At 41.5% G+C, this 142,682-nt stretch overlaps 4 protein-coding genes across 7 annotated transcripts; 3 read left to right on the top strand and 1 right to left on the bottom strand.

Annotated features, from left to right (window-relative positions):
- The first annotated feature begins 29,647 nt into the window (after positions 1–29,647).
- Positions 29,648–66,202, top strand: ctnnbl1 (catenin, beta like 1). The gene is made up of 16 exons (XM_029506679.1): positions 29,648–29,781; positions 30,641–30,880; positions 31,877–31,983; positions 32,313–32,452; positions 32,650–32,747; positions 34,573–34,666; positions 36,641–36,732; positions 38,216–38,288; positions 39,730–39,788; positions 40,255–40,403; positions 41,974–42,155; positions 53,673–53,770; positions 54,970–55,050; positions 62,883–63,020; positions 63,718–63,790; positions 65,999–66,202. The coding sequence occupies exons 1-16, from the start codon at positions 29,752–29,754 to the stop codon at positions 66,085–66,087; spliced, it is 1,743 nt and encodes a 580-aa protein (XP_029362539.1). The 5' UTR covers positions 29,648–29,751; the 3' UTR covers positions 66,088–66,202.
- A 3,739-nt stretch (positions 66,203–69,941) lies between these two features.
- vstm2la (V-set and transmembrane domain containing 2 like a) lies at positions 69,942–114,439 on the top strand. The gene is made up of 4 exons (XM_029505502.1): positions 69,942–70,059; positions 108,018–108,187; positions 108,693–108,737; positions 113,969–114,439. Exons 1-4 carry the CDS (start codon positions 69,942–69,944, stop codon positions 114,437–114,439), a joined length of 804 nt encoding a protein of 267 aa, XP_029361362.1.
- Positions 114,440–116,514: 2,075 nt separating this feature from the next.
- Positions 116,515–135,828, bottom strand: tti1 (TELO2 interacting protein 1). The gene is made up of 14 exons (XM_029507213.1): positions 135,704–135,828; positions 134,275–135,014; positions 133,622–133,959; positions 133,235–133,493; positions 131,984–132,161; positions 131,475–131,767; positions 129,811–130,227; positions 129,030–129,189; positions 128,473–128,637; positions 126,416–126,567; positions 125,957–126,097; positions 124,281–124,485; positions 119,505–119,592; positions 116,515–118,683 (listed from the first exon to the last, which is right to left on the bottom strand). Exons 2-14 carry the CDS (start codon positions 134,998–135,000, stop codon positions 118,482–118,484), a joined length of 3,324 nt encoding a protein of 1,107 aa, XP_029363073.1. The 5' UTR covers positions 135,001–135,014; positions 135,704–135,828; the 3' UTR covers positions 116,515–118,481.
- A 607-nt stretch (positions 135,829–136,435) lies between these two features.
- On the top strand, positions 136,436–141,050 carry zgpat (zinc finger, CCCH-type with G patch domain). Of its 4 annotated transcripts, none has more exons than XM_029506618.1 (7): positions 136,436–136,574; positions 136,975–137,550; positions 137,873–138,006; positions 138,153–138,320; positions 138,517–138,639; positions 138,785–139,196; positions 140,602–141,050. In XM_029506618.1, the coding sequence occupies exons 2-7, from the start codon at positions 136,982–136,984 to the stop codon at positions 140,738–140,740; spliced, it is 1,545 nt and encodes a 514-aa protein (XP_029362478.1). In that variant the 5' UTR covers positions 136,436–136,574; positions 136,975–136,981; the 3' UTR covers positions 140,741–141,050. The 4 variants fall into 4 exon arrangements, with proteins under 4 accessions (XP_029362478.1, XP_029362481.1, XP_029362480.1 ...); XM_029506621.1 differs by having other exon boundaries at positions 138,156–138,320; positions 140,602–140,740; XM_029506620.1 differs by having other exon boundaries at positions 136,447–136,571; positions 136,971–137,550.
- The last annotated feature ends 1,632 nt before the right edge of the window (positions 141,051–142,682 follow it).

Below are 142,682 nucleotides of genomic sequence, written 5' to 3'. Positions count from 1 at the left end.
AGTCAATATCTCCCCTTTCTCCAAAGGTTATAACCGGTTCTGCTCCTCCGCTAATTAAACTACCCGATTAGCAAAGTCCTCTAGCTCTCTGTCTCCACTCTCTGTTCCTCCTTCTCCTCCTCCTTTTATGATAGCACCTCTTGTCATAGATGTAGGATGATGGTAGAAATGGAGGCAAAAATTAATGAGTTCGAATCCCGGCTCCGCACTTTAGCTAGCCCAACCTATGCTAGTGTAGCTAGCCCCCCCGTAGCCGGTGCAGGCCAACCTAGACGAGCTCATACAGCAGCTAAGATAGTTTCCTCCCCCTCAGTGGCTCCCGAGCAGCCGGGATCTAGTCAGGGCGGCTGGGTGACTGTCCGAGACAAGAGGCATAGTCGTAGGCAGCAGCCCCCGGTTCACCACCGACCAGTTCACGTTTCCAACAGGTTCTCCCCTCTCAGCAACACACCCGCTGAAAAGCCGACTCTAGTGATTGGTGATTCTACTCTGTGGAACGTGAAGTTAGCGACACCGGCGGCCATAGTGAAGTGTATCCCGGGGGCCAGAGCAGGCGACATCCAGTCTTATCTGAAACTGCTGGTTAAGGGTAAACGTAAATATGCTAATATTGTTATTCACGTTGGCAGTAACGACACCTGATTTCGCCAGTCGGAAGTCACAAAAATTAATGTGGAATCGGTGTGTACTTTTGCTAAAACGATGTCGGACACTGTAGTTTTCTCCGGCCCCCTCCCCAATCGGACCAGTGGTGACATGTACAGCAGCATGTCGTCATTTAACCGCTGGCTGTCGAGGTGGTGTCCCGAAAGCAACATGGGCTACATAGATAACTGGAAGTCCTTCTGGGGGAGACCTGGTCTAATTAGGAGAGATGGTGTCCATCCCACCGTGGACGGGGCCGCTCTCATTTCTAGGAATATGGCTGATTTTATTAGAAATCTAAAACTCTGACAGTCCCAGGTCGAGACCAGGAGGCAGAGCCGCAGTTTAACACGCTCCTCTGTGCCTCAGTCAGAGCTGTCGCCTGCCGAGAATAGAATAGAGTCTCTGTCTATGTTTAGCTCTATAGAAACTGTGTCTGTCCCCCGACCACCTAAATTTAGAAAAGTTAAACCCAAATTAAACAGAAGAGGAGCTAAAAACTAAAACCTAACTGTAATTAAAACAGCCACAAATTCAGTCTCAAATAACACTGCGATCAATGTGGACTGTTGAACATTTGATCATTATCATCAAAATCTCAACTAGTTAATGATCTCATAGCTGATCACCATATTGATTTACTTTGTATAACTGAAACGTGGCTGCAGCAGGATGAGTATGTTAGCATTAATGCAGCTACACCCCCAACTCATGTTAATTTTCATATCCCTCGTACCACAGGTCGAGGAGGTGGGGTGGCTGCAATATTTCAGTCAAGCCTATTAATCAACCCCAGACCAAAATCTGGCTGCAGGTCTTTTGAAAGCCTCACTCTTAGTCTTTCCCACTCAGACTGGAAAGGGGAAAAACCAGTTCTGTTAGTTACAGTATACCGTCCACCTGGTCCGTACTCAGAATTCCTATCGGAGTTTCCTGAGTTTATGTCAGAGTTAGTACTCAGTACAGATAAAATCATTATTCTGGGAGATTTCAATATACATGTGGATGTAGAAAGCGACAGCCTTAGTTCTGGGTTTCTTTCCCTACTAGACTCAATTGACTTTTCCCAGCATATGAATGAACCTACTCACTTCTACAATCATATCCTTGATCTTGTTCTAACATATGGCATTGAAATTGACAAGCTAACAATTCTTCCCTAAAATTCTCTCCTGTCTGACCATTACCTTATTACATTTGAGTTTACGTTAATGGGCTCCACAGCATTGAGGAATAAATTCAGCTATAGAAGATGTTTATCTGAAGCTGCTGTGGCTAAATTTAAAGAGAACATTTGGTCATCATTCCCAACAATGCCATATCTAAATTCAAATGAGGATCACGGGTAGAAGAGACTTGTCTCCGTTCACAACGACGTGGAATACATGGCCCTGTGTCGTGATGGGAGACAAATTCCAGGCAAAGCTTTTCAACCTCAATTTAACCGAGGTGTGTCCGTCAGAGAGTTTTACAACATGTTTACCGCCACAGGGAGACACTTGAAAGATTTACCTCTAAGCATCAACAGGGTAGAATTTTAGCAGGGCTACTCTCTTTTTGTCTTTAACCTCAACGCCACCGAAGACGCCGATGCCTTATCCCCTGTTTTCAACAGAAACTTAAGGCTGGAAATGAGATTCAGGGTGCCGTTACCTCATACCACCACCCTGATCGTTTACGCTTGCTACGAATCTATTTTGGAAATCAACTCCAAGCGACAAGTGTTGGTGGATTACAACTAAAAGTCAAACCGACGCAAAAAAAAGGATAACCTTCAGCTGAAAAGTCGCATGCATCATTTACTGGGAGATGTTTTCTGCGGGGTTTGGGCCTCGGATCAGTTGCCTTTACTGACATCATCTTTCACACTCCCCGCCTACATGATTGTGAACACACATCCGGGACACAAGCCCGGAGAACACTGGTTGGCCCTCACTCTGGAAGAAGACGGAACGGGGACTTTTTTCGACTCTTTTGGATTCCCTCCTGATTTGAAATACTACCCTAAAGACATTTTAACATTTTTAGAAAAACGGTGCAAAACCGTGTCATATCACGGCAGACAGCTGCAACACACCTTGTCTACAGCCTGCGGCCAGCATTGTGTTTATTATTTATGTCACAGAGACTGCAGTTTAACTTTTGAAAATGTTTTATCTTTGTACGGTGGTGAAGACGAGGCATTAAAAAATTATACGGTGACTCGTTTTGTGAAAAAATATCAAAGCTTTATGAGGAGTTGTAAAGACTGTCACCACACCGTCTGATTGTCACAAGCTGGATAAGAAATAAAAGACAAAAAAGAAAACAGTCTCAAGCGTTTTTTTTTTTTTTTTTTTCAACTATAAACTTTATTAACTTTATCAATCCAAGGAGGTTTCTGCATCTCTTTATATCTTTTCTCCACTGGGGTAGTTTCTTCTTCATCATCATCATCGTGTCTTCTCTCTTTGGGGGGCGTGTTCCATCGTGGGGATAGGATGATTTTCTTCCGAGCGGTTTCAAAACCACCACCGCTCTCTTCCTCTTCCTCCTCTTCCTCACCCCCCGTTCTGAGTCTGCTGTATTGTTTGCGAGCTTGAGGGTTATTCACGGAGGATAGGGGAATGTTGACCTCTGTTAGAGTATTTAAAAAAAACATCCAACCCTTCGGCGCCGGTCTGTGGATTTTTTTATTATAAGATGAGGACAAATGTTAAAACAGGTCCACTATATGAGAACCTCTCATGGTCTTTCCCTTATACACAAATTCACTGTTTGGTGTCCACCCGCCATTGCTCTTGCTTAATTTCTTCATGATATAGGAAGCATTTTTACGATCGCAAGGAGCGAGGTTTTGCAGTACTTCAGAGACCGCGTCGTCCTGTTGTTGTTGTTGTTTTTGTTGCTGTGGCAAAGGTTCTGCCTCTTCTTCTTCTGCAGCGGCATTGGGTGCAGGTTGTCTCTTCACCGCCCCCCCTCTGTCATCTTGTTTGACGAGGGTGAGATATCTTTGCAACAGGGCATTGTATTTTCTCGTAAGGGGTTAGTCCCACCTCGTTTAATACAGCCCTCATTTTTTCATCCAAATCACTTTTGGCCTCACGTCTCATTGTTTGAGCCGGGATTTCTGTACCAGGACAACCGTGGGGCCTGACGTCTGCGTCAGTCGGCTCAGCTGTTGAGGGTTCAGCAGAAACATCTTGTCAGGTTTAAGCCACCTAGAACATTATTAAACACACAGGGAAGAAAGACAAAGGACAACAGCGCTCATTTTACTTGCAACGAGAACAGACAGAGATATGCTCAGTGACACTCTTTACCCGCTCTGGAGTATCTCTCTCCCCCTTTTTATTTCCCTAGGGTGGTCCCTAGTTACAAGACGTTGCAGCTCTAAAGGTGAGAATACACAGCTGCAACGTAGCTTGTTATATGATTTATATTCAAGTTACAAGTCACAAGAAGCACAAACACATTGAGGGGTTAGTTTATAAACGAAGTAATCTCGCTTTGACATCCTCCCTTTCTTCGTAAATCTTCTTCGAAGGTCGTTGCTTCTTCTTCGGAGGTATGACCTCTGCTCCTGCTAGTAAAAACACAGGTTTCTGCATTCTTGCAGGGTTAGTAAAAGTTGAGCAGTACTGTGATAATCACTTTACGTACATTTATTCTAACACATCTTCTTGCTCATTTTCTGGCTCATGATTTAGTTTTTGTGAATCAGACTGCCGAGAAGCTGACCAAACATGGGCACCATGGCAGAGAGCAGAGGCAAAAGAAAACCTCCGGTCTGTTTCATCAAAACCCCTCGTTTTCTCTTCAGAGTAGTTTTTTTGTCTGCCAGCAGCCTGATAATTTTCTTCCGGCTTTTGAGTTTTTTATATTGACAAGCGTTCCACGGCACGTTTCCTTTCAGCACGTTTAAACAGAGCTCGCTGATAGACTGAAGAAAGTCTGTGGAACAGTGCTGGAGAATGTCTTTACATTTCAGCGGCGTGGCTCGACTCAAGGCCCTCAGTAGAGGAGTGTTCCTTTTTATACACGCCGACATACTGTTTTTCCAAATATGTAAATGATTTCACTTTGTTTTAGGCACATAAACCACCGGCCACTGGCGAGGTAGTATTCCCAACCTGAGTCTGAATCTTTCCGGACAGGCGGGTGTGAGGTCCACCAATAAATATCCGAAAGGATCTCGAGTAGCATCTTCAAAACTTTGAATAAAAAAATCTTTTTGACCGGGATATATTTGTTGAGCCAATACGTTGATTTGCAATTTATCCTGTGGGTTTTTAAACAGCACCAGGTAATTACTGTTTAAGCTGATGGTGCGACTGTATTTACCTTTGTAAAATACATTTTGGGTCAGCAGCGTCACGCTCATATTTTTATGGTGTCTGTATTGCGTGAAAATTCTTACCACTTCCGGATGATCCGCCGCTTGTAATAACACGTCGTCTAATATAATGAGATGGTTTTGTTGAGGGGGAAATAATTGAGCGTCTTCAAAAGAATCTGGCAGTTCTTCAACAAATTTAATATTTTTATTTTTCTTCTGCAGTTCTTCGTACATGCTTTGATAAGAAGTATAAATCCATTCAATATTCTCAGGTACACGGTTCATCACATGTTGACAATTTTCCAATACATTTTTTACAAAAAAAGTTTTTCCACAACCGCTGGGTCCCACAATCTGGCATGAAAGGGCAAAGTACGACCGGTAGGCAGCAACCGTCTCTTGCCAAACACAACGCAAAACTTTTTCTGAAATTAAGAATTTTTTAAGAGAAATCCCCTTTTATCCCTTACAATGTTCTGCTGAGGGGTTTGAATGAACCCCTCCCCCTCCTCACTCTCAGCCCGCTGTCTCACATAGCTCTCCACCAGTTGTTTGACGCTGTCAAAGTTGACTCTTTGACAGCTGTCATGCATCTGCGTAATACCTTTGACTTTGAGCACCACTTTTTTCTTGTTCCTAGTTTGATAAGCGTAGCTTTTAGGACCGTCTGCGGCAAATTCTTGTATGCTGTCCCCGTCTAATTCGTCGGTCAATTCTCCCAGGTAGTTGCCCAGAGGCAGTGTGTTTTGGCCCTCTCTAGTGGTGTAAATGAGGCTGTCTGTGTCAAAGAACTCTGTCCTGCATCTGTTCCAAGTAACCATACAATTTTAATCTGCCGTAGGCCGTGGTGAAAGCGGCTACAAACACATTGTCTACCTTGTTGGGAGGGGCTATGTAGCGATCTCCGTGCACCTACTGGATCAGAGCCACTCTGTCGTTGATGAAGTTAAAGTATTTGACTTTGTGCTTTTCTGAAAACATAAAAGAGAAAAACTCTTTGGGTTCTGTGATGAGAGACGTCTGACAGACTCTGAGCAAACTTTCCCCAGAAGCTGTTGAGACACAATTTAGAAATTTGTCTTTTAGCCGGATTTGGTTTAATTTGGGAGGCGTCCAGCAAAATACCCTGATGCGTCTGATAGTCCCTGACGTATCTTTCCCTGCTCTCCTCATCTACGACCTCGGGCGGGTAACCCGAAGCCTCCTGTTTACCTTTCAAAAACGTATGCATGTACTTTAGAAAGACGGTGTCGTCCTTGCGATCGAAATGCCACACTTCTGTGATCTTGGCCAAACGATAGCCCATCTCCAAAGCCTTGTTAAACTCTGGCATGACCCAGACCCCCTTTAAAGCCCTGGCCTCGTCACTGTGAGTGCACGCCCCCTGCTGAAAATTCATCTCTGTGCAGGCGCAGCACAGAGTAAACACCAGTTTACCGGAAAGAGTTCTGTACAGTAGAACGGGGAATAGCAAACCTCTGGGCGAATATACTATGGCTTTGATTAGCCCAAAGTAGCTGCTGGGGTGTTCAAAATCTTTAAGAATTATTTCAGGGTGACCCAGGGGATAAGGGAAACTGCAATTTACATATTGATACAGGGAGGTCACGTCTACGTAACGTACGGTCTCGTCAGGATCTGCCGTGTGTCTCAGCTTCACGGCACATGTCCTGCCTCCGTACAAAGCCTTGCGGGGTGACAGAGGCTGAGGAGTATCGTAACGTCTGAGAAAATCTTTCACCCCCTCGTGTGTTTTTTTCATCTCCGCCCACCTGTACTCCCTCATGACGACCGGCGTGACACCGTGCTCCAAACGCAACCTCTCTAGTCTCCTCACTGTGCTAGAGTGGAGCTCCTGAAATGTGGTCCTTGTGAGAGGAGAGTGTTCTTGAGGTTGAAAGCAAACTGGGCATCCATGGTAAAAGCATCCCAAATATTCCCAGATGTACTTAACGCCTCCTGCTTCTGCATAACCGTCTACAAAGTACTTTCCCAGCTGTTTTTCACCAGCGTTCAGAGCGTGCTGTATAAAGATACCGCGGGTGTTAGAAACCCATTCTAACCACTGTATGCTGTCGTGCGAATAAGATTTAAACTGACGTTTGTAATGATCTGGCGGAGGAATGGCTAAGGTTTTGGGCTTGAGAAAATTTGTGAGAAATACTTTCATGCAGGCCGAGGCTATGGTCGATCTGCTGAAAAGATCCACACCCGTTTCCTGGATGTAACCATTTCTGAAAACGGTACAAGCCTCAGAGAGAATGTCGACGTCGTTTTGACAATAAAACAGCGCTTCTTTTTCAAAGTTAAAGACTCCACCCCCTTTTGTACCACAACTCCCTCTTGCCCGCGGCCGTCATGCGATCTGTGCAGTAATCCTCAGCTCGAGGGTAAGGGCCTTTGTACTTCAAATGCTGCTCAGAGCTAAAACCGTGAGGAAAATAGCCTTTGGTTTTATCAGCAAAACCTAAAGCTTTGGGCATGGCGGAGAGAGGCATGGTCAGAAAACTCAGCAAATCTATGTATTTATGACCGTAATCGCTTTCTGAAAAACAAATCACTTTGCTACCCTGCATGACCAAGGATGGCTTTATGCCCAGCTCTATCATGGCGTTGAGGACCAAGTAGCTGTCAAAACCTTTAGAATTATGTGCTATAAAGACAGCTTTCTGATAAGAGGCTGTTCTGAAATGTCTGACAAACTCTAGAGCACGTCACGCCGTGGGCGTTCCATCTGACGCCGTCTAAGGTTTTTGTGCACACCAGATATGGCACGTGCACGCCCTGGTCGTTCGTGAAGGTTTCAAAATCATAAAAGACTATTTTCTGGTTATGATCCATGTCTGCCTGTAAAGGCTGCATGTAACACAGATGCTTCTTGCTCCCTGACTCCTCGTCCCCGGTGACCTCCCTGCATATGTTGCATTTGAATTTTTGACACACGTGAGGTTTGCTCTTGCCGTTCATAGCGACGTACCACAGTCTGTGACATTTTTCACACTGTTTGTACATCTCACATTGACTGGCGTACGATCCAGACCCTATCCTCTCAACAGACTCCTTGTGTTTACGTAGACAGTAAGCAGACCGACACGTTCTGTTACAATCTACACAAAGGACGGGCTCAAACCTGACTTTACAACACGAGCGTTCCAGACACATGGAGCACCGCCCTGGACAGCGGTGGCTCCAAACACTGTCATACACCGTGTCACTCACACACGTGACGGGCTGCTAGAAAAGATTGTACATTTTTTATGCCGTAAAAGTTATTCTGGTGAAAAAACATAAACACAGTTTTGTCTTTTCTAGGGTTAGGGGTGAGGAATTTGGAGAGGGCTCGTGTGCCTTTGTTTCTATAAAACACTAAAATTTTACAATCCAAGACCCTCTCAAACTTTTAAACATCATCAAACGTCACCTCCGTCTGATCATCAAAACCTACAGCCGTCTGAAACTCTCTGGCCTTTCTCTCAGCCTCTCTATCGCAGAGATGGGGATGCAGCAGGTGTGCCAAATTAATAGCAAAGCACATTTTGTTGTGGAGATTTTCCACCACGTACAAAAATCTTCTCCTCTTTTTCAAAACCTCCTTGTCCAACATTTTATCTACGCTTCTTTTCCCTCTGCTACGAGGGTTGCGAATCAACTGCACCACTAATTCAAGACTGGCGTCCGTCATGACAGACATGTTGGACTGAACCAGTTCGTCCAGGAGATTCTGAAAGGCGGAGAGACCCCCGTCAGCGCTCTCAGCTCTGACTATAGAGGACACGCTCTTACTCAGTCTGTCCCCTCTCAGCTTCATCTGTACAACGTCACGAGGCTGTGCATGCGAGAATGCTCTTTCAAACAAGTCATGAGTGGCTCCCATCACAGAGCCATAAAATTCTCCATAATCTGAGTCGGGAAATTTAAAATTTGCCTAATTTCTATATTATTGAATCTATTTCTAATCACAACCCCCTCTGCCCCTCGGCCCCCCTCCTCCTGCAGCTCTACCCCTCTGTCCCCCTCCCCCTCCCTCTCCCTCTCCTCAGCCCCTGAAACTACACCTGCGTTTCCCCCCTCCTGAATCTCTAACAGGTGTACAGCCCTGTCTATGGCATTCAAACATTCTGTGTCTGAAACAACTGGTGGAGAAGGTGAATCAAGCTGAGAGAAATGAGGAGAGATGGGGGGCTCAGTCGCAGAATCATTTTTTTTAGTTAAATCGTTTATTACAGAACATAGTTCATTTACAGCATTCGTTACAGTTCCAGGATGATTCAACTCATCTATAGCTTGGTTTATCGCCAGAAAAGGGTCGTCTGAAAAACTCCCTCATTCCCTTTTTGCTCCATGTCACATCTTTTTTAACTCAAACCTCATACGCCAGTGCATACAACCTGTCCTGCAGTTTGGTGACCGCGTGTAGGATGGCAAATCTAATTCTTCTTCTGTAGGAAGAGGACCTGCTTCTTTTGTAGGATGAGGACCTTGGTCTCTTGTATGATGGGGACCTGTTTCTTCTGTAGTGCGAATTCCTCCTCTTCTCCTTCCTATAGTCTGAAAACATAAAATAAATACAATTATTTCCCACGGAGCTATACACGGTTGAAGCTCTGTTCATGCAGGTACACAGTTTGAAGTACAGGCTGATGTGAAAAAATAAACTTACAATCTCTTCTGCTAGCGGCAGAGGAAGAAGATGAAGAAGAAGAGCTGCTCGAAGACTCCTTGGATCTTTTCCTAGATTCTCCTCGAGCTTCCTCCCGTCTTGAGACCTCCGGGTCCTGGAATAGCTGTTTATCTCCGTACGGTCGCTGTACTGCTTCACCCAGTGTTTACTGGTGTCTTGGACTGGGATTCACAGCCAGCTAAACTCTTTCTGACATTTCATCCAAGGAACAGGCAGGAGTTGTGACTGGATCATATTTAATGCCAGAAATTGTGAAACTGAAACAAATACAAAAAGGATAAATTACCATAAGGTAAATAATACAAGTTTATGTAGCCTGCTAACAGAGGTAGCGGATCTAACACAGATCTACGGCAGAGTCCGCGATTATATCTCACTCGTTAATTAACAAATTATAAAAACTATAAAATGGTTTACAATGTACTAACGGTAAATAATGTTCACTTACTCATATTGCCACCACAAAGGGACAAAACAACGTGAGGAAGGAGAAATTTCTCCCGCTCCGGAGCAGGTAAAAAAAACATCTGGTGAGCCCACATCACTTCCTGTCAGAAACCATGGACGCAAAAACACATGCCTGAAATTACTGCGCCATCTAGCGGCCAAAAATGCAACTGAATGAATAAAGGTATAACAGTTCCATAACAGTCGCGGCTCTTAAGCCTTGGCTTTCCGGGAGCCTCCGGCCTCTGGAACTGTCTCTGGTACGGGCCCGGTCACGGCTGTAGCAGTTGCTGGTGTGGGAGAACTTTCTCTGAAAACTCTCTCGAAAATAAAAATAATAATATTGTGGCGAGCTCACGTGGAAGAAGATAAACTGAGACTGCGATTTCTTCTTTGAACAATTCCTGTGCCCCTTACACCGCACGACTACAGGAAGTGCTATTTATTAACATCAAAGTCAACAACAACTCTATACATGAATACTGGCCAGAGGTAATTAAACACACCAGGAAACTCAGTCGTGGTGGCTACACTGATAATTAAAGTTAACATTAAACGTAACACTATGCAAAGCCATAGAACCTGGAAACTCACATAACACAATTAAACATTCACACAACATCACTAAAACATGGCTTTCATTACAAACATTAACAGTCCCATGAGCCTTTGCGCTACCCAGCTCAACTGTCCGATCAGAGTGAACACTCCCCCCTCTGATCGCTACATAGCCCCCACCTGAGGGGTCAGCCGTCCTCGGCAACCCCATCACTCAACACAAAGTCTTTCAAATGTCCAGGCTGCCGCCGCTGGCGGGCAGGCCGTTTGGGGCTTGCAGGGGGTGCCACTTGAGGGGAGACACCCTGATCAGCCTGTGGGGGGCTTCCACCGTCCCCCTCTCCAACTGAAGGCGGGGCGAGGGGTTGATAGGGTGAGAGCCTGTCCCGGTGCAGCACCACCTTGCGCCCCTGACCAGGCATGCGCACCCGGTACACCACCTCAGACAATCGATCCAGGACCTCGCCGGGCCCTTGCCAATGGCTGCGGAGCTTGGGGGAAACCCCCTTCTTGCGGACAGGACAATAGATCCATACCTTGTCTCCTGGTATGAAGTCCTGCCCCTGGCATCACGTATCATAAGCCCTCTTCTGCCGTATCCCAGAGTTAGCCTGGGCCTGGCGGGTGTAGTCGTGGACCACCTGGAGACGATCCTTCAGCCTACGAAAATAGTCCATCTCTTTTCCCCCGGCAATCTCGGGTTCAGGCGGAGCGCCAAACACCAAGTCGACTGGCGTCCGGAGCTCCCGCCCGAACATGAGGGCAGCAGGCGTGCACTGGCTAGACTCCTGGACAGCAGTCCGGTAGGACCACAGGACCAAGGGTAGGTGGCGGTCCCAGTCACGCTGGTGTTGGCTGGTGAGGATGGCGAGCTGAGTGGCCAGGGTGCGGTTGAAACGTTCCACTAGCCCATCGCTTTGAGGATGGAGCGGCGTTGTCCTTGTCTTGTTCACCCCCAGCCGTCGACAGACCTCACCAAAGACTTGGGACTCGAAGTTCCGCCCCTGGTCACTGTGGAGCTCGGCAGGGACTCCGAAACGGGCAAACATCTCCTCCACCAACCTCTCTGCTGTTGTGGTGGCGCTCTGATCTGGCACCGCATATGCCTCAGGCCACTTCGTGAAGTAGTCCATGGCCACAAGGACATATCGGTTTCCGGAGTCGGTGACTGGGAAGGGCCCAAGGATGTCCACTCCAACTCGCTCCATTGGGGCCCCTACCAAGTACTGCTGCAGTGGGGCATGGGAGTGACGAGTTGGTCCTTTCTGGGCGGTGCAGGAGTCGCAGCAGTGCACGTGCAGCTCTACATCTCGTCGACAGCCAGGCCAGTAGAACCTCCCCCTGAGACGTTTGAGGGTTTTGGCGTTTCCGTAGTGCCCTGCCCCCACCGAGCCGTGGACGATCTGGAGGAGCTGTGGCCGGAGCCTCCGGGGCACCAATAGCTGTAGGAGGTCGTTTCCCCGTCCAGAGGCGTGCCATCTCCGGTAGACCAACCCATCGTGAAGCTCGAAGTTGCCCCATTGGGAGTAGTAGGCCTTCATTTCAAGCCCTAGTGCTGACACCTCTGTCCATGCAGGGCGCTGCCCCACCTCCAACCAGCCCCGCAGTAGCGCCAGGGTGGTGTCTGCCTCCTGCTGCTGTCTCAGCTGCTGAGTACTCATTGGGGGCCACCCCTCCCCATTGGTGGCTAGGTCAACAGTCGCCACCACTACTGTCGACTGGCCTCGTTCCTCTTGCCGCTGACAGTAACGACACTCCAACGCTGCACAGGGGCGCCTGGAGAGTGCATCGGCGTTGCCATGATGTCGCCCCGCTCGATGCTGGATCTCGAAGTCGTACCCTTGGAGGGCCTCCAACCAGCGGGCCACCTGGCCTTCAGGATGCTTGAAGTTCAGAAGCCAGGTAAGTGAAGCGTGGTCTGTGCGGATGAGGAAGTGACTGCCATGCAGGTACGGGCGGAAGTGCCGCAGCGCCACGACCACCGCCAGCAGCTCACGTCGGGTGACGCAGTAGTTCTTCTCTGCCCGACTCAGGGCACGACTGAAGTAGGCCACTGCACGCTCTCCATCCCCTCCCTTCTGTGAGAGGACAGCCCCGATCCCCACATTGCTGGCATCAGTGTCCACGATGAAGGGCTGTTGGGGGTCAGGGTAGGCCAAGATCGGGGCTTCAGTGAGGGTCTCCTTGAGTCGGGTGAAAGCTGCAGCACAGGCATCGTCCCAGGCGAATGGTCGGCCCTTGTCGGTCAGGCGGTGGAGTGGGCTGGCGATGGTTGCAAAACTTCTGATGAAGCGGCGGTAATATGACGCCAGGCCCAGGAAGCTTCGCAGTTCACTGATGTTAGCTGGGGTTGGCCAGTCTCGGACGGCAGCCACCTTAGCTGGGTTGGTGGCTACACCATGAGCACTAACGATGTGGCCCAGGAACTCTGTCTCCCTTGTCAGCAGACGACACTTTGCCGGGTTCAGCCGCAGCCCTGCCTGTCGGATGGTAGTGAAGACCTCACACAGGTTAGACAAGGCCCTGTCAAAGTCATTGGCGTGTACTAGCAGGTCATCAAGGTACACGACACAGCGACTCCGGGGTACATCTGCCAGCACCCGCTCCATCAGCCGCTCAAAAGTAGCCGGTGCGTTGCAAAGCCCGAAAGGCATGACGCGGAACTGCCATAGCCCCTGTCCAATGGTGAAGGCAGTCTTTGGTCTTGCGTCAGGGGCCAGCTCCACCTGCCAGTAGCCACTGCGCAAGTCAAGTGAGCTGAACCAGCTGGACCCCAAGAGGTAGTCGAACGCATCGTCGATGCGTGGGAGCGGGTAAGAGTCCTTCCTTGTGATGGCATTAAGGAGTCGATAGTCCACACAGAAACGCCAGCTACCATCCTTCTTTCTCACCAAGACAACTGGGGCTGCCCATGGGCTGTCGGAGGGCTCAATTACTCCAGCAGCCAACATTTCACGGATCTTATCCTCTGCTACCTGCCGTTTAGCAAGACTCAACCGATGAGGGCGTAGACGGATGGGCTTGGCGGAGCCGGTGTCGATGGCATGCTGGACCAACCCTGTGTGCTTGCAGTCTTCGTCTCTCGCAGCGAAGATGTCCGTGTATTCCTCGAGGAGTTGTTTCAGCTCTTGGCATTGCTGTGGGTTTAGACCATCTTTGCTGCGTTGCCACAAGTCCTCTATGGCCTCCGTTGTCTCAGTAGAGGGAGGGGCAGCAGGCTCTGGACTAGAGGTTGGGGCAGGCTGTAACTGTGCAGGGACGCTGGTGGGTGTGTTGGCGGATGGTGAAACACCGCGGCTTGGTGTCTGCAGGGCAGCCACTGCTTGGCGACTGGCACGTCGATTACTGGGCTGCCTCTTCTTCCGCCGGCCAGACTGGAGTGTCAAGGTCTCTGTGCCAAGGGTGATGGTTGCCTTCGACACATTGACGAGGGCTTTCCAACGTTTCAACAAGTCCAGTCCAATAATACATGGGTCTTGGATGTTGGCGAGCCAGAACTTGTGCACCAGCACATGGCCCCCCGCCTGGACTGTCAGTCCCTTCTTTCCTCTCATGTCCGCTTTTTCTCCTGTCGCTGTCATCAGTTGGGTACTGGTTGGGGACCATGCCTTTGAAAGTGGACCAATGGTGTTTGGGAGGATGCCAGGTCGCACCAGGGAAATGGTAGACCCTGTGTCTACCAGGGCCCGGCAGGGTTGGCCATCAAGTTGGCAAATCAGGTACAGTCCTCTGGCGTGACCCAAGCAGCCGACCAGTGTATACCGGCCTCGGAGGGGGGTTGGAGACTGGAGTGGTGGCCCCCTCGCTAGACCACTCCGCTGTCGTTTCCCGCAGGTTGGTTGGCTCTGGTCTTTGGTGCTGGGGCTGGGCAGTTTCGAGCAAAATGGCCAGGCTCGTCACATCGGTAACAGCGGTCTTTTTGGCGAGGAGGACGGCGCATGGAGGGTGGAGGCCATCGCTGAGACTGTCGTGGTGAAGGCTGAACTTGGTAGACCTCTTCAGCATCCTCCTCTTCCTCATCGTAGTCGAGCATCCTGATGTGTGGTTGCGGTGTGGAAACCTTCTGCTGAGTAGACCGTGTAGAGAGCACCGCCTCGGCCCGTTCAGCTTCACAGAGAGCCTCACTGAGAACCTGGGGCATGGCAAGGCGGACATGCTGGCGCAACCTCTCTTGTGTGAGCCCCCGCAGGAACGCATGGAGGGCCAGCTCCTCTTGGGCAGCTGCGTGGAACTGTGGATAACCCCGTTGGGCATGCAGTTGCACATCTGCGGCGAAGGTGCCCAGGCTCTCTCCTTCTCGGCGGTGACGGCTGGCTAGTTGTTCCCTACTCTGGTCAGTAAAGAGTCTCTGCCCAAACCGCCTCTGTAGTGCCATGGTCAAGGCTTGAAGGTCTTGTTGCTCTGTTGGGGTGATGTCGAGGAGCACCTGCAGCGCCTTTCCCTCCAATGCCAGGGCCAGGTGGGTGGCAGCTTCTTTTCTGCTCCAGCCGCTGTGCCATGCTGCTAGTTGGACTTGAGAGAGGTATGGCTCCAGTGGTGTCACCCCATTGTACTTGGGAAGCTTGGCTGGTGTCTTAGGCATGGCTGCACGGTGCGACGGCTCGGGTGCGGTTACCAATGGTGGCAACTCATTGGCAGCAGTGGCAGCAGGCTGCAGGAATCCTTCTGCAGTAGCACCCCCAACCTCTACGGGGCGAAGGGGCCGAGGTGCACTGGAACCATCAGGTCGAGCTGGAAATTGTTCATCAGCAGATCTCATCTGTCGTCGTTCCAGGCTTTCCAAAAGCTTCATGTTCTGCTCCATGGCTTGCTCTAATTCTTCAATCTGTCTCTCCATTCTTCTTTTTATCATCCCACTTCTGACACCAATGTGGCGAGCTCACGTGGAAGAAGATAAACTGAGACTGCGATTTCTTCTTTGAACAATTCCTGTGCCCCTTACACCGCACGACTACAGGAAGTGCTATTTATTAACATCAAAGTCAACAACAACTCTATACATGAATACTGGCCAGAGGTAATTAAACACACCAGGAAACTCAGTCGTGGTGGCTACACTGATAATTAAAGTTAACATTAAACGTAACACTATGCAAAGCCATAGAACCTGGAAACTCACATAACACAATTAAACATTCACACAACATCACTAAAACATGGCTTTCATTACAAACATTAACAGTCCCATGAGCCTTTGCGCTACCCAGCTCAACTGTCCGATCAGAGTGAACACTCCCCCCTCTGATCGCTACAATATGAATATAATCTCGATAAAGACGCAACACTTACCATCAGGAAAATCATCAAAAGTCAGACACGCCAACTCACCCTCTAAAAGACCGCCTGTAAAAACAAGTCTTTTAAGAAAATATACACATCACAAAAAAAAACTTTTCAGAAACAATCAATTAACTGCGTTATCTTAAAATGACTTACCGTTGTTCATTTCTTTCTTCCGTCGGTCCGAGTGGTCAACTGATCACAACTTGTCAATCGATCGTTTTTGTCAATACACAGGCTGTGCTCACTGTGGCCCTCTGTGTGCTTCTTGGGTATTTAAACCCCTCCCTGTCACGTCGGTGTAACTCATCTGTGATTGACGGTGAATTGAGTGTTTTTTCCGGTAAACGCAGAGTCCAAGATTTTGTCCCTCCAGACACACCCTGATAGTTTTTTTTTACCCTTCATAGATAAACTAAACTTTTTACCATATGTAATAAACACAGCAGAGTCAGGGTCTTGTCCTTTCTTGGAATGAGAAGATGGACTAGTTCTTTGTAAGGTTTGCATAAAGAGAGAAACATAACCTTCAGATTAGTCTAAAAATGACTCTTATTTAACACACTCTATCTTGTAATGTGAAGACAGATTCATCAGACTTTTCACTCTAACTTTTTTTTGTTTTAGAAAGTTCTGCCTAAAGAGAAACACTAATTTCAGATTATTTAACACACTGTCTATCTTGTAATGTGAGGACGGAGTCCCTTAACCTTTCATTCACACTGTTTTTTACGATATGTAATAAACACGTTAGAGTCCCTCCAGACTCACCCTGATAGTTTTTTAACCCTTCATATATAAACAAAACTTTTCACCGAGTGTAATAAACACATCAGAGTCAGGGTCTTGTCCTTTCTTGGAATGAGAAGATGTGGGTGAAAACCTACCTCCTCTCCAGTCAACCCTGAGTAGAGAGAGAGAAACAAACGAGAAACAAATCGTCCTCTCCTTTCATTACAACAGAGGTTTGAACAACGGACGAAAATTACAAAAGACCCTAGTAAGTAACCCCTTCACAGGGAGAAAACACAACTTTCACATGATTTAAAACAATAATTTAAAACCATTGTTTTGTACTCCCTCTTTGTAGAGAGAGAAACACTCTGTGAATATAATCCTTTTTTTAAATACATACTCAATCTGCTCCTTTCACTCTAGCAAAACACTTCCTCCCTCTTACCCCGTCAACCTGGAAATGAATTTGCCGCCATTATGCTCGTCCCCGCCCTCGAATGATCTGACTGGCTGTGACCTCATCGCCAGGGGCGTGGTAACACCAGGGGAGTGGTTACGAGCAGGAAACGCTCTCATTGGTCGAGAGGGTCAAAAGTTCAACTAAGATCAAAGGACCTGTCAAGTTTGACAAGAAGGTGTACATATTACTCTCTACTGTCCGTTGTAAATTCTATCTCAGCCAAACTATCTTGTAGAAAAATGGTTCGAACAGCTGTGAAGTCCTCTTCTTGTGGGGGAATCAGTTCGGCATGTTTGCAGTCTCTTATATTATCAGAATATCTTATTTCTTATATGAACCTTTATGTCCTTGTGGGTATGGATGCATTCCAGAGCGGCAATTTACGTCCGTTGCCTGATAATGTTATCAGGTCAACCTGAGTGGAAGGTCAGAGAAGGGGTACCTCTCTGCAGGGTTAGGCAGGTTTATGCTGATTTGTGGCACTGACTGCAATCTATTATTTTGAGAAAGCAGGGTCTTTAGATGTCAGGTTCAGATAAGGGTCCAGGATGACACTTAGCAGAGATCTGAGAAATCTCTGTTGGAGGCAATATTCTCTTTGACGTTTGAGGGGTGAGGGGGTATTGGAATATCCACCCCCTCTTTCTTCGGAGCTCACAACACTAGTTAAGAGAAATAGTGACTGCCATTTTCCATGCTTTGCCCAGGAATAAAGAGATGGCCACCCTCCATTTTAGCATTCTATCCCTATCCCTTATTCTATCCCTTATGAGTTGCTTTACTTTGACGTTTGAGGGGTGAGGGGGCTATTGGAATATCCACCCCCTCTTTCTTCGGAGCTCACAACACTAGTTAAGAGAAATAGTGACTGCCATTTTCCATGCTTTGCCCAGGAATAAAGAGATGGCCACCCTCCATTTTAGCATTCTATCCCTTATGAGTTGCTTTACTTGGTTCTACTTAGAGCTGACCTAACCACAATTTCTAGCAACCCACTTAACATCTGACAGCTTCCCTAAATGTGATAAATTACACCGGTGGAGCAGAAATAACACAGGAAACTTTTCTTTTATCAAACGGCTCTCCCCAAAAATGTTTTCCCCAAAAACCTTTAGAGGTAGTAAACAAAATCCATTTGGTCTAGTCCACTGTCACTGGTCTGTCCATCCATCCATCCATCCATCCATTTATAGAGAGATAGATAGATGGGGCATTTATGGGCTGCTCAGAGAAGCAGGACTGGACTCAGAGGGACATTCTGCCATCCAACGTGGTCCAGCTATGATCCGTCAAGGTCAGCTGCCACCCTTCATATTTCTGTAATATTTTGCCCTAAATACAGAAAAAAGTCTTGTCCTCCTGGACTTGGTTTGTTCTGTTATTTACAGCTGTGAGCCACTGACCAATACGTCAGCCACCACCCTGGTATTGGTTGCCAAGTGATAGCCTCATAAAGCGGTGATGGCTGGGGTAATGCTACCTGGCATTCTGTTCAATGATTTAATCGGCTCACCCAGTTCACCATAAATCATCATCAGACCCAGTTAAAGGAGATTCAAGGACAAACAGCAACAGAACTGTTGACTTCTGTCTCCCCCTCTGTATTAAAGCCAGAATGCAGTCCCTGGTATGAAGGTTTTCACTTTGGTGTGGAGACATTTATTTAATATTGCTAAAATGTATCGATGCATTCTTGGGCACCTGATGTTGGTGCAGCACATAAATAGAGTTAGGAGTAGTTACAGCCAGTAGGACATAAACAAAACCAACAGTCTCACTGCTGTTTTTATGTTTCCTCACACAATTTTTTTTAGACGCTTTAAACCACAGCCAAGGCTGTAATTTGTGGCACAACATCCTGCTAACTATTAATGACTTTTCTTACAAAACTTTATCTTGGTTAATGCACTGGAAATCCCTGTCACTCCCTCCAGCAGCCTCCATCTGACTCTAAATAGCTCCTGCACTCAGATATCATATTATTTATGAAACGGGACCATAGGAACAAATGGGACAGGCTGGACTTTAGCTGTGATCTATAATTAAACTCCAGCCAAACACCATTTTGGCTGGTAACTTACTGAGTGGGAGTATATGAAACAGGTGTCTGATTACATTGGTTTTTTAACATCCATCAAATCTCAAGTTAACCAGAGTTACATGTCACAGCAGCTCATTTTAAAAATACTGATTAGAATGAGCCCAGAGGTCAACTGTGACTAATTCATGAATAAAAATTTTATCGTCTTGCAAGAATTTCATCATGTCCAACATTCAGATTTGGTTCTTCTCCTCTTGATGGTGAAAATGCTGATCCACTGTTCAGACACTGTGATATTTTCACTTTTCCACCACTGAAATCTTGTGTCTGTGTGAGTCCAGTCCAGACCAGCAGCTTGTGTGGACTCACTGGATATTAATTGATCTGGCCTTAATCTGTGTATTACTATGCCATCTGTTTTCTGTGCTGTTTGTTAGGGAATATTAGTAAATTTAACTTTGAGAACATAGAAACCTCATGTGTATCTCCAAGACAGAGGCTTCTGTCTCCCCCTTAAGAGCAGGACAGATGGCTACTGTGTCAACTAAGCTGTTTGAGTGTAGGAAGCGACACACACCTACAGGCACATGTGCACAAACCCACTTGCAGTCAGACTTGAACCAGGGGTCTTATCAGGTTGCCCCAGCTGTGTTGCCAGACGTTGGCTTCCAATTTCCATCTGTCTCCAGGACTTAAACTGGAGCCGTTTAAAATTAGATTTAAGATCAATCATTTTCCGGCCTGAATGAGGCCCATTGTCAGAGGCTGGCAGTGGCAATACCACACCCTCCGTCCGTCTGCCTCTCCTCAACACACTATCACGCAGGCTGAAGATGGAGGGATGAATGAGGAAAAGGGAAACAAGGGAAGAAATCAGGTGAATCAGGAAGGGAGAAGGAAGGAAGGATAGATGGGCAAAGAACAATGAGTAAAGCTGGAGGGGAAAAGTCAATAGAAAAAGAAAGTGAAGAAGGAGAAGAGAAGGAAGAGGAGGTGGTGATTAAATAAAGCGATACAGAAGAGTAAGTGAAGGAAGGGGAGAACATATATTTACAAGATGTTGATGCTCAACATGTTAAACTCAACATCAGTGATGAAATGACCAGATCTGTGTTTAGCTCATGTTGAGTGAACGCAGGTTCAGACAGAGTTTAACACAGTTACTGTGAGTTATGATGCAGATGACAGAGATTATTCTGTAGCTTCTTAACACATGTCATTTATATGACTTATTTGCATGGTAATTGTACTTTTATGCTACGTTTCCCTTTATGCAGTGTCTCAGCTGCGCAAAAGCAGCAAAGTGATTTGCATACTAAGAGGTTACATGATGGCTAATGGCAGGAGGAGGAGGGATACGTTAAAGTGGTGAGATAATGTAACCATGAACATTTCAGCTCTTTCAGGTGCTGATATGTCATTTATCTGTCTGACAATAATGTAATATGAGACATAAATTTTTTTTTTTACCTGTTCTATTATGCTGCCGTGTCCCCTCAACCAAAGATAACAAGGCATCCAGATGAAAAGACCACCAGGAGAAAGTAGGTAAAACTGTACAAAACCTAAACAAGAAGGATTTTCTTTCACTGGAGGTTTGGGATGAGGGATCTGATCAACAACATATGGAAAGTTTGTGAGCTGAAACCATCTTGTAGTTGAGGAGGTGTGAGTGTTTTCGTGTCAGTCTGCACTCAAAGAGTAAAGTGTAGCCTAAATAAATCATGTTAGCCCCAGGTCAGGCCATGACTCTCATTAAAATGTGAAGGAGGACAAAAAGATAATTATCTTCCTGTTCAACATGGTTTTAATAACATTCCTGCACCATCATCTGCTTGGACTGTCTGACAGTATTTTCTCCGACTTCACCCATCAGCTTCACTTCCTGCAGCAGCAGCATCTGGTCGACAAACGCACAGCAGCGACTGCTCATCATAAACTATTTATAATAATTTATCATCAGCAGGAATATAGTGAAAGAGAATGAAAGTTTTCATGTTTCTTTACACATTGTTTTGGATGCACATGTATATAAATATAGTGATTATTACTCCAAATTAATCAAAGAGTTTGTGTGGGCCATTTTAGTCACTGATCTGTTGTACGAACCTGCGTGGTCCTGTGCTCATCACGCAGTGCATCTTCATATGGAACACACAATAAAGTCTTTCCAAGCATGATGTTTGTAAAACCATCTATTCACCATATGACAGTAATGGCCTTACAACTTTAAGGTCCACTCATTGGTCTGTTTCTGCCTCCATCAGCATCCTAATTGTGTTTGTGAGGCCTTGCTGAATGCAGGAAACATTGATTTTTACATCCCTGCTCCTGGCAATATTCATAGCGTCATCAGTCTTCACACACACAATATTTCTGAGTGAATACAGTAATTAATAAATTCTTCTTTTTATTGATTTTTAAACATTTGATCAGCATTATGATGAATCATTTCCCCTCCAGGAGTGGATATTCAGTTTTTCTTCAGTTAATCTTTCTTAAGTGATTTCTCCTTGCTGCTCATGTTAGTTCAGTCTCCATCACTTTGAATATTTAGAAAAAACACAAGAAACTTGTGCGACAAAAAAATGGACCAGACTCAGTGATTACCTTCTTAGCAACAAACTTTCGCCTTGCTCTATGTTCCCTACAGATAATATCCAACTAGGTCAGTGAGCAATGATAGCTATCATGTCTTTAGGTTCATCAGGTGGGAACCTCCTTTCACCGGTGTTTCGTCTAGTTAGGCCCACAACACCTCCAGAAGGCTAGACCATGAACACTGGCGTCCCAGAGTCACCCCCTAATGCCAGCCATCACCACTCCTCACACAAAGACATATCTCAAACAGCACGACTGTCAACTACTCTGACTTCTCACCAACTGCACCAGTGAAAGCAGTTGGGGATACAGACCCTGGTTCGAGTAGGGGGGAGAAATAGAAGAGGCGGAGATAAAAGTAGAAATGGGATACAGACCCTGGTTTGGGTAGGGGGCATGAAAGTATAGAGTGTGCAGGAGGTGGAGGCAATACAAGCTACACTAGCGGATTCAGCAACTAAACTCACCTGAAGAATCCTATACTCCAACAAAACCGACACACCAACCCAGGCCAACTCACCTGGACTAACCACATGGTGTCAAAGAGGCTCAAACAGGCCACACCCTCCACTTAAATACACTTCCCCTTCCTGGATTTCTTCGTCTGCTTCTCCCTAGAGTCTGTCTATCTTAAGAGCTCCCCCTGCTGGGCCCCCAGCTACTATTACTTCTTCTAACCCAAATCCACTGACTGGATCTTACTGCCTCATCTGACATTTCCTTCATTATTTTCCTCACCCTCTGTCCCCTTCCTCCTAACTCCTTCAACAAAGCAACAGCAGCTCTTGCTACAAACCCTCTACATCCTACTTCCACTGGACAAATCCTAACCTTCCATCCTCGCTGCTCAGCATCAAATCAAATCAAATCAGATTTATTTGTATAGCGCCAAATCATAACAAAGTTACATCAAGGCACTTTACATATAGAGCAGGTCTAGACCAAACTCTTTATACATTTATTTAAAGAGACCCAACAGATCCCCCGATGAGCAAGCACTTGGCAACAGTGGCAAGGAAAAACTTCCTTTAAGAGGCAGAAACCTCAAGCAGAACCAGGCTCAGGGGGGGCGGCCATCTGCCTCGACCGGTTGGGTTGAGAGTGGGAGAGAGAGAGAGAGAGAGGCATTGGGGGGGGGGGGGGGTGTAGGCAGGAACATGTTGTTGCATGAAGTTCATGGAGTTGAGCTGTAATACAGAATTCATGCTATATGGGACCAGCAGGTGTTGAAGGAACATGGGATGGAGATGAGTCACCACCTGCAGGATGAGGACAGGGAGAGAGAGGAGAGAAACTGGGAGAGACAGAGACTTTGGCAGAACATGGTTAGTAAATGCAGTATAAATGCTTAGAACTGGGTGAAACTGTTTTTTTTTGTTTTTTTTTTTAAGAAGGATGGTTTTTATCAGCGAATGCAAGGAGGGAGTTAGAGAGAAAGAGGGAGAGGGGGAGAGAGGGTGAAAGGGAGAGACAGAGAGAGAGAGAGAGAGAGAGAGAGAGAGAGAGAGAAGCTCAGTCCTTCCCCCAGCAGCCTAGGCCTATAGCAGCATACCTAAAGAGTAGAGGACTTTTTAACTGTACGCTCTGTCATACAGGAAAGTTTTAAGCCTGGTCTTGAAAGTTACTAAAGAGTCCGCCCCCCGGACCGATGCTGGGAGTTGGTTCCATAGAAGAGGAGCCTGATAACTGAACGATCTGCCTCCAGATTTACTCTTGGAGACTCTAGGAACCACAAGTAAACCTCCATCTAGAGAGCGGAGTGGCCTGCTAGGACAGTAAGGAACTATGAGCTCTCTGAGATACGATGGAGCTTGGCCATTAAGAGCTTTATACGTTAGGATAAGGATTTTGAATTCTACTCTATATTTTACTGGCAGCCAATGAAGAGCAGCCAACACGGGAGAGATGTGATCTCTTTTCCTAGTTCCTGTTAATATTCGTGCAGCAGCGTTCTGAATTAACTGAAGGCCTTTTAGAGATTTGTTTGGACATCCAGATAGTAATGAGTTACAGTAGTCCAGCCTAGAAGTTACAAATGCATGGACTAGTTTTTCTGCATCATCCTGAGAAAGGATGTTTCTGATTTTCCTAATTCTCAGGTGGAAGAAAGCTGCCCGACTAACTTGTTTTATGTGAGGGACAAAGGACATGTCCTGGTCAAAAATTACTCCAAGGTTTCTTACAGTGGAGCTGGAGGCCAAAGTAATGCCGTCCAAACTGATGAGATGATTAGATAGTATTTTTCTGAGGTGCTTAGGACCGAGTACAATAACTTCTGTTTTGTCAGAGTTGAGAAGTAAAAAATTTCCAGTCATCCAGACTTTTATGTCTTCAAGACATGCCTGCAGTCTGACTATCTGACTGACTTCATTTGGCTTCATTGATAGGTACAGCTGAGTATCATCTGCGTAGCAGTGGAAATTGATGCTGTGTTTCCTGATAATGTTGCCTAGAGGAAGCAGATAAAGCGTAAAGAGGATTGGTCCAAGTACCGAACCCTGCGGAACTCCATGACTGACTACAGTACATGAGGAGGAGCTGTTGTTTACATGAACAAACTGATGTCTATCTGATGAGTAGGATTTGAACCACTTTAGTGCAGTTCCTTTAATTCCAATTTCATGTTCCAGTCTCTGTAGTAAAATATTATGATCTATGGTGTCGAATGCAGCACTAAGATCTAGAAGGAGAAGTATGGAGGCTGATCCATTGTCTGAGGCCATTAGAATGTCATTGGAGACTTTAACCAGCGCTGTTTCTGTGATATCATGGGCTCTAAATCCTGATTGAAACTGTTCAAACAAACTGTTCCCATCCAGATGGTCGTGTAGTTGTTTTGCTATAGCTTTATCAGTGATTTTAGAAATAAATGGAAGGTTCGATATGGGTCTATAGTTTGCAACAACATCTGGATCAAGATTAGGCTTTTTAAGCTGGGGTTTGATGACTGCGGTCTTAAGTACCTGAGGTACATAAACCAGAAAGAAAGTCAGATTAATCAAATCTAGAATGAACGGCTCAATTAAATAAAAGATCTCTTTAAAGAGGCTAGTTGGTACTGCGTCTAATAGACAGGTTGACGGTCTGGATGATGAAACTATAGAAGCTAGCTCTGAGAGATTCAGAGGTGAGATTGATTCCAGATCTAGATGGAGTTGCTGTATTCAGTAGGAGATTTTTATCTAATGTAGGCAAGAGCTGATAAATTTGTTCTCTGATCGTGAGAATTTTATCTGTAAAAAAGTTAATAAAATCATTACTGCTTAGAGCTAAGGGGATCACTGGTTCAACTGAGCTATGGCTCTCTGTCAGCCTGGCTACAGTGCAGATATGATTGAAGAAGTGAGTGGGTTCATTCACATGCTGGGAAAAGCCAATTGAGTCTAGCAGGGAAGGAAACCCAGAACTAAGGCTGTCGCTTTCTACATCAACACATATATTGAAATATCCCAGTATAATGATTTTATCTGTAATGAGTACTAACTCTGATATAAACTCAGAAAACTCTGATAGGACTTCTGAGTGTGGACCAGGTGGACGGTATACTGTAACTAACAGAACTGGTTTTTCACCTTTTCAGTCTGAGTGGGAAAGACTAAGAGTGACGCTTTCAAAAGACCTGCAGTCAGATTTTGATCTCGGGTTGATTAATAGGCTTGACTGAAATATTGCAGCAACCCCCCTCCTTGACCTGTGGTACGAGGGATATGAACGTTAACATGAGTTGGGGGTGTAGCTTCATTAATGCTAATACAAAATAAATCAATACGATGATCAGCTATGAGATCATTTACTAGTTGTGATTTTGATGATGATGATCGAATGTTCAACAGTCCACATTTGGTCACAGTGTTATTTGAGACTTACTTTGTGGCTGTTTTAATTTCAGTTAGGTTATTGTTTTTAGCTCCTCTTCTGTTTAGTTTGGGTTTATTAAGTTTTCTAAATTTAGGTGGTCGGGGGACAGACACAGTTTCTATAGAGCTAAACATAGACAGAGACTCTATTCTATTCTCGGCAGGTGAACACTCTGACTGAGGCGCAGAGGAGCGTGTTAAACTGCCGCTCTGCCTCCTGGTCTCGACTCAGGATTGTCAGATAAAGCAATTGTATCACATGGTACTTTTTTTTTTTTAACCTCACACTTGAAATCATGGGTTTTGGCATTAAATATTGACAGGAAGGGCTTCATGTTGAGCAGGTGCTGGAGCTCTGGGCAGGTTTTTGCGACTTTTTGGATATAGGGCCAATATTTACAAGTCATACCTATGCAAAAAAATGTGACTTGCCTACTGGCCAGCTTGTCTTGCAGGTACAGGGGATATGCAAATATTTCTCCACTGTACATATTTAAAGCACGGAGAAACACTCCATGCCGACACACCACCAGTTCAAGCCCCTCCTCATCCACCTTGCTGGTGGACCTTTGGGAGGTCTCTCTGGCTGCGGACCTCTCCTCTCCATAAACACCCTGCAGAGACCTACAGTAAAGAGAATGGTTGATGCAAATGGTCCACAGATTCAGCTAAACTAAATCAATAGATGGTTAATCACCTTCAGTCTTACATGTTTCGTTGTTTTGTGAATGTAGTCAACGGAGTTCTTCACATTTCCATCCTTGGAAGATTCAAACATGACCTGTTCCTCAGATCTTAATAGCAAGAGTGCACAGAAGTTTACAATATTTCACAGTTTAAGGTTACTTGGTATATGTGGGACAATTTGGAGTACCTTGCTGTATTTTTGAAACGGTAATGCTTACGGTTTCCATCTACTGATACAGCAAGCATATTAGGGGTGCATGCAGGACAGGTGAAGGGCTCCTCTTTGCAGATGTTGTTCACCTCATATTGGACAACTGTCCATTCAAAAAAACCTTTTTGAAAGCTGTCTGCTGAGACCTTCCCAGCCTATTTTAAAACTGGGAAAATAACTTTTAATAATGTTCAAAACAGTGTTTCTATCCACAATACAAAGAGATGAAGGTGAATTAATGCACAATATAAAGAGATGAACAATGCTGTGGGATAAATACCTTAAATACTCACACGTCCAAATCAGACAGTTCGTCGATCCAGCATTTTTAAAAATGCCTGGCAGCAAAGTCCTGCTGCTGCCATCTTCATTTTTTTCAAATGAATAAAAGATGCCTATTGAATACATTGTGGCAAAGTGAGGGGTGGCAGGCCAGTATTCGTTTCTGATAAGGTTGTCAAGTCCAGCACTCCAAGTAGATTGACACATTTTACAACCCAATTCAGGCATGCTGAGATCATATCGTCCTAGAAAAATTAAAAACACATCCACTGTGATGTAAAAATGAAAAACTTTATAAGGGTTAGGCTTTTTGTACAATGTGGCACACATTACTCAATAGTGCTGTAGATTTCATAATATAAAATAATATTATGTATATGCCTTTCAAGAAGCCCAAGGACACTGGACTGAAACAGATACAAATATATATTTTTAAGCTTCTTTAAAAACAGGACAAAATCGAAGTTCTAATCCTCACCATTCATTGTGTATCAAGCAACAGCCTTTCTTGGTTTGACCGTTAATGACCCTGGTGGACAACCTCATATTTTGACAGGCATCTCGAGAGGAACAAGCTACTCTGAAAAAGTTCATACATATGAAATACTATCATGGGACATTTAACATCGCAATGACACAATTTTTTCTGGTAATTTGTTGGAACCACTTTATGAATCTGAGGCTTTATAAGAAAAAAAATCGAAATAAAAAAAAAAAAAAGACAAAATGGTCAAGTCTATTCATTTGAATGAGAAGATGTTTCCAAACTTTTGGCCTGTTACTGTACATTACTGAAAATGTTGCCAAGGGGTGGCTAGTGGCGTATTGAGTTGAGCAGCCGCCCCCATGTAGAGGCCATGGTCCCCCTGCAAGCGGCCCAAATAGGGGAGCCTTTTCTTGCTTGTCATTCCCCCTCTCTCAGCCTTCCCATTTCCTGTCTCTCTCTACTGTGTTTGCTAGCAAAGGCATAAAAAGCCAAATAAAATATAAACGCCAACTCAGACTGGCATGGAGTATTTACATAAATTCAAGATTAAACAATAGAGATAAGAAGCAATTGCTTAAATAATCAAACTAGTAAACTTAACAACAGAAATACATTATGTGGACTGTAGTTTCTGTATACTCAGAAGTCACAACTTACCACAATGGGAAAAGAGCCTTATCCACAACAACAGTTGTTGGAGGCAATGGCTGAAAGAGTCCAGCTGTAATTGCATCTCTGTTATGGAGGATATGTCTGATGTGCATGTCGACGTCACATTTAGGACAGAAGAAGGGCCGTGGTCAACACTCACGACAATGGACAGCAGCTGGATTGCTCCCACACTGTTGTTGTGCGGCCACATATTCTTGTGAAACAATGGTACTCACAAGACGTGGTCTCTCTGCCCTCCAGCTCTCTGACAAGACACTTTTTCGTGTGCTCCAGTCTTTGGAAGCCTGAAGAGGTGCTCTTGATACTTGATCTTGAGTCTGCATGTGACGGTAAGGGACACTGACTTTTTGTCAGTCTGTTCGTCAGCCTGTTGACGCATTGGGAGTGAGAATGTGTTGGACTAATAAAATCACATTAAAACTCCTACTTTTTGAAGTACAAACAAATATTTTGTGAACTCTTGTGGAGTGGAAACTGAGGTGGTTCCAAATAGCTAGATGTATACATGAATAACAAATTGGCCAGGTCCCTTAACCCAGATGCCCCTTCCTACTACAAGGGGCATAGCTGCCTCTTCTCCTTGAGGAAGATTAAATCTTTAAACTTCTGTAGTAAGTAGTAAATTGCCTCAGTTGTTTTATCAGTCTGTGGCAGCAAGCGTTCTGTTTTATGCTGCAGTCTGCTGGGGAGGAAGTGTTGGAAGAAAGCAGGCAAGGAGGCTGGATAAACTTGTTAAGAAGGATGGCTCTGTGATTGGAGTAATGATGGACTCTCCTTGATAAGTGGTGCAGATAAACACAATGAGGATGGTGGAGGCCATCCTGAAAAACACAGATCACCCACTTTATATCACCCTGATGGACCAAAGAAGCAACAGTGATGGATGGCTCTTCTCTAGTCGTTGCAGGACAAAGAGATATACAAGCCCTTTCTTACCCAAATATTTTTTTATATGATTTTTTTATGTAAATATTAGCATTTTTGCTCAATAGCTTCCAGGTCATGTGATCAATTGACGAAATCAGTGAGGGATGATAGTACTCCACTGGCTGCTTGAGATAAGTCTCCTGGTTTTCCATTTCAGATGTGTAAATGTGTGTATATATATATATATATATATACCTGTGTTGGAAGATATTGATACTTTTTGTCACTGTCTGCTTTTATTGCCTTTAAACACAGTAGTAAATATCCCACTTTTTCATTTTGGAGACAGGAAGTTGGAACACGCTGTAGCAGTCTTCTGTCTCCCTGTGCTTAATGTAAAATCTACAGTACGGGTGCACTTGAAATGTTGGAGTGGCTGGCTCGGACTCGCACTGCGTGGAACACAAGAAGTTTAACTAATTTCACCGCGGTCAAAACCCACACGGTTATTTTGCGTGTGGTATGTAATCTGTTGACGACGCAATAAAACATCCGTCGGTTAAAAATTAATTAATACTCTGAGTAATAATGAAATTTTATAAATTAAATAAAAAGTCATTCTATTAAAAAGTATGATATCGTGAAAATAATCATCATGATATATAATTATAATAAAAAAACCCAATAAGTATATATTAAAGAATCATTAAACATATTTCATACGCTGGTGAAATAAAGCGTTTTAGTGGTAACGTAAATATAGTCGACGGTACATTGCTACGACAAGTATCAGGACCGTTTTACGGCAGGTATGCATTTGTGGTAGGAAGCTCGTCGTTAGCTGCGTGGCTGACTGTTCGCTTGCATTTTGTTCCTCAACTTGAAGGACTGGGCTGCCGGTGGACGCTCGTGACCTGAACATATGGATGTTGGGGAGCTCCTGAATTATCAAGTACGGATCCATGCCTGGATTAGTGGGGATTCCAGTATGACTAACATTAGTTCATCTCAGCTATTGGGTTCATTCCATAGCATTGCTAACAGTCACTTCTTCACGTTAGCGTGCGGATTTAATTTCTTCTCGTCATTTAATTTCTCGATTTCCTGCCAGTGAATAGTGAACTACTTGAACGATTTTAATCAATTTAATTACTTTAAAGAGTGAAGACCTCAGCTCTAGTCCCAGTTTAAAGTGACGTTAGCAATTAGCATGCAAGCTGTACGTAGCTACAGTGAATGGGCATGAATTTACAATTGCTGTAGGTGTTACTTTCTTAACTACTTTTATTTTCAAACGTTGATACAAACACTTGCCTACATTTATAAAATGACTCTGGCTCTTGTTTTTCCAGCCTTCACTAAAGAATCTGATTTATTCACTCCATATGAATACCTGCACCATCTCAAAACGCCAGATTTTAGTAAAATCTTACCCTTTTACGGAGCGTAACAGTCATAAGAGCAGTGGTGCAGCAGTGATATTCTGGATCATAAGTCATATTGTCCAGGCTGAAAAGACATGAGTTCCTGGGACGAGACCCAGCATTTCACTCACTCAATTTTTAACAATCTGTCTTGTTGAAATTGTCACTTATACCACAAAGACAACATCTGACAAAAGTAGATTGCAGTTTGATTTTTCTGCATGTTGAGCAACTCTAATTCTTATATTATTTCCAACTGCTTGGTGCAGTTTGTGTTTCCATGTTAACTCTCTGTGTTTGTGTCTGTCTGTTGGGTTATTGTTGTTATCATTTATCATTATCTCAATGTCCCAATTAAATGGTTTCTGGCAAAATTTCCTCTTGCAGCCTGATAGAGGAGCAAAGCGTCCCAGGCAGGATGAAGGAGGAGCAGCGGGAGGAGAGGAGGAAGCCAGAGGAGGGAAACAGCAGAAGGGCCTGGCAGCCCGGGAGTTGTCTAGATACCGGGAAGTTTCAGGTGTAGTAGGAATCGAAGGAGGAACTGACATGAGTGAGACAGAGGAGTTGACAGGAGACAAAAAGAAGATCCTGGAGAAACTGATGGACCAGGATGAAGATGAACCTGAGGTGGGAAGTAAATGTGTGTGTCTGTGTGTGTGTGGGTGTGTGTGTGTATATATATATATATATATATATATATATATATATATATATATATATATATAAAAGAGAGAAAAAATAGTTATAATATAGATAGAATATAATAATAAAATAAAAAATAAATTACAAGGTAAAAGATAAAGTTGAAGTCAATCAGCCTATGATTAAGTAAGATGATGTGGAAACACATATATATATATATATATATATATATATATATGCTGAAACGCTTGCATCTCATTTAGCTTTGTTGCTAGAAGGCCAGGTGGTATCCTTGATAAGTTGAATGAAAATGGCCATGACAGTACTTATTATTCAGTGTTCACTGTCCATCCCCTTTCATTAGTAACTGTACATTCATCCAGCCAGTCAGAACCCAGTGTTTGTTTATTAGGCTCCAATCTGTGCTTGAGTGATGACACTTGGACATGTTCAGAGAAGCTCACACAGGAAACATCTTCTGCCAAGGCTGAAGCATATCCATGAGCCCTCTAAATATTCCTCCATGTTTATAAAAATATATATATGAGCTCAAATTAGGAGCAAAAAGGTTTCAAGTGACTTTCACAAATGATTGCACAGCTTTAAATTTTCACCATTCTGTCCATTTTTCTATTTATAAAAAAGAAGCTTGGATTGTCAAAGTCCAATTTGATGCAGGCAACATGCACTTGACATCCTGCACAGGATAAGTGCAAATGTTCACAAAGCACTTTTTGTTAGTGTCTTTTATACTTCATCTGTCATCTATTGTTCACACAATTAGATTTATGTGTTTTACAATGACCGGGTTAACAACAACAGGTGCTTGAATTATTTGAGAATATGGTTTAAAAGCTCAAAGTCAAGTTGATGCAAATTTGAACCCAAACCCTGATTATATTCTTTATCTCTGCATCAGTTACCTATTTAAAAAGAACATTTTCTGTCTTCCTTTCTCTCCCTCATTTGCTGATGAAACAGGCAGAACCAGTGGATGAGAGCTCAGTCAAGAAAATGATCCTGACCTTTGAGAAAAGATCATACAAAAATCAGGAATTGAGGATAAAGTTCCCAGACAATCCAGAGAAGTAAGTCAACTGATGACTGTACACATTGCAGCTCTCTGTCACTCATTTGGTTGAATGTTTCAGTAATGAGTGAATAAAATGACGTGTGATACATTTTCCCCATTAGTCTCTTATTTGCTTTAGTGTTTTAGCCTCAATTTCAGTTTGCTTAAACACATTTTTGGTCATATGTTTCTTGCTCTCACTAAAATATTAAATATTTAAAAAAATAATTTTCACTTTTGTAGCTCATGAGTTCTTGACTCTTGGACATTTCTTAAACTAAGATAGCGAATACATACAATGCTAACATGCTAACCAACAATTTCTTGTCTTTTTTTCTAATCCAGATTCATGGAGTCAGAACTGGATCTAAATGACATCATCCAGGAAATGCATGTGATTGCCACGATGCCTGATCTCTATCACCTGCTGGTAGAACTTAATGCTGTCCACTCACTGCTGGGCCTTCTCAGTCATGAAAACACTGATATCCTTTGATCCAGCATGAATTTCCATCAAAATTAACACATGTAATTCAAAGTAAATGGAAACAGTTAAAAATAAAATTGGTTTACAATAAATGAATAAAAAAAGTTTAAAACAGTTAAACAAAGTATGAGCAACAACACTGTGGCTCTGTCAACAACTTGGCAATACAAACTTCTGGTCCTTAGCCCGAAGCAAATGTGGCTATAGCAGTGGTGGACCTGCTGCAGGAGCTGACGGATATCGACACACTCCACGAGAGTGAGGAGGGCGCTGAAGTGCTCATTGACGCTCTCGTAAGTTCAGGATTTTTTGTCAGTCTTTGATGATAATAGTGAAGCAGAATTTTGTGGAGTTAATGCTTTAATGTCTGGGCTTTGGAGAAGATGAGAGGATTGTTTCCGTAGTCACTCTTACCAAATTGAAAGCAGGAATTTGGTCACCTTGCTGACTGAATACATCCAAACATTTTTGGACTATGAAATGTAATGTAATGATTTTGATACCATATCATTAACAGAGGACGTTACTAACAAATAAGAAAATTATTATTATTCATTTTACTGGTGTAACTAAAACTTTGAACTTTGGAAGTTTCCTTCCAAAATTCCAGTTGTCTGCGAACTTTGGGAACATAATGAGGTTGAGATTGGGCCCAAATGGTTACAATTCTTTACAAATTCTGTCTTGGTTTGTCAGTAATTAATTTGTAGTAAGTAAGTTCAATGAAAGTGAGATTTAATTAAAAAAATGTTTGAAGCTTTTAATTTTCACATTGTGTTGGTCTTTATCTCGGCCTGTCTGTGAGGATATTGCTCTGTGACTGAAGTGCTAATATACCTATAGTGGGGGAACAAAGTGTGTGTTACTGTTCCTTCACATTGGCTGTGACGTTTCATCAGTCAGTCTGTTGGCTTCACTTCACTACTTTTTGTGGCAGTGTCAGGAATGTTGGGAGTTTTGTCACTACAGTTGCCCTATCTCATGGGCTGATCAACAGTCACTTTCACTTTTAAATTCAGTACAGATGAGCTGATGTAGAGTGATTAAACATCGCAGGTGTTTAGAAAAGGGAGAAGCCTTCCTGTTGGTTGACTAATATCTGTGAGCTAGAGTTTATTTCATTTTTCTTTGGTTTAAAATAAAAGATGCTCAGTTGATAATGCACATAGATGTGAGAAGTGAGAGAGAAAACAACGACAGCTGCCCCTCCACCTTGAACAAAGGGGGGGTGAAAATAATATTTTGAAGGGGAAATTATAATACATATTTCTCCTTCTCCTCCTCTTTTCACTGAAACCTTTCATCATCACAATTTGTGATTCAAAATGGAGGATTCCAATCTTTCTTCCCTTCCTATGATCAGTAATCGAAAAATGGCAGATGCTGGTTCAGTAATTGGTTAATTACCCCCCCCCAAGAAACGCTTGCATCTCATCTAGCTTTGTTGTGAGAAGGCCAGGTGGTATCCTTGATAAGTTGAATGAAAATGGTCCATGTCAGTACTCATTATTCAGTGTTCACTGTCCATCTCCTTTCATCAGTAATTGTACATTCATCCAGCCAGTCAGCACCCAGTGTTTGTTCATTAGGCTCCAATCTGTGCTTGAGTAATGACACATGTTCAGAGAAGTTCAGACAGGAAACATCTGCTTCTGCAAAGGCTGAAGCATATATATGAGCCCTCTAACTATTCCTCCATGTTATAAAAAATATACGGTTGAGGACTCAGGTAGAAGGGGAAATGTTTTGGGTCGTGCAAGTCAATGTAAACGCTCATCATGAACTCAGAGCTCCTCCAGTGTTTCACAGTTTATTACAGTAAAGACATAATGTCTTTGATCAATGCTGTAGAGCAGAGGTGTCCAAATCCTGCCCTGGAGGGCCACTGTCCTGCATGTTTTAGATGTTTCCTGCTCCAGCACAACTTATTCAAATGAGTGACTCCTGATCAGACTTCAGCAGAGCTTGATGACGAGCTGATAATTTCAATGTGTTGGAGCAGTGTGACATCTAAAACATGCAGGACAGTGGCCCTCCAGTGGCCCTCCAGGACCAGACCTGTAGAGCACTGACAGTCTTGATGTATTAAACAAATGTGTGAACCCTATCTGTCTGTAGTTGGAGGGTCAGGTGGTGGCCTTGCTGGTGCAGAATATGGAGCGTCTGGACGAGCAGGTGAAGGAGGAGGCTGATGGCATCTACAACACCCTGGGTAAGAACACATGCCACCAGCTAGGGTTTAACAATGGCGTTCCAGTAGGTGCATATATAAGTTGTATTTATAAATCATTGTCCCCCCATAAGACCTGGCTACTGTTGGATCTTTGTGCAGCTCCACGTTTCATTCCTGGACTGAAATGCACTAAAGCACTAAAGAACTCCATACAGTTTATCCTCAGCTGTTTGTCTTGAATCAATACACAGGACTATAAATTTAACAGTTTCATTGCTTTTCAAAGTATTTCAGTTTTATATGTACCTAATATATACATAACACTCAGGGCTGAATGTGAATGTAGAGGCTACAGAGGGGTTTTTTTTTTTTTTTTTCATGGAGGCTGTTGGTCATTCCTGTTTCTACAGCTGGCTGTGGTAGATTCAAATCAAATGTCCGAGTCCCAAATTGGTCCACACAGCCTACTATATGCTGCTCTACATCTGAGGGAGGACTGATCCTGTAATTATCGCCATCCTATTGTTATAGCAGTAGATGCTGAACTGCACATTATGAATGTGGTGTAGACAGGAAGTCAATCAGCATTTCACTGAAACATAAAGCTGTGTGGATTTGCACAATAAAACCAAACCTGGACTGGACAGCATTGTCAGTCGCTGTGCAGCTCTGTATTAATTCATACACAAAACAGACAAATTGCAGATACACCTCTGTGGTTCTATACTGAACATGATTAAAAAAATACCAGCCTGAATAAAAATGCCATCTCTGTAAGATTTGAATATTCATAGTCGCCATAACTGTTAAACCTTGTGCTGTTTATTCCTGGAACATAACAGGCATCTCCACAGGGAGGTGTGCCTTTTAAGGTGAAAGGTTTTCAGCAGTGTGGTGACAGGGAGTCCTCGTGGACCCAGATTTGACATTACATAGGGCACTGACAAAATATATTTGTATTTTTTAAGCTTTATCGATGTGTTCCACTGCTGCCAAGTGCCATGATGTTTATCAGTGTGCGCACTGAAGCTTTCAATGTTGCATTTCAATATTTTGTCACTTTAATTTCATGTATTTGGAGGTTTAATGTAATGTAAGGGGTGACGTGAAATGTGCTGTTTATAGGTGTGTCTCTGCTTGAGAAGCAAATTCATAGTTTGGAGGATTTCACTTCACCATGAATGTGGCGTTTCTGCCTCTCAGCTCTTTCTGTGTTCAGTGACCCAACAGAAATGATTCTTCCTGATTGAGGCTGAGTGTCAGGAGAGCTGTTAAGGTGTGTGTATCAGCTTTGTGTGCGAGTGTGGGCTATATCGAGGTATGAGTGCTTATGCTGGGAGGAAGGAGCTTTCTGAGCTTGAATATGCCTTTTGTCTGTGTTGGCTGCTCTCAACTCTGAGCCTGCTGTCTGCTCTGTTTGAATCACTGATAAGTCACATTTCTCTCTCCATCTCTTCCTCTGTTGTTTTTGCTTTAATTTAAGCATCATCAGCAGCCGCTCCATCCATTTGTTTTTTTGATGAGTTTTTTTTTTTTTTTATTTTTTATTCAGTCCCTTGTTTTATGCACTTACATTTCTGAATTCCTTTACTGTCAGGTCTTGCTTTCCTTCTGATTTCAGCTTCCCTCCTGCTCCCACCTTATTCTTTCTCCCGCTAAATTTCCCATTTTTCTCTTCTCTTACCACTACGGCAAAGTCTATCACTTTGTCACCTTCTGCCACAGCCTGTTGTGATAGAGATATCATGTTGCCCAAGCAGCTTTCTAATAATAAATTTAGAAGAAGCTGAGACAAAACACTGACCAGCCCTCTATAGGAAGACGAATGTTGTCGGGTCACTATTCGTTATTTAATATCTGGCACAGTACATACAGTATAAATTCGTAAACTAACTACAACTTAATAACATTAATATCCCACTGATGCCTGATGGTTCAGGGTGGTGGATTAAGTACAGAGATGTTTGTGTTATTGACAGCTGTTAGTCTATTGATATTGTGTGTCCTCCTCAGCCATTATTGAAAATATGGCTGAGTTCAGACCAGTCCTGTGTGCTGAGGCTGCCCAGCAGGGACTCATGCAGTGGCTGCTCAAGAGAATTAAGGTAAGAATGTGGGTTGAAATGTTAGTTCAGAAAAAAAATCAAAATAGGGTTGTTCAAGCTTTAGATGTGAAAAGAAGCTGTTGTATATTTATCTACAAATTGATTATTTTTCTGGATGAAGCTCTTAGTGAAACAAAACAAGACAGTTCACTTGTGACCGTAATTGTTTAACAGCTTTTTCAATGTTGTATAACTGAAATGATTTGTCGGAGAAATACAAGATGTATTGATTAAGAAAATAATAAATTTAGCAGATTTGATTAGATTAATCGATCTAGCACATTTGATTTAGTTTTGATTAGAACTTGAATAATTATTAATTTATTAATATTAATATTAAATTATGGAGTCATAATGTTACTGTGCTACAAATTTTAGTGTGAATGCATTTTGAACTTTTTTGTATATATACACTGATATATATATATATATATATATATATATATATATATATATAGATATATAGATATAGATATATATATATATATATATATATATATAGATATATAGATATATAGATATAGATATATAGATAGAGATATATAGATATAGATAGATAGATATATAGATAGATAGATAGATATATATATATATATATATATATATAGATAGATAGATATATATATATATAGATAGATATATAGATATATATATATATATACTTTTTTTTTTTTTTCCAGATAACCTGGTTATAGTATCAACAGATCTTGGGTAACTTCTCAATACCATTGCCTGTCATGGAAAAACTGTCATATTGTTGATGTCTGAAGAAGTCAGACTGAGTTAAATGTCGTTTTAACAGTATTGGAAAATATTTTTGTGTGTGATAATTTCAGCACTTGAGTCTTTATTTCCACACCCAGAGCCCTCTTGTGCTACTCTGATCAGTAGTGATAAAGATACATAGTACAGACATAATCTGTATTGAATGAGAATGAAGCTAAAATTATCTTTGTGTTTATTTAGAATGATAAACTCTCTTTAGAGACTTGGAGCTGATTCAGAGTTAGTGGACAAAAGGTAAACTCTGTATTTATCACCTGTAAACTGTTATTTTCTTTAGGTTCCAGTAGAAATAATGATTCTACTTTTCCACTTATCTGATGGGTCAGTAGTTAGTCTTAGGCCGTTGGCAGGTTTTGATCTGATCCTCTTAAGTGAACCACCCAACAGATCAGGTGAGTTCAGGTTGAGTTGCCTTTTTAACCACACAACTACTGTAGTAGGACTGAAAACCAGCATTAATCCTGAATTGACCTCGATGAGCAGAAACCTGCTCTGTAGCTCAGGCTTGAAGTCTGTCTGAGGTTAGGGTTATGCGTTGTTATATGCGTTATCACTGCCTATTGTCCTGATATTCGATATGTTTTGTATCACCTCTGTTCACGGATAAAAATAAAGATGTTGTTTAAATTCTCTGGACTCTGGAGTTTCTCCTGAGGAGAGGTAATTGGAGTTTGCTCTTATTTCTTGTCCCTCTCAGGCAAAGCTGCCCTTTGATGCTAACAAGCTGTACTGCAGTGAAATCCTGGCTATCTTGCTGCAAAACAATGACAGTAAGTCTGTCAATAACAGGTTTGTTGGATCCTCCAGCAGAACCCCACTTATTCATTGTGCTTTCTCCTTATCATATTCTTTTTTTTTCTTTTCTTTCTTCATAACTTATTTGCCTGGTTCATATTTATATCCACTAATCTCTCTGGAGTCAATGCCAGCTCACGTTGGGCAATGTGGGCTACACCCTGGACAAGTGGCCAGTCCATCGCAGGGCTAACATACAGAGAAACAAACACAAACAAACACTCACATACATACGGGCAATTTTAGTCACCAATTAACCTAAACACGCATGTCTTTGGACGATAGGAGGAAACTGGAATACCTGCAGGAAACCCTGCAAGTACTAGGAGAACATGCAAACTCTTAACAGGAAAGCCCCAGGCCGGGAACCAAACCGCCAACCTTCTTGTTGTGAGGCTACAGCGCTAACGACTATGCCTCTCTACTCCCTTCTTCCTGTTTTATTTTTTTCTTTAATTTTCCTCGCCACTCTTTGATACCATATTTCCTTGTTTTGTTTCTCCCACTCCTCATATTACTGCTCTTATTCCCCCTTGTCTATTTGCTGTCTTCTCCACCTGTTCCCTGCCTCACTGAACCCCTGTCAAGTCTCAAAATAGCTGCAAGTCTCTCAGGTCCTACCACAGGTTGTCAAACAGAATATTATTCAGTGAGAGTCTTGTCTCATTTTACACTCCTTCTTTTTCCTCAGCAGTTCTGGCTTTACTCATCCTCTCCTTCTTGCTCTTCAAATTCAAAATCAAATCTAATATAAACTTTCTTTGCCCAGATGACATAGTGTGTCACTATAAATAATGTTCCATATAATACTGTTACTGGCAATAAGGCAAGTTACAAGGGTCCTTTTAGGATGATGGATCATTTCTGTAATATTCTGATGTGTTAATTTGAATTTAGGTCTCACATTTTCCTGCCAACGTCTAAGTTTAATTTGAAAAACCACTGAATGGTTTATATATACAATACTTGCAACTGCAAGCAAGAGGAGTCTTATCCCAAGAGATTAAGAGCCTTCACAATCACCATACATACACATTTTTTCTGCTATGAGTCATAAACATACTGAGGTAAACGTGAGTGTGTGTTTGTGTATGCATGAGTGCCTGCATGCATGCTGGTGTATGCTCCTTACATGGATATACAGAAATTTTTGTGTGCCATCATTTTTATTTTTCTATCTCGAAGTTGCTTCAGTGTTTCAGAGTTAATACTCATTTTATGCTTCTACCGCTCTTCAGTGTGTTTTCCTCCCTGTTTTTTTCTGTTCCCTCATCCACCCACTTGAGCAGTGGTCCTGGTCCTTAAATATCTTTTTTTTTTTTATCAGCTCAGTTTCCCCCAGTTGTCTAGTTTTTTTTTTTTTGTTGTTTTTTTTTTCCTTTTTTTTTAATTTTTATGTCTTTGTGTCATCCTCAGATACTAGAGAGCTACTTGGTGAAATGGATGGCATTGACGTGTTACTACAGCAACTATCTGTAAGATTTAGCTTTTACGTCTTGTTTTTAGTTAATTTTATTCCACCACTAATGAACCTGTCGTCCATCTCCAGATACTGGTTTTGAACATAGTAGAATGTGATGGTGCTCCAGCTAGTCTCACAGAACCCTGGATCACCTGTGTTCAATTAAACTATTTTCCCTCTGTAGAGCTGTCTTGTGGACAGCTTTTGGAGAAAATAGGCCATTGAAGTTTTTAACCCTCCAAATAAGCTCCTAACACTTTCTTTGAGTAAACTTGTTCATGATTGCTAGTATTATCCCACCTCTCTTAATTAATGAACAAACCTGTGTCATTTGATCACACCAGGCTCCTTCCTGCTCTTTAATTAAGAGCCTAATTTTCCCACATTCTGCCATTATTCTGAGAAACTATATCAGGAACTGTTGCTGTGTTGGAGAAGGTTTTTCTGTTCTTTCTTTTTCAGTGCTATGTCCATTTCAGGTGTTCAAACGTCATAACCCATCCACAGCCGAGGAGCAAGAAATGATGGAGAACCTCTTTGATGCTCTGTGCTCCTGCCTCATGTTGCCCAGCAATCGAGACCGTTTCCTCAGAGGGGAAGGGCTTCAACTTATGAATCTCATGCTTAGGTGAGGCTGTGCGCTATTATAAGTCACATTCTGTATTATACAATTATTCAGGGTGATCAGAGGATTACACCTCCTGACCTCAGCTGCAGTGGCACCATGAAGATAAACTGTGTAGCATGCTGTCCTGTGTACACGTACAAACTGTGTTTGTATGTGCACAAACACAGTTGTGTTCAACCTCTACCTTCCTTGAGAATTCGGGTTCACTTTTTGCTGCCCAGTTAATGTGTCACTGTTTGCTGGCTAAAAAAAGATTAAAATATGGACTGAAAGGTGCAGAGCAGTTTGTTAATATCTGGAAAGTTATATATGCATTCTTTATATATCTATATATCCAGTCCCTCCGTCTCAGTCCAGCCACAGCCTTTTTCGCCTGTGAAAATTGAGTCAGGGTGTAGCAGCACAAAAATCAGCATGTCCGCCTGCTCTGCTGCCTGGCCAATCAGTTAACAGTTGGTGGGGTGTGACCTTAAAGACTAATAGAAAAACATTTTTGAAACGTCTTCAGCTCCTTGCACCTCAATGTTGATTATCACATCACTGGACATGTAGATTGAATGCTTGGAATATTATTTCATTATTTGGATGCAAAAATCCTTTTATGCAAAATCATCCAGCGGAGAAATTAAGAATAAGTGTCAGGTAATGGAGAGCCACACAGAACCCACAGAACAAATGACCATCACAAAGACTCATTCATCCATCTTCTACCACTTATCCATTTCCGAGTGGCTGCTGGAGCCAATCCCAACTCAGACTGGGCGAGGGCTGGGTACGCCCTCGACAGGTCACCAGTACATCACGTCCACCATACAGAAAGAGACGAACAACCACCTGTTTTTGGACTGAGGGAAGAAGTTGGTGAATGCCTTCAGAGCCTTCTTTCTCTGACCACTGGCCCACTGTGGCACCCAGCCTCAGGTTCAACATGTCTGAATTCAGAAGGAAATAAAGACGAAAGAAGAAACAGCTGTCACCACAAATAAATAGCAGGAAATTCTCAAAAATATAACATCAGCTCCAACATCGGCAAATCTTGTGAATTTCTCAACAGTTTCATTTTGGGGAGAGTTGCTCTTGTTTTCTAAGACACAATGTGTCTGCAAAAGAGGGGTGGTGGGGGGATCATCCTCTTAGTTTGGAACATTTATAGGTTTTCAGGTCTCTGCTGTGTTTCATCTCTGGAATGATTGTTGGGTATTAGACTCGTAGAAGATCATGCACAGACCCAGGCCATAGTGAGTGCAACACAATATCTAATGACTTGTTTAAGGGATCCACAACATTGTTGAATGCACGACTGCATTTATAGATGGGAGTGTTCAGTGTCTGGTATAATATCTGTAAGTGACTCAGCCTCATCTAGACTCTAGGTCTGATCCAAACCCTGCTGCTGAAACTGTACCACCTGTTAACATCAACCAGGCACCATCTCATCCATTTGGATGACAAAACCCATTGTTCACAACACTAGGATCTTGGGTGAAGTTAGCTGTCTCCCGATTTGCCCCTGTTTAATTTCAGCTATCCAGATCCTTGGCTTCAGTGCTGTTTTCTTTCTTGGTTGCAGGGAAAAGAAAATGTCACGAACTAGTGCTCTGAAGGTCCTGGACCATGGGATGATTGGACCAGAGGGAGCTGACAACTGCCATAAATTTGTGGATATCCTGGGTCTGCGAACCATCTTTCCACTTTTTATGAAAACCCCAAAGAAGATGAAGAAAACTAGTCCCTCTGAGAAAGAGCATGAAGGTCAGTTTGCAGATTTCTTCAGATGCTGGTTTGACTTATTAGTAGTGAGAGCTGCGGTGAGATTACAATTGCACTGCTCTTTAATAATGAAATCTAAACTGTGTAAAATCAGCATGAAATACATTAGCAAACACACATCAACAATCCAAACAGCTGAAAGGAAACTATTGATTCATCAGAGATCAGTGAGTTTCAAAGGTATAGTGAATAAATGGTGTAGAAATTTGGCTCATTTCCAGATTGTCCCCCGTTTCCTGGAAAAGCTGGGTTGTGTATTCCACTATCACTGGAGGTGTTCTTTCCATAGGAACCATGAAACCCTGGAACATGGTGTTGATAGGCAGTATGTGATTTTACAGTAAAATGTATAAATGCTCTGGAGTAAAATATGGACAGAGTAAAACACTGGATTGCAGGTATTAAAAGAAAAGAAAAAACAACCCTCAGTTATTATCAGTCTTTCTATTAGCTTATCTTGTGTCTATACATGCCTCAGCAAGGTATTATTTTTTTATTTATTATCCCACACTTTCTTTTGTATTTTCTGATGTTGATCCAAATCACATCCAGCTGCTTCATTCTGGTTTGCATGTTATACTTTGACTTTTTTATCTTGATCTTGATCTTGATCTATCTTTTTTATTTTGATTGTGTCTGTGCTTCAACAATAAGACAAAGTCAAAATTTTATATTTGTTTTTGCTCAAACCTGATGAGCAGAAAATGCTGGCATGTAGAGTGCTTGATAAGAATCAGTGTTGCCAGGTCCCCTTGTTATAAGCAACTTTGGGCTTGTTGTTCTGTAAAGTCACTTGCAAATATCGTCAGTCGCGGGTTGCAGGTTTTTGGGCTTGCATTGCTCCGTGTATGAACCCCTCCTGATTCTCTCCCAGCTCTCCACAACCACAATAAAGCTAAACGCAACAGTTTGTCCTTTTTCCTGAAAGGATCTGTCCACAAAACTTGCGTGTGCTTGCACCAAAAGGCACAAAACAACAACAAAAAACCCAAATCGTCAACAATAACAGCAAAAAAAAAACAAAAAAACAAAACACCTCCACAGTCTTCATCTGTGAGGCTGATAGACATCGGTTTGACTGTCTTAAAACAAAATGAGCAAGGCAAACAAATGAGCAGAAGATAGCCACTTATAGCCTGTCACACATCAGTCAGAGCTGTCGATCATCTCGGTGAACTAACGGGATCTACCTCGACTGATAAAGAAGTCAAAATGCTAAAACCAGTAACCAGAGTAATGGTGCAACTGGCCCGTGTATGTTCAAAGTTATTGCGGGGGTGAGAGATAAAGACATGCATGTGGCCACTGTTGGGTCCAGGGTTATTGTCTAGGTCTTATGTGGCTCTGCTGACTGAGGGACAGTGAGATCTGTCATGGGTTGAACTGTGTGAATCTCTCACTTAGACCACTAATTGAAAATGTAGTGAATGAAGTTGTTCTCCAGAATAACACAATAACATAATAGATTAACTAACTGTTGGCTGCTTCAAACAAAAGTAGGAACCTCTCTGTTGTTTCTCTCTCACAAACATGAATTCTACTGCTCTTTCTATTATAAACCTTCGTGCAAACATCGATCGCTGTAAAATCCTTTCTGTGATTGAAGAAAGGGTTAAGGTTAGGGTCCAAGCAATACATTGCTCTATCATTATCACTGAAATAAGATCATATGATGGAAATTGGTGGCAGTCGGTTGTTATTTTTAGTTGGCTAATGATGCGAATGAGTGTGAGAGGGAACAGAAATAAACAACTAATTTATATGGTGAAATACAATAATCATAACTGGTAAAGCATTTCTTTGTGTTTTTTGTGCACATGGGTGTTTGTTAGGTTGAGAGACTGAGGGAGGGAAGAGATATTGAGTTATATTTGATATATTGTAGGCGTCACACTAACTTTGTCTCTTTGAACTTCAAGTCAGAGATTGTTTGTATTACCCAACAGTGTTGATCAGGACAACATAAAATGCCCAGCGCAGCAGTCTGCAGCCACAGGCCATCCAATCCAGTCCCTTGTTCGTGGAACCTATTTTCAGCAGCATCATGACCCAGAACACTTTGCTTGGCTCCTTTCGGCTCGTTTAAACACAAAGAAGAGACGTGAGAAACAATCAAATGACCTAAACCCAAGGGAATGGTTTGACCACAGAGTAAAAGTCACATGAATACCTCATTGAGCGGGTTCTGATTCCCTTTGGAGTAATTCACAGTTTGATGCCTTCAGTGTCTCACAATGTAGAAAATAATAAGAAGGAAGAAAGAAGAAGAAATGCTAATGTTGAAGGTCTCAGAGGGAGGCAGCCCTGAATGATGCACGAGGACAAGAAAGAAGGAGGTGGAGAAAGAATGGCAGCAGGTTCCTAAACATCTATGGAGGGAGGGGGAGAAGATGGAGATAGGATTATTTTATTAAAACATTCTGGAAAGCGTGGTGCTGCAGCAGAATGTATGACACTTGATAAGTGTCATACATTCTCAATTATCTGGGTTTAATGATAAAACTTTTCAACTAATTTCAGTCAAAAGCACAGGATCAAACGTGCATCTCATTTAATAATTTCTGCCAGCACAGATTGAGATAAGTCATTTTCCATTATACAAGTTTGATTGTAATCACTTTTGCCAGAGTTGTTCTGTATAATCCTATTATTAGCATATTTCTGAGGGATAGATTTGCTTTTGATCCTTATGTAAAGATGCATCTTATGCTCATCTTTTTCATGTTTGGTTTTTCCTTGAATTCATCATATTCAATCTTTTTATAAACTTGTACTTTGTAATTTGCTGTGGGAAATTTAGATATATAGAAACGATTTAAAAACGGTGTTGGGGAAAGAAGTTATCTAGTTCTAGTTTAGATTCTAGACTACATTTTCCTCTGTAGAGCTAATGAAGAGCTGGGCTAATTTTGACAGCTTGTGTTCACAGAATCAACTGATTTGTGAAGATCAGGCGCCTTGAACAGATGAAGTGAAGTGGCATCACTTTAGTTCTCCTGACTCTTGTTGGACATGAAGATTTTAATCCACCCCGAGGAAAAACTTTGATAAGAGAATAAGACTGTTATGACCATGAACCATTATCACTTGAATTTCACATTAAGCTTCATTCCAGTGAGGTTAAAAGATTTTTCACCCAGGAAGAGCTTTCGCATATTGATTGATTGAACTGTGTGTCGTAAGCTTGCTGATTTATGAAGGAATGGACTGAAATATGAGCATCATGCCAGTCAGGTTATAACCATAAGATAAAGTGAACATGTTTTGTTGATTTATTCTTCAAATATTTGAATTACAAGGATGATAATGATGATGGTGGTGGACATTCAGCACAGGCTGTGGGGTTGTTTGGAAGAAAACTTGTACAATTTATATGTTGAGTATTTTTAGCACCTTGGGGAGAGACCATAGTCATTGGTCAGTCATTGTTATTGGTCACGTTTCTTATTCTTATTAGTTCCTCTGAGCCCTGCACACAGTCAGTGGACTTTTTATATCAATAACTTTAAAGTTCAAATGACTCTAAGCAGGGGCCCAGAGTCACTATTGCTCTCCTGCACATTTCTTTTTCTTATTATTACTCTTCCATCAACATTTTAATTTGCCTTTTTTCCCTAGGGTTTTAAGAAAGCCCAGGCCAATTATATATCAAGACATACTACTTCTCTATACTTGCACCTACAGACTCCATTCAAATTTTAAAATGCTAACAAAGATCCTGTCCATCCATCACAGTTTTCATCTACAGTATTTCATATCTTTAATACTTTTTGAGTGCTAACTGCTCAATTTTGACAAATTATAATGGGTCTGATGGCACGGAATGTTAAGAATTAGATTGATGCGTAGTTTGGCTAGAGTGTAGAGCTGATTAGATAATTATCTGAAAAACTTTATAAATCATCCCCACGGGCACATACATACCATCAAATTAGTAAATATTCTTGCCCTGTTTCAGACAATGTGTTTAACATATTGGTGCAATGGATCACGGTTGATCCGTGATCTGTATGAATCAACCCTCATGGTTCAGAACGCATGTATTCTGAGGATGGGCTGCATTTTATTCTGAAACGCGATGATTCAGTAAAAAAAAAAAAGCTGGTTGTATTTTCACGTGAACAGGGCATGTCAACCTTACAAGTGCAGTGTAACAGGATGGCAAGTGGAAGAGCTGGAGAAGTTCCCCCGCGTCATTTTAATCAGTTGTATGGAGCACTTTGGCTTCCCTGTCAATTACAGTGACAATGGAAGAAGGTCAGTGGACAAAGCTGTCCCGGTTTGCCGGCACTGTGGTGTGAGAAAGTCATGTGTGCATGATAATACATCGAGCATGGCCTCCCACGCGAAGCGACAACATCTGAGCTTGTCACTCAGAACCACAAAAAGAAAGGAAACACAGCAACAACTTGTCACCGTTGCATTTCAGTTAGTGTGTTTTCAGCAGTAGGGGATATATTGCCTGCACTCACCAGACTATGCAGAAATCCTCGTCTTTTTGAAAAAAAATTTAAAGTAGTTAAATCAGGTTTTGGATTATCTGTCCATGCTTAACCTATTCTGAAGTAATCTTCAAAATAAAAAAAAATAGAAGCGCGGGGGTAGCGGAAGCAAAATGAGAGAATGAGAGCAGAAGGGGATATTCAAAACAGATCAAAATTAGAGAACAACCTACAATTTCTTAAATTTCAAGGTCACTGATTAGTCCTATATGAAATTATCCAAACAGGATTAAAAGAAGTTTTTAAGCAAGCAGAGTATCAACATTTTTAATGAGGCAAAATCAGAGAACACTTTCAGATACCTCTCAGTTACTGGTGTTAATCTGGCACCTGGTGCTAATTTCCTTAATTATCTGAAAAACCATATTTACTTGGCAGCCTAACTTTCCAGTTTGCACTGGCTTCACAAGATGGTGAGCCATTCCAAAGTGACTGAAACCCTCCGGCAGCAGGTTGTCCAGATGAAGGCCAAACGAATGACCCACTCAGCCATAGCAAGAGAAGTTGGCCATTCCAAATCTGTGATTTCTAGACCATTGCATCTTTACAACAAAACTCATTCAAGTCCCCCAAGAAAGCCTGTCGTCCAACCCTCCAAGGATTCATCCTCCAAGTCCCCAGCCTCTACTTCCCCTATGGAAGGTGTGTCACTGGGATTGAGGAGATCCTTGAAGAATTCCTTCCACCATCTGACAATGTCCCCAGTGGAGGTTAACAAGTCCCTCCTTCCACTGTAATGAGTATTGGCAGGGTGCTGCTTCCCCCTTCTGTTGCACCAAATGGTTTGCAATAACTTCTTCAAGGCTGATCGATGGTCCTCCTCCATGGCCTCCCTGAATTCTCCCAGACACAAGTTTTTGCGTCCACCATTACCTGGGCTGCAGCACACTTGGCCTGTCCATACCCGAAGACTCCTCTGACAGAGGTTTCAGCTCAATATTCCCAAAAGACCCACACAATACCTTTGGGTCTGCCAAGTCTTTCCGGTTTCTTATCCCGTCAGCGGATCCAACCCACTGTCAGGTGATGGATCCGCTGACAACTCAGACCCACACTTTGCCAGAGTGTCCAAGACATACAGCCAGCGGTCAAAGACAACAAAATCTATCAATGACCTCCAACCTTGTTCGTCCCTGTGCCAGGTGTACTGAGGGATACCCTTATGCTCGAACATGGTGTTTTGTTAGGGACAAACAAGGAACAAAGTCCAAAAACAAAACACCAATTAGGGAGGTGGTTCCTCCAAGTCACGCCCCACCAGGTTTCATTGCTTTTGCCTATGTGGGTCTGTAGCACAATGGAATCCCCACTTTCCAGCACCCTTCCCAGTGTCTCCACAAAGGCCAGGAACCTGACGCCCACATCTGTTCTAGGATCATTCGAATGCTCAAACCCCTCCACCATGGTGGCGGTTCAGTGAAGGGTCAATGCATCTTGAGTTTCGAAATTTAAAATGTATTTTAAAGCCACTACACTAACCTGTCAAGGAACTGCGGACTGAATCTGGTCACCAGTGTTCATCAGCGTGCACTGTCCCATCTTTCAAATCAAAATAATTTTTCCCTCTCCTTTCAGCATTTTCCCTATTTTGGGTTGCCACAGCAAGTCAGCTCTATGACTTGCATTGTTGGTTTGGCCAGATGCCCTTCCTGTCTCAACCCTCCCCATTTTTCCAGGCTTAGGACCATTACACGGTCGCTCTCACCTGATATCTCCTCTGCCCCTTTCGTGGCCGACTGCCAACCCAAACTAAGGTTGCATTTATCTGCTCTCCCAGCTGGCTGTTCTTGTGATGCGAGGCATGGCTATTAAACAATGCTGACCCAAATTTTGCCACAAGAAGTCAGTTTTTTGCAACTTGCATGATTGATTTGGCTGCATTTCTGTCAGATGTCCTTACTAACAACCTTGCCATTTTTCCAGGCTTGGGACTGGCACAAGAGCACCATTAGTGTGTACCTTTTGGCTGCTGTCCCTTATTGGGGAACTGAGTCCTGGTCTCCTGCAAAAATGGTTTTAGTCACCAGCACACTAACGAAGCAACACCCCTCAATTAAAATAAACATAGGAATTTCCTTCAACTATCTCTTATTAACAAGAAGAGAGATGGATTGGATGGAGATGGATTCAAGATGGCGGCGCATGTACACGCAGCGGCCTCACGCTCTCCTGACAATGCGTTGTTTTGTACGTCAAACAAGTGTTTGAAAGTTTTTCTCGTCAGTCTACGTCGGAATATCTGTACAGTCGACAGGCTTTCTTACACATTCGAAGAAACAAGATCTGCCGAGTTTTGAACACAGAATTAGTGAACTCGCTAAAGGAACTGGGACTGATACGCTGGCCTGCTAACTCACCGGACTCGCCTGCTACCCCTCCCCCGGAAAGGACGCATCGGAAGCGGTGTGCTAGGACGAGGAAGCGGGGCAAGCGCAGAGGTGTCCGAGCTAGGCTAGAGGCTAAGCCTACTCGCCCAGCCATACCATCTATCCTTCTGGCGAATGTACGATCACTGGACAACAAAATGGATAACATTAGACTTCTGAGATCAGCGAATCGAAAAGTGAGTGACTGTTGTGTGCTAGTTTTCACTGAAACATGACTAAATGACAACATTCCGGACTCACGATACAACTGGAGCAGCTAACATGCTACAGATCCGACAGGGCTCTCGCAGACGGAGGGAAGACACGTGGTGGCGGCGTTTGTGTTTACATCCGCGAAGCGTGGTGTCGAGATGCCACTGTAGTATACAAACACTGCTCACCTCTGGCGGAGTTCATGATCGTGAAGTGTCGTCCTTTTTACCTGCCAAGGGAGATAAGTTTGATCCTGCTGGTTGCTACTTATATTCCCCCAACTAATAACAGCAACAGAAGTGCAGCGCTGAATGAACTGTACCAAGCTATCAGCGAACAACAAACAGACAACCAGATGGTTTCATCATCCTTGCTGGAGATTTCAACCATGCTGATCTCAAAACTGTTCTCCCAGAGTTTTATCAGCATATCCACTTTCCTACAAGAGGAGACTCTTGTAGGAAAGATTCTGGACTTTTTTTACACTCAGCACAAAGGAGCATACAAAGCCACCCCCCTCCCCCACTTCGGCGCCTCTGATCACCTCACCATTATGCTAATGCCTGCATACAGACCGAGAGTGAAAGTCATCAAACCTGTTCGGAAAGAAGTGAGTGTGTGGCCACAGGAGGCGACCTCTGCTCTACAGGACTGTTTTGGGACAACAGACTGGGAAATGTTCAAGGAGGCAGCCACCTACAACAGCATCACAGATGTTGAAGAGTACACAGACACTGTGACCTCCTACATCACCAAGTGCATAGACGACATCCACAGGCTGCTGAAGGCCAGAGACAAGGCCTTCAAAGCTGGGTATGATTCAGCCCTAAGAACAGCGAGAGCCAACCTGTCCTGTGGTATCAGGAAAGCGAAACAAGATTACACAAACAAGATAACCTCCCACTTCAAGGACAGCAAGAATGCACAGAGCCTATGGCAGGGCATTCAGGCCATCACAGATTACAAACCTGCATCACAAAGCTGTGAGAGCGACATCACTCTGCTCAACAACCTGAACAGATTCTTTGCACGCTTTGTGCTAAAGGACTGTGCAGAGGAGCTGAAAGACGTCTTCACAGACATCTTTAACACCTCCCTGAGGCAAGCCATTGTGCCTTCAGGGTTCAAAGCTGCCACCATCATACCTGTGCCAAAGAAATCATCCCCATCCTGCTTCAGTGACTACCGTCCTGTGGCACTGACACCCATGATCATGAAGTGCTTTGAACGACTCGTCTTGTCACACATCAAATCCACCCTGCCCCCCAGCCTGTACCCTTACCAGTTCGCATACAGAGCAAAACGATCCACAGACGATGCAATTTGCTCTGCCCTCCACCCAGCGCTCACCCACCTGGAAAAGAAAGACTCATATGTGAGAATGCTGTTCATAGACTTCAGCTCAGCGTTCAACACCATAATACCACAACAACTCATCTGCAAACTGGACAAACTGGGCCTCAGCACCTCTCTCTGCAACTGGCTGCTGGATTTCCTCAGCCAGAGGCCTCAGGCGGTGCGTGTTGGCAACAACATCTCAAGCAGCATCACCCTGAGCACAGGGGCTCCACAAGGCTGTGTGCTCAGTCCTCTCCTCTTCACCCTGCTGACACACGACTGCACACCAACCCACAGCTCCAACCACCTTGTGAAGTTTGCAGACGACACAACACTGGTGGGCCTCATCACCAACGGCGACGAGACCCACTACAGGAAAGAGGTGGAGCTTCTTACCAACTGGTGCAAAGACAACAACCTCCTGCTAAACGTCAGCAAGACCAAAGAGATTGCTATCAGCTTCCAGAGAGGCCACACCCAACACCCCCCACTGACCATCGATGGTGCTGCAGTGGAGAGGGTGAGCAGCACCAAGTTCCTGGGGGTGATGACCTCTCCTGGACCACTAACACTGCATCACTGGCCAAGAAAGCACAGCAGCGTCTCTACTTCCTGCGCAAACTGAATCGGGCAAGTGCTCCACCACCCATCATGACCACGTTCTACAGAGGAACCATTGAGAGCATCCTTACCAGCTGCATCACTGTGTGAGGCGGGAGCTGCACTGACTACAACAGGAAGGCTCTACAACGCATCGTGAGAACAGCTGAGAGGATAATTGGTGTACCACTCCCCTCCCTGCAAGACCTATACACCACCCGCCTCACCCGCAAAGCCATCACAGTCGTCAATGATGCAAGTCACCCTGCACACAGTCTGTTCAGCCTCCTGCCCTCTAGAAAGAGGTACAGAAGTCTCCGCTCCCGCACCACCAGACTCACTAACAGCTTCATCCACCAGGCCGTGAGGCTGCTGAACTCTCTCCCCTGTCCACTCCCAGCCCCAGCCAGAAACAACACCAGGCTGGCAGGAGGACTCTCACCCCCCCTGCATATGCAATTTGCACACACCTGCTACTAACTGATATTTTTATATTTGCACTACCCATTATTATTATCACTACTACTATCTAAGTACTTGCACTAAAACCCTATTTCTACGAACAACAACTACCTCAGTGCACACAGCAGGAACACTCAGTGTTGTCTTGTCTTGTCATACCCTGCTATGTTAGTAGTGGACTCTGTACTTTATGCCTTGTCCTGTCATACCTGGTTAGATTAGCAGCACTAGGCAAAGTAGCCTTCAGCTACTGCACTTTATTTATTTTAACTTAGTTTAGGATCTGTCTTGTTGTGCATCTGCACTTTACTGTTGCCCATATAAACGCATAGGACAGTGTGAAACGCAATTTCGATTCTTTATGTCAAGTACATGTGAAGAAATTGACAATAAAACTGACTTTGACTTTGACTTTTGACTTTGAAGAACACCTGGAAGATTTTGTCAACTAGAAGCCAGCACTTGCTGACACACTTCCCACTTTTGCAAAGAACCAAAAAGAAGCTTTTGTCCGGGTCACACGGAGTAGCAAGATTGACAGGCCACTCTTTATATTAGTCTTGTATTTCAAAACATTTTCCTGCCTTTTTGGTGGACAAGCATATTCATAGACAGATATCAGTATATAGTAATTAGCATAGTGGCTAATTGGCAATTGGCATCATCAAAACATCATTAAAACTCAACCATAACGTAACAATTATTTATTTTCCATAATAATGACAACATGGCACATTTAACAATAATGCTCGCCTACTAGGTAAACACAATATAACCTGTTGAAATGAGCAGAGGGGGACAAACGCGCGTTGCAGCTTCATCCACGATGCTCTCTAGGGGCACTATCATAAAGCTACTATCATGTCGTAACACTGTCATAACGTGATGCCAATTACCCTTAATGGGCATTACACGCCAATCCTACAGATAATACCGACACAAATAATGCAAATAATATTAATACAATGACAATGTGACAATTAAGCTGAGTTACATTCCCGTTAAAGAACACGAAAGATGCAGATGTTCCCTTTAATGCGGTTTGTTCACTGCGTTCTGTATCACAATACAAAAAACCTATCAGCACAATACCACATGCACGAAATAAATAATAAAAGATAATAAAGGACTGTATCAAGAAGCAACGATATATTAATCTCAAAATAAACAACTCCTCACAGGAAGCTCATGTACAGCAATAGCTTAATACAACAGCATAAACTGGCATCAGTCCATGCTCTGATAAATAATACGAGTTGACGCAATATCAGCATTTAACTATGACACTAAACTCTAATTAAACTCACCTTTTGTCATTTATACACAGAAATAAACCGTAAAAAAACAGGTGAATGGGATGAAAGGCGGAAACTCCACTAGCCTCTGCTGTACCGAGAGGGAGAACAACCTTTATGGCACCATATCTCACACATGTGGTGCGTTCAATAGCGTCAGGAGAACAATGGCGCATTCACTAGTGTAGGACATATGAAAACGTAGTGATAAACACTAACTGAACGGTATTATTGCAGTAAACAAGTCAAATACACAGTATAACCCTGAGAAATGTAATTCATCGACAGCCAAAACCATTACACACGTTCCAGTATGCCCTAAAATGAAAATTGATTTCATAATTTCATGAAACATTTTCTCTGTGCAGTCTGTGTAAAAGTATCTATGCTCAGCTAGCTGCGTGCTATAATTGCAAATTATCAAGTGCTCATTGTTTTGACCTTGAGGTCTTTGGGTGTGAATAAGCTCCTCAGTAATCAGTCTGAGACTGTTTTAACTGAGGAGCATAACAGTAGCCCATGTGTTAGTGAAAGCTGTTAGGCTGCAAAGACCGTTTTAGTGTTAATCATAAAGAGCTCTTTAGTAAAGCAGCATCGTGTGGAAGGCGTACAGGCTGCCTGTATTCACTTCAGCTGTATAATTTATTCTGGTGAGAAATAATGAATTTGGCCTAGATTATGGGAATGATGTTTCATCTTGATGTATTGTTGCTCTGTCCTTAGAACACGTCTGCTCCATCATCGCCTCCATGTTGAGGAATCTGAAGTCCCAGCAGAGAAGCAGACTCCTCAACAAGTTCACAGAAAATGACTGTGAGAAGGTCAGTTTTCTTCATCCTCTTCCCTCCTCCTTCTGCTTCTTTCCTACTCATCGTTTGATTAGTAACTTCTGCTCTTGATTGTGATGGGATTTCTTTATCTTTTCATTAAGCATTTTTACTCTGGTCAGGCCTTTAATCCGATTACATCCATGTATACATAGCTAGTCAGTCAGTCTCCATTAACGCAAAATTTAAGGAAAGTATATTTTCCTGCATGACTACACATTTTTCTTCCACAGTCAGCAGAGTTTAGCTATTTCGTGTAAGACCTGTCCACTGTTTTTTTTAATTAATTTATTTATTTATTTTTTTGGTGGACATTGTAAGTTGCTTTTATACTATTAATTGTAATGGATCAGAATCTAATTCTTACTTTGTCACCTTAATTAAACTGTATTGAGGCTAGTCAGTCAGTCTCCATTAACGCAAAATTTAAGGAAAGTATATTTTCCTGCATGACTACACATTTTTCTTCCACAGTCAGCAGAGTTTAGCTATTTCGTGTAAGACCTGTCCACTGTTTTTTTAATTAATTTATTTATTTATTTTTTTGGTGGACATTGTAAGTTGCTTTTATACTATTAATTGTAATGGATCAGAATCTAATTCTTACTTTGTCACCTTAATTAAACTGTATTGAGGCTAGTCAGTCAGTCTCCATTAACGCAAAATTTAAGGAAAGTATATTTTCCTGCATGACTACACATTTTTCTTCCACAGTCAGCAGAGTTTAGCTATTTCGTGTAAGACCTGTCCACTGTTTTTTTAATTAATTTATTTATTTATTTTTTTGGTGGACATTGTAAGTTGCTTTTATACTATTAATTGTAATGGATCAGAATCTAATTCTTACTTTGTCACCTTAATTAAACTGTATTGATAAAAGAGCTCCCTTTTATTTTGCCACAATTCCCTGTCATATCTTTGTTTTCCCTTTCATCAACCAAGTCTACTCAGTCCACAACAAAGAGTTAAAAAGAATCAATAAATCATTCAGGTCGTATATATGAAGACAGTAGATGTATTTGTAAAGGCAGAAATATTTTTCCTTAGACACAGTGATGTGCAGTGTACATCTTATTAAATGTCCATGTCAGACACTTTCAGCTTTTTTTTTTGCTCCCATCTTTTTCATGTATGTCTCTTGGATGCCCCTTCTCTCACTTTGTCCCCATCTGCCTCCATTGATGTATCTTCAGGTTGATCGACTGATGGAGCTGCATTTTAAATTCCTGGAGGCAGTTCAACAGGCTGACAAGAGAATCGAAGGAGAGAAACATGTAAGAATTCTGTGTTACTTCCATCTTTCTATCCCCTCTATGCACTGACTTCATTTCAGGGAGCTTGATGGATGTATGGATGGATGTCTATAAACATCACATGGATGTGTCCATGTGATGTATACCTTTTTCCTTATGGATGATGAGCTGAAGTTTGTTCTGATCTGATGCTGATCTGACACCAAACTACAAAGATGATGGACAGTATTTGCTAAAAATTGTAGGCCCTGTCATAGCTAAATGTTGATTTTACTGATGATCCACCATGTCACTGCTTTTTTATCAGGTGCACTCAAAGTGAGACAGGAAAACAGAGAAAAACATTAATTTAAAAATTTAAACCCCGTTCACAGTGTGATAGTGTGGGGGGATGTGTTTGGGGGATATAAAAGACATATTGTGGGATTGTCAAGGAGAGGCCAGACAGTTTGATATTTCGTCTGATCAGAAAACTGGTCTTCACATGCCTCCACCTTTGAGGACTCGCATTCTGGAGCTTCTCAAAATAATAACTTTGTTCTCTTGCACCATAGTTTAATTGCATATCAAAAGAAACAAAGTGATGGACAAAGACATCACAGAAATAATCTTCAAGCCAAAGATTATAGTGTATTATATAATTCTGCTGCAGACCACTGGTGACAGGTTGAGTTGATCAGGAAAAGGTCCTGTGCCCTCACCCTCCCCTCCTATCACGTTTCAACCTTCCATCACATTTCAGCATGTATTTAGGGGCCGGTAAGTTAAATGTTTTTCCAGCCAAACATATTACCCCCAGGTTCCTCTGGAGGAAAGTGAATAAAAAGCTGCAGCTGCTCTTTCTCGCTATCTCATGCTCACTCCTTTTATTAAGCGGCTTCTTTTCCCCGCTCCTCGGTATCTCTCTTATCTTTCTGCCCTTATCCTCCTCGAAGCTGCATTTTTCATCAACCTATATTTCTAATTTTTTCTTTCTCTCGTTCTTTTCCTTTCTTTGATTGAATTTCAACTCCTCTTTTGTTACATCTTCCTTATTTGTTCTTTCCCTTCTTCTGTCTCTATACTGCCACACACACCTTTCATCCACCTGACACCACATCCTTCTCATATCCTCATCCCTCTTTTATTTTTATTCTATTTCCTTTGACCTGATGTTCTTTTCTCAACCTTGTTCCTGCTGAAGCTCAAAGATGACTGAGGCTAACTCGAGTCCAGTTAAGTCTCTTTGTTTGTGTTTTCATCTAGCTTATTTACTCATCAACATTTTGATGTGTTGAGTGTTGAAGTTCACATGCACATCTAATTTTTAATGGTTAATGCGTTTCATGACCAAGTAATGCTGTGTTTTAGAGAAGGAAGCAGGAAGAAGTTGTATTGAGTATGATTCAGACAGAGGGATGTTTTTTCATTTTGTTCTTGGACTTTGATTTTTGATAATATTCAGTTTGGTCATTTCCTTGCCATGTCAATATGAACAGAGTCTATGATCAGGATGAAGACACTGCTTGAGATTCAACACAGACTAACAGCTTGAAAAGGTTCTGTTGGGAAAGATTTGGGCTTGGACTGAACGATGGTGAAGAAACCACCTGCATCCTGTTTGTGAACAATTTCTAACTGATATGCATTCCAAGCATGAGGCTGTTCTTACTTTTAGAGATTGTCATGAACTGAAATCTGCAGGTCAGATCTGGTCTGTCTTTCCTGAAAGTTTTCCTCATTACAGACCTCTGTGTCTGTTTTTAACGAGGATATGTAACGTCTCTCTCTCTCTCTCTAAGACTTTGTAACTACACACACAAACACACACACAGGCACAGTGGATTTTGCAAAGTGCTGACAAAGAAATAGCTTTAATTCTGCATCTAAGCATCCCAGCGGAAAAGAGAGCACATGAATAACCACTACATACACACGCTCGCACACACGCTCGCACACACGCTTGCACACACAGAAGAGAAAAACCAGATTCTTAGTGATGGACCATGCACCCAGATTAAAGTTATTGTTCAAAGACACACACTTTTTATACATGTCTCACCTAAATGGTTTCCGCCATAGTTACATTAATCATTCCCATCACATAAACGCTCACATTGAGTGACAGTAGAGTGAAAATCACTGCTTATTACCTTGTGTGTAGTTCAGTCTGGCTCCCCTGGGGTCACAATAATTGACTTGTCCAAAACCTCCTTTAAACATGTTTTTCTTTTTCTGCTTCTTCTTTGCTACACAGAGGATATTCGCTGCAATTTCAAAATGCACAAATGGATAAAACTGCGCTTCTGTAATTAATACTTCCACACAGTGTACATCTGCTCAGGTTTTAAAACCCCTAATGTCCATTTCCACTCTTTGCAATGATTAATATTTAATTAATATCTAATGCACTTAACATTTGCCCTGCTCCTTTTCTCTACTCACATTCAAAGGTCTGCGATGATTTATCACATACGTTGAAGCACATTTTGTCTGTAACCCTTTCAGGGAAGCAGTTGACCTTATTTGAAAATTTTTCCTCCTTTCCAAGACGAAGAGCCTAACAAAAGGAGTTATTGCAGAGTTATTGCAGAGTCCAGTATTGATGCCTGGCATCAATACTGGACTTTCAGTTTATATTGCCATTCTAAGACGTAATTTTGATACTTCATAAGCTCCTATGACATCATGCCTTATCTTCATTACTCCTATCTTCATTAGGAGAGATGGTGTCCATCCCACCGTGGACGGGGCCGCTCTCATTTCTAGAAATATGGCCGATTTTATTAGAAATCCAAAACCCTGACAATCCCGGGTCGAGACAAGGAGGCAGAGCCGCAGTTTAACACGCTCCTCTGCACCTCAGTCAGAGCGGTCATCTGCCGAGAATAGAATAGAGTCTCTGTCTATGTTTAGCTTTATAGAAACTGTGTCTGTCCCCCGACCACCTAAATTTAGAAAAGTTAAAAAACCCAAATTAAACAGAACAGGAGCTAAAAACAAAAACCTAACTGTAATTAAAACAGCCACAAATTCAGTCTCAAATAACACTGCGATCAAATGTGGACTGTTGAACATTCGATCATTGTCATCAAAATCTCTACTAGTTAACGATCTCATAGCTGATCACCATATTGATTTATTTTGTATAACTGAAACGTGGCTGCAGCAGGATGAGTATGTTAGCATTAATAAAGCTACACCCCCAACTCATGTTAACTTTCATATCCCTCGTACCACAGGTCGAGGAGGTGGGGTGGCTGCATTATTTCAGTCAAGCCTATTAATCAACCCTAGACCAAAATCTGGCTGCAGGTCTTTTGAAAGTCTCACTCTTAGTCTTTCCCACTCGGACTGGAAAGGTGAAAAACCAGTTCTGTTAGTCACAGTATACCGTCCACCTGGTCCGTACTCAGAATTCCTATCAGAGTTTTCTGAGTTTATATCAGAGTTAGTACTCAGTACAGATAAAATCATTATCCTGGGAGATTTCAATATACATGTTGTAGAAAGCGACAGCCTTAGTTCTGGGTTTCTTTCCCTACTAGACTCAATTGGCTTTTCCCAGCATGTGAATGAACCCACTCACTTTTACAATCATATCCTTGATCTTGTTCTAACTTATGGCATTGAATTTGACAAGCTAACAATTCTTCCCCAAAATTATCTCCTGTCTGACCATTACCTTATTACATTTGAGTTTACTTTAATGGGCTCCACAGTATTGAGGAATAAATTCAGCTATAGAAGATGTTTATCTGAAGCTGCTGTGGCTAAACACTGCGTTCGAATCTTGATAATGCCGCCCCTCTCAAAAAGAAAGTATTCAATCTGAGGAGGATGGCTCCCTGGTATAGTTACCAAATCCGTGCCTTGAAGCAGACATCAAGGAAATTAGAAAGAAACTGGCATTCCAGTAAGTCAGAAGAGTCTCACAGAGCCTGGAAAGACAGCCTAAAAACGTATAAAAAAAGCTCTCCGCAGTGCTAGAAGTTCATATTACTCAGCGCTAGTAGAAGAAAACAAGAGCAACCCCAGGTTTCTCTTCAGCACTGTAGCCAGGCTGACAGAGAGCCATAGCTCAGTTGAACCAGTGATCCCCTTAGCTCTAAGCAGTAATGATTTTATTAGTTTTTTTTTCAGACAAAATTCTTACGATCAGAGAAAGAATTTATCAGCTCTTGCCTACGTTAGATAAAAATCCCCTTCTGAAGACGGCAACTGCTGAATCAGCTGCGGCGCCTCATTTACATCTGGAATCATTCTCACCTCTAAATCTCTCAGAGCTAGCTTCTATAGTTTCATCATCCAGACCGTCAACCTGTCTATTAGACCCAGTACCAACTAGCCTCTTTAAAGAGATCTTTTATGTAATTGAGCCGTTCATTCTAGATTTGGTTAATCTGACTTTATTTCTGGGTTATGTACCTCAGGCACTTAAGACTGCAGTCATCAAACCCCAGTTTAAAAAGCCTAATCTTGATCCAGATGTTTTGGCAAACTATAGACCCATATCGAACCTTCCATTTATTTCTAAAATCATTGAGAAAGCTGTAGCAAAACAACTACACGAGCATCTGGATGGGAACAGTTTGTTTGAAGAGTTTCAGTCAGGGTTTAGAGCCCATCATAGCACAGAAACAGCGCTGGTTAAAGTCTCCAATGACATTCTAATGGCCTCAGACAATGGATCAGCCTCCATACTTCTCCTTCTAGATCTTAGTGCTGCATTCGACACCATAGATCATAATATTTTACTACACAGAGACTGGAATATGAAATTGGAATTAAAGGAACTGCACTAAAGTGGTTCAAATCCTACTTATCAGATAGACATCAGTTTGTTCATGTAAACAACAGCTCCTCCTCATGTACTGTAGTCAGTCATGGAGTCCCGCAGGGTTCGGTACTTGGACCAATCCTCTTTACGCTTTATCTGCTTCCTCTAGGCAACATTATCAGGAAACACAGCATCAATTTCCACTGCTACGCAGACGATACTCAGCTGTACCTATCAATGAAGCCAAATGAAGTCAGTCAGATAGTCAGACTGCAGGCATGTCTTGAAGACATAAAAGCCTGGATGACTCGAAAATTTTTACTTCTCAACTCTGACAACACAGACGTTATTGTACTCGGCCCTAAGCACCTCAAAAAAATACTGTCTAATCATCTCATCAGTCTGGACGGCATCACTTTGGCTTCCAGCTCCACTGTAAGAAAACTTGGAGTAATTTTTGACCAGGACATGTCCTTTGTCCCTCACATAATACAAGTTAGTCGGGCAGCTTTCTTCCACCTGAGAATTAGGAAAATCAGAAACATCCTTTCTCAGGATGATGCAGAAAAACTAGTCCATGCATTTGTAACTTCTAGGCTGGACTACTGTAACTCATTACTATCTGGATGTCCAAACAAATCTCTAAAAGGCCTTCAGTTAATTCAGAACGCTGCTGCACGAATATTAACAGGAACTAGGAAAAGAGATCACATCTCTCCCGTGTTGGCTGCTCTTCATTGGCTGCCAGTAAAATATAGAGTAGAATTCAAAATCCTTATCCTAACGTATAAAGCACAAGGTTTACTTGTGGTTCCTAGAGTCTCCAAGAGTAAATCTGGAGGCAGATCGTTCAGTTATCAGGCTCCTCTTCTATGGAACCAACTCCCAGCATCGGTCCGGGGGGCGGACTCTTTAGTAACTTTCAAGACCAGGCTTAAAACTTTCCTGTATGACAGAGCGTACAGTTAAAAAGTCCTCTACTCTTTAGGTATGCTGCTATAGGCCTAGGCTGCTGGGGGAAGGACTGAGCTTCTCTCTCTCTCTCTCTCTCTCTGTCTCTCCCTGTCACCCTCTCTCCCCCTCTCCCTCTTTCTCTCTGACTCCCTCCTTGCATGCGCTGATAAAAACCATCCTTCTTTAAAAAAAAAAAAAAAAAAAAAAAAAAAAACAGTTTCACCCAGTTCTAAGCATTTATACTGCATTTACTAACCATGTTTTGCCAAAGTCTCTGTCTCTCCCAGTTCCTCTCCTCTCTCTCCCTGTCCTCATCATGCAGGTGGTGACTCATCTCCATCCCATGTTCCTTCAACACCTGCTGGTCCCATATAGCATGAATTCTGTATTACAGCTCAACTCAACTCCATGAACTTCATGCAACAACATGTTCCTGCCTACGCCCCCCCCCCCCCCCCCCCCCCCCCAAATGCCTATCTCACGCTCTCTCTCTCCCACTCTCAACCCACCCGGTCGAGGCAGATGGCGGCCCCCCCCTGAGCCTGGTTCTGCTCGAGGTTTCTGTCTCTTAAAGGAAGTTTTTCCTTGCCACTGTTGCCAAGTGCTTGCTCATCGGGGGATCTGTTGGGTCTCTTTAAATAAATTTATAAAGAGTTTGGTCTAGACCTGCTCTATATGTAAAGTGCCTTGATGTAACTTTGTTATGATTTGGCGCTATACAAATAAATCTGATTTGATTTGATTTGACTTCATAGTTGTGGGGACATAAAAGAATCAACATCTCAGAGTCATAGGTTATCACAATATGTACCTGTCTGAACGAAAAAACAGCAGGCCCAAAGCATAAGAAATCATAGAAACTATCTGCAGATATATATGTAGAATATTGTATCATTCAGATGAGGCCTGTGTTTCTGTTTTGATTGTTTTTTTTTTTTTCAGTGGTTCTTCCTACCGTACAAAAAAAAAAAATTAAGTTAGTTCCACAAGTTTTCAGGCTTCATGTCTGTTTCTGCAGGAAGACTTTGCTTCCATGTTGTGATCTGAGTTTGTTATTATGCGACCATTCACTCCAACTGGGATGAGGTCAGTCACTGACTGATGAGATGGCCCAGAAGCTGTTTTAAATGTCATCAGGTTTGTTTAATCGCCTTTCAGGGATCACCAAAGTTCGTCTCAAGGGGAACATGAATGTGTAATGACCTGTCCATCATCTAGGTCTTTACAGGTCACTCAAGACCTTAAATGTGTCCCTTGGATTGGATAACAACTCAGGTTATCACTATGTTGTCAAGGTTTTTCCATTGGGGACTCTGGTCGACATATGGACCAAGGTGATGAGGCAGATCACACCAGAGCCACAGAGCAATAAAATGGCTAAAATCTACTAACTAATAAGCTGATGAATGTCCTTGTGTTGAACCCCCCCCCCACTAGCCTTTTTCTGAGGATTAGAGGACTAATGTGTCAGAGCCGCTTACACATTAGCCCCGCCCACTGTCCACTGTCCATACTCCCTGTGTGTGGCTGCTGAGCTAACAGCTACAATTAATTTGCACATGAGGCATTAGTGGAAATTTTAAATCATAGCATTCATCTAAATAGTGAAGTGTCTTGGGCTGATGTTTGAGTGTGCTTATTTCCTGTTGCTGACACACATCAGTCACATTGTGTTGTGACGTAGCTGTAATGGGAACCAGTAGACCTGCAGTAATGTCCCAGGTGGGACCAATGAGACATAATGAGGATGAAAGGAAATGATGAGAGAAAAGCATTAACTCAGCAAACACAGTGTGTGTGTTTTGTACATCTGGGTGCGTGCATGATGTTTTAGTTAGATTTGAGATTTGTCTACCTTTGCCCAAGGCCTGTAAATAATGAGCTGGCTTCTCCTGGAAACTGAAATAATCTTTTCTCCTACAGGAAGTGGCAGAAACAGCTTAATTCAAACTGCTTTGTCTGTGATAAGCTTGGCAATTAAATCAATTAATTTGTGTCTGCTCAAATGACAAAATGGATTTGTGGAAAATGCAGGAAATAGACCACCAGAATAAAACCTAGATGTTGGATCTGAATTTTACAGTGAACAAGTAAATTGTGATTGATTTACCTTGTCATGAATAAATATGTGTGTGTGCAGGACATGGTTCGTCGTGGGGAAATCCTGGATGACAGCATGGAGGATGAGTTCTACCTTCGTCGACTGGATGCTGGACTGTTTGTCCTTCAGTTGATCTGCTATATTATGGTGGAGATCAGCAACTCAGGGATCTCACAAGTATACACACACACACAAACAAATAAACACATACACACACCCTTATTATGAATTACTGACCAGAGGATGCTGTTAGAGCTGACAGGAATCAGTATAAACAGTGTAAACCTGCAGTTCAAGTAGCTTTGCCTCAGAATAACTAATGAACTCAAATCAGATCTATGGCTCCACCAAGCTGGTCATGACAGCATATGAGGCACTGCAGTTATTGTGAGTTATTTCCATTGATAACATATGTTGGACTCTGACTGGCTGTCTGACAGCAGCTGTGGCCCGGAGAGACAGTCAGTTTCCTTGGGAACACATCAGAACCTTTTAGCGTCAACACTAGAACATTTTATTCTTCTTGACTTCTCAACTAGCTGTAATTGTGTTCAGATTTAAAACAGCTGTCCCCATATAACAGTCTCCAGTCAGCAGGATCTGGTATCAAGCAGAAGCTAGTAGCTACGCTAGCAAAATAAAGCTAATCAGCTTGGCTTGCTAATGCTAGTATTACATCTGCCACCATCCGATTTTCCATTGATACCACAGATATTGATTGATACCATTGATATCCATACCACATGCTGAGGTTGTACACTATGAAAGGAAGGAGTTTTAGCTGTCTGGGTGTATCTGAGCTGAATTGGTAATGACTGACAAATGATCGGAGTTTGATGTTGTTCTTGTGTTTGTTGCCTTTGTCTCCCTGTAGCTGCACCAGAGAGTCCATCAGATCCTAAACTTGAGAGGAGGGTCTGTCAAAGTGGTTCGCCACATCATGAGAGGTGAGTTACTATAATCAAACAGCACTCAGCCGCTAACACTGCAGCACAGAACAGTATACAGTAATTTCCAGACTGTAGAGCGCACCTGAATATAAGCCGCACCCGCTAAAATTAAAGAGAAAAACAGTTTTGTACATATATAGGCCGCATTTGTTTATATATCATATATATGTATGTATATGTTGTTATATTTAATGTACAATATGCAGTACAGATGGTTAATACGCATTGGTCAGTGCCTATATAACACAATATGAGACATATAGCGTCGTCATGCTGATACAGAAAGGAGCAGTCTGTTTCTCTCTGTCCCTTTCAGCCTTTTCAGGACTTTCCCCCAAAGATTTGTTTTCTGTTTGCTTTTCAAAGACGTAGCAGGTGTGTTGTTTCTCAGTGGTGTGAAGTCCATCCTCTGTCTCTGTGTCGGAGCAGGAGGACAACACAGCAGTCACATAGCACCGGGCTCAGTGGCATGTAGCACTGGAGATAGTGCCATTGGCCACAGGGCCAGTGCCAGCCAACATGGCAATTCTCCCACCCTCACAGTGTGTCTTTCATTAAATTGTTGTTAAATTGGTTTACTCTTAGGTGCTTCATATTTTTAGATATTAATGTCCATCTCAGAAAAAAAATGGCATGACTACACATTCAGAGGGTTTGTCAAAAGGTTTGCATGTTTTCTTCATTTCTCCTCTGACATGAATTCGTATATTAATATTGATTTTGCCCTTAAATGATCTTCACATGTGTCGTACGCTGTATGTCAGGCATTGTGATGAGTTTATGCCAAAGGCTGTATGTATATGTTTGTGAATGTGTGGTGCTGGTGCATTTCTACGTCTTAGAGAGAGTGTGTGTTTGCACAACCTTCCATTTGAAGACCTTCAGCAGGTTACTGTGGTCATGTCACACGGTCTGTGTTGCGGCTCAGATATCATAACGTCTGCGGGGAGAAGAGCAGTGCCTGCACTCTTGCTAGTGCGGTGCCACATGGACAAAAGTTTAGATCCCGAAATAAGTAATTTTATATTCTGATATAGTATTTTTTCTTAGTTTTATATATATATTTACATACACACACACACGAAATGAATGGCAGTTTCTCTTATCTTTTCTCCTTTTATTTATAAAACTAAAATATCATTCAAAATTAGTGCGTAATCAAATTGCTTGTTAACTTGGTCATAATCTAGTCCAGATGTCATTAAATGACAGCATCCCTTCTTTGACTGACTTATGTGTAATAGCATGTGCTGACGATGAGCTTTCATATGGTAACCCAGGAAATCCTTTACTTAAAAACCTTGAGAATAGATATTTGAAGAAGCAGCTCAGTCAATGTTTGACTAAATCTGGTTGTTGAAATTAGCTGCAGATATTTTGTTAATAATAGAGATGCGTTTTCCACTGGTTTTGTTTCCTTCCCTCCGACTTGCTCTTGCAGTGCAGAAATATGATATAGACAAGGTTTATTGTTTTTGTCTTTTGATGCATTTCCCATCATCTTCCTGTGCAACAGCCACAGACGCGCCTCCTCCTTGTACTCCTGGCAGATCTGTTTCAGTCTCTGGCCTGAGTAATGGCCACACTCACTTCTGTATTGTCCTCTGCCGTGTTGCCGTGGTGACAGGAGGAAGACCAGAATGCTGAATAAAAAGGCTCTGCAGAGAGTTGGAAAGTCACGCAATCTCTGACCTTTCTGTCTGTGGTTGATTGCAGGACCATTTATAGACATGGAAACACAAACACAAAATCAAATAAAATCAGATTTATTTGTATAGCGTCAAATCATAACTCAAATCAAAGTTACATCAAGGCACTTTACATATAGAGCAGGTCTAGACCAAACTCTTTATGAAATGATTTAAAGAGACCAAACAGATCCTCCATGAGCAAGTACTTGGCAACAGTGGCAAGGATAAAACTTCCTCCTGACACATGGAGGCACACACATAGAGACACAAAAGGTCATAAATGGAGATACACAAAGTGGCACAGATGAGGAGATGCAGTCTCCACATTCAGTTTCACAGTTTAAGTCCAGAACCAGTCTTAAAACCCCTGGTCACATATTACACTTAGGACTAGAGTGAGGACAGGAAGACACTCAGCTGTGGAGTCAGGACAGTAGGGCACAAGGACACTCAGGAATAGAGTAGCTATGACTGTCAGGTCCCCTAATCTGCAGATTGCCCTCATCTTTTGCAGAATACGCTGAGAGCATCGGGGATGGGAAGAGTGATGAGTACAAAGAAATGGAGAGGAAGAGAATCATGGATATGGTCGACAACTTCTAATCCACACTTTGTTTTTCTATGTGGGAACAATTATATATAAAAAAAAAAAAACAAAAAAAAACTCACACCATATGATATTTCATTTGGATTTAGTTGTAATGACGCTCGAGACTGTGCAGGTAAACAAGTCTCATTTCCTTTTAGTCTTTCATGAAAAATGTTGTCTGAAAAATACTTTTCAATAAAACATTTGTTTTTAAAATCTTGATTGTGTATTTGTTGTTTGATTAATATAACAGTTTAGTGAGTGAGACTGACAGAGAGGCATAGAGACAGATGGAGAAAAAACAGTGGACAGTGATGTGCACAGTGGACAAACTTTGACCCAATAATGATCAAGCATTAAGATACGTGAGGAAAAGATGTCCGCTGTCTTGTTGACTCACGTGTTTTTCTCAGCCTAGTGAGACTGATATCATTCAAACATGATTCTTAAGAACAAACCTGGTCTGTCGTGCTTTTAGAAATAACAGTTAATTGAGAGTAATTCCAGATTCACAATCTTTAATCTTCCATTTCATCATGACGTGAGGACATGATGGAAATGAAGATGTGATGGACATCTGATTGTTCAATGTGAGTATTTGCAACTTATTTGTGTTTTGTATTTTTTATTTTTTTTTGGTTTTTTTGATGCTTTGATTGTGGCTTAGTCTGAAAACTGTCACTGGTCCTGATCTGTGGACTCGTTTCACTTGAATCGATTTAATTAAGTAGAAAATTATTTGCTGTAGCATTTTCTCTTATAACGTCCAAGCTGTCTCTCTCCCTTTATGATTCAAGTTTCTGTAATTTGTTACTGATTTTTGTCCTTGCTAATAGTCTTGAGAGACTCAAATACATACACTCAGTAACAAGATGGTGAAAGCAGCTGGGTGTATTTGGTGGCCCCATGCATCTCTTATCAATGATTATAAATGTGGCATTTTTAACAGCGGTTGTATTGCAATTTCACAGCCAAGAAGAAGGAGAATAGATGTATTTTCCATATGAATGAGTGCAAACACTGCATCGCTGTGCTTTTGGGCTTTTCTCTCCTAGTTTAAGAAGAAAAGGCATGCTGTTACTGAGTGTGCAAAACTGGGAGCTTTGGCATTCAAGACCATGACTTGGATATCAAGCTCAGCAACAACACTTTTGTTTGGGTTTGTGTACCTGTGGAGATCAGACTAACACATCCTCTGGCTCTATTAATGACATACAGTCAATCGGTCCACCACACTGAGACATTTATGGTTCAAAGAGTATGAATCATCATGACTGGGCATCCCACTTTGTTCTCAATAATTTTTGCTATTTTGAGATAACGTGGAATCACTTTGTATTTTCTTTTCATAAAATGCCACCCAGAAGCTACATTTGGCCAATCCGTAGGTTTCTTTCCACATTGTGAACATGTTTTAGTAATATTTAGCAGCCTCACAGAGATGCTAGCAATGGTTAGCTTTGTTTAAATGGCTGGCTACCAGTAAAATTCAGAATAGAACATCCTTCTAATGTATAAAGCTCTTAATGACCAAACTCCATGATATCTCAGGGAGCTCATAGTTCCTTACTGTCCCAGTAGGCCACTCCGCTCTCTAGATGGAGGTTACTTGTGGTGCTTTTGTGCACTAGAAGGAGTAATGTGGATATTAGGAATTAATATCAATGATAATGAAACTGATTATTGATATCTAAAAATATTTACTATAAGTAGTAAATTTCGGGACACCACTCTGTTGCCAGGGGTCAATGTCCAAATTAGCAAAGTCAATATCAGGTCTCAAAAGGGTTAACAGAAGCACTGGCAGCAACAGCACTGGATGTTATAAATAATATATAATCACATACCAGAGTTTATTCACAGCAATAATTATTCAATCACAATATCACATTAACAGCAGTCGCACCAGCTTCACCACCAAGGTCAGAAAATCCAAAGTGACCAGCGGATGAAGAGAGAGAGGGTGCGGGAGGGGGGCAGGAGCAGATACACATTAACAGCAGTCGCACCAGCTTCACCAGCATCAGTTTGGTCGAGCAGTCCATGTTATCCTCAGATAACGGCGACGTGATGAATCCCTCGGCAGCAGCGGGGAAGATCACGGGAGACAATTGTTCTTTGTGTAACCTTAAAGAGGGGTCAGGAGCACACAGGGGCTTCAATAAAGAGGCCACAACAGTCAGTGTGGATCATACACATGCCATTTATTTATAATTGACTAAAACCTTAAAAATACAGAAAGGAAAGAACAAGAGGACAGACAGTCATGTCATATGCATATGCAATCAAAAGAAATATAAATCCACACACTTAAAGTAAAACACCACACTAATGAAGACGTGCACCCGCAAACCAAACCAAACCACCATCGCAAGTGAACTCCCCGCACCCCAAACACACCGATGAGTGGAGGGCCCCACCAGTCACAGCACTAGAATAAAAGGAGAAAGAGTGTTAAAACTCAAAAACTAAACCCATTCAACCCCTAAAAATAGTGAAAACACTAAACTAAAAAAAATAAATAAATACATAAACAGCAGTCAGTGCTATGCCGAAAAACAAAAAAAAGCTGAATTGTAAGGGACATTGCAATGTCCAAATGTTTTTGTATTTTGCCATTCTTTCTTTTCTCCCTACAACCATGGCAGACCCAATATTAAAATCATAAAAATACAAGTACCACAGGGTGCATGCACCCCTACATTACCCTAACAGAAAATATACTAATAAAACCATGTTAAAAAACCCCACAAAGTCAAGCTGGTCCTCTCAGCACGTGGATTCACTGATTGCGCAGCAGTCCACGGTGAGTTTGAGGAGGAAAAAAAGGAAAAGCAAAAAAAAGAGAAAACAGCAGTCCTGCACTTGTCCTGCGAGTTGAAGACTGACCCAGGATTTTGTGGTAGTAGGATCCAAATATTTGGTGTTGCTCCCTTGGACAGCTCTCTACTACAACTAGAGCCTAGGAAAAAAGCGCAGATTGAGAGCCATGGAGCGTCTTTACCTGTGTGACATCACCAGGGACCCCTGCTGAGGGCACTGGCATCCAGCCAATGCCCTCCTGTTCAAACTCAGAACCACACCCTAGGGGTGGATCCTGGGGTCATGGCACCATTTTCAAACAGGCAGACAACTCTGGCTCAGGCTTCAGGAGGAACATGTACATTACAGGCCAAAAGTTTGGACACACTTTGAATGAGAAGGTGTGTCCAAAGTTTTGGCCTGACCACCCCATGTTCCTGCAATGCCTGCTGCTCCCATATCCCCATGAACTCCATACAGCATCATCTTCATGAGCATCATGTTCCTGCCTGCACTGTTTTGAATATCCCCTCCTCCAGCTCTCATCTCTCCTTCTCTCAACCCAACTGGTTGAGCCTCTTCAAGGAAGTTTTTACTTGCCACTGTCGCCCAGTGCTTGCTCATTTTTTTTTCATTTTGGTCCTTAATTTAACTTAATTACCGAATGTCAGGATTTTGAATATATTATTGGTATTATTATATTATAATTGTTGTTTCATAAATTGAACATTTCAACGTGGTATAGTTTTAGCTGTGTTTTTGATGTCTCTCCGCCAATAATTGTTTTGCTCATTACCAGCCACTGCGCCTCCCGTGTTGGAGCTGTGTCCCTCCGCCGCATGTAGAGCTAAGTGTTGAGCATGAGCTGGCACAGTGTTTTTACGGAGGCAGCTCGATCCCTCGTCTTTGGTTTACGCAGGTTCTTTAGTCTCTTCCTCGACACGAACAGCCACCTGGATTTAAAAGTAAGACACAACAAATTAAAGGTCAGAAAATCCAAAGTGACCAGCGGATGAAGAGAGAGAGGGTGCGGGAGGGGGGCAGGAGCAGATACACCACCGGAGAGATGGGGGCGTTCAGGGCGTTGCTGGGGAGTTTGCATTACCTGGGACTCTACATACAACTTAGTATGTCCACACGGGACACCGGACACAGAGACATCGAGAACCGCATCACCGGGAACGGTAGGTGACGAAGCCGGTAGTGCATCTGCCTCCGGCGTTGGGGCCAGGCTGCGCGTGTTTGTGTGTGTGCGTACGTGCGTTGGGAGACTCAAAGTACTTTCTACTGGCTGGAGTTAAGATGTGTGAAACCTCCAGATTCCTATCTCCCATTCATTGCATTAGTCTAACAGGGTTTGTGTCCATCATATGTGGAGATTCTTCCGCTGCTTTTTCGTCATGACAGTGGAGACGTCCCCTGGTCTTTCCCTGACAGGAGGCTGTTTTCTGTTTCCAGCAGCATAAAGCTTAATTCAGATTCATTGTCTCCCACTCTTCTAAAAAGCACCCAGTATTTATACTTGGTTAAGTTCTTTGGTCCAACACTGTGTCCTCTCTCTCTCTCGCTCTCTGCTTGGTCCTAACTTTGGCTCTATCCTCCAAGTTTCTACAGGTGTTTTGGCAGAGCAGTTTGATGGGCAGCAGGTCTGACTGTGCCCTTAAGGTGAGGACTTCTTACTGTAGGTCTATTACCAGCTTCTCTGATTCAAAATCTGCTCCATCATTGCGCAGTGAATGCCTTAACCCTGAACCTCAAACAACACCCTTGACTCAGGTTTCATCCCACACAGCGAGCTGAACTAAGAAGTCTCCCATTCATATTAAATCTCAAAGATTGGATCCAACACACAAGATTCCCTGTCCCTTTAATTTAGATGCTGATATGTTGACATGTATACATAAAAGATGGAGAGGACAGATCCTGATCTCACATCTGTCTGAAAGTCAGGGAAGCAGTGAGTGTGTTCCTAGATGGAGGAAAAAACCCAATGGTACTGGTTATATTTGACTGTGACTAAAGATCCACTGAAAACCTGCAGTCTGCAGCTCTACAGACAGGAAACACCTTTCCATACCAGGAAATAAACGTTCATACAAGCTGCTCCCAACAGATTTTCATCAGATGGAGGAAGCTCAGGTGCATTCAACTTGAGTTACATGATGACAGGTGGTCATACCTGAGGGGTGAAGCGGGGGTAGTGTTGATTATCATCTGCTCATCTATTTACAGCCCCCTGCCTTCCTGTGGGTGCTGTGACTAGTTTTGTTTTGGTGTTGTGTGTCTCCAGTGTTCATCAGGTCTGCTGGTCAGATGTTTTCATACTCTATCTGAGGGGTTAGGGTGTTTACCTGAGTGTATGTTTTAAGGATGTGTCTGCAGAAACAACGGAGAAAAGTGTTTCAAAGCATGTGTTGATTCCATGTGAGATATATATATATATATATAGAGAGAGTGTAATGCTATGTGTATTTGTACTGAACCGCTTGATAAAGGGCTTTGTGTACTGATACCGAAAATACTTGCTGCCGAGTAGGTTAAGCTACTCAAAACAGCTACTCAAACAAATTAGAGTTAATTAATCTAATTATTTTCTACATTGAAGCAATTAAGCAATTAAGCATGTGAGTAACATTTCAAATTATTTCAACTTATATAGTAAAGCCAAAAAGCTTTTTATTTAACTAGTAGTTTGAATGCTAATTTGAAAATGCTTTTCTTCGAGCTCCACTTACTTATTTTCATTAGACTCAGGAATGGTTTTCTTTAAAAAGAGGAATTGTGCTATGTTTTATGTTTTCGATTTGACAATGAATGAGAAACAAGATCACATTTTTACTTTTTTTTTTTTTTTTTTGCATTTTTCTGTACTGAAAATGTAGTTAACAGTGATTTCAAAACTGAGGTACATACCAAACTGTGACATACCATTACACCCCTAATATTTATTTATTTATTCATTTGTTCATTCACATTCTACCACTTGTATACACACACACACACATCATTAGTTCTTTGTTTCTTTGTCCTGATGCCACATTAAAGAGTGGATTTAAGGTTAAATTAATGATCATTTTGTTGCTATATGGTGCCGAGTGATTAGGCGGTGTGTCATGGCAGGTAACTGTTCCTGTTACATGACTGTGCTCAAATTGAATATGATTGTGGGACAAAATGTCTTCTAACAGACGGTACGTGGGGATTTGTGAAAGACAAGAGAAGGCAAAGGCAAACAGATCCATGTACTGTACTTTTTAAGGAAGTGAAATACCAAGTAGCCCTGAAATGCAATAAGTTGGTTATTTTTCAGATCCTTTATTCACTAGCCCTATTAACAAGACAGATAAGTATTATAGAACCCAGAGGTGTCTCTTATATTCGGATGATGATGTATGTGGACTGCACAGACTACTACTACTACTACTTGTTTACCAGGTTCACCATTCTCCAATCCCAAGGGAACGTGACCCATCCTCCAAGAACATTTCTTAATAATATCTACCCTGAAGACACAACATTGTGTGTATCCTGCTTTCCTTTGGACAACCTTAGCATTTTCACACAAGTACAGACAAGGTTTACAGATGTCTGAACACAGTGTGGTACCTTGTCCTTATTAGGCAAGACTCCCATTGTTTCGTGGAATCTCACTAGACTGTTACCGTCAGTGTGCAGGTCATAGTGGCCTATCAGGTGGCTATAGTGGCCTAATGTCCTCTTGTTATTCAGTTTTTGGATGTTTTAATGTTTCCATATATCCCCCTGAAGTCACTGCTGTAATTTATATGAATATGTGAGATACTGTATATAACATAAAACATATGATTTATAAAGCATATGTGATGGGTAACAAATTGAAACAATAATATGATATGTATGACTGTGGCATAGCTAAACAATATTATACAATGCAATATTCGTGACAATGTGATCAGAATATGTGGGGCAGTTCACAACTTCAGAGATATATAGGTGCAAAAAAACTTTCAGAAGGAAAATTCTCTTATGGCCCTGCTCCCCCAGGTGACCGACTTTCTTTTTACACCTTGAAATATGAACCGTCCACTGAAAATGGTATCATAGTAATTCAAACCCTGACAACATCAATAAGAAAATATAACATGTTAAATGCTGTTACTGTAACAAAATATTTCTCATAACAAAGATAAGTGGAGTATAAAGTTAAATATTAATAGCACTTGATTACTTGGATGATTGTAACATATTGATAACATTATTACATGTTTTGGTCTATTGTGGTGCAATTCAGTCCATTAAAGTCCATGAACAGATATCCAGATCCAAGTCTCCCATGTTGAGCTTTCCATTTCTGTGTTCCCCTTGCATATCTGTGTTTCTTTTTCTCAGCACACATCAGAGCTCATCCTCGTCCAGCTCCAGATTTTTTATCAGGATCATCAGTGTCCTCCAGGTAATCAGGTATTGGAAACAAATGTGGGTCCCCCAGCAATCCTTGGATCACTGGGCGCATATGAGTCATTTGTCCATTTGCCAGTACATTCACCATTTGGGCTCCCTGCAGGCTCATCATCATGTCCATTTGTTTGTCCGTTGCTTGCCGGAAATGTCTCCTCAGGATGGGCACAGTGCAAAATGCCAGAAAGAAAAAGCAGCACTCATGGCTCCTCATCTTCTGAAAATTTGGTCCAGTCAATCCAAAAACAGGCTACCTCCCCCACCATCATTCTCCTGCATCTCTAATTTTAATTTGTTTAATTTCCTCATCCCTCTTGTGAATGTTCCATTGGGAGCCATATTGCTTAGTAATATAATACAATAATGTTTCCCAAGCATCATACATACAACCCCCTGACTGGCTACCATCCGATCTAACACCTGTCTGTTCTGCCAAGCCATTAGAGAAATGGCACGCAGCTGTTCCACCACTGCTCTGAGCACCCCAATTGTGTAATTAGTGAACCTTTACTGGTTATAATAAATGTAATTTCTCCAGGGCACATTTTAGTTGACTTCAGTCCAAGGCATGCTCTCACCTCATGTTGAGTTTTAAATTCACTGGGAATCCATATTGGTAATGCTATTTAATTCATTCGAGTTCCCTCATTAGGAGTGAACTGTTGCTTAGACCAGCGGACCTCAACCCCCAAATAATTAAAAAAGGACGGTTTCTTTGTGAAGGGGAGAAGGCCCAGTGAGGAGACAGAAGAAGAGCCTACGACTTCCATGAAAAAGAAAGCTGCATTTAGGTTCGGGGTTAGGCGGCAGAGAGGATGTTACTATTGTTATGTTGTTGTCGTGATGTTTCGAGGACACTGCTAATACAAGTGCACAGTGGATTCACGTTTAATTAAAAGAATTTTAATTAAAATTCTATTTCACGCTATTTTTCAGAATAACTCCGGTTTTACTGTATTTGACGTTTTTTCAGTGTTGACCAAATTTTCCACCGACTGAGAAAAGAATTACCGCACATTAGCTAAGAATAGCCTATTCCAATCCATGGTCATGACCATTGTGCATAAGTATTAATAGCCTACAGGTTTGCATGGCCCCACAAAGTGCTACAGTTTTCAAGAGGCACTGTGAAGGGAGGGAATCACATGCATTGCATGAAGCATTCAAAACACAACAACATTAAATATCATCATATTTACATAATATACAATAATTTCTATCTCTGATGCAAGATATCCAATAGATGTGTTGGTACAAACTATAATATTCTAATTTGTAGCCTCATCGATCTCCTGGACAGTCTTCCATAGGGTGGAACTAAACTAGTGAAGGAATCAAATGCATGAAGGTTGCAGTGAAAATGTAGAACCTTTTATTTAACACATTTTTCAGACCACTTCAAAACTAGGCTAAGTTTCACAACTTATGTAAACCAGCTACACTCTGTGAATGTTATCAGTTTTTTTAGCCAGGGTGCTTGTCAGTGGTTCTATTGTACTGAGGAGGTCCCAAAAAAATTAATAATAACAATTATAATAATTAGCAACAAATCGGCAACTTCCAGCAATAATAATATTGCTTCAAGCCAAGGTACATTTACCCAGTATTCAAGCATTCACCAAATAAACAAGTGCAAGTTGTAACTAAGCCATCATTAAGTGAAAGTATGTTAATGTGGACCTTACTTTAAACTAGGCTATAAATTAAAAAACAAGACTGCAACTTGCATCAATATTGCCATTACAAAGTACCCAAGTGCATACAGGTAGATCACATTAGTATTGAAAAATAACAAGTGCAACTTGGCTTGCAGTATTACTGGTATAGAAACATATTCACACATGCACTTTATGAACAAGGCATTTAAGTAGGCTAAATCTCAGACATTGCAAATTTTTGGCAAAGAAACCAGACAATCAACAGCATCTAGTTTGAGTGCTGCCCTGTGGCATGCGACAACGTACCTACCAGCACTGAAAGCTCTCTCTGATGGGGAACTGGTAGCCGGGATGCAAAAAAAAAATAATCAATCTAGCTCAGCAACTCAGGTGAAATTTGTAATAGATTTGTTCTTGTCAGGTCTCTTATTGTTAGGCATAAAAATGTCACTTACACTTTGATCATCAGAAGTAGAAACATTACTGAGATTTTGATCTTCAGGAGTATGGATGTGACTAACTATTTGATCATCTAATGTTATTTATGCTCTGGTTAGTTGGATAATTTCCCTATGTCTCATTTTCACCTTCGACTGACTGCGGATTAACACCTGGTTAATCAGTTATTGTGATTGTGATTTTCCCTTCCTCCTCCCCTAGCCATGGTAATTAATTCTGATGCCTATTCTATATTGGGGTGATAGATTTGAGCATGAAGTTCAACAGCCCCTCCTTCTTTGTTGGCCCCAACTTTGATATCACAATTTCGTGAATCCCATGTTTCTTCCATCACTTCTACACTACTTGACCACCTTGGTTATCACGTGCATATCTCACCTGTACACATTACTCATTATGTTTTGTGGAAGAATTGGAAGTCTGACATGGTCTACTATGGGTGGGATAAATGGGATCTCTAGATCCGGTCTTTCCCTCCTCACAAGTGCTAGCCATGTTGCTGTGTGCTATGTTGAACTATTTACCTTGACATATGCTCCATAGCCAAAACTTGGATCCATGCCTTTATTTAAGGTCATCTCTATTCTGCCTGGGTTCCCTGATACTACTCAGATTTTAACCTCAATGAGCATGTGTTGTTTAGCTTGTATTTTATCATCTTGTCGAAGCATTGGAAATGATAAATTATATGCTTGATGTGGAAATACTGGTGTGGACCCCACCACTGTCTGGATAGTTGTATGTCTTTTTGCATCATCTGCATCATCTACTCATCAGAGTTATTGGGAGTGGCTCCTTTTGTGGTCCTTTTCTCTTTTTATGGTGTTCTGTCAGTTTGATACTGTCCTTGACTTTGTCTTGAACTTTGATGCAATGATTCAGGTGATACCAAGTCGGAAGACTTTCACATACATCTGATCTCCTAGCACCACTGGTCGGACCAGATCTTGACCTCTCGACTCTTCTCCTGTAAAAATATAGATCTATGGATGGTTGGGCAACACGGTGGCATAGTGGTTAGCACTGTCACCTCACAATAAGTAGGCCTAGGTGCTTTCTGTGCAGAGTTTGCATGTTCTCCTTGTGCCTGTGTGGGTTTCCTCCGGGTACTCCGGTTTCCTCCCACCGTTCAAAGACATATGCATGCCTAGGCTAACTGGTGACTCTAAATTGTCTGTAGGTGTGAGTGATTGGTGAGTGGTTGTTTGTCTCTGTGTGTCTTTGCGTGATGGCCCTGTGATGGACTGGCAACCTGTCCAGGGTGTACCCCGCCCTTCACTCAGAACGCTGGCTGGGACTGGCTCCAGCACCCCGTGACCCGGAAACAAAAAAGTCGATAGAAGATGGATGGATGGATAGATGGCAATTAATAGTTTCAAATATGCTTTTAACTCATCTTGCAACTGCTCAAGCGGCGTTCCTTTATAGGGACCTCTTAGATGTAGCACAGGCATGGGTTGACCTATAAGCATTTCATGTGCCACCAAATGTGCACTTCTGTGTGTCTGCATCCAATAGCTTATTAATGCTAATGGAAAAGCATCAACCCCATGTAGTTTAGTAGGAGCACATCTCTTATTCAACTTTGCCTTCAGGATCCCATTGATTGTTTTCAACCATTCTTTGACTTTGATCTCTGCTGATCCTCGATTCTTGCTCTTGGAATACCAAACTGGGGGATGACCGCAGTCTGTGTTCTGTGATGTAGTTTCTGTTGTGATTCAGTTTTGATGCTGTCCATTTCTTCCTGTTTTATTTTGAAGTCCTTGCCTCTTCCCTTGTCCTGTCAAGTTCCCTCCTGCTGATTGCCTTCCCTCCCCTAATGTGTTTCACCTATGCTTTGTTGTCTCGTTTAGTTCAGTGTGTATTTAAGTCCTGGTTTCTGTCTAGTCCTTGTCAGGTCCTTTTTCTTTCGTCTCTATTTCCAGTCCTGAGTCACCTCTTTTTCTTTGATTTCGCTACAGTATAGTCTTCCTTGTTTTGTATATAGTATGTGAGTTTGTTTCTTTCTGTTCCTAGCTGTTTTTGGGTTTCTTTATTAAAATATATTTTGCCTGCAACCTTCTTTCAGCTTGTTCCTGCACTTAGGTCCTCGGTTCATGAAGATATGGGAGCAACAGGCGTTGCAGGAACATGAGGTCACAATTATTCATCACCTGCAGGATGAGGACAGAAAGAGAGAGAGGAGAGGAACTGGGAGAGACAGAGACTTTGGGAAACATGATTATTGATATGTCAGCACTTCCAAGGGGGGGAGAAAGAGAGAGAGATGCTCAGTCCTTCCCCCAGCAGGCCTATAGCAGCATACCTAAAGAGTAAATGAACTTTAACTTTAACTATAAGCTCTGTCATACAGAGTCCATCCCACGGACTGATACTGGAAGTTGGTTCCATAGAAGAGGAGCCTGATAGCTGAAGGATCTGCTTGTCGGTACAATACTCATTTTATAATGAATTTATTTGTTTTTAATATATTGCACTGTATATCAGAATTTTCCTCACTTGCTTGATGTAAAAAAAAAAAGAAAAAAAAGGGCAAGATCAGTTTCTCTGTCAAGCCAATGTCAAGACGGACACTGAGATGCAGGTGTCAAATAGGGAGACTCCTTTATTGACAGCAGCTGATGCACTCAGAGTAATCTCAAAGTGTTACAGAACCCAGAGGTGTGTTTTGTACATGGATGATGGTGTATGCGTGTATGTGTGGGTTGCTCATAGATGTGGCCTTTTTAGGTGAGACTCCCGATATTTCCTGGAAATTCACTAGACTGTTAACATCAGTGTCCAGGTCATAGTGACCTATCAAACTAATATCTGACTAATGTCCTCCTGTTATTCCGTATTTTGATATTTTCTTTCTTCCAAAAGGTTTTTAAGCCCCCATACTCAATTTGAGATTTGTAGAGGAACTTTTAGGCTGTCCATGGGTGTGACTCGTGTAGCTCACAGCATGAGCTACAAGAGTCACATCAAATAATTGGACTAAGGACGGGGGTCATCTCAGAAACCAGACAAACTTCTCTGAGAAACCTGACGTGGTATATATGCGGTGCCTGACCTCAGGATTCATAATCCATCCTCCTTTTGCTTCACTGACAGTAAAAGCTAAGAGATTAATTTTTCTCTGTGCTGTGTTTGTCCAGACACTGTTTTAGTCATTGATACTTTTCAATTTCCTCCTATTTAGAGTTTGGGTGATGTTTGAGCCAGTTGATTGGCCGAATTAATCAGTGAGGGTACATGAGGTCTTGGGGAATTAAGACGTTGGAAGAGAAAATTAATTGGAACAAGAGAAGAGCAATGGTAACACTTAGTAGTAGTACTCGATCGTCCTAGTTTAGATATAATTCATTTCTATATTATTATTAATCTCTATATCTATATCTATATAATATCTATATCATCATTCCTAACTATCATGCATCATTGTTTCCCCAGTAATAATCTAAATTAAATCAAATTTTTAGTTTTAATGTAAAGTGAGACATTTTTCAGCTCAGCTGACTTGACTAAAGTGATGGTGTGCCTGCACACCATCACTCATTTTCAGCACTATATTGCATTAAAACCATTTCTTTCCAGCTCCATAGGTGTATCATTTACCATTGAAGGGAAGACAGAATACTGCGTGGCTGCTTGACCACAGTAAAGACTTTAGTCATGCCTGTTCTTCTGCACCATGGCAGTAGCTGAGGAGAACACACTGGATGAATGCACAAGTGCAAACCCAAGTCTACAATCACTGGCTGCTATGGATAAAATCAGATCATATTTATTTATATAGTGCCAAATCATGACCAAGTTAAGGGAGAGCCAGTAAGAAAGTAATACAGGACAAATGTAACACAGTGATTTACTCAGAATTGGCTGAATGTAGACATGCCAAATTATATCACCACATTCAGCAACCACCACCCAGACCAGAGAAAAATCTTGTGAATCCGTCACACTTCCACGTTATTGGAAGTTATTGCCTGCACAACTATTTTTGAGACCGGTAAGTAAATTTATCGGTGAACTTTTCGATTTAAAGATTGTGATTATCATTGTATGTGTGATGTTTGTTGTGATATGATAGTTTTCTTAGTTTTCTAACACATCCTGAAGTTTCAAATGTCTGCATTTTATGGTTTAGGAGAAAACCCACAGTCCAGCTACAGTCAGCTACCTACTGCATCCAATGACAGACCATATGTATAAATATAAACCACATATATATACACTCCCACAACTCATATTGCATGGAAAATCCTGCAACCAATGCTCCGACTGTTTATGTTGATATTGTTATTGTTGTTGTTGTTGTTTTTGTACCTCCACCCCCTCCCCCATTCCTGGGCCTCACCATCAAACCAATACCATTATCAATAAAGTTAAACGAAGATGGTGACAGGCGGAATATGTCAGACTACACCTTCACAGAGTAAAACTTTTTCAGCACAACAAGGCACCAGGAACATTCCTACTGCCTGCTCCAGCTAATGAACAGAACAGGTTAAAAGAGAAAAACATTCTGAACATTAAGCAGTTTCCAGAAGAACGTTTTTTTTTTTTTTAAATGCCCTGATTTCAGCTTGAATTCGCTTCCAGGTTTGATTGAAGACAACTCTTTTATCTCTTTCAATATCAGCAAATAGACTTTTATCACCTCACAACAAACATTTTATTTGAGCTGTAAAGTTGATCCAGTGGTACAAACAACTGCCGTTTTTCACTTTATTCAGTGTCTGTGTATTATCAGTTTGTGTATTCCTCAAACAGGAAGGACTCCCTTCTACTTTAAGACCCTTTTGTGACACCACAAACTCTTTTACACTATATTTTATGTCTCAGCACACTTACCTAGTAGCATCAGTGCTATTAAGATCAGCTGTGTTGTTTTAAATCAACTTGAAATTACTAATAACATTAGTTTAAAGGACAGGTAAAAATCAAGCAGGAAACAGAGGGAACATGCAGTGGGAGTTGCAAAGCTTGTGGATTTAATTCCCTGGCCTTTCTGTGTAGAGTTTGCATGTTCTCCCTGTGCCGGGTACTCCGGTTTCCTCCTACTGTCCAAAGACATGCATGTTTAGGTTAATTAGTGACTCTAAATTGTCCATAGGTTTGAGTGTGAGTGTTTGTTCATGTATGTTGGCCCTGTGATGGACTGGGATTGGCTCCACCACCACCCCTGACCCGTGAACGGATAAGTGGTAGAAGATGAATGATGAATGAATGAGCTTCAGTAGACAAGGAAAAGAGCATAAATGAGTATAAATTCCCAGTAGGTATGTGTGAGTGTGAGGGGTTGTTTGTCTCTTTCTGTGTCTGTGTGTTGGCCCTGCGATGGACTGTCGGCCTGTCCAGGGTAACCCCACCCTCACCCTGACACCGAGATGCTGTCCACAGCACCATGAGCTGTGATTGGCTCCAGCATCCCCCATGAATGATATAATATATATAATATATAATGAATAATTATGGGAGGAATTCAGTTTTTGTGAATGTATATGCTGAGGACATTCAGTATCACAGATCTACACAGCCATGTACGTATACATACACACAGACTTGTGTGTGTATCACTCCAACTCTGTGTGGTCAGGGAGGAAGTCATCTGAGTGGATGACAGTGATGGGTTCATCATTCAACTTTGTTTAATATGAAAGTTAACCTCGGGGTGCCACCATAAAAAATGAAAGAATAGCCAAATCATCAATTCAGTCTCATGAAATACTAGTAATCTGGATCTCTATCTAATAAGTAATTAATAACAGCCAAGTTACCATATGAAAGTAGAAGGATTCTGAGTTCTGCAGAGAACAGGTTGGCAATATTCCTTCTTTTTCAACATCAACTTGATCAGCAGTTGTGTTTAAGAACATTTATTATAAAGTAGCACAGAGGTGCTACCCTAATATAGGCTATATACATGTATGGTTGCTCTTGTTTGCAATTGTGTGTGCGAGAGAGAGAGACATTGACCAAAAGGCAACAATGAAACTACAAACAAGATGGCTGCTGGGGCCACATCGTACTCAATAGTAAATAGTGAAATAGTGCTGAAATACCCAGATGCCAACAATTATAATAATAAATATTATTTATGGACACCTTTTCAGGCAGCTAAGCACACCCGACAAGGCACAGTGAAATATAAAATGTAGAACTACAGGGCAAAAATACAATAATAGAGGCTAAAATAAAATAAATATAACATGATATATATGAATGGATAAAAGCTAGACAATGTGTGTGCCTTTTTTTCTTTATTAAAACAAGTAGTGGCATTACAGTTATTATCTGACCACTGGTCTAAATTGTATTCTTCCGTCACAATTTTCTTCATTTATCAGCATAATTTTATTTTTTGTTACATTTATTGTTATGTTGGTCTTGACTTGAGTACGAAAGGCAGAAATACTGGGTCAGTCCTGCTAACATTTCCTTCACACCTTCAACAGGTGAAATAAAATAAAGGCAACACAAGGTAAATAAAGACCTAGAACAAGTTCCTGTCAGCTTCTTCCATTGGAATAGCTTTGCAATGAATGGATCATAATGTTTAGGTTATTTGGTGACTCCAAATTGTCTGTAGGTCTGAGTGTGAGTGTAAGTGGTTGTTTGTCTTTGTCTCTCTCTGTGTGTTGGCCCTGCGATGGGTCGTCTGGGTGAGGGTGTATGTTCTGAGACCTGAAATACCGAATACAAAATATGTCCCCAGGTCACAACAATGATGATGCATCCCAGTGCATCTTGGAGATGTTTCTTGAATACTTAGAGTCTGGTTCACCCAGTGACTCCAAGGAACAGACTGGGTGACAACCAAGAACAGGTAGGCGACCACCAGAGAGACGGCTGACAGCTCGGAAAGATGGCACTCAGGACACTATGGGTTAGGAGTGCATCCTGTGTCTTTCCTGAAAAAGAACCCGAAAAAGCTAAGCTAAAAGCTATGTAAAGCCCTAAAGATAGATACCCTCAGGAGATCCTGAGGGGGAGTTGGGATCTCCTATCAGGCAGACCTAAGGTTAAGGTTCACATACAGATTGACGACAAGAACTTACATTTGAGGAAAACTGTGCAAGAACCAACCTGGCCTAAGAATCCATCAGGCATGAATGAAAGCAGAATGAATGGAGCGGGGATGTGAGGTGCAATGCACAGGTCTTGTACATTGTGAGACGCAGAAGGAGCCCAGCCCCTCCACATACCAGATCCTCCAAATCCTGGCAGACTAGTTCCCTGGGGGCTTAAGCAGGCCCCAGCCAGCAGAAAGAGGAAATGGCTGCAGTTTGACCAGGATGATCAGGTCCAACATCATCCATGAAACCGCCAAAGTAGAGTTCAGGCATCATCATCAACTATGCCTCAGAGAGATTTGGCCAGATTGAGAAGGGAAACACCAAGATCACTTCATACACCATGAACCACAGGGCCACCACCTGCATCAGCAGCTCTGTGCCGTAAGGGAACAGTACAAGACGTCTGCTAATGTGAAGAAGCAGTCATTGGCAGAACTGCAAAACCTTCTGGGGAAGAAGCTGATGGTCCTCTGCAGAGCAGAGCAGCACAGACTGCAGGGGTAGAGAGAGAGCCAGGAAGCAAACAGCCTTCATTTACAACCCCTTTGGCTTTATAAAACAACTGCTGTGTGCTCAAGGCAGTGGTCGCCTTGAGAGCTTAACAGAGGAAGTGAATCGCTTCCTCCAAGACACCTTGATTGGTCCAGTGAATGGGCAAGACTTAGGCCCAATCCCAATTTTCACCCTACTTACTACCATTAGCCCTTACTCACTACCCCTAGCTCTCACCCACTATCCCTTCATCAACAAAAACAAGCCACAAGGGGTAGGGCTTTGTACTCTTCCCTAAGAATAGGGATACCACGTGCTACGTCACAATGTAGTTTACGTTTGGTCATGGAAGCGACTGCGTAGTGCCAGCAGCAACATGGAGGCAACGGCTCATGTAGATTTCAATCTGTATTATTTTATTTTTGTATGTAACCCCCTCACCCTGTCCGTATTATGTCAATGTAAATTTTGTCAATTAAAAAACCAAAACGACAAAAAAAAAAAGAGTTTACGGTTGCAATCACTTTTTTGGCATTCATCATGCTTTGGTTGATAAATAGGCCAAGAGGTACACGGAGAAGAATACATCATCACCGCCTGTTGTCTCTTGTGAATTTTTTGTGTTTTTTCTTCTCCGATTTCTCCACATCCTCTTGCTCTCTGGGGATCACAATTGTTGTTTGATTTAGTATGCAAATGATGACGTGGAGAATTCCCCCTACATGAAAGAAGGAATTGGGACACCACTACCACCACTCACAGCAACGTGCAAAATTTAGGGGTAAGGCTAAAATAAGAAGGAACCAAGCCCAAGGGAGGTTGAAGAGATCAACCTCAGTGGTGTAACCTGCCTCGTATATAAGCGGTGACCAGAGTTTCTCTGGCACCTCAGGAAGAACTTGAAGTGGAAAATCACAGTAAAAGGTGGAGAACTGCCTGAGACTCCTGACGGGTGTTGACAAGCTAATCTCTTCTGTTTCACAGAGACATGGCTGTTGGAGGACACAGAGTTCTGTCTGGATGGTTTTAAAATTATCCGTATTGACAGAGATGCAGCAGAACATGGAAGTCAATTGGGGCGGGCTCTACATGGCTGCCAACAACAGATGGACATTAGATGTCACAATGAGAGAGATTTTGTGTTGTAAACACTATGAACTGATGACTGTTGTTTAGACCGTATTATTTACCACAAGAATTCTCTCAGATCACTGTCATATGTACCAGGCCCTGATTTTGAAAGTACTGTGGAACATTTAGCTGAGCACTACAAAAGAGCAGCTCTACTCAAGGACTTCAACAGGTGCAATATCACCACACATCTGCCAGCTCTAGAGCAGTATATCACAACCCCCACCAGAAAACAGAATATACTGGATATGTGGTATGGCACCATCCCTGGTGCATATACCTCAAAACCATGGCCTCCACTTGGCCACTTTGGCCATAATGTTATTTTTTTGCTTCTCACATACAGGTCAAAACTGAAGACAGGTGAAGCCATCACAAAAATAATGCAATGATGAAGCAACTGAAGGACTGAAAGGCTGCTTTCAATTAACAGACTGGGATTTCGATACCTGTGGTGGTGATTTCAACATGCTCACTGATGTGCGGACCTCCTCCATTCTAATTTGTGAGGACACGGTGACACAAACCTAACACTATTCACCTAAATAACAAAAAATGGGACATGAAAATCTGCCTAGTCCAAAAGAAAACAGCATTCCTACAAGGGGACACACTCAGAGTTAGAGAAAGAATTCAGGAGGATGGCCAGGCTCTCAGAAATCAATTACAAGAACAAGGTGAAGCAAAGATTAACAATATAGCAATATAAGGGAAGCATGGCAGGCTCTAGATATCATGATGGTCAGAGCCCCAAAACCCACAGTGGTCAGTCATCTGGACCCCGCCTCCTTTGCAGAACAACTCAACATCCTCTTCACCCAGTTCAACAGTAACACCACTCCATCCTACTTTGACTGTTCAACCTACATCTCCCCCCACCCAGCCATCACCAAGCAGCAGGTGAAATCCATCTTTCACCAAGTCAAACCACATTAGGCCTCTGACCCTGACAATCTCAGAGGTAAGGAACCGAAAGACTACGGACCAGTGGCTCTGACTTTCATGCTGTGGAAGTGCAAGGAGAGAGTCCTGTGTGACCTCTTGGCCAAAATACTGTCAAAGAAAATGGATCCTTTTCAGTTTGCCTACAGGGCAAAAAGTGTTTAGGACACAAGTCCTACATTGCTGACAACGTCACTAAACATCTGGACTCTCAACACCCTCACACCAGGATTTTATTTATGGACTTCTCTGCTTTTAACACTGTGCACATAGACACACTGCTGTATGCTCTTTTAGACCTCCAAGTCCATCCCACACTGGTTTTATGGAACTTTTTAAATGACAGGCCACAACAGGCGCTTTTTAATCAAACAAGCTGATTTTAAACACAGGTGTACCCCAGAGCTGTTTTATCTCCTGTTCTCTTCTCTGTGTACACAAACAACATTACATGTAACTGCGAAGGAATTACCTTTTTTAAATATCCGGACGACATGGCCCTGGTGGCTCACCTGAGTGATACCACTGCTCTTGACCTGACTAAATTTCTCCTCAAGAACGGCTACATTGACACCTGTAGTAAGACAGTTTAGAAGAAAAGCTCCTGAGAACAGAGGTGACTGTGACTTGCTGTGTTGTGGTTGTACCTGGCCAATGGATCAACACCGCACAAGCTGGTCGAGCTTGCACTGCACAGCCATCGTGTTCACAGTAAGAGCGAGGATCTGATCCTGAATTAATACAATGATTTCAGGTTGAGGTTAATTTCATAGTCTGAAACATCAGACTGGCATCGGCTTGAAAAAGGAATTTTTTCTTCAAATTCTTCAAATTTCTTCAGGTCATGGACCACTTGCATGCTAGAGAAATTGTCTGTGGACTGAGGGGGTTTACTGTAATTTCAAAATGTTAAATAAGAAAGAAGGATGTCAATGTAACCACTAGACCTTATATTATGCACTTTTAAGAACTATTAAATGATTAACACACCAATATCTACAAATCTACAGTGAAGCTGTTTTCATTGCTTCATTACCTAGCTGGTCATCATATGTTACACAGAGCAGGTGTGGAGCGTGTGAATCACCTGTTACGATGAAACCATAATTTAAGTAGGTCACTTGAAATTTTTTTTAAATCCAGATTTTGTTTTGCTGTCTCTCTGAGACCCTTCTGGTTTTAAACCCCCAAGGTCCATGGTGTTGAATAAGGGGAAATTCACATTCCCAATCTCAGAAACATTCATTCCATCCATTACAGAGCAGCCAGTCAACAGCTTGGGGAAGAACTTGGCTTGAAGATACCACTGCTATCCAGAAGTCCATGCAAGAGCTTGACACTTGGCTCACCAAGGTTAACAGGTCTGGTCAAGATTTAAAGCCTAGATCGACCAGATCTACCTGGATCTGTTTAGGTCTGAGCAGGTGTAGAGGAAAAGCGAGTGAACAGGGCAGCAGGGAGCGTGGACCAGATGGGAGAGCACAGCACAGGATCACCTGGTCAAACACCATGCAGTCAGATTTCTGTTGCAATATGAACCATAGGGCTTCAAACTGCATGCTGGTCACACCAGTGAGGAGCAACAAAAAAAAAAAAAAAAGCTGGCTGCAAGAGATTAAACTTAAACTTTTGTTTGCTTCCCCTGTGAAGCAAACACACATGCACACGCACACACACACACACACACACACACACACACACACACACACACACACACACAGCTGGCCCAGTTATGCCTGTTGCCACCAGCCATTTTCAGACAAGATTATCCATTACAAAATCTCTGCAGTGACCAGGCCAAATTACACTAATGTGTAAAGTCTCTCCCCAACAGTATACGTGTGAGTGGGCGTGTGTCCTTGTGTTTGCCTCTGTGTGCTTTTTAAGACTTTGAATGACTTTACATCCAGTGGTTAATCCCAGTTTCTCAGACTCCAGCCAAATTAACTGGAAATACATGTGTAGTTGTTCAAAGTGTAGTTCATACACACAGTTACATGCAAACCTACAGCAGAACTCTGCTTGAATCCAGTCATGTACTTACCCTCTTTTCGATGCCAGTGATTCACATATTCTGTCTTTCATGTCCAACTAATGGGCTGTGTGCTACTTTGCGGTGCTGCCTGGTATTTGCAAAGAGCTGCAGAGTTGGACAGCCCAATACCTGTAGGCAATGTGAAGTGAAATATGGACAAACTGTTTAACACTTGGTTGCAGTAATTTATTTCAGCTCTAATCATTGGCTGGTTGGATTGCCCCCAGAATGATGTCGGACTGAACAGTAACAGTAAAGGTGGGAAGAGTAGGGAGGGAATGAGAGCAGGAGGAGGGGATATTCAATACAGGTGCAGGCAGGAACATATGATGCTGTATTAAGTTCATACAAATATGGAAGCAGCAGGTGTTGCAGGAACATGGGGTAGCAATGATTCATCACCTGCAGGATGAGGACAGGGAGCGAGAACTAGGAGAAACAGGAATTTCGGAGAAGTATGGTTATTGATATGTTGGTGCATGCAAGGGGGGGCGGGGAGAGAGAGAGAGAGAGATTCACAGTCCTTCCCCCAGCAGCATAGGGCTATAGCAGCATAGCTAAAGAGTAGATGGACTTTAACTTTTTAACTATAAGCTCTGTCATACAAAAAGTTTTAAGCTTGGTGTTGAAAATTGCTAAAGAGTCCGCCCCCCTGGACTGATACTGGAAGTTGGTTCCATAGAAGAGGAGCCTGATAACTGGAAGATCTGCTTTCCAATTTACTCTTGGAGATTTTAGGAACTAGTAGTTAGAAATCATAATGATCAATCAATAATGATTGATGAGCAATGATTTCTGATGGCTACACTGGGCCCTGATAGTTTTTGGCAGTTTTGTGAGCTTGTGCATCATGCCATTGGAGCATCCTGACAGGCATCTGAAAATTAAACCTGAAACCAGTTGCTGCAAAAACAGCGCTCATTCACATTCCAAAATTGACTCCATATCTGAGAGCCACTAGTCTCGTTATTTCCTGCCCTGTTCTTCTTAATAGCTGAGCTAATGCTAACACTTATTTTTAGTGCTGGAGAGTGCTGAACACTTAACTTACCATTTCCTGCTTCCTATTAGAAGTTGGAAAACTCTACCTATGTTTGCTGTGCCCTTTGCATCTTGCTGAACAGAGCACAAACTTGAGCACATCAGTGCAGCTCCACGTTGCTGGCTTCACGTGGGTCATGGAATTTGGGCTTTATAGACATGCATTAATTAGCCATGCATTAGTTCTTTATAAATTTACAATTCATTCAGGAAGATAATGGAAGCATCAGAATGAGCAAGTGAATAGACGCTGGGCTGTTTGTAGGATTGCAGAGCAGTTTGTAACTGTTACGTGGAGAATATAGGTGAAGTCACTTCCTTTGCTGAACTCCACTGAAAAGAGACCAGATCAACTCTTTCATGTGAGCTCTCCTCCAGTATAAAAGTGGATGGCTGATCTAAATGGCAGGATTACCAGCAGTATGAATGTAGTTTATTCTGATGCTTCCATCATCTCCTGTAATCACCTACAGTCGACAAATGCACTGAGTCAAAAGACATTTTTAATTGGACACTTACATACAGCTTACATACAGGCTGTTCCCCATGGAAAAAACACTTACATTTTAATTACACGGCTTGGTGCTTGTCTCATTAGATTTAGATTAGATTTGAAAACTAGTTGAAATGGAATTGTGCTTGTAATCATGAACCCCTGATAAAATCTGATGTCTCGCAGTTGTCTTGAGCTGTATGATATGTTTAGCTCATTAGCTGAGCTAAATGGTACTTGGCGTCATTTCCGGTCACTGGCGGTTGTGCTCTCTGCTGTGCTCTGTCATCTTGTGTGTTGTTTCCACTGTTCTTCTGCTATTATTTCCTATTTCACTCGATTAATCCGACAGAAAATTATTTTCACACCAACACTAGGTTTAGAAGTCAATATCTCCCCTTTCTCCAAAGGTTATAACGCTGGAAAGCCGACTCTAGTGATTGGTGATTCTACTCTGAGGAACGTGAAGTTAGCGACACCGGCGGCCAGAGCAGGCGACATCCAGTCTTATCTGAAACTGCTGGCTAAGGTAAATATGCTAATATTGTTATTCATGTCGGCAGTAACGACACCCGACTTCGCCAGTCGGAAGTCACAAAAATTAATGTGTAATCGGTGTGTACTTTTGCTAAAACGATGTTGGACACTGTAGTTTTCTCCGGCCCCCTCCCCAATCGGACCAGTGATGACATGTACAGCCGCATGTCGTCATTTAACCGCTGGCTGTCGAGGTGGGCTACGTAGATAACTGGAAGTCTTTCTGGGGGAGACCTGGTCTAATTAGGAGAGATGGTGTCCATCCCACCGTGGACGGGGCCGCTCTCATTTGTAGGAATATGGCCGATTTTATTAGAAATCTAAAACTCTGACAATCCCAGGTCGAGACCAGGAGGCAGAGCCGCAGTTTAACACGCTCCTCTGCGCCTCAGTCAGAGCTGTCGCCTGCCGAGAATAGAATAGAGTCTCTGTCTATGTTTAGCTCTATAGAAACTGTGTCTGTCCCCCGACCACCTAAATTTAGAAAATTTAAACTGAAATTAAAGAGGAAGAAGAAGAAGAAGAAGAGGAGCTAAAAACAAAAACCTAACTGTAATTAAAACAGCCACAAATTCAGTCTCAAATAACACTGCGATCAAATGTGGACTGTTGAACATTCGATCATTATCATCAAAATCTCTACTAGTTAACGATCTCATAGCTGATCACCATATTGATTTATTTTGTATAACTGAAACGTGGCTGCAGCAGGATGAGTATGTTAGCATTAATGAAGCTACACCCCCAACTTATGTTAACTTTCATATTCCTCGTACCACAGGTCGAGGAGGTGGGGTGGCTGCAATATTTCAGTCAAGCCTATTAATCAACCCTAGACCAAAATCTGGCTGCAGGTCTTTTGAAAGCCTCACTCTTAGTCTTTCCCACTCAGACTGGAAAGGTGAAAAACCAGTTCTGTTAGTTACAGTATACCGTCCACCTGGTCCACACTCAGAAGTCCTATCAGAGTTTTCTGAGTTTATATCAGAGTTAGTACTCAGTACAGATAAAATCATTGTCCTGGGAGATTTCAATTATACATGTTGATGTAGAAAGCGACAGCCTTAGTTCTGGGTTTCTTTCCCTACTAGACTCAATTGGCTTTTCCCAGCATGTGAATGAACCCACTCATTTCTACAATCATATCCTTGATCTTGTTCTAACATATGGCATTGAAATTGACAAGCTAACAATTCTTCCCCAAAATTCTCTCCTGTCTGACCATTACCTTATTACATTTGAGTTTACTTTAATGGGCTCCACAGTATTGAGGAATAAATTCAGCTATAGAAGATGTTTATCTGAAGCTGCTGTGGCTAAATTTAAAGAGAACATTCGGTCATCATTCCCAACAATGCCATATCTAAATTCAAATGAGGATTTCTCCCATACGCAGGTTGATGACCTTGTGACTAGCACTATGGCCACACTGCGTTCAAATCTCGACAGTGCCGCCCCTCTCAAAAAGAAAGTATTCAATCTGAGGAGGATGGCTCCCTGGTATAGTTACCAAATCTGTGCCTTAAAGCAGACATCAAGGAAATTAGAAAGAAACTGGCGTTCCAGTAAGTCAGAAGAGTCTCACAGAACCTGGAAAGATAGCCTAAAAACATACAAAAAAGCTCTCCGCAGTGCTAGAAGTTCATATTACTCAGCACTCATAGAAGAAAACAAGAACAACCCCAGGTTTCTCTTCAGCACTGTAGCCAGGCTGACAGAGAGCCATAGCTCAGTTGAACCAGTGATCCCCTTAGCTCTAAGCAGTAATGATTTTATTAGTTTTTTTTCAGACAAAATTCTCACGATCAGAGAAAGAATTTATCAGCTCTTGCCTACGTTAGACAAAAATCCCCTATTGAATACGACAAATCCTGAATCAGCTGCGACGCCTCTTTTACATCTGGAATCATTCTCACCTCTGAATCTCTCAGAGCTAGCTTCTATAGTTTCATCATCCAGACCGTCAACCTGTCTATTAGACGCAGTACCAACTAGCCTCTTTAAAGAGATCTTTTATTTAATTGAGCCGTTCATTCTAGATTTGGTTAATCTGACTTTATTTCTGGGTTATGTACCTCAGGCACTTAAGACTGCGGTCATCAAACCCCAGCTTGAAAAGCCTAATCTTGATCCAGATGTTTTGGCAAACTATGAGCCCATATCGAACCTTCCATTTATTTCTAAAATCATTGAGAAAGCTGTAGCAAAACAACTTCACGAGCATCTGGATGGGAACAGTTTGTTTGAAGAGTTTCAGTCAGGATTTAGAGCCCATTATAGCACAGAAACAGCACTGGTTAAAGTCTCCAATGACATTCTAATGGCCTCAGACAATGGATCAGCCTCCATACTTCTCCTTCTAGATCTTAGTGCTGCATTCAACACCATATATCATTATATTTTACTACAGAGACTGGAACATGAAATTGGAATTAAAGGAACTGCACTAAGGTGGTTCAAATCCTACTTATCAGATAGACATCAGTTTGTTCATGTAAACAACAGCTCATCCTCATGTACTATAGTCAGTCATGGAGTCCCGCAGGGTTTGGTACTTGGACCAATCCTCTTTATGCTTTATCTGCTTCCTCTAGGCAACATTATCAGGAAACACAGCATCAACTTCCACTGCTATGCAGACGATACTGAGCTGTACCTATCAATGAAGCCAAATGAAGTCACTCAGATAGTCAGACTGCAGGCATCTCTTGAAGACATAAAAGTCTGGATGACTGGAAATTTTTTACTTCTCAACTCTGACAAAACAGAAGTTATTGTACTCGGTTCTAAGCACCTCAGAAAAATACTATCTAATCATCTCATCAGTCTGGACGGCATTACTTTGGCTTCCAGCTCCACTGTAAGAAACCTTGGAGTAATTTTTGACCAGGACATGTCCTTTGTCCCTCACATAAAAAAAGTTAGTCGGGCAGCTTTCTTCCACCTGAGAAACATTAGAAAAATCAGAAACATCCTTTCTCAGGATGATGCAGAAAAACTAGTCCATGCATTTGTAACTTCTAGGCTGGACTACTGTAACTCATTACTTTCTGGATGTCCAAACAAATCTCTAAAAGGCCTTCAGTTAATTCAGAACGCTGCTGCACGGATATTAACAGGAACTAGGAAAAGAGATCATATCTCTCCTGTGTTAGCTGCTCTTCATTGGCTGCCAGTAAAATATAGAGTAGAATGCAAAATCCTTCTTTTAACATATAAAGCTCTTAATGGCCAAGCTCCATCATATCTCAGAGAGCTCATAGTTCCTTACTGTCCTAGCAGGCCACTCCGCTCTCTAGATGGAGGTTTACTTGTGGTTCCTAGAGTCTCCAAGAGTTATCAGGCTCCTCTTCTATGGAACCAACTTCCAGCATCTATCTCTCTCCCTGTCTCTTCCTTTTACCCTCTCTCCCCCTCTCCCCCTCTCTCTCTTTCTCTCTCCCTCCATCTCGCTCACTCTCCTTTCCTCCCCCCTTGCATGTGTTGATAAGAACCATCCTTCTTAAAAAAAAAAAAAACAGTTTCACCCAGTTCTAAGCATTTATACTGCATTTACTAACCATGTTCTGCCAAAGTCTCTGTCTCTCCCAGTTCCTCTCCTCTCTCTCCCTGTCCTCATCCTGCAGGTGGTGACTCATCTCCATCCCATGTTCCTGCAACACCTGCTGGTCCCATACTTCATGAATTCTGTACTACAGCTCAACTCCATGAACTTCATACAGCAACATGTTCCTGCCTACACCCCCCCCCCCTCCAATGCCTGTCTCACTCTCTCTCACTCTCTCTCTCTCCCACTCTCAACCCAACCGGTCGAGGCAGATCGCCGCCCCCCCGAGCCTGGTTCTGCTCGAGGTTTCTGCTTCTTAAAGGAAAATTTTCCTTGCCACTGTTGCCAAGTGCTTGCTCATCGGGGGATCTGTTGGGTCTCTTTAAATAAATTTATAAAGAGTTTGGTCTAGACCTGCTCTATATGTAAAGTGCCTTGATGTAACTTTGTTGTGATTTGGCGCTATACAAATAAATCTGATTTGATTTGATTTTGATTTGATTTGATTTGATTTGATTTAGTTTCGGAAAGACTAAGAAACCATGCTGCAAATGAAATCTCCTCCGAATGAAGCTTAGCGCCTGCCACTGCAAATAGATTACAACCAAGGACTTGCATTCCCAGTGTCGGCTCTGATTAGTGCGGCAAAGACGCTGCTGATTCATTTTTTTAGAGAGACTTGTTCTGGTTTGATGGCTTAGTCTCTCTGAGGAGGTTTGATGTGTCATGTCCCCATTAGATGTGACACTTTTCCTACCTGTTATTCTTTTTTAATCTCCCATGTTGGAGTCATGCTCTTGGCCAAGTTTTTTTTTTTTTTTTGGCTGTGTCTTAGTCGTGTATCATCCTCCTTTGACTTTTTTGTCTCACTCTCTACATGTGTTAATGTGGCAGCAGCTGAGTAGATGAAAAGATGCCAGCAGGTCAGATTCTCAGTTATCATTCTGATTTATCAAATATGACTTGCTTTAAAATTCTGGGTAGGTTTTTGAAAGTAAGTCAGCTCCATGTGCTGCTGTGAGTTTTGAGGTGGTTTAACTTTTTCTTCTTCTATGTGGATATAGTCGCACTGAACCGAGAATTCAGTTATTTGAAAGGGTCACAAAGAGGTGTGTCCAATTATAGGCTCCAACAAAGGAGCTAAAATACCAGATGACATTCCTGATGTGAGGAGTCTGTAACGTGCTCTATGTTACAACTCTACCTATGTTTGCTGTGCCCTTTGCATCTTGCACGTGTAACTAACTAAGCTTCATTTGGAGGAGATTTCATTTGCAGTATGGTTTCTTTGTATTAAGGTCAAAACCAACCAGTTTTTGGAATACTCCAATAGATCTAATGAATTGTTTAGTGTTTTTTACTGCTGATGTGGACCAACAGAACAAAATCAAGCCTTGTACTCGAGGAGATTCCTTCATTATTCTATTAATGCTGGTCTTTATGGAGAGTATGGACTAGAGTTTGAGACCTCATAATATTGGCAGTAAATATGTTATCTTTACTGCTCTGACAACAATTTCTCCTAGATCTAAAAACTAATAATTTATCAGTGATTGTATACACCATGATTGGTTGGTCAGTTACTGTTGCTGGTCACCATTTTGAATTATGCTGTACATTGTGATTCATATATTTGGTCTCTTGAATGAAGCAGTAAGTTTCTTTATCTAGCAGCTGGCAGCCAAGATTTGGGCCAAAACAGCAGGAAACTGAGCTCAAGTGCTCAAGTGGAGGAGCAGACAAAATCCAAGAGGGTGAACATCCAGACAATTTTAACCCAAGTCAGTTTGGAAAGCTTTGCCTTAGAGAGCCCTTGCTGATGCATTCTAATTACCTTGTGTTTTGTTGCTGTGCTCAGTCTTGCCATGGTTATGACCTGTGACATAAACCTTATACACCTTCACCATTGCAGAATTTGGCTCTTCCTCCATCAGTTTTAAGCCTCCTACACACACTGACTTTATGACTTTGCTTCAACCTACATACTGTATAAAAATGATGATCATCAGCAACTGTGTGGTATAATTGGTTAATTATACAGACATCAATTTGCATGTGCTCATGTCCTTGTAAGTATGTCAGTGAATATAAACACAACCTGGTATCACATGTATGTTACATGTGATACTGTGTGGCAATATAAAAAGTTTGTTGCAGTATGGACACAAATATTCAGTAAGAAGAAATGCATCTGCACACATTTGACACCAAGGTACTATATTTTTTACATCTATTTCATCTGTAATCAATTGTGAAATAAAGATACAGCAGAACAAAATTTAAGCTTTTTAACAAAATCTATAACAAAGTGAAGTTTAAAGGTCAGAGATTATGCTTCTAAATAATCGGGGGCATGGTGGTGGTGGTGGGGAAGGGTTAAGTGCAGTTTAATTGTAATGATAAATCCTTTTCAATAGAAATTTTACCAGATGTTAACCCCTCTTTTTATTGAAGTGTAACCAGGGATACAAACAGCTGTTGAGTCAAACTGCAGTGTAACCACTTCCTCAGCTGTTATGAAGCCATTTCAGGAAGCTGAAAAGCACTTGAGAGAACTATAGGCAGCCTACATGCACCACCAGCCATCTCACACTCTGAATGGCATTGACAGTCAGCAGCTGATGCTGCTGACTGCCCAATCATGACAGATTCAGATTGAGAGCAGTAAAGGCACGAAGAGGCTCAGTGTTGCTCAAGCCCATATGTATTTATATATTAAAAAAAAAAACAACAACACCAGACTGTTGCAGCAATTGAGTTGTGGTGTTCAGAGGAGAATGCTGAGTGATTCTGGATAGAAGCCCACAAATAAAATGTATAGAAGCAAATGCATGCATGGGGCTCTTAATATGTCTGGCAGTCAGCTGTAAAATAATCAATACCATTGAAGTGATTGAGTATTTTAGTTTGATTGAGGGATGGAGTGGGAGGGGAGAGGTGAGCAGATAAAAAGTTTTTTGTCACAACAGTAATACTCCTCAGGGGCCATCCATGTTTTCTTTGTGTTGGATCTATTTTGCAGCGAATGAAGCGAGTAGATATGAGTATTTGTCAAGTTTTCAGCTGGGACAGAAAATTAAAGGAAGTGTGAGTCTGTCATGGTCTTCAATCTTAAGGCTATCGCAGCTTTATGTTTTTGGATAGTCCAGTGGTTGAGTAGATACTTCTACTGAGTTTGTAGTGACACATGACATACTTTACCCACTGTGTGTGATTTTTTAAAAATGCTCTTTAATGATAAGATGCAGCAGTCTCCGTCCTTTCAATGGTTGGTGTCTCAGAAAGGCATTGAGTGGAGTGAGATGGAAGTTTAGAAAGGTTGGAGTAAGAAAACATTACGGTGAAATACCTCCTGTATACCTTTCATCGCAGCTTTAATTGACTCATTCCATTTCTCAAAGAAATCAACAATAACATGCGTCTCTGCCTAGGGCTATCAGTTACCTCACACATTGTCCTCCACCTTCCTTCCTCTCTTTCCCTGTCGGATGTGCTGTCTCATATTAATTCCTACCTTTATTCTTGAAATATATTACTCTCAGTAACACACAAGTTATTGCTCTCAGAAACACCAACTTTCACATGAATTCAATCTCTGCTGATTCATTTTGTAATCACTCAAAAACACACACACACACACACACACACACACACACACACACAGTTTTCATGCTTTCATGTTAATCTCTCCACCACCCCTCTCCCTTACTGTGGTAATTGAGTTGACTCAGAGTCTCACTTGGCTGCTGTGCTTCAGCTGCTGAGTCTGAGAGCCTTCCACTGTTTGTTCTTGACATGATAATATTGGAGGAAAAACACATCCAAATCAACACCACCATTCAGGGCTGGACAGTGTAATGGTACAGAATAGAGATGCAATAAAATTATCTACCTATGACCAGCACATTTTTCTCACAGTCTTCAATTATGTGAAGCATAAGGCAGAAAAAAACTGTGCATTGGTGATGTGGCTTCACAGCTAAGTGGGAAATGACATACTATCACTGGGTTAGGGCAACTTTAGTGTCTCGAATTCTTACATGACAGTTGTTATGTGCCAGCTATGAATATTATCTACTACAAAGGTGATATGGGAATTGTTGATGGCTCCGGCTGCATAATGTCAAATCAATACCTGGTGCATTTCAGGTTTCACAAATGAGAAAAACAAGCTGATTTCCAGATCAATGTACAAGAGATATGTATGACTGGAGGCTTAGACTTAGACAGCATTGGTGGCTAAACAGCCAAGGTTAATAGATAAGTCCAGGTGAAAATCAGCACTGAACATTTGGTTAATTTATGGGTAGCCAGCTTGTTCCCACTGTGGCTACAATGTGGAAAAAACTTGAACCTGAACCCCTGAGGACACACTAATGTCAAGACATGTCAAGTGAATCATGATGAAAAATAAATACAAAACATGATACTAAACATTTACACATAGAGACCCCCATGGACACACACATACACACATTCCAGCACGTGTTCCAGAAACTTAGCTACCGATCCATCAGCTCTAAGATCAGTTCTAAGATAAAATACATATAAAGGTAGGCCTATGTACACCTATAAACACATAGACAAACCTATATACATGTATATACATACATGTGTACACACTAAAACATACATACCTAGTGCATGCAAGACAAGATAGATCTTTGAATTTGGCATGTCTGTCAGTCTTTTAGCCTCTGGGTAGAAACTGCGTTTGAGTATAGTTGTTCTGGTTTTAATGCACTGCAGCCTCCCACCCAGGGGATGAAGGTCAAACTGTTCATGGCCTGAGTGGCCAATATGCACTGCTCTTGTGCCTACTGGTATAAACATGTTTAATGGAAGGAAGGCTGCTGTGAGTGATCTTCTAGGCAGTTTTCATCACCCCCTGCAGCACCTTCCTGTCAGCAGCAGAGCAGCACTAGGACAGTGGAATTAACTAACAAGAAAAAACTTGCAAACATCAATCGGCAACAAGTTTTGTCTCATAATCATAACCTAAAATAGAATCAGCAGCATCCAGAAGCATATGTTTGCCACAGGAGCGATTAGTGGCTGTTCCTGTACAGCCAATGATGTTTACTCACAGACAGAATACAAACAACTGATTGAACAAACAAAAGCTTGGGACCCCCAATTTTATAAAATGTTGTTGCATTGCTAACATCTGTATTCTGTCTCTCACAAGCCTCCAGAACTGGACCTTACTGATTCTGTGCAGCTTCAAATGAACACATGAACACAATAACAACATCTACCTGATCTTAAATTCTCAAAAGCCATGTGTCAGCATCCGTGACTCTGGAATCCATCTCCATAGGTCAGGACAGCACATATAAAAATATGAGGACATACTGTACACAAGAGGGGAGAAAAGGCAAAACCAACGTTGAACTTGGTCAATTCTGACAGTATTTGTGAACTGTTTACTTGAACCTGTACAGTGTCCTATATTTGTCCAAATACAAATAGCATTATATGCTAGATGCTAATGGAAATGTGGGTTTCAATGGAAAGCTAAAAAAGTAGAGGATTTAAACTATTGTTTTCTTGTGATTCAGTATCAGCCAACATCAGAAGGCCACTGAATGACTTCATGAATTAAAATCTATTTCAATGATTGTGGAAACCCAGCCAACTATAACAAGTTCCGGAAATCTGACATCTGTCAGGAATAAATTACATATAGTCACTTAATATAAGTCAGTACTCTCTGTAGCTTTGTAGCTGGTATTGGCTGTAAGGCAAGGCAAGGTAAGGCAAATTTATTTGTATAGCACAATTCATACACCAGGCAATTCAAAGTGCTTTACAGACATTAAAGTCATAAATAGAACATACATTTCAAAGATAAAGAAAGAAAAAATAAAGAAATTACACCAGTAAATTAGAATGAGTAAAATCATTAAAGTGATATATTGAATATATATAGATACATTGAAGCTCCAGCGAATAATAAAGTTTTCAAGCCTGATTTAAATGAATGAACAGTTGGTATCAGGTGTCTAGGGAGGTTGTTCCGGAGGTGAGGAGCATAATAACTGAAAGCTGAATTACTTTGTTTGGTTCTGATTGTGGGAACACACAGTAGTCTGGATACTTCATATGGAGTTAATAAGTTTAGAATATATTTTGGTCCTAGACCATTTAGTCCTTTGTAGATCAACAGTAAGATTTTACAGTCTGACTCACAGGAAGCCAGTATAGTGATTGCAGAAGCATTCTGGATCAACTTTAGTTGTCTTAATTGATTTTTTGTTTTGGCCATTGCAATAGTCCAATCTACTTTCTAGTTTCTCTGTGACTTCTTTAGACAGAAATCCCTTAATTCTGTCTATATTTTTCAGGTGGTAATAAGCTGATTTGTTAATGAGCTTTAAATTGTTGTTAAAATTCAAGTCAGAATCAATAATTACACCAAGATTTCTGGCCTAAAATGCTGTCAGTGAGTGGAGTTAAGGTGAGTGCTGATCTTTGGCCTTTCATTTTTGAGGCCAAAAACATTCACTTCTGTCTTACAGTATCTGCATTAAGCTGAAGAAAACTCTGGCACATCCACTCATTGATTTGATGAATACACTTCACACAGTGAAAGTAAGGGCTTGCAATCATGTGATGACACCGAAATATAAAGTGTGTCATCTGCATACACATGATAAGAAACATGGTTATCCATAATATGAGCTTGGGGCAACATGTATATATTGAAAACAAGTAGTCCGAGAATGGCAGCACTTGCAGCACTTGCAGCACTCCACGCATCTTTTTTCTTTCAGACACATGCTCACCAATTGACACAAAGTAGTCCCTATCTTGTAAACATGATTTAAACCAGTGTAGTACAGTGCCAGTGAGTCCAACCCACTTTTCCAGTCTGTCAAGTAGTATGTCATGCTCAACCATATCAAAGGCAGCAATAGATCTAATAATACCAAGACCGAAATTTTGGAGTCATCATTATTCAGATGTATATCATTTAAAGCTTTGATAGGTACAGTCTCCGTGCTGTGGTGTGGGCAAAATCCACACTCAAATGCATTAAAAAGATTGTTCTTTATCATGAAAGCACGAGCTTTTTGAAAGACAATCTTTTCAATAATTTTTCCTAGAAATGGAAGATTTGATATTGTCCTGTAGTTACTTATTATTATGAAGCATCCAGATTATTCCTTTTTAGGAAAGAACCAGATTTCTTTGTATAGTGCCAAATCATAGCAGAGTTACATCAAGGCACTTGACATATGGAGCAGGTCTAGACCAAACTCTTTATAAAATTATTTCCCCCAATGAGCAAGCACTTGGCGACAGTGACAAGGAAAAACTTCCTTTAAGGGGCAGAAATCTTGGGCAGAACCAGGCTCCGGGGAGAGGCCATCTGCCTTGACTGGTTGTGTTGAGAGAGGGAGAGTGAGAGAGGCGGGGGGGGGGGAGAATGAGAACAAGAGAAGAGGATATTCAAAGCAGGTGTAGGCAGGAACATAACGTTGCATGAAGTTCATAGATATGCTGTATGGTATTCATTAAGATATGGGAGCAGCGGGCGTTGCATGGGATAGCAATGAGTCACCAACTGCAGGATGAGGATAGGGAGAGACCGGAGAGGGGCTGGGAGCGACAGAGACTTCAGGAAACGTGGTTAGTGAATGCAGTACACATTACACATGCTTAGAACTGGGAGAAATGGGGATTTCTGAGAAGCATGGTTGTTTTCAGTGCATGCAAAGGGAGGGCTCAGTGCTTCCCCCAGTAGCCCAGGCCTATAGCAGCATAGCTAAAGAGTAGATGGCCTGAAACAGGGATTTCAGAGAAGCATGGTTGTTGGTATGTCAGCGCATGCAAGAGGGAGAGAGAGAAGGAGAGGGGAGAGGGAGAGGGAGAGAGAGAGGTGCTCAGTCCTTTCCCCTGCAGTCTAGGCCTATAGCAGCATAACTAAAGAGTAGATGGACTTGAACTTCTTGAACTTTTTCTTCTGTCATACAGAAAAGTTTTAAGTCTTGCCTTGAAAATTGCTAAGGAGTCCATCCCCCGGACTGATAGTGGAAGTTGGTTCTGTCGAAGAGGAGCCTGATAATTGAAAGATCTGCCTCCAGATTTACTCTTGGAGACTCTAGGAACCACAAGTAAACCTACATCTAGAGAGCGGAGTGGTTTACTGGGACAGTAAGGAACTATGAGCTCTCTGAGATATGATGGAGCTTGGTCATTAAGAGCTTTTATGTTAACAGAAGGATTTTAAATTCTACTCAGAATTTTGGCAGGAGCCAATGAAGAGCAGCTAAAACAGGAGAGATGTGATCTCTTTTCCTGTTAAATCAACTGAAGGCCTTTCAGAGATTTGTTTGGACATCCAGATAGTAATGAGTTACAGTAGTCCAGCCTAGAAGTAACAAACGCATGGACTCATTTTTCTCACCTGTGGTAAATCACAAATGAGAATCGCCGGTGATAAATTGCCTGTACCCTTGTTACATGAATTAGCCAATGAATGATGATTTTTGTGTTTTAAAAAGCCACCTGTTATTCACTGTTACTTTGTCACAATGGTGAAGACAAAGGAGCTGTTTGAGGACACCAGAAATGCTATTATTAGCAAACACAAGATTTCCAAAGGGTATAAGGCCATCTCCAAAGGCCTTGGTATGCCTGTTTCAACAGTGCATAATGTTATTAAGAAGTTTGCCAAGCATGGAACTGTCAAGAACCTCTCTGGACATGGGGGGAAGAAAAAAACTGATGACAGACGCCTTCGAAGGTTGGTGCAAATGGTGGAAAAAACACCACGTCAAGCATCTAAAGACCTGAAGGCCAACCTGGAACAGTCTGGGGTAATTGTTTCAACAAGTACCATATGCTGCACACTAAACGAAGCAGGGCTTTATTGGCGGAGGCCAGGGAAGACACCATTACTGAAGAAAAGACATAAAAAGGAGTGACTGACCTTTGCAAAAGAGAACCTGGACAAACCACAATCCTTTTGGGAAAATGTTTTATGGACAGATGAAACAAAAATTTAGCTTTGGCAATGCACACAAACAGTATGTTTATAGACGGTGCAATGAAGCCTTTAATGAAAAGAACACCCTACTGACAGTCAGACGTAGTTCAAGATCAGTTCAAAGATGATGGCCTAATCTGCCATACAATCCATGTAACCGTCCCCAAAATGGGGAAAGAACCACAACTGAACTTTATGTCTGTTACAATGCAAGTAAGTTTACCTAGACTCACAACAGGATAAAATTGAGAAAAAAGAGATAGAGCTTACCAGCATGTTGGAGGGAACAGACGGGGCCAAGTTTTTGCATATCGTGGAAGCAGATGGTCACATGGTTCATATGGGAACCATCCACGTGCACAGAACTGGACTAAACGATTACAACTTGGTGTACAATTAATAAAAATGCAGACAGGATCAACTACATCCACTACAACGTTCAAAAGTTAGGTAATTGGACACAGAGCGGCTTTGAGGCGGTACATGGACAGTTGTCTGCAACTTCTCTCATGGCATTCCAGAACAGGATAGCCCTGGACATGTTGTTGGCTGAGAAAGGAGGTGTGTGTGCTATGTTCAGAGAGCAGTGTTGCACATTCATCCCCAACAACACAGCTGCTGATGGCAGCCTTACTAAGGCCATAGAGGGACTCCGAGCTCTCAACGGCAAAATGAAAGAACACTCTGGGGTTGACACCTCAATGTGGGATTCCTGGATGGATGTTTTCGGAAAATATAAAGCTCTAGTGTCCTCTGTTTTGGTCTCTATAGCAGTGTTTGCTGCAATCTTAACTTTGTGTGGATGTTGTTGTGTGGCCTGCTTGCGTTCTCTTATTAACTGTCTAATTACTACAGCAATTTCACCCATGGAAGATAAAGTGGCTCAAATGTACCCCTTACTGGAAAGTAATTCTCAAACTGATGAGGAGAGTAGTGGAGAAGAAGACCCTATTAAAAATGTACTGGATTTGTTCTCAGTTTAAAAAGATTATAAATGTTAAAAACATTACCTCCAAGTGTAAACTTACTTGTGCTCATAAAAATGATCTCGTAGTTGAAAATCTTAATGAAGTGACTGAGCAGAGTGATATGAGAAGTTGAGCAAGAATGTGATAAACAGGAGGCAAATGTTAGAATAAATGTACATAAAGTGATTATCACAGTACTGCTCAACTTTTACTGACCCTGCAAGAATGCAGAAACCTGTGTTTTTATTAGCAGGAGCAGAGGTCATACCTCCGAAGAAGAAGCAACGACCTTCGAAGAAGATTTATAAAGAAAGGGAGGATGTCGAAGCGAGATTACTTCGTTCATAAACTAACCCCTCAATGTGTTTGTGTTTCTTGTGACTTATAACTTGAATATAAATCATATAACAAGCATCTATTCATTCACTACTTGCAGCTGTGTATTCTCACCTTTAGAGCTGCAAGATTTTGTAACTAGGGACCACCCTAAGGAAATAAAAAGGGGGAGAACAGAAGAGATACTCCAGAGCGGGTAGAGAGTGTCACTGAGCACATCTCTGTCTGTTCTCCTTGCAAGTAAAATGAGCGCTGTTGTCCTTTGTCTTTCTTCCCTGTGTGTTTAATAATGTTCTCGGTGGTTTAAACCTGACAATTATCAAAAGATTTTAGAGTGAAATGTCTTACCCAGTGTAAGAAAACTTGGTTTGAGTCCTCCAGCAAGACAAAGATCCAAAGCTCACATCCGAAAGCACACAAGAATGGTTGAAAAGTTAAAAATGGACTGTTTTAAAATGGCCAGCAATGAGTCCTGATCTCAATCCAATTGGAAATCTTTGGGGAGAAGCTGAAATATGCCATTGCAAATCTGCAAATGTTCAAGAGCTTGAATAAATTGCAAAGGGAGAAAATACCACCCGAGAAGTCCCAGAAACTTATAGATGGATACAAGAAATGTCATCGCTGCCAAAGGGTGTGCAGCCAGATATGAAGGAGGGGTGCCAATATGGCTGTGCGTGCTGTTTTTGTGTTTTTTTCTTTGAAATTACAATATCTAAGTTGAAAAGACTATTTACTTTGTTAAATTACTTTGGACCTCCAATTAAAAGATCCTAGTGATATACGTTTGGCACATTTCCATTTATTTCTGAAGATATTATACAGGTTATGCAAAAAATTAAGGGGTGCCAATAATAGTGAGCAAGACTGTATCATTTTCCCTGAGCTGGAGTCGCACACTGTTTGTCTTTGTCCTTGAAATTTTATCTGTGAAGAAGGCTGCAAAATCATTGCATGATTTGTTGGATAGCAGTTCTGGAGGGACTTATGTTGTGGGGTTTGTTAGTCCATCCACAACAGAAAACAATGTTTGGGCATTGTTGCAGTTTCTGCCTTGCCTTCTTCAGTTCATGGTTATAGATGTTGACACTGCTTTTGTAAATCTCATAAGAATCAAGAGTCTTTATTGTCATTATGAAAATAACAAAATTTTGCAGGGACTCTGGCTTTTTTTTTTTTTTTATGAGTTTGTGTTTTTGCCACCTGCGTTTTGCATGTCTGCAGACTCTTCTCTTGTCTTTGACTGGTGTTGTGTTCCTCCAAGCTGCTTTTTTCCTTCCTGACAAAACATAGGTCCTAAATGGGGTGGAGTCTATCATAGTCATAACTTTGGAAATGAAACTATTTCCAAGGTCATCAATTGAAGCTGAGGGCAGTGTTGGTAATGGTGTAAAAGACTGATTGAAGACTGCACAGATGTTATCATTAACATAACGCTTTTTGATTATCTCTGCTTCAATTAGGTTAAGAATAGCAGGTGTGGTGATTTTAAATGACACACAGTAATAATCAGAAAGAGCAGCGTCCGTCACTACAACCTCAGCGATATTAAGCCCTTTGGAAACCAAATCTAATAGATGCCCTTTGTTATCTGTTGCATACTGAGAAAGCCCAAAATTATCCAGAGTGCTCAAAAGTTCTTGAGCACATGTATCTTTGATATTGTCAATGTGAATGTTGAAGTCATCCACGAAGACAACAGTCAAAATCAATGCAAACAATTGGCAAACTCATCTGAAAACTTTGCATTGTATTTTGGGTGTTTGTAGATGTTTACATAGAGGGGGATTTTGATTGAATAGCAACATATTTGAAAGAGTCAGACTGCTTATGAGAAGCTCTCTGGCACTGATTGCTGGCATTAAATTAAATGGCGACTCCACCTCCTTTCTTACGCATTCTTACTTCACTCAAGTTTCAGTTCAAAACATAATATCAAGCTTGTGCTTGAAAAGAATGATTTGCCTGCCAAGGACCTGATATATAAAAGAGCTAAATTAAATGTGCTAAAAATTCGAACATCCCCATGTTTGGGAGCAGACTGTGGCTAGCATGGAATACATATTTAATTTTGTAATGACATTTTTCCAGAGGGATGGACTGATCTTCTCCTACCTATTGAGATATGAATCAATGAAGCTTCCAACACAATGGGCCCTGGTTTTCCCTTGGAAATGTCAGACACTACATTTTCCTTAAAACCTGGGCCCAGAACATATGATTTGTAAACACAAGTAGCTGTGTTGGGCTCTTATTGGGGAACTGGAGTAGGTTCAGATCTAGCCGTGGAGGGGGCGGAGGTGGCGCCTGTTCGGGGTGGGGAGGAATTTGGGGGGACAGGACCTCAGGTGTTCGAGGTCTAAGTTTGATGCCAACACTGACAATTCTGTTCATTTGGTCCGTAAACTCCAGCATGGGGAAGGAGGATGATGGGATACCTAGTGAAGATGATGAGATAGATGGAGTTTGGACAGTTGGAGATGGTGGGCTAGGTGGTGTTTCGGTGATATGAAAGGTGAATCCTCACAAGCAGTGGCCTCCAGTGGAGGATATGAGGCATCTTCTTTTTCGCTCTGACATCCCTCACTGTTCTCCTTCATGTTTTGATGTTTGCCCCTTTTGTTTGGATTCCTTTTGTCTCTTGTCCTTGAGAGTGAGAACAGTGTGAAGCAGGCAGAAAGATAGGTTGGCAGAAAAAAGTTTTCCTCCTGACTTATTTCTGGAAATTCCACCTCCTTTAAAAAATGTCTATGGTCCCTGCACAAGTTAAAATTGTCAATAAAATGCATTAAGTGGACATCACATACAGTGATGTTTAGTGACATCTGTTTAGTGCCAACAGTCCACTGAATCGCTCCTCCTCTCACTAGTGGTAAAGGCCCACTGAAGAAGATTCATTCAGAGATGCATTCAGAGAGCTCACTGAATCTAGCAGATTATCTAAGTCTTGTTTAAGCACTTCACCATATCATTTGCTCCAGTGTGCAGTACGGTAAGGTATTTCAGAGTAGGATTTTCTGCAACGATACTGAAGATTCTGTTAGTCATGTTGGAGACTGTATTGTCAGGAAAGTATAAAACATTTGTGTAGAGTGAGTGAATGTGTTATATGTGCGTGTGGTTCGAGGCGTGGGTGCTACGTGTATGCTGCCTGTTTCATTTCCCGCAGCTTTAAAAAGAAAAAGGGAATAAAGTTTTTCAGCTTAGTGGGTTTGTTTGTAGTTTGGGTTTAATATGATTTGGATTGGAGTAGGCCTTTTTACAAAACAATTACTGACATTTACCTGCCAGCATCAGCTTCTCCAAGTCTGACTGGCTCAGGTTCAGATATTGAATCCTGTGATGACATGAAGTACAGGCCTCAAGCTGAGCTCTCTCCTCTAATGAGTCATTTGGACGAATGGAGGCAGAATAAAATTGTGTTAGGATGATCCTTCTTATCATATTAAGTAAAAGTGTTTTTTTTTTTGTTTTTGTTTTAAGGGCAGCATGGTGACGTAGTGGTGCTGTCGCTGTCGCCCCACAATTAGAAGGTTGTGGGTTCGGTTCACGGTTCTCCCCGTGTCTGTGTGGGTTTCCTCCAGGTACTCCTCCCCCTTCCACAGTCAGAGCCCAAACCACGCCCACCTCCACACACCCCCACTGCCCGACTCAGGCCGGGGAGACCTGAGCCCCCTGTTTGAGGCATCTGTCTGGATGGTAAAAATTAGAGAAACGTTAGGGGTGTGCAGGAGAAGCTTCCCACAAAGAGTTTGTTTTACCCTCTCAAACACCAGCTGGCACCACTCCATCCACTGGACCAGATCTGAGGCACTTTTACGGGTGAGGTCAGTCAAGGGGCTGGCAAAACAAAGCAAAGCTCGGAATGAACCTCCGGTAATACCCAGCCAGACGCAAAAACCGTCTCACCTCCTTTTTGGTCTTGGGCCTCGGGCAGGCTGCAATCGCGGCCGTTTTTTGCCCAAGTGGTACCCCATATACCAGACCTCCCTCTATCCAACTGCACACTTCTTCGGATTGACTATGAGTCCCGCTTGCCTCTGTGATTCTAGCACCACCGTCACACGCCGCAAGGCAGTGTCATAAATTGGTACAACCCGGACGGAGTGGAGGAAGCCGTTTCTTCCCTGGACTCTGGAGACAAGGGAATCTGCCAGTGGCCCTTGGTCAAATCCAGTGTCATGAAAAAACAAGCAGTACCTAGCCGATCCAGGACTTCATCGACCTGGGACATTGGGTAGGCATTGAACTGTGACACGTCATTCACCTTCTGATTGTCCCATTAATTCTTATAGTTCCCTGAGCATATGTGACATGATCAAGGTGCTCTGGCCAGTCAGAATCTCTTTTGGGACCCCAACTCGGGAGATGACCTGAAACAGCGCCCGCGCAGCTCTCTTAGCCAAGATGGTGCACAATGGCACTACTTGTGGGTATTGTACACCAATACTAACACAAAACGATATCCTCGTGCACGCCGGTGAAATGGGTTAGTTACTTCCATGCTAGCTGCCTCAAGCCCTTGCAGGAGAGCTCCCTTGTCCCCTCTTCCCGACTCCTTCCGACCCTGTTTGGATTTACTAGACTTGTCTTTTCCGTCCTCCCTTTGTGCTTCTGCCGTGTGGACTCTGTTTACCAACCCACTCCTGTTGTTTTGGACTTTGCCTTTGCAACTCTGTGAGGAGCCAATAAAACTATTTCTATGGTTCCAACTGGGAAATCTCATAAAGCTGCACCATAGCCTACATTTCTGATGTCATCTGATGTCTTTCCTTTCTCGTGAAAAATATTGTACTTTCTCTAATAGTGGCCTCCATTCTAACAGACACCAGATGATAAATAGCCAGGTGTGTCAGCAATTTAATCTGATAAAACCTCTCTAATACATTCCTCAGTTGGTGGCACAATGTGGCTACATCTAGTCATGATTTGGTGCTATATAAATAAAGGTGACATGAGTTGACTTTCCTGTGATATCTCATATGTTGTGCTGTGTCTGTCCAGCCATGTTCACAGAAGTGCCTCATGATATGACTGCCCACAGAGGACAGGATGTGGAGATGGCCTGCTCCTTCAGGGGGACGGGGACACCCTCCTATTCACTGGAGATCCAGTGGTGGTATATTAGGAACCATGGAGACTGGAAGGACAGACAGTCCTGGACCACCAATGAAGTAAGTTCATGACTCTGAAGTTCACTCTGTAATCCAGCAGCATCTCAAGCTTAAAAGACATTTACTTAGTTTGACAACAAGAACACAAATGAAATGGATGTAATTACACAAACTAGTTGTAAAAATCTATCAGAGATAGTTGACTAACCCCCAAGGATCCCTCGAGCAATCTTCAAGGCTATATTAATTCATTTTGGCCCTGGGCAAGAAATTCCAATGCAGTTCTCGCCAACATTGCTGAAAATAATGTTAAAATCTATTTTGTTTTAATGGAAATGAGAGAAAACGTAGCGGCTAGATATTTGACAATGTTCACCAGCCTCTTGGTAATTATCTGTTCGGGGAAGTATGTTTACAGAGGCTGATAAAAACAATTCATTCACCCTTCATACTCAACTCATATTGACTGATCAGCTACATATGGGTACAGAGTTTAAAATACTTCTGAAAGAATAAAGAATTTTTAGGATAAAGATTTGATCCTTTCTTACATTTTTTTCTCTAGGTGTCTCCTGAAAAGGCTATCCCAAAAGATGCTACAAAAATCAGTGTGAGTTCTCCTTTATCTGCTTTTCTTGTTTGTTTTGGATTTGTTTGATTCAACAAAACACAAAAGCTAATGATTAGATTATATATCTTGTCCAGGGTGAGCTGTCTCTGCTGTACTTGTATCACATTACACACACACCAGGTTCTGGCTGTCTCTCAGGGCAGTGAATGATGGGCAACATAACAACATATTCACTTCAGTCATGATGGTTTTGTGAAAATTGCAGTATCAACCAAAGAGCACACAGTGCTGGTGCTTGTAGGTGGTTAAATGTCCAACTCCAGGGACAACAACTAGCAGTGAATCATATTCAGATTCTCATAAATGTCCATGCATCTTTTTGTCTGCAACACCACATCCCAATAATAAACAGTGAGACAGGGTCAGGGAATACAGCAAAGCTTTTTATTTGTCCTCTGGTAGCCTCCATCAAGGCTTTTAGTAACTCACAACTTCTCACAACAAGTAGGAAGAGCCTGTTATTGAGGAAACACAACCACAAAGTGACGCAAAGTAATTCAGCCTTTTTCTTGCTAATCACCTGAAGAAAGTAAGCTGCATGTTAGCTCCACACCATCTGATTCATCCTGTTGAGTTTCCCTCCAATGACCAACAACTTCTATTGATTAATCATACAAGCTTTGCTCCTAAGAGCAATTCGGGTGAAAAACAGTAACTAAAAAGCTAAAATAAATAATAATTTTCATTGATTCCTTTTGTCTGTGAAGAAACAATGTAAACTAAATGAAACAAATAATCTTCCACCAGGACGCTTGCTGCAGATTAACTGTCATGAAATCATAAAAATCAGTGGTTGTGGTTTGGGTGACTGATTTTCTGTGTGTGTGTGTGTGTGTAGGTAGAGCCGAACACTGCAGGCTGTACAGCTGGAATATCATTATTATCTTGTTGTATGATATCAATGTTGGCCAACATCCAGACAGACATTTAGAGTAAACACAAAAAATAACAACACAACAAACAAAAAATGGACCAGACTCAGTGATTAACTCCCTTACAACAAACGTTGCCCTGCCTATATGCCCTATAGACAATATCTAACTAGGCCAGTGAGCACTGATAGCTAACATGTCTTTGGGGTCATCAGGTGGGAACCTCCTTTCACCGGTGTTTCATCAAGTTAGTCCCACAACACCTCCAAGAGGCTAGACAGTGATCACTGGCATCCCAGGGTCACCCCCCAATGCCAGCCATCACCGCTCCTCACACAAAGACAACTATCTCAAACAGCACTACTGTCAACTATTCTGACCTCGCACCAACTACACCAGTGAAAGTGGGGTGGGGATACAGACCCTGGTTCGGGTAGGGGACATGAAAGTATAGAGGGTGCAGGAGGTGGAGGACAAGGACAGATTCAGCAAACAAACTCATCTGAACAGTCCTATAATCAAACCAAATCAAACCAATACAGACCAACTCACCTGGACTAACCGCCTGGTCTCAAAAAGGCTCAAACAGGCCACACCCTCCACTGCTGGGCCCCCAGCACAGGGATTGCTTCTTCTAATTGCTTCTTCTAATCCAAATCCACTGACTGGATCTTACAGTCTCATCCAACATTTCTTTGACTATTTTCCTCACACTGTGTCCCCTTCCTCCTAACTCCCTCAACAAAGCAACACCAGATCTTGCTACAAACCCTCTACATCCTACTTCCACTGGACAAATCCTAACCTTCCACCCTTGTTGCTCAGCATCCTTACCTAGATCTACATACCTGAGCTTTTTCCTTTCATATGATTTTTCAACTGAATCATGGCACAGTCAGCTCTATAAAATATACTCTCTTTCTACTCCTAGATCACAAAATTATATCAGGCCTTAGCTTTATATAGGCTATTTCCTGGGGAACAAGAAGCTTTGCTCTTAAATCTACCTGCATCTCCCAGTCACTGGCATCCTCCAAACTGCCTTGCTTCTTTTTTATCTTATTAACTTTCCCTCCTTCTTGAACAAACTGAACTGCAACTCTCTTTGCCTACAACCATCCTAAATTTGTCTGCCTCCATATATCATCTATGGCTGCAGCTAAGCTTTTTAAAACCTGGTTATGTCGCCACGTATACCGTCCTTGTGACAGATTAACTGTTTTAGGTTCTGGGGAGTTGGCAATACATCATATGTTGCCCCTATCAAAAATCTAATACTACTTTCCTCCATACTCCACAGCTCTTTCAAACTAAGCTTTTTCTTATCTACACCTTCCCCATTCAACCTCTGACCCTGCTTAGCCTGAGTCACTGCCCTTGCACTCCTTATTTCCTCCTGTCTATGAACCTGCTCCACAACTAGCTTCCTCTTCTCTTTGGGACCTGCTCTACTCCACACCGGTTTGCCTGGGCCAAGCCCCAAGCCTCCCTGACCTATCTGTACATTACCCACAATCTCTGTTTGCCTAAGATTAGCTTTCGCTTCCTGTACTGCCATTCTTGGATTCCATTTTCTCCCCTTGGTTGGGTTTGGAACCACCTTACTAACTACCACATCTTTACTCCCAGATAACCGGAGCTCTGTCCTAACCTTAGTATATTTAAACTCCTCCACTAGACTAGATACTGGGAGCTGAAGTATCCCTTTCCCATACAGTGCCACAGTGCTTAAACATCTCGGAACACAAAAGCCACTTCCTAATGTAAAAGCTTACTAGTCTTTCCATTTTCTATTGATATATTGGAATCTCATATACCGACCGTGGCCACATCAACCTGGGAAATAATCCAAACTGCAAACACCACAGCTTTCCTGGATGTCCTGATTTATCTATTCTATCCAGACCCTCAGCAGCATCCTTCCTAAACTGCACTACCTGTTCTCTGTCATGTAAATCTGCCTTGCACCACCTACCTAGGCTCTTTACTGGTTTTTCCCTAATTATTGGAATTTCCTCTTCATCTATTGCAAACTTTCGATCACATAATCTTCCTCTACTTATTGAGATACTTCTAGACTTACTAGGCTTGTCATACTAGCCCACTTTAAGCTTTTCTTGAGTATTCTTTTCATACATGCCACCGTTGTAGTTATCAACGTCATATCATTCATGTATGCCCTAATTGGTGTAAGGTGCATCCCGTCCTACCACCTACTCTCCACCTACAACCCACCTAGAAGCTTTAATAATTACCTCCATTGCTATTGTGAATGCTAATGGAGAAAATTTGCACCCTGCCATAATACCTATTTCTAGCCTCTGCCAACCTGTTGTAACACTTGCTGCACTTAGACATAGTCTGATATCCTGGAAATATTTTCTTTCTAAATTGACAACTACTCCAGACATTCTAAAATAGTCAAAAGCCTCCCAAATAAGGCAATGGGGCGCTGACCTAAAAGCATTTGCTAAGTCCAACAATATCACATGCAAGTCTGTTTTCTCACTCTTGGCTGCCTGAATTTGATGCCAAAACATGCTAGTGTGTGAAACCTGGTATTCCTGCCTTCTGTTCTTAAGTATCTATTAAGCTATTCCTTTCTAAGTAACTAGCTAGCCTCCGTGCAGCTACACTAAAGAAAATCTTGCCCTCTACATTCAGGAGAGAGATCATACGTAATTGACTCAGGTTTCAAGACTCCTTCTCCTTTGGAATAAGAACACCTCCTGTCCTACGCCATGCTCTGGTTTCTTCCAAACTATTCTTTATTGCCTCCACAAAAACTTTAGGATATCAGGTGCACTTTTAGAAAACCCGGTAGGGGACTCCATTTGGCCCTCGGGCCAAAGAAGCCTTCGCCTGATATCCTAAGGTGCCTGACTACCTCCTCAACCTCCTTCCACCTAGGTGGTCTAACATCCATTTCCTGATCTATCTCCCCTAATGGTGGCATGTCAGGTGGAAGCCCTACTACTGTATTATGCTCAAAATCTGAATATGTGTTTTTCAGCTAATCTACTTCTATCTTTGTTGCTTTAAACTGCCCTCCTTTCCCTGTAAAACACTGTCCTTGCATATTCTTTCTTTTTTCTCTTTTTCCTAAGATATTCAGCCCTTCTGAGTACTCTTAGCCTACTTCTCAACTGCTCTTGCAACACATGAATTCCCTCCCTCTCTTCCTCTGTAGCTCTTTTCCATTGCTTTCTTAATTGTCTTCTGTCTTTAACTAATTTCTCAATTTCTCTTTGCTGTCTAGACTTAGCTACCTGTACTCTTTCAACCCTCATTCTCTCTCACCCCAAATCTTTTGACACCATAGGAGTAAATTATGTCTCCCATCTTCTCTAATCTATCACTTGCGTTTCCTCCTAGTCTGCTCAGAATTATTGTCCCTGTTGACTGTCTCCCATTCCTTGCTACTATTTGCTCTAGGCCATTTAACCCTAGCTTTCTGCTCCATATTTCTCTCTCTGACTGGCATGTTCACCATATTATCAGCTGCATCCCTTCTTATAACCTCCTTCTCCAGCTCTGTGGCTGTGTTGTTGCTCTGTGAATTTTTAGGTTTTATATTCCAGATGAAATCGCTTCATATTTCAAAGGCCCAAATATGTTAAACATTGCCTTTGTCAGGATTTTTATGAGGGACTGGCTGGGAACAGGCTTTGTAGTCAGTGTATCCAGGCTGCACTGAAGATTTCAGCATCATGTCAATGATGCTTTCATTCTTTCTTTGCACTTAAAATACCTATCTGCAAATATCCTGAGAGTTTCTCTTTAAAACTCAGCAAAGCAAAAAATATGATTAATAAAGATGAAATGTATTTCTGAAAAACTGATAAATTGGTAAGTGGCTTGCTGTTTCCTGTTTTTATGCTAAGCTAAGGGAACTGCCATGATGCAGCTTGCCTGCAACCAGCAGACACAAGACTGATAAGGGAGCAACGACGGATGTCTCCTTGACAAGCACACTTACTGCTTCCATGACCACTCACCCAATTTCATGAACAGATAGCCATATATTCATTTTCATATTCATATTCATATTCATATTAAAGGACAAACAGAAAGACACACTGAATTATATGTCGAATTTTATTGTAAAAGGTAACACTTTATTCCTTTTCCAAATGAAAAGTTAAATCAATATTTGATACAAGCAGGTTTTTTTGGTCTGGTATGACAAGGATCTTATTGTGGCTAAAGTTCGTTTCAGTTCAACTGTAATTGAGCTGCTCCATTTTACCATTAGGGTAACCATTATTGAGGTGCAACTGCTTTGCAAGACCATGAATTCTTTTTAAATTTCATTGAATTTTCTCCTCTCTCTACCAGGTTGTAAAGGTCGTAGGGAGCAACATCTCCCATAAGCTCCGCCTCTCAAGGGTCAAGCCATCTGATGAGGGCACCTACGAATGTTGTGTCATTGACTTCAGTGATGACACAGGTGCCCGCCACCATCATGTCAGGGCCTACCTACAGGTGGTGCCAGAGAGCAACATAATCAACAGCAACCATAACGACAACGTCAAAACCACTGATGAAACCAAGAGAGGAGTGGGATTCGTTGATGGGGATGACGTGCACTCTCATGGTGGTGCCCAAGAGCACATTCGCAGCCATCATCAGAATCACAGGCACCAAGAAGAGCACGGAAAGCGATCCTCATCTGCAACTCACAATGGCCATAGCCACAGCACCAGCAATAAACAGCATCACAAGGCTGGCAGACAGCTGAGGAGGTTGGATGTGGACAGTGAGCAAAGTCTCAAAGATTTCACCAATGAGCCAATGTGTGCACCATAGATTTTGGCTAATTTACCCAAGTGAAAGATTAGATAAGATGACATGTGTTGCAGCATGTAAAAGCTATTCTTCCCACATCATGCAGGCCTTTGCACAATCCAAATGAGGAAATGTGCAGAGCACAGCGTTGGAAACTGTGCAGGGAATATAGCTTTTTGTTGCATGTTTTTTTTTTTTTTTTTATTCATCATGTCCCAGAGCAGCAGTGCTCATGAAGGACAGATATGTCCTCATCTCATGTCAATGGCAGTGTGGATCGTCAGGGATTTCCACAAACATGGGTATTGGCAATTCAACCAGAGCACATCACTGGCTGCAATGTCCCCCAAGCACTGTTTTACCCACTTAAGGTTTCTATCTGTTGGCTGCTCAACCTGAGATAAATCAGTTAATTATTCCACGTGGACGTAACTTGTGTGAAAAAAGACACGTGTGCTACTTCATCACGTCTGGCTTGGTCTGTATTTGAAAATGAAATGACTAAAATGACTACCGTAATTTGCGGACCATAAGGCGCAATATCAATGAACAATTTTCATACATAAGGCACACCGGGTTATAAGGCGCATGATAAAACATATATAAAGCGAAACAAAACAATCAGGTAAGTCGAACTTTATTGAACTCATTCATAATAACTCAGAATATTGTTCAGTTGTGACAAATACAGAAAAATACACTAACCTTTGAACTCATTCGTCTTCCACAAATCCATCAAATTCCTGATATGGATTTGAAAATTGGATTTACGTTAAAAACCTAACGTTGGCTTGACGTCTAATTATAGTAAGGTAACATTGACTAAATGTTGGATGATGGTTGCTTGCCAGCACTACATAATTTACATAGTTAGTTATCTAACGTTGTCTGACTTTGCAACCCATATTCAACCAAGGACCAACGTTAATACAGCGTCCCGGTGTCAGCTGGGAATGCTCCGACAATCCATCAAGCTGAGCGGCTTCGTCGCTTACCAAAGTCGCACTAAAACATTGTGTAACACATCAAATTGGTTCGAGGTCACTAAGCACAACAAGAATTCATACATAAGGCGCACTGCCGATTTTTGAGAAAATGTAAGGATTTTAAGTGCGCCTTATAGAGCGAAAAAAAGTTTGCATTAATCATGAAAAAGTCTCTTCAGAGAAAGCCTCTAATTCACTCTGTATATATGACTGTATTATATTCAATAAAGTGAATGCATGTTAATTTTCTTAAAAACATTTTCAACTAAGCATTGACAAAGACAGTGTCTGTGTCTGTGAAATATATTCTTTTCTTAATCTATAAAAATGTCCATTCTTCTCCAAATCCTTTTTTCTTCATTGGTAGGTAATAGAAATAATACTATTAGTGCTAATACTACCAGTATTAGTACAAGTAAGTACTCTAGCTTTGTCATACATCATATGTGCATAAATTTAGTTCTTGGAAGCAGTTTTCCATTGCTCCTAAAGTGCTGTACAGACAGATGAATAACACATTCACCATTTATTGCTCATAAATGTGTATTCCCAAAAGTATCTTAGCATTTCAGAAGTGATTCTTCAACTAGTGGCTATGCAGAGCTGCAAACTTGAGTGTGACCACACTATATTGAGCCTCAATTTGGGATTAATTTCATACAGTTTAGGACTTGAAAGTCTGGGAAGGTTTGAGAGGTAATTTCACTTCTGCCAATTTTGTAGCTGATGAAAATCTCTTTGCTTCCATACTTGACTGAAACAGTGCCCTTGTCTGAAAGTGTTAAGCGTACAGTAGGGGACACTGTGTGAAACTTTGGGCTGTGAAGGTCTAATATTGGTAGTGAAACGCTGAAATGAACTGTCTGTAATGCCCCAAATACAGTCTGTGGAATTACCTCTGTCCATCAGAGTAACAACGGTGCTCATGTCACTGTGTTTGGTCCTTGTGATCAGTGCATTTCTTTTTTAAAACAGTAACTTTGGTTAATGCTTTGTAAAGAGATCACTGTTTAAAAAAAGAGGGAAAATTTTAATTTCTTCTAGAAATGTTGGTCTCACACTACATGTATGCCTTTATTAAAATAATAAAATTGTATATGAAACAACGTTTTCTTGATTTGGCCATGAATATGCAAGTCACAACAAACTCAGATTTCATTTGGAGCCTTATTGTGGTGTTCACCCGGGTGTATGCCAGTTGTGGTTGGGTTTTGGCATCTGCCATGTGTTCTGTCTGTGTGCATTAAGAAGGCAGTTGCCTGTCTGTAATAGGTGCTGCCAAAGCCCAGTCCGCCGCCCATTGCTGCTGATGACTAATGGTGCTATTGGCACCACTGGCAGCGGGATAAATAGCAACAGCACAGGACGAGATAAAGAAGCACAGTGTTGTGCTCGTTACAGTTAGACCAGACCAGCTAAATACACAATGGGTATATTGTTTGTTCACACTGAAAGGCTTATACATGCATTATGGAGCATGTATAAGCATGTATATGGATCATTTGCATGTCCTGAAATCCATGGGCCTCATTATGACAACATGTGCAATGATTGATTGGTCTGTTGCTGTGTCATTACCTTTCTTTCTTTCCAGTTTTGTCCATCTTCTACTGGCAGGTCATGTGACATGGACAACAGTCTAGCCCAAAGATTGGTAATGGTGTTCACCTGTCAGGGAAGTCCTAAAGGGGGAGTCTGGTTTTATTCTACTTGAGTAAACTCCAGTAGACCAAACCAGCCCAACCAAAGACCAAAACCAGCAATGATTCATTCATTTCTAACTCTACTCTGTGTCTCACTCAATTCTTTCCAAATTATATGACCAAAAAATGATACATAACAGCGCTAGAACTTGGTCACAAATATTCAGGTGCAAATTAAAATATTGTGGAAAGTTTTATTTAAACTGAGAGACTTTATATATTTCAGATTGTACTGTGTGATATTTTACCCCGTTGTTATTTAATTTTGATGATTCAGCTCATGAAAATCTAAAATGAACTATCTTCGAATATTAATAATATTTAATTTAGAGTTCAGTTAAATGATCATGAACAATTAAATGGATACATTTTCTATTGGTGCTGTATCATCCCGTTTTGTTTTGGGGGTTTTTCTTCCTGTAACAAAGAGAACAATACCATTTGGGTCCTTTTTTCTGGTGGAAGGACATATGCCCTATTGCTCATCTCTAACCCATCTTAGCATCTTTGGCTCATCTTAACTTTACTTATTTAAGTTATTTCCTCCAAGAGGAAATAACTCAACCCAGTGAGTATTTCATGCAGAAAACATGAGCAATATGTGAGCTGCAGCAGGAACAGTCACCTGTGATTTAAACCCTCACTGTTTATTTGCGAGTATTTATGTTGATGTTCACTGCAGATACGTGATCAACTCACTCAGGAAACATGTCAACCTGTGCAACCCGTGCATTTCATAATAACAGCTCAACAGAAGAGCTCAATGGAGTGGAGGAATAAGATCCATCAGACACTGTCAACTGATTCAATTTGCTCCTTGGTTCTCTATATTTTGTTTGATATTTAAATAAAATTCTTGGGAGTAAAATATTAAACCCAGCTGTGCTTCAAATATGTTAAACTCGACAACTAATCTTGTTGATCTTCCCATTTTTGGAAGAAAACATGGAAACAACACCCTCTGGGATATTATGTCAGCACTGGGTACCAGTGCTGACATAATACCTGAGTTTCTGTGAGAATGTGAAAACAGTACTTTCAGTAACTAAATGAACACTAGTAGCAAGTAAATTGTTAAAACTGAAAAGTTCAGACCAGCATCAGGGCAAACTGCTGCATTTACAGTACATGAAAGAAAAACATCAGCCCTGTTAGTTCATGTCTCCAAATGCAGCAGACCTTTCAGAGTGCAGCAAAGAAGCTTCACTGATGTTTTCCTTCTGTACCCTGCTGTTTATAAAAGTGGAATACAAAGCAAAGGTTATCACAACTGAATCTGATGGCAACTGATTTCCACTGCCTGAACTGATCTGTTGGAATTGTGGTTCAATGCGCCATTCTTCAATGAAAGCATTCAGCAACACATTGGCTGACTTAGTGGTTGTCAACTGAGCCAAACTCCTCTCTCAGAAGTTTCAGCACGTTGTCCGAGTATTCGTCTCTGGGTCTGGCCATCCCACTCAGGTGCACAGGTGTGAGGTCAGGGTGAGGCGGGATGTAGGACAATGGGCAGTGCAGTTCATTCAGAGTGAACCAGAGGGCATCCAGGTCCACCTGGATCAGGTGTCGGAAGACGCTTTGTGGAGAAGTGGAAGATGCATGGAAAAAGCATTAGGTTGTGGCTAAAATACATAATATCTGAGGGTTGGAAGAAAAACAAAAACAATACTATCTATACTACAATACTATGTGAAAAACCAAGCTGGTTTAACTACAAGCAAAGTAACTCAACACTGCCACCTCCATGCTGTTTTTATTGCCATCACCAAGGAGGTAAAATAAGGTCTTGATAAAGACAGCTTATATGCCTTTGAGTAATAATAATAAGACTAGTTAAAATATGCAGCAATAACATGAAAGTAATAATACTACTGTGAAATACCTCCAGCCTAGTTATTTACATATTTGAAATTTGGTGGAAATATGTCAAATAACCTTAATCTTCCAATTTACCAAAAGAAAATCTAGGAGCAACTGAATGATATTAAAAAACAGACACTAGATGAAAATGCACAAGTCACTTGGCAATGAGAAGTGACTGGAGATATGAGGAAAGAAACCGTATAAGAAAAAAGGGTTTAAAAACATGAAAAGACATGCGCTCTTTTATCAGTCTGATCCAAGTGAAGTTAAAGACAAATGAAACAGTTTAGGGTTTATTATGAATTATTTATAAATTATTATTGTTTACTAACAAAGTAAAATCATTCCATTCCTTTCAAGCATTTAGTCTTTGATTATACTCTGGCATGTCTATTTGCTAAATGGTCATAAAAAATCCCAACTATACAGCCATGAAAATGCTGGAAATGTTTAACTTCTGATATATGGTGAATACAAAGTACTTTAAAATTGGGTTCCGAACTTGCATTGTGATGGCTCCTGGTAAGGGGTTACCTGAGGCAGGCCTCTTGCAGGTGGATAGGTTGTCTGCAGCTCAGGTAAGGCAGGCAGGCTTCACATACAGAATCCAGATCAGATTCACCTGAGAAACAAATGGGGATTATGGGGATCTTTCTCATACAAGGGTGTTGTTCTTACTTATCACGTACCAGGGACCATGGATCAGTTTAAACACATCAAAATACTGAAAGAAGTAATGTTGCCTTATTCCAAAGAGGAAACACCCTTGGAATGGGTGTTTCAACAAGACAACGGCCCTAAACACACCAGTAAGGGAGCAGCATCGTGGTTCCAGAACAAGATTGGCATGGGAGTGGCCATGGAGTAGCCAGCAGTTTTTGCTTTTTTAAATCTTGAAACAAAACTAAAAACTAACCCTTCAGTGAAATCTTACATAAGAATCCTGGTATGATGAATACATTTTAATGGGAAAACACAGATAGAGAAGTAGTCCTTTTTAAAATCCAGTATTCAAACAACATGAGAGCTGCTTGTCCACACAAAGCTAGACTCTCACAAATGTTGGATCTCTCTTTCATTTTGGTAAAACATTTACATTACAGGTTAGAATGTGCTGGTATACTAGACAGGAATTCTGTTCAGATCATAACAATCTTTTACAAAATGTGTGCATATATGGAACTGAGACCAGACCCACAAAGTTTGTTTCACAAATAAACAAACTAACTGGAAATATTCTTAGCTATAAACAAAAAAGCCCAATAGGAAAAACCACTAGTCAGTCATATCCAGTTGCAGCCAGTATGCTAAGGGATCTAACGTGGCCTCATCCTAAAGGGAACATGTACCAAATGTCAAGCCATTTCAGTAAAAGTCAACCTCACCTTGGGGCTCAAGGAAAAGTATAGAGGTCATTGTAATCAGGGAATTTCAACCTGTGGGCTATGTGGAGATGACCAGAAATTAATGGCTTAATATGAAAAAGCTGTTGGGATAAGTCAGACTAAAGCAATGTGGTGGGACTGCAGAACCAATTATCACTGTGGCATCATCATACTGTAGCTAATGGTCCTCCACCATGTTTACTGACACCAACACTAGAGTGCAGCCTACTCATCACCAACCAACCAGAAAACATATACTAGTCCATTAACATCCAAAACACACTGCAGCCATAACTTTAAACAACCATTTGTAGACCAGTTTTTTAACCAGTATATTTAAAAACTTAAAAACAGTAGTTGCAGTGCTCTTGCATCCTGTGGACTCTGCCAGCAAGACCAAACATCACCACATAGCTCAAGTACAATGAGGAACTGACCGAAGAAGAGCATCCAAACACTCTTCAAAGAGTCAAGGACGGGATATAGGGGAAAATAAAGACAAACCAAAAAAAATTGTAAATTTGCTGATGTCTCTGTGATAGGTCAGGTAACTGCAAAGACCCTTGAGACACAAACATGTGACTGAGCTGTAAATGGTCATTATTATCTGTGGTCTATCTTAAGAAACAGTAAGCCAGAGTGAATTTTTATTTTCAGTACTGTTTTTCAGCACTGAAGCACTTCAGTAAATAAATGTGATTTGGTGATATGCCCCTGAAAAAGAACACCTGCGTCATCATTAGACAAAATGCTGCACTACTGTACATTTCCAATAATTATGGCCTTTTGTTCTAATGTGATTTAATTCACCCATTCAATGGTGTTCTGATTTAGGTAGAGTGGTACATGTTACACCAGTACACTGGTTAACTGCTACTGTACATGCTACACTTATGCCTGGTACATAGTAAACTGGTACCATTGAACTGGATCATTCACTGTCAGTAAAGCAATGCTGAAAAAACCCCCCCCCCAAAAAAGAAAAAAAAAAACAGCCTCTGGTATAACATTAACTATATGTGACATTGATTACACTAATGTGAGCTATATTAAACGCAGACTCATTAATAAAGCATATTGAAATTAAATTTTTTAAATTAGTCCAGCTTGTTTTCTGATTTTGTTTGAAATACTGCCTTAATATTAACACTGGGACCAACTATGGTATATCAAAATTAATATTTATTTTCATCATCACATTCCTGTTGCTAAAACTGTGGTTCCTGCTGGGTATTTTTGTGAAAACCTTGGGATAAAAAATAGATAGGTTGAGCAAGAAGGGTTGAGCATCTGAGAATAAAAAATGAATTAAGACAGGCAGGGAATATATCAATAACAACAAGCTGTGTAGCTTAGCTGATGGGATACTATTCTGTGGAGTCCTGGAGGGATCAACCCAGGTTAGTTACTTCTCCTGATGGAAAGTTAAGAGTTATAAAGTTGAATGCCCTCGGGTTTACTAGAAGAGTGCCCTTTTGTAAAGAACATGCCCACAGCTGTGTGATATTTAATGTGTTTTTCAGACAGGAGGTTTCCCCATTGCGAAAACACTGATATTTTCCTTTATCATTCAACTGTGTAAGAATGATCCAGAGGAAGAGAGGCACACAATAAAATGTATGAAGTTAGCAAGGTTAACCAGCGAGCCTTGGCCCAATATCATGTTCCACTAGCATCTCACTAGCCTCTAATCTGTTTTGGGGGTTAGTTAACAGGCCAGAAAAGAAAATCTGAATCACATTTTAATTTCATAAAAGTAAAAAGAACTGAATACTGTATTCACTACAATCCCTACACCAAACTCTTACATACACAATGTCCTTTGCGGCTCAAAGCCATTACAATTACTACTTAATGAAAAAACTATTTTCACGGATCGTTTCATCTTTGACTGTACTTCCAACTGTAAGTGATGAGCATGCCATTTTCAGGGCATAGTTGGAAAAGCACTCGTGAAAAATAAGTAGAATGAACAAAACAGAATGAGAATGTGGTCCCTCACTGTATTACAATGCTCTCGGTTCCTCTGTAAATGCTGCATTTCCCCTTGAGTAACATTCAAGGATAAGAGCAACCTAAAGAAACCATGGCTGTGAAAGGGATGCCACTACTTTATGAACAAAATGAGTGACGGAAATTAGACAAGCAACTCATAGTTACATCACTTCCAACAAACCTTGCCCCCAGGCCCTATGGATGAAAATTTTTAGAGATGATGTTGAACACAAAATGCACAACTCTGAAAATAACATTTTCCTGTAGCATCTTGACTCATTTCTGCACATATTTTAAAGCTTTAATTTTTAATTGTTCCCAAAGGAGACAAGTCTTTTACAGCAAATATTTGATTCAGCTAATTTTGAAATCAAACACTGCAGACTAGAATGCCTTTTTAGTAGTCAGGTATTAAGTTATTTTACATAATTAGAGAAAATGCGTGTGGACTTGGTTCTAACTGTAAGAAAACTGCCTGTAAGAAAACTTCTATGTGATTGTGTTTTTCTAGTCATGTACTGAATTGTCCCAATTCAACACAGAATCATGTGTTAAAGTCTTCGTTAGCACAAACACTAACTCAGGCTGAGAACCCCCTCGGTTTACAATATTATACAAAGGTGACATCTGGTGGTGAGGAAACATCAGTGTTTTCTGTCCACTAATGGAAATTTGAAAGTCTCAATCATGTTGGATTGCATTTAAAGCATATTTCTGTGTGTGTATGTTTGTTTTGCTATATTTTTGGGTTGGAGGAGCTTTGTGGGGACCTAATCTCTGGGGCATACAAGGACGGTGTGAATGCCAAATTCAGTTTAAGGGTTGGGGTGAGAATGAAGCTAAGTGGTTTAGGTTAAGGTTAAGGTAAGGGGGCCAGGCACCACATTAAGTCAACATCAAGTATCCACACTAGGATGGATAGGCTGGATGCTGGCTCTGATTAATTTTTACAATTGTGGACTGAGGCTAAGGCACAAATGAAACATATGATATGATTTAAGTAAATATATACATTAATACAGAGTGGAAAAAATGCTTTATAGGTGTACATGGACTGATGGTTTACATCTGATCAAGTCTGTTTGTTCAGCTAAGTTGATCATATATAGGTTGACTCCAGCTTTATACTTAATACACAAACACAAAATTAAGATTCTCTCATTTTCCTATCAGAGATAAAATAAGTAGTATTTCCCAAAGTAAACATTCATTCATTCAATCATTCATCTTCAAGTGCTTACCTGTTTCCGGGTTGCAGGATGCTGGAGCCAATCCCAGCTCACACTGGGCAAGGGCGAGGCACACCCTGGACAGGTCGCCAGCCCATCACAGAGCCATCATACAGAGACCAAAAGAGACAAACCACCACTCAGACTCACACTCACACTCAGACCTATGGACAATTTAGAGTCACCAGTTAACCTAAACATGCATGTCTTCAAACAGTGGGAGGAAACCCATGCAGACACAGGGAGAACATGCAAACTGCACAGAAAGGCCCCAGGATGGGAACCAGACCTGCAACCTTCTTATGGGGCAACAGCACTAACCACTGTGCTGCCATGCTGCCCCCAAAGCAAACAACTCCTGATGAACACAGAAGAGATTACAGGCTGAATATCTAATTTAAAACTTGTAACATTGTATTTTTTTCTGTGTTTTTATCGATAATGATAGCTTAATGTGTGGTTTGTCTCTTCTTAAAAAGTCTGAGCATATTTTTACTCTAATTATTCAAGAGCTATCGGTATACACGCTTACATTTGTACCAATCTAATATCTGTTAACCTCTGATGGAAATACTACCAAATCAGTGGTCTGGGTCCAGTATCATGATGGTTATTATATCATGGATTAGATAGGATGATATTGTGTGTTAAAACCTGGGGAATCTGTGTGTCTATCTGTATCTCTTCTTTTATTCTCTTACCCAGGTCCAACCTCTGGCACAGTGAGCCCAGCCCCTGCAATACAGCCAGTTGCAGCTTGTAGGCCACAGTGTGGGAATAGATGGGTCCGGCCTTTGCACTGATCTTAGCCTGTCGCCTTAGCAAGGAGCTCAGCTTGGGGAGGACATCTTTAGAAACCCTTCTCCTCAGGAAGTCACCACACGTGCCAACCAGCGTACACAGCACCTACACAGGTTAGGGTTAAAAGGGAATAAAATGACAATGGGTGCATCAAAAACTTTCATCCATTGAGTATCAATATAGCATTTACAGAAGTGGGATCAGTGACTAAATGACAGGTGACAAATGGCAGAAAAAGAAACAATATATAATTTGTCCAAATACCATCAGAATAATTTGCACACACATAGAATCAATTAACTTCAAAACTCTCAAAGAGGATCCTTAAGAAGTGCGGTATTCATCCATCATGGAACAAGGAAGGTGGCCATTCATCCTCTGAGATTTAAATAGATTGAAAAGTTAAGTCTTGAAGGATAATACTGACTGATTTATCTGTCCTGTTAGTGAAAAATGTTTTCCTTAACCTCACAGTCAGAGTGCGTCATAGCTATTTATATTAACCAGAGTAATTGTCACCTTTGAGTGATTCAATGTGTGTGATTTAAATATTGTTTGCCTGAAGATCTTTTGTTATAAAATGTAATATTGAGTTGCTTCACATACACTAATGACCTGGGGTCTCATTTTTAACATAGTGTATGCACAAAACAGGACCTAAAACTTGTGTACGTGACGTACACTATGGAAAGGTTGTGATCTATAAAAAACATACTTGACCTCACTAAGCAAACTCTAACCCATGTGTACGCACAGTTTGGAGGAAAAGGAGAATTGGTGACACAGGAGGTGCGGTGGTGAACTGAAGTCAGATTGAAGAAATGAAGAGTGGAAAGAACGATTATGTTTTTATTATTATTATTTTTTTTATCATTGGAGCCATGTCATCATGACAATGATTTAATGCAACTGTGTTATTTTTGCATTGCACTAAGTAATTGTTTTGGAAACAATTCCCTAGAATCTAACAGAAAGTTCGAAATCAAAATCTCTTCTCTCCCTCACATTGTCCACTACCAGAGTGCAGGAGGAGGAAAGGACAACGTGGCTGCATGGAATAAAGCATCTGCCTAACTTGTAAATCACATAATATTTTCCTGTGATACTGTGAGGACACAATCAAATGCCAATTTAATCCTAAGTGTAGAAAACAAATCACAATTAACAATTGTTATACTATATACGTTCCTGTTCTGAGTTTGTCAGCTCTACTTGATGCTTTTCATAACAAACCAGGCATAAAGAAATTAGTACAGTTCGTGCTAACCCCCACCACAAACTATATTCTTTAGACTGAAGTGTGTGAACATTCAGTCAGCGTAGAGGTGCACACATTTCCCTGTCAAGTCTGTTTTCTATAGATCACAAGCTTTGAGTAGAAGTGACATAAGCAAGTTTGAGGTCCCGTTTTGGGCAAACACATTTATAAATGGCGCCCCTGATCTTTACAACACAACACATGAAATTAAAGTGGCTTTCAACAACTATAAACTGTTCTTTTTCACATAATCAAGCTACATCTGTTATGAAATGCTCCAAATCCACATGAAATGAGAGATCGGAATTGTTCCTGTACCCTGAAGGCTCTGAGGACTGCGACTGGGTCATCAGTTGTCAGTCTCTGTAGGAGGGTAGGCCAAAAGCGGTGGACCATAGGCAGCAGTTCATTTTCCTCCTCACTCAGCACACACACACAAAGCTCCATCACATCCAACACCTGAGGACAAATACATAGAGCACAACAACAACAATATACGGGTCAGTTTTAGGTTATTGAGAGTACAACTTCAAGTTCTAACAAAAAGTCAAATATGAGAAAGAAATCGAGGTTAATTTGTCACGTTTAATTGTTTGGTTATGCCCTACAATCTACAAATTTAAAGCAGCATGACACAGGGCTGTGCTAGGCCATGTGGCAGCAACAACTGTCATAGTGTATAGAGACAAGACTTGCGACTGTATCTATTGTAAAAATTCACTCTGTATCTCAGAACTACAGGTTCCACTCAAATGACGACACAGCACAGATCATTACCTTGATTCGGAGCCTGAGGCTGGGACTGGACAGCAGATGAATGCAGCGTTCTGCCACATTTTTAGTGATGCTGAGGTGGGAAGGAAGCTCTGCCTTCACATCAGGATCACTGATACCTTTAACATCCTCACACTCTGTGGGAGAAGGGATGTCTGGGAAAGGGAGTTAGAGGAGTTGAGAGTCAGTTTAACATTGAATGGGTCAACCAACTCAGAGTTAAACTGGTTGACCAGTGCCAAATATAGATATGATGTAATAGAGTTACATCAAGGAACTTTATATAAAGCAGATTGAGCAGTTAATTTAAGTGACCCAACAAATCCCTTCATTAGCAAGCAATTGAAAACAGTGGCAAGAAAAACTTATTTGAAGAACTTGGAACCTCAGACAGAACCGCACTCAGGCAGTTTAGCCATCTGCCTCAACATATGATGCTGCCCCTTTCAAAAAGAAAGTAATAAAACAGAAGAGGCTGGCTCTGTGGTATGATTCTCATATTCGTACCTTAAAGCAGACATCACGGAAACTAGAAATTGAAATGAAAATGATGAATTTTGAGCCAGATGTTTTGGCTAATTGCAGATCCATACTTACCTTCTATTCATTTCTAAAATCATTGAAAAAGCAGTAGCAAACCAATTACATGACCATCAGCATAGGAACGATTTGCTTGAAGAGTTTCAGTCAGGATTTTGAGCCCATCACAGCACAGAAACAGCACTGGTTAAAGTCTCCAACGATATTCCAATGGCTTCAGACAATGGATCAGCCTCCATACTTCTCCTCTTAGATCTCAGTACTGCATTCAACACCACTGATCATAGTATTTTATTACAGAGACTGGAACATGAAATTGGTATAAAAGGAACTGCACTAATGTGCTTCAAATCCTATTTATCAGACAGAAATCAGTTTGTTCATGTTAACAATAGCTCCTCATGCACTGGAGCCAGTTATGGAGTCCCACAGGGTTTGGTACATGGACCAACCACACTGCAGACAAGTCTTGAAGACCAAAGGCTGGATGATCCATAATTTTTTACTTCTAAATTCTGACAAAACTGAAGTTATTGTACTCGGCCCTAAGCACCTCAAAGAAACCCTATTTAATGATCTAATCAGTCTGGATGGCATTACTTTGGCTTCTAGCTCCACTGTAAGAAAACTTGGAGTAACTTCTAATCAGAACATGTCCTTTGTCCCTCACATAAAACAAGTCAGTAGGGCAGCTTTCTTCCACTTGAGAAACATTAGGAAAATCAGAAACATCCTCTTGAGAGAGGAAGCAGTAAAACTAGTCAATGCATTCGTTACTAGGCTGGACTACTGAAACTCATTATTATCTGGATCTCCAAACAAATCTCTGAAAGACCTTCAGTTGATTCAGAACGCTGCTGCACGAATATTAGCAGGAACTAGGAAAATAGATCACATCTCCTCTGTGTTAGCTGCTCATCATTGGCTGCCCGTAAAATTCAGAGTACAATTTAAAATCCTTCTGTTAACGTACAAAGCTCTTAATGACCAAGTTCCATCATATCTCAAAGCTCAAAGTTCCTTACTATTCGAGTAGGCCACTTTGCTTTCAAGATGGAGGTTTACTTGTGGTTGCCAGAGTCTCCAAGAGTAAATCGGGAGCAGATCTTTCAGTTATCAGGCTCCTCTTTCATGGAACCAACTTCCAGTATTGGTCTGGGGGGCGGACTAAAACTTTTCTGTATGACAGAGCTTATAGTTAAGAAGTTCAAGTCCATCTACACTTTAGCTATGCTGCTATAGGCCTAGACTGCAAGGGAAAGGACTGAGCACCCCTCTCTCTCTCTCTCACCTTTGCATACGCTGACAAACCAACAACTATGCTTCTGGGCATCTGTTGGGTCTCTTTAAATAGGTTTAGAAAGAGTTTGGTCTAGACCTGCTCTATACCTAAAGTGCCATGATGTAACTTTATGATTTGGTGCTATACAAATAAATCTGATTCAATTTGATTAGGCATACAGCATGCTCTATCATGAAATATTGGCTTATTTCTCCCTGGGAAAAAAGTCAGATGTTACCAAGCTCTTCTGTGTCATCCTCTTCTATCCCAATTCCCTCTGCCAGCTCTTTCTGTTGACGATAATCCAGCAGGGACTGGTGGATGTTGAGGACTTCCTGGTCAGAGGAACTTTGCTTTGTACTCGACTCACTGGTCCTGTTACAACTGGAGGGAAACCACCTCACTGAAGATAATACAGGAACAACATATAAAAAATATAGTTTAGACATCACCATAAAAAAGAAGTCTTGATTAAAAAATTATTCTTCAAAGAGCATTGTTCTTAGATGTGACACAAGTTAATCACAGAATGCTGAAGTCCTCTAAAAATATTTTGTATTATTATGTGTTATTGTGTTTTGTCCTATTTTTTCTGCAACCACAGTTATCAAAATCTGATTTGTGAGGGAGTGAGACAGAACAGATGTTGTATTGCTGATAATCAACAACCTCCATGAATATTCATGATCTGACAACGTTCAAAAACATTCACAATATACACAGAGTTAGAAAATATATATATCGTTATATAATATGGGGCAAAGAATGGGCACTGTGTCACTTCTGAAACCTCACACAGTGCCTTCATCAGCGCATGGAGCACAGAACAGAAAAGTGCAGCTGTGTAATCGTAGCTGAGATCCAGAGCCATCAGCACATCCTGGACGATGTCCCCGACCAGAGGTAGCAGGCTGCAGTCACAGTGTGTCAGCATTACTATCAACACCCGTGGAGTCTGGCCAACAAGACAGGAATTGAATAAATATGTAGAATTTGACTCTGGATTTAGTTCACTAAATTAAAAATTAATGTGTTTCTGGTTGAATGTTGCAGTATTTTGTGGCTGAGGTGATTAGTCAACTATCAAAATAATATTTATTCTGATTGTTTATTAATTTTGTTAATTAATTCATTAACCCTGACGCTAATCCCAAATTTTCTCTGGCAAACATGAACTTGCCACAAAGACAAAGTGGTAGGGTGATCATATCCAACCACAAATCTAATGACACCTCCTTTGACTTCAAAACCTATGATTATTATTATTATTATTATGCTAATTATGTTTCACTCTCACATTTCATAGTTTGAATTATTTTTAATAATTAATTATATATATATATATATATATATATATTTTTTTTATAATTTGTTATCAACTATCCCTAGATAAACTGAAAAAAATTACCTGTTGCCTTATTATTCATGCACAATCATAACTGCTGATAAAATCTCGAAAGGATTTTATTGAATTGACATCTATTACTTAAATTTTCCCAAAAAAACTGTTTGTCTCCTTACTTCTAATTAAAATTATATTTCTGATGGGTCTGTTGTAATGGTGCATCACCTTTACCTGTGGATGCTGGCTGAGCCTCTGCAGGTTGAGGGAGATGTCATTAAGCAGATAGTCAGAGTTATCATTGATCATCTCCTTCAGTGAGATGTAACCACAGGCTTGACTGATGTTCCACATGGAGCCCAGTGCTGACTGGCTGACCAGTAATGTATCCTCCCCAGCTTTCTCTAGCACGGGGTACAGCGATGTCATCAACAGGGGACGAAAGTCTCTCTTCAGAGCCTGAGAAAAGCAGGAGATGCCCTCAAGCTGGATGCACAGCTGCCAAATGTTGCTGTTGAGCTGGTGGAGAGTGGAAGTTGTGGAAGAGGGAGACAGGGTGCAAAGTGACGAATGAATCACCGAGAAGGAGTTTGCATTAACGCTGCTGCTATCACTGTTGGATATGGAGAGGAGACTGGAAGGGGTGAGCAGCTGGAGAGAGAGAAAAGAAGCTTCAGTATCATGCACAACACAGGTTTTCCTTACAAATTGTGAAGAAAGAGCCTGACCATTTTTTTCTAGGATAACATAGGTATAACATTATACCCTAAATTTAATTTTATTTTTAATTTAATTTTATTCCCTATGTGTAATGCTGCTGTTACACTGCAATTTCCCAGTCTGGGATAAATAAAGTATCTATCTATCTATCTATCTATCTATCTAAATATTTTCTTTCACTCAAACCTCTGGTATGTTTTCAAAGATAACATATATTGTTGTTTATACATGCTTTTAATTTATTTTGTTGTATAACAATGATTCGTACTGCAAAAGCAGCACAAAGTGCAGCATTAACCGGACTGACATGAAATTAAAAAAGATTTTTATCCAAGAGAACTAACAGTAACATTAAGCAACTCACTGTCACAAATTTTTGGAAAGTATTACAAAAGTGGCAACGTGAAAACATAAACCACATTGCCCTAACTGGGCAATTTGTGAGGACCTTAACATTTGATTATCTGGTTGCAAGACTTCAGAGACACATTTTTTGCTGACAAAGAAGAAATGGATGTTCATCTACAAGCCAACACAGCACTGTCTTTGTTTTTGGTTGGAGGCTGTGAAATATTTTCCGTCAGCTTAATAATCATGCATGGAAAATTATCAGCAGTTAGTTAAAACCCTAGAGCAGCTCTAGTGTTCAAAGTGTGGATGTATTTTTCCATAATGGAGCATTTTGCTTGCTGTGAATTAATAAGGCTGTGATTTAAATGCAGACAAAATTGTGCAATACAGCCTGGAAATGGGAAATTTTCAAAGAAAAATTATTTTCTTGATCGGAGTTCGATTAGAAAATCAATAGCACTCAGTATCACAGTTAGGTTAGTTTAGCATTAAGACTGGAGGTGGGAGAAAACAGCTAGCCTAGAGTTGAACAAAAGGGTTAGGGTTAGGGTCCTCAGACTCACTCAAATATTCACTTGAGTGAGTCTGAGTAAATGAAGAAACATCAGTATGTCAAATTCTATGACAGCCACTGCTTGTTTTACAGCTAGATATTTGTTCATATATCACAAAGCAGATATTAAATTCAAGGGTGGTGAGAGACAAATTCTGTGCCTTAAAGACTTTGCTTTTGCTACAAGGCTTTATATTAAGCTATGCCCAATGTTAAACTATTCCTTTATTCATACCATGAATAAAGTAAACTGCTGGGCTTGATGGATTCTCACCTGCTGCTCCTGTCTTTCTTTATCAATCTCCTTAATGACAGTCATCAAGTGCCAGTTGTTTAGACTGGTGTATTCTTCCATGACAGACACCACTACTGCTTTAAGATCTTCCTTGGTGGCAGAACGCTCAAAACCTTGAACCTCCAAACCCTGACTCCCTGGCACCACGCCGATGCCAGCAGCACCCCGGATGATCTCGTTAAGCACCATGGCAGCTTGTTTCCTGTACACTGAAGACTGGCGGTACAAGTCCACAAAATGATCGGTAAGCAGGAAAATGTTGCCATAGTAACCTAAAGATGGCAATAGATGAAGTTAATTGTTGCAATTCTGTGAAATTTCACTTGCAAACATATAAAAGACCGTAGCCAGCTATACCTATATCACACATGAAAAAACTAAAGCTTCGTTTCTTGTTTATATTCCTGTTGCAGTAACTTCACACATGCAAAAATATAGTTTGACCTTGATGCAGCCTATCCCTCATCCTCATATGGAGTCTCTCATACCTAATGTCCAACAGATCCTCATCAGCACAGAGAAGATCTTGTCATCATTGAAGTAGAGAAAATGCTTCCTCTGTGTGTGTGGTGTGAAAGAATCAGGAGAGGTTGAACTTGTCTCATTTGAAGAGCTGGGCCTTCTTTCTTCTACAATGCAAAGATCCATTACATCCAGCTCCAGCACCTGCAGAATGAACACAGAGCCAGATGTTGAGTTTTTACCCATTTGCAACTTCAGGTGAATTATAACTTCTCTCAACTATAGTTTATGTTTTCTGCCCATAAGGGCCCAGCAAAAGTCAGCCCCCACCATAAGCGTTTTGGTGCTAAAGAGGTCTCGTGTTCACAAGATAAGCTACAATAAGATAACTTTACTGATCCCTCAAATGGGTAAATTCTTTTGTTAAAAGAGCTCACAGTACAAACAATACATAGATGGACAGACAGTAAAATTAAGGCAGAGAATAGAAAAGGGGAGCTAAAAAATTAAACAATAAAATTAGGTAAATATATTTACACAATTTACAGAATGTAAAATGACTGAGTAACATGGTGATTGTCAATTAGTCGATGAGGCTGTTGGACATTCTGACTGCTGGTGGAATGAACGAGCTGTGGTAGCGCTCCTTCTTGAAGGGGGGGTTGGAGCAGTTTGTACCACGAAAAGAGTTGCTAACTGTCAACGGTGTCACGCGTGAGTTGGGTTGTCCATGATAGTTGTAAACTTCCCAAACATCCTCCTATGCCCAACTCCTTCACAGACTCCAAAGGACAGTCTGGGATGTGGGTGGGTTGTGTAGGGAGAAAATGAGAGCAGGAGAAGGAGATATTCAACCAGGTGTAGGCAGGAACACAATGCTGCATGAAGTTTGTAGAAATGATGCTGCATGTAATTCATGAGGATAAGGGAGCAGCAGGAACATGGGATGGCGATGAGTCATAAAAGTTTCCAACAGTATCCTGTACACAACAAAAGACCTCACAGTACCTTACAGATGTAAGGGAACATACTGGTTTGTTATAAGCATAAACTAAAATAACATCATCATTATTTTATTTTCTTGTTCACTGAAATAAAATTCAAAAATGGTCATGTATCTGAAATCGCAGATGGCCAACATCTGTATAATCAATATGATTTTTTTTTCCTCCATATCATGCAGTCCTCTCTCTGTGGTGACTTGAAATTTAAACTGACACACTTGAACAGCAACTGCTAAATTCTTAATATTCTGATAATGCAACTGCAAATTTCACCTGCATCAAGGCCTTGGAAATCCTCTCCAGATGTGCAGACGAGTTTAGAACCAAAGAGACGAGTGGTCCCAGGACTTTTAAGTAACCGAGAAACACATTGAGGACAAACAATTTCTTGTAGTCATCAGAGGTCCTCATCAGTCTGGGCAGAGAGGTGGCCATTGAGTGGAGATTCTCTGAAAGCACGTCAGTGAAGGTGTGAGAGCTACTGATGCAGCTCTGATAACTTTGTGATACATCTCTAAGAACAACCTCACACCTAGAGGGAAAGAGAAACGTAGAGTTGTAATAAACATCTTCCATTACATTTGGGTTGGACTTTTTTCCTCACAATAATGATACATTTGTAAAGCAATGTCATATGAGTGAAAAAGACAAAAACAAAACCTCTCTCTGACTCTGGGCTCCTCATCATTGACTGCTCCCACAAGCGCCTCCATTAACAGCCCCATGCACTCTCCCAGTGACTGACTACACCTGGCCAGCAGATGGTCAGCCAACTCCACCATTGCCAGCCGAACTCTCCAGTGCTGGGATGCAGAGCTGCAGGAAATGATCTTCTTCAACAGCTTTGACAGTTTCCCCGCTGTTCTCTTTAGCCAGTCTGGTGTCCGACGGACCACTAGCTCTGTGACCCTTCCCAATTCTGGTGAGAGAGCCTTCCTGGGCTCAATGGCCCGAAGCTGGGCATCTTCCATGACAAGGCCAACAGTCCTGGACCAAACCTGAGTGAGGAGAGATGATGAGGGGAAATATTTGCATGACATTTGTATTGGCATTATTTACGAAGCTAAAATATACAGTACAGGCAAAAAGTTTGGACACACTTTCCTATTCATTTGAATGAGAAGGTGTACAGTTGGCCTGTAATGTAGCTTGTTAAAATGTTGTATTGAAGCCCTTGATAATGAAAATAATTGTTAGTTTCATCTTTAATATTACAGAATATGAACTATAATAGTAAACCATTACTGTATGCACGTGTGAAGTATATACACGACATAAGAATAAAAGGCCTAGAGAAATTGACACTACCATACCTTCATGGCGCTGACTATGACTGTGTGGCCTTGTCTCAGATCTCCTGTAATGATCCTGGCTACAGCAGTAGTGATGCCAGGTAGGAATGATGCCAAGGTGCTGCCTACAATATGCTGTTCCTCTAACGATTGTGCCACATGCACTCGATTGCAGTCACATTGCAGTGACAAAGCCAGGAGGCATTTTAGTGCTGCTGTTTGTATATTGCGAGATTTCTCTTTTTCTCCTAAAGCCAGCAGCAGTGATATGGCGGCTCCTAGTTCTGGCAGCATGATTGGTTCAAAGAGTCTGAAGACTATGTCACCATAAGCAGCATGAAGCAGGGCATCTAGGCATCTCAGCACAGCTAATTTGAGCTCCTCTGATGTGTCTGCAGGTTTCCCAGGATCAGTTGGAGAGCAGAGGGTGAGGCAAAGTTCTGAGAGGAGGTCATGGAGTGTCTCCAACCTTTGGACACAAGTGTTCTCCAGGACGTGGCTCATGGTCTCGACAACAGCCTGCACTAATTTGTCCTCCTTGCATCCAGGGACTTTGAGAACAAAACGAAGAGGGAAAAGAGCATACTCTTGAAGCTGCTGCAGTGTTGCATCATTGACTTCCTTCAACTGGTTCCTCAGTGCCTCCACATTAGCTACAGAGGGCTCTTGGGTCAGCAGGACACAGGCTGGACGCAGGTAGGCAAAAGCGACCTTTGGGTCACTGATCTGACCCATGATGAGGGCCATCACACTTGTTACCACTTCATGGAGCATGGAAAGAGAAATTAGAATAAGACAATAGTTAGATATATATTGGATCACTGTACACAGCTAGGGTTGCCAACTTCCTTAGGTCAAAATAAGGGATTTATTTATTCATTTTCTTCTTGTAACTACAGTGACACAGCGCTGTTTAAGAACAATAATTTCAGACAGGCAGAGAATTAGCAGCGGCTGTCAGAGCCGTAGACTGTCATTGTCATAAAAATCGGCCAACATGGATTTTTTTAAAATACGGAACAAAGTGCGTTCAATAAATCTTTTAGTTTCCAAATTAGGGACGATTGCGTATTTTAAGGGATAGTTCGCAACGCGATACACAGCAACCAAAATTGATATAATGGAATGTGATCTAAATTTGGTGCAATCTCAAATGATCACAAGGGAAGAAGCTTTTTAAATTGACCTTTCCATTTTTTTTAATTTTAATATTAAATATAATTTTGTCCCATTTTGTAACCATCTCAACCATATATTCAATCATTCATGCCTCTCATAAACTAGAATTCACATGCCATTAACAATACTTCTCATGTTCTCATGTTTTACTGACACACACAGTAAAAACAGAGATGCTGCTTTTAACTCTGGTCAAGTCTAATGAACCTCGGTCAAGACAGAAACATTTAAATAAAGAAACGGCTAAAATAAGAAACAACTGAATACGTACATGAATTAAAGACAACACCCGGCGGCTCGTAATGTGACTCGCTGCGGGAGAAAAAACGTAGACTGTGGGTATTATTCGAAATGAAAAGTTTACAGAGATGCGCTTTACTGATGTTACTGAACGTCGTGAAATGTAACGTCATTGATCTGCGCAGGAGACGCACATCTTTGACGTAAAATTCGTAAAGCAGGACAGAACAGGTCGTTCAATTTCAAGATAAAAGAACAGAAGCCTAATAAATGTGTCTGACAAACGGGACTTCACACAAACACGTATAATCTGTCATACCACGACCAAACGAAACCATCTAAAATAAGTATTAATTCATTCATTCATTCATTGTGAAAAATCAAAAGTAAAATAAGTATAAGTAAAGCTAAATATTGTGACCACTGACGCAGGAACATATTTTGACCATTAGGAAGTTACTGAGATTCTGTTTCTGCCTGTAGTTGTTTTTTTTTTTTTTTTTTCTGTTTTTTTTTTTTTATATAAAATAACTTACTGGATTACCTTTGCAAACTGTACTTCCCTATATATATATATATATATATATATATATATATGTGTGTGTGTGTGTGTGTGTGTGTGTGTAAATCGGTAATTTATATTCCCAAAAGAACGGTATTGAATACATTTTTACCCTAGGAGTACAATTCATTGAATTTCATAATATAATATTTAATACCTCTTTTATTTTGAATGAAACGTCACCTCCCAACAAAAGTCATTGTTTGATTCACTTCCGCTAGTTTTACTGGTGAAGCTGGACAGAGTGTAGCTGTTTGTATAATTTATTTTTTAAGCCGATGGCTTTCACTCCTCTGTCAGTACAAATGATGTCAGACGGCTGACGGCTGAAAAAAAAAAGGTAACGATAATATTGTTAGTACCACGGGTAAAGGCTAGCTTAAAGATGGCTAACGGTTAGCTAACAGGAATTGGAGCTACCTGATTCATAGTTGAGTTAATATAGCTGAACTCGACGCGGAGCCTTTATGAAGAAAATTTTTCTATCACACGCAACCAGTAACTGAAGTAGCTCTACAATAAAATGAAAACGTTTCACAAAGTACTTGTTATCAGTAGTTTGATGTGTGATGTTGAACGGGACATTGCAGATCATCCTGTGATGATTGAAGTCTTTTCAGTTCATGTACTAAATCTCTTTTGCTGAGTTTTGCTTCCTTTTTTCCACTCTGACCTTATTTTTCCTCATATATCTTGGGGATTGATGGTCACCGTTCCCGTTTTACCTGATCATAACAAAGTGTCAGTATGGATGAAGAATCCCTTGAGGCAGCGATTGGCACCTACGGCGCCCAGTTACAGCAGGTGGAGGCAGCTCTATCAGCTGTTCTGGATCCCTCCCAGCAGTCAGACCTACTCAAACTAAAAGAAGATCTTTGTCAGCTGATAGAACTCACTGAGTCCAGTCTGATGTCTGTCAAAAAGAGTCGGCTTCTCTCCAGCCTGGAGGAGACCAATGGGCTGCAGACTGCGGCAACAAATGGTTTGGACGCTGACTTTACTGCATTTTACTCTGAATTGGGAGAGTGTTCAGGTAGCAGCTCTGATACAAGGGACTGGGCCAAAGAGGGGGACAGTAAAGTAGAGGAGGTTGAAGAGGAAGAAGAGGAAGATGCACTCAGTGGTACCAGAGTCCGAGCACCATACCGTACAACTTGGGGAACACTTGAGTATCACAATGCCATGGTGGTTGGTGCAGAACCGCCCAATGGAGATGAAGCACAAGTTAGAGTGCTCTACGTCTACCCCACCCAGAAGTCTATGAAACCTTGTCCATTTTATCTAGAGAATAAATGTCGCTTCCTGGATAATTGCAGGTAAAGTACCATCGTGTCACCCACTGGCCACATGATGTCGGGTTTGTTTTTTTTTTGTTTGTTTTGTTTTTTATCTCAGCTAAGACATCAAATACATATATAAATAATAACAATTATAGACATAAAGTATAAATATTTTATGTGTTAGATATATTTTCACTTTATGTTAGAATTTTGATGTTTGATGGGTTTTTTGTTTTTTTTTTAAATTTTTGTTATTTTGGAACTTCTGCTGAATAGTCGACTTTCAACGTTTTGTTCAATTCTTTTTGCATTGAATATTTTCTAAGATATCGGTATAAAGGTATTCCCTTTTCTTAAGATTTTCTCACGGTGAAGTGGTATACGTGTCAGAGCTCAGAGAGTTTGCGGAGTGTGACCTCAGTAAACTTGAAGAAGGTTCCTCCTGCTTGGCTCTACACAAGGATGGTATCTGGTACCCAGCAAAAATCCAAGGTATGCTATTAAAAGGGCCAGTCTCTCATTTTAGTTGTAACATCCCTAACTCAAACATGCCAGATACTTTTCCTGAAAATGATCAGCAAGTTGTCTAGTTCAAAGTGGTTTGTATAATTCTTCTGACTCATATGTTTTCCCAAAAGTAGAAATAGACAGTGGATTCTACACTGTGAAATTTGACTCACTGCTAATGAAAGATGCTGTGGTTGAGGCTGACTGTGTTATCCCGCCTTTGAGAGAGGATGACCCTCTCTCCTCTGACTCTGACCTGGATGACACTGAAGATGGAGATAATATAGCATATGCAAAAGGTGTGTATGAATATATATTGCTCTTACCAGATACAATTTTACCTGTATTTTTCCTCTTTTTAATGGCCTTGTATTGCACGTTACATGCAAGTAAAAAAGTTTTACTTTTTTTGTTTTTGTTTGTTTGTTTTTGTCTTATTCTGCCTTTCAGTGTAACGTACCATATTTGATTCTAACTTAATTTGTCATTCAACAGTTATGACCAGTGTTATAGAATCCACAGTTATGTTAGATACAACAAACTTTGGTGGCTGGGAGGCGCATACCAGAGGCATTGGCTCAAAGCTTATGCTTAAAATGGGCTATGAATATGGGAAAGGTAAGTGCAAGTGCATACACACCACATTAGATGCATTTTATGTTTTGATCAACATCATTTTCATTCAACAGCGTATTAAAAAATACAGTCTTGAAACTGTGAAACTGTGCTGCTCTTCTTCACCCCAATTCTTTTGTCTTCTCAGGCTTAGGAAAGATGCAGGAGGGTCGAGTGGAGCCAGTCATGGCAGTGGTCCTACCCAAGGGTAGGTCCCTGGACCAGTGTGCTGAGTTCACACAGAGACGCACCAAGAGCAAGGCTGCAAGTGATGGCACACTGGCAGGTCGCCCAAAGAAATGCAGATCTCCTCGGGGTGCCACGGGAGGGCGCCACACTCTCTTTGACTTTCTCAACCACAAGCTGGGAGGCAATAGTACCAGCCTGGCTGAGGGGGGTACTGCTGCACCTTCAGCAGTGACTGGAGTGGAGGCTTACAGGGGAGGGGGCAGCACAAAGAGGAGTCTTAATGTGAAGCTGTTCCAGGCTGCCCAGCGAGTGTCCCAGACAGAGAGGGAGATCCAGAAACTGACTGAGTCACTCAGCAGACAAACAGGCAGGTGAGTACCAAGCTCAGTACATTTAGGGGTCAGAGCGAATCTGTAACCCTTTCATTTCTGCTTGGATGATTATTATTATTATTATTATTGTTTTGCAGCTTTTCTTCTTCTGCTCATAAAACTCAGACCGTACACCGAAAAGCGAGCAAATTTTGTTGGATTGTATAGGGTCATGTCCTGAAGAATTGTGTACAAGATGGTGTCCATCGGTCAGATGACCTGGTAGCCATTTTCAAAAGGTGCCCCTTGGCCCCTTTGACAAAAAGTCACTAAACTTGGTATACAGGTTCCTCTCATTACAAAGAACAAATTTGCGTCTTGGGCCATTCAAGTCCCGCATCATTTCAAGAACTTCATGCAGCATCATAATAAGCAAATAATTCTGATTTGATTTGAAGTCTGCCATATTGGATTTTGAGCTAATATTTGCATAATGATGCAAAAACATCATCTTCAGAACGATTGGGCTGATTGGCATGAAATTCGAAACAGATAATTTGTGCCAAAGCCCAACCTGCATTGCGCAGCAGAAGATGGCATATCAAAAAACATGGCCACCACAAGCCAATCAGTTTGCTTCCTTTACTCATTAATATGCAGATGAGCCAATATCATGCATCGTTGACCGTTGCATCAATCGTTCAATCAAGTTGCAATGGTGATATAATGAGACATTTAATATTACATTTTTTGGGGAAAAAAAAAAAAATCCAAAAACTATTAATCATAATTCCATTGATGCAAAATTTGATAGTGTTGTAATCGACAACAGTAAATGATAGTCACAGTGTTTAACTGCAACCCAATATTTTCATTAACTTTTTCTATGCACTATCCTGTGATAATATTCATCACTGATGTTTTGTGCATAAAATAAAGATCCTTAAATAATTCACTTACATGGGCTTGGATCACGTAATTGCTGCTTACAGCTATATTTTTATTGTATATTTCTGTATGTCTAATCCAACTTCCCAAAATCAACTGAAATGGCATTATAATAATTGCAGTAGAACATCAGCTCCTTTCTCCTCTTTCCACAGATGCACAGCAGCTCCTCTCCTCTGATGATATCTTAGCATTAATAGCATATGATAACTTCACTTTTCTACACAGTACTAATATATTGTGAAATATGAGTATTGCGATATTCCTGTCAAGCAAAATTGTTTGAATTTGAATTCACCCGTGGGAGTTGTGTGAAATTGCAAATAAGGTTTAAAGAGCGGATATTTGACACTTGTTTCTGTGGCCAACATTCTCTGGCAAATACAGCTGAAACCAACTTGTCACCTCAACTTTCCCGACATACTAATCTCTGGTGTGTTTGTGTGTGTGTGTGTTTGTGTGTGCGTGTGTGTGTGTGTGTGTGTGTGTTTGTTTGTTTGTTTGTTTGTGTGCAAAGGGGCACATCCACAGTGAAGCAGCTGGAAGAGAAGCTGTTGGAGGCCCGCCGGCTACTGGCTCAGCATAAAGCCCAGGAACTGTCCATCCAGAGACAGCACAAGAAGGCAGACACACACAAGAAGATGACTGAATTCTAAGTCATCTCTATCAAATGCTTGGGGGATAAATTGATGGAAGGGCTACTTGCCTGAAATGAACTTTTATACCTTGCCTGTTGTTAGTTATTTGCTTCACTGCATTTTATGACATTTTCTGGATTTGCCTACTGTATTCAGGAATGATCATATCCTAAAGATCATTTCTGTTTGTCATATATTTTTCAAGCAGCAGGCAGTTGTTTGTTTTCATTTTTAAGTTGTACATTTTGCAACAATATCAAAACAAATCATTATTTGTAATTAACAGTTCTCTCAGTCTTTGTATAAATATGTTCATCACTAAAAGTAATTTCTGCATTTTAGTGTGTTTTCAATCCTTTTGATTGAATTTCAACTCCGCAGTAAAGAATATTTCTCAACAACAGAATATTTAATGTACTCTGGAGGGGTTTCGATCAGTCTGGTCATCGGCTATTCTGATGTATAAAACACCTTGACTTCAAATGGTTTTAAAGATGCAATGTTCAGAGTGATTAGACCATTACAAACTTTTAAAGTGAAGCCCACACCTCTTTTCTAGCACACACGGCACGTTTGAAGCTACAACCATAACCCCTCCATTAAATGATTAATATTGGAAGCAGTTTGTATGTTCAGGAATTTCTTTGGGGAATAACTGCATCTACCTTGCTCCCTATCAGATTCTCAAGTAAAGGCATAGATGAGATCTATTCCTTTATTCATTTCTTCTGCCACAAACAGCTTGGAATCTGAATCTGGGACAGCATGACAACATAGTTAAAGAAAACAATTTAACAGAACTCTATTTTTCAAGTAAAAGAACAATTTTTAGTTTGAGTCCATGAAAGATAGTAAAACCTCAGGAACAGCAGGAAGATTCAGCGCACTTTGTAAGACAGCTAGTCTGCATGGATTGTAGTAGAGGGCATCTCATACCACTGTGGAGTTGCTCAACTCCACAAAGCCCCGGGAATGAGATCTGTCCGGAAATGCTGAATGCTCTGGGTGTTGAGGGGCTGACATGGTTGACATGCCTCTTCAATATTGCGTGGAAGTCTGGAACAGTACCAAAGGCGTGGCAGACCGGGGTGGTGGTTCCCTTGTTTAAAAAGGGGGACCACAGGATGTGTGCCAATTACCGGGGCATCACACTCCTCAGCCTCCCTGGGAAAGTCTACTCCAAGGTGCTGGAAAGGATCGTCCGGCCAATTGTCCAACCTCAGATTAAAGAGGAACAATGCAGATTCCATCCTGGTCATAGAACCAGATCTTTACTCTTGCATGTATCCTGGAGGGGGCCTGGGAGTATGCCCATCCAGCCTGCATGTGTTTTATAGACCTGGAGAAGGCATACGACCGGATTCCCCGGGATATGTTGTGGGAGGTACTGCGGGAGTATGGGGTGAAGGGGTCTCTTTAGAGGGCCATCCAATCCCTGTATTCCCAAAGTGAGAGCTGTGACCGAGTACTCGGCAATAAGTTGGACTTGTTTCCGGTGGAGGTTGGCGGATGATGTTCTTAGTAGGAAGAAAGTAATATGTACATCTTCTCGTCAAACTTGACAGGTCCTTCGATCTTAGTTGACCTTTTGACCCCTCCCCTCTCAACCAATGAGAGCGTTTCCCCGCTCCTAACCACTCCCCAAGTGTTTCCACGCCCCTGGCGATGAGGTCACAACAAATCAGATCAGCAGAATGGCGGCAAATTCATTTCCAGGTTGACAGGCAAAGAGGGAGGACGTGGTTTGCTAGAGCGAATGGAGCAGATTGAGTGTGCATTTAAAAAATGGATGATATTCAAAGAGTGTTTTTCTCTCTCTCTCTACGAAGAGGAATGATATTGACAATACAATGGTATTCACACAACAAGATAGAAAAGTTTTAAATCATCTGAAAGTTGTGTTTTCTCCCTATGAAGGGGCTACTCACTAGGGTCTTTTGTAATTTTCGGTTTCATCCGT

The sequence above is a fragment of the Echeneis naucrates genome, chromosome 7 (assembly GCF_900963305.1).
Source record: "Echeneis naucrates chromosome 7, fEcheNa1.1, whole genome shotgun sequence".
In the NCBI taxonomy this organism is placed as follows: Eukaryota; Metazoa; Chordata; class Actinopteri; order Carangiformes; family Echeneidae; genus Echeneis; species Echeneis naucrates.
This window is presented reverse-complemented; position numbering and strand designations above follow the sequence as displayed.

Coding starts and splice junctions, on each gene's coding strand:
- ctnnbl1 (XM_029506679.1), top strand. CDS start 29,752: ATGGATGTTGGGGAGCTCCTGAATTATCAA. Junction 34,667..36,640: donor TGGCATCTACAACACCCTGG/GTAAGAACACAT, acceptor TGTCCTCCTCAG/CCATTATTGAAAATATGGCT. Junction 55,051..62,882: donor GAATCGAAGGAGAGAAACAT/GTAAGAATTCTG, acceptor GTGTGTGTGCAG/GACATGGTTCGTCGTGGGGA.
- vstm2la (XM_029505502.1), top strand. CDS start 69,942: ATGGGGGCGTTCAGGGCGTTGCTGGGGAGTTTGCATTACCTGGGACTC. Junction 70,060..108,017: donor GAACCGCATCACCGGGAACG/GTAGGTGACGAA, acceptor GTGTCTGTCCAG/CCATGTTCACAGAAGTGCCT. Junction 108,188..108,692: donor AGTCCTGGACCACCAATGAA/GTAAGTTCATGA, acceptor TTTTTTCTCTAG/GTGTCTCCTGAAAAGGCTAT.
- tti1 (XM_029507213.1), bottom strand. CDS start 135,000: ATGGCCCTCATCATGGGTCAGATCAGTGACCCAAAGGTCGCTTTTGCC. Junction 133,960..134,274: donor TCATAGTCAGCGCCATGAAG/GTATGGTAGTGT, acceptor CTCCTCACTCAG/GTTTGGTCCAGGACTGTTGG. Junction 124,486..125,956: donor CAGTCCTCAGAGCCTTCAGG/GTACAGGAACAA, acceptor TAACCTGTGTAG/GTGCTGTGTACGCTGGTTGG.
- zgpat (XM_029506618.1), top strand. CDS start 136,982: ATGGATGAAGAATCCCTTGAGGCAGCGATTGGCACCTACGGCGCCCAG. Junction 138,321..138,516: donor TAATATAGCATATGCAAAAG/GTGTGTATGAAT, acceptor GTCATTCAACAG/TTATGACCAGTGTTATAGAA. Junction 139,197..140,601: donor CTCAGCAGACAAACAGGCAG/GTGAGTACCAAG, acceptor TTGTGTGCAAAG/GGGCACATCCACAGTGAAGC.